We start from the raw sequence: 120,161 nt of genomic DNA on the forward strand, positions 1-120,161 counted from the left end.
ATAAAAAAATTCGCTTCCATTAATATTACAATATTTTCTTTTTTTCATACACCAACACCAACCTACATTTTTTCTTTTTAAAATTCATTAATCCGCAATTAATGAATAGTCCTCATAAAAATTCAAATTCTCTGCTCTTTTTACAATTTGTTTTAATTATTTAACAAATTAAAATTAAATTCACTGACTGAAAAAATTAATTTTCTTTACAAATTTTAATACATAGAAAAAGTAAGTAATATAATGAGGATAAAAAATAATAGCTATATGAGTTTTTATGAGACACATTAAAGTGGTTCAAAAGAAACAGATATATAAAAAATAATAAAAAGAAGAAGAATATATATTTATTTATTTGATGCGGTAAAAGAAAATAGTCGATCCTGGTTGGATTACGTGGATTTAGATGGATTTAGGTGGATTTAGATGGACTGTTGGCAACTATATTCCAAAAGTACTTATTCGATTTTCAAACGTTTTGCAATATCTTTTTACTTTTCACAATCACTCGTTCATCTGCGTCACTTTTGGATATAGGTATTTGGCCTTAAAGTTACTGTTAAAACCTCCAATACACACCAGATATACACAAAAAGTATATTGCACTTATCGAGCAACGAGTTTACACATTTCATTCATTGATATAATTGGATTGAAAATCTATTGTAACGTTGCAATTGTGGTATTGCGGATATATATCCTTCTTTGATTATTGTACACACTTAATTTTTTTTATTCTTGATTTAATCTATTTTTAAATTAATAATAAAATATTTTTAACAACACTCAATTTATTTTTTAAATTAAACTTGTTTTTTTATTTTTTCATTCATCAAATTATTTTACTATTTAATTCAATTTAAATTAATTAAATTATCGATTGATTAAAGTTTAATTTTTGAAATTTTAGACAATTTATTTGAATTAATTCTATCTTCTTTTTCTCTGTGAAATAATTTATTGATTAACGAAATTTCATGAATAATTTCTCATCCATTATATTTTATTCGTTTGAAAAAAAAAATATATTAATTTTGTTTTATTTTTTAATTAAATAAATAAATTTCATTTTGCACTCTTTTGTGTAAATAATTTTAACACTCAATTGTTTTACATGTATGAAATTAATTTTTAAAAAATAGTTAATTACATAATTTTGCAAAATAAAGAAAATTGTGTGGTAACATTAGGTCACCCAATTTAGATAAGCATATGTATATGAAAATAATTGAAGCCACCAAAATGAGAAAAAAAAAATGAAAAATAAAATATATGTATATGGACGACAATTGTGTAACACACTTTGGTCATTAAATATTCAGCATAAATGGAAGCATTGTTTCGCTTCACAAGCATGCTCAACACATGTGTTGTATTCAAATAATAATACAAGGATTTTAATACAAGACACATTCACATTTCTATGGAAAATATGAAAATTATTACATATCTGACTGTTTTATACACTTTCAAAATTGCAATATGAATATTTAACATAATAAACTATATTGTTAATTTACCCAAACAAACTTAAATCGAAATTCGAAATAATCCAGCTTTTTTTCGAATTATTTTTTTTTATTTTTATATTATATAAATAAATAATAAAATTGTAATATATTTTTTTTTAATAAAAATAATTTGTGAAATTTTATATTGTCAAGAGACAAACTAATTTAAATATACATACTTGATGATGAATATTTGCATATAAACTTTTGTGTACACAGTGTGATTAAAATAAAACGATTTAAAAAAATAAAAAAAAATAGAGAGAGAAAGGATCGTCACATCATTGCCAAAACTACTTTTATTATAATACGTTTTCAGTATGTTTTTTGGGTAGCTATATTATTAGTTTAATACTTAGTTATACACAAATTCATTGTGTAGCTACGTATCTTATACAGTAATAAGTGTAAGTGCCTGCGCCCGTATACAATATATGGGATTGCGGGTTGTGTGTGTGTTTGAACATGCCATACGTTGCCACATCTAATTTGTAAAGTTTATAATTAATTTCTAATTGACCGATCAACATATGAAAATTTTCGCGCAATTAATAAAACTCGGTTTCTAGTATATGCATTTTTCAACTTATACTATCCGAAAAATGGTTGAAATCTATAACCAATGTTATATTATTTTCAATAATTAATTACAAAATTTAACCGATCAACATAAGAAAATAATACCGTTGTATTCAGAATAAAAGTCTACATACAATTTGAACATTCTCATTATATTTTTTAAAAAAAGAGTAATTTGTGTATAACCTCCTTAACAAGTTTTCCATTCAACTCACGTAGACAATTCTACCGCAGTTTCTACTGGTTTCTATCCAACTTAACCCAACGCATAAAAGTAACAAAACTATATATACACAAAGCCACACATACACAAAATGACAATGAATTCAGGACATTACAGTTATAAACACAGACAAGAAAAAGGGTTTTTTTTTTTACTTTTTTTTCATGTGTATATAGATATAGTTAAGGGTTGTTGGAAAATCCACTTGCCCATGAGGGATTTACACATGCTCATGTTTATACGATGAGAAACACTTAAACTTTATATGTTCAACATGCTGATGGATTAAACTGAAAAATTGAAAAGATAAAATATAAACAATCTATAAATAATTGTTTCTTTTATTTGAAGTTGGAATTTTTTTTTTTTTGCATATGGAATTGTTTTTAAATGAATTATCGGATTTGTCAAATTAAAATTGAATCGAAATTCTCATTTTGGCAATTGAGAAATTATTTTAGTAACTAGATTAGCTCTATTATTTTTGTACATCGAAATTAGAGCTATAGTATTTTTGGTTTTTTTATTTTTCAAATTGGATTAATATTTTTTTTTTGCTGAAAAGAAATTAGTCGAAAATTTAATTGAATATTTTAGAAACAATGCTGAAAACTTGGCATGAAATTAAAAAATCAAAATTAAATAAAAATTTATTTTTATCAAAGATAAAAAAATAAAAAAACAATAAATAATAGTTTTTTTTTTTCAAGTTAAAATATTTTTTATGTATAAAATTTATAGAGGTTCAATGAAACATGCTTCATAGAGTGTGGTTATTTATGTTCATATCGCTTTATCGATAATAATTGATTTTATTTTTTATTTGTTTTTTTTTTTGTGTTTTCCTTTTCATAGTGAACAAAAAGCTGATTATTATCATTGTATTTTCCTTAATAATGTGAATGATTAATGAACATTGGTAAAACTATTTTGACCTATATATGCTCATTGATGATTAATAGATAACGATCAATTGATATAACCAATAGGCTTGTAATTAATTGCAGTCAAGTAATTATCTACCGCACAAATTTCAAATTATTAACGAAGCTTGTTTAAATTTGACCATGTGTTGTAAGTGGTTTAATTAATTTTGCTTTGTTTTAAAAAAACATAGAGTTTATCAGTTTTATGACGAAAAAAATTTTATAAAAAATAAATGTATCAACATTTTTTTGAGAGAAAAAAAAATAATAATTTATAGTTATTTTGTTGGCAATATTTTTTATTTCTTAAAACTTGAAAAATTGAAATTTTTCTAACATCGATAAAAAATTTTGAATGATGTGCATATAAACTTTAAAAGAAAAAAAAAAAAATTTACATAACTTATTTGCAAGTTACTGCAGTAGTAAATTTAATTTTAAAAAATTGATAAAAATATTATAAATTAAATTATTTTTTAAAATCTTTAATAATCATTGAGTTTTATTAATGGTAAAAAAATAATTTATATCAATTTTAAAAGAAGATTATAAGCATCATTGATCTATCAAAACATATTTTATAAAAAAAAAAAAAAAATCATTTAAATCCGGCTTTTACATCATAAAAAATTTATAAAATTAATTGAAAAAAAAAAAAAATTCCATCAATAAAATGTTTAACTATAAATAAATAAATTATTTCTACAAAAAAAAAAAAAAAATTAAAAATTTCCCTAAAATTAAGGTTGCTTATAAATAATTAAATCGTCACTCAATTTTTTTTTTTTTTGGCTCATTTTTCAAATGAAATAAATATCTATACTCTCAATTTTTTTCCATTTTTTCTGACGTCGTTTTTTTGAGATAATTAATTTCAAAGTTGACAACTTTTATACGCGAGGATAGGACTATAAGTTGATATACCGTACATTTTTATTTTTAACGAGTTCGTTTTTCACTAAAAAATTTTCAAATTACTATCAAATTGTAGTGCTCGACAAGACGAATACGATAAAAAAATTTGAATTTTTTCTGACGTTGATTTTTAAAGATATTTAATGTTAAATTTTTAAATTTTCGTCTTTCTCGCAACGAGAGGACATGAGAGAATTGCGATCCGGCAACACTGCTCTCTTGTCCTTGTTTACTTTTCACTTGCCGAGCGGGATGTTATACACCAACGTGACATACACAATGATGCACTGTAGTAGTGGTAGTATATAAAAAAATACAGTGTCTCACGATTTCCATTTTGCTTGCTGGAATAGTGTTGGTGCCTATCTGTTTACACACACACTACGATTTTTAAGGCAAAAGCGTAACAAAATTTTTAAAGAGGGGCCACAAAATAAACGTAGTGGTATACGAGTCCTCCGAGCCTAAATAATAGTACGACTATGTCCCTTGTAAGCAACCTTAATCTACTTTATAAAAAATTAAAAAATTAAATATAAATAAATAAAATATTTTTTTTTTTCGTATTTTAATTTTATTTTTTTTGTTTTTTGACGAAATGAAATTGCATTTTTGAATAAGTATATATACATAGAGTAGGTTGCTATGCATATTTTATTTTTAATTCCGGAAATGACCCCGTCGGGATATTGTGCTACCTTTTTTGTTGTATTTTTTTTTTTTTTTTTGCTCTTCGAAGGTAACCAATTGGCGCCACCTCGTAAATGTGCTCATGCAAAATTCTCAATTTATATATTTGATAAATAAAAAAATATATATTCTACTTTTCATTGGGAAATATCAAATATGAAAATATAAAAAAAAAAAATTTCAAGCTGCAATTGAAAAAGTAAGTGAAATGACAAATATTTTTGTTGTTTTATTTTTATTTTTTGTCAAAGTGTCACATACTTACAAGTGATGACATGCTCACTTTACCTTTCAAGCTCTTCTGAAACATAAAACAATGAGACACTGTCTTTTTATTTTGACGAGCAAAAATAGAAAAAACTACAACTCTATTCTCATGTGTATTTTATTATTTTTCTATTACATTGTTTTCATTTTATTTCAAAAAAAAAATATATAAAATCAAATTTTTTTCGTGGTAAATATATTTTTTATTTACGACAACCAAGATTGCAAATATTTACCATAAAAACACTATTTTTATTTTTTATTTTCATCTATTTTAAATAGATAATAAAAAAAAAGAAAAAATTATTAAAATTTTTTATTAGCCATTTGAGAATAACCAATGAGTTTGAGAATTTAAATCGTTAAATTATCGAACAAATTGAATCTGATGAAGTAAAAAAAAAAAGGATATTAGTGAAACAAAAAAAATAAAATAGAAATGAATAAAAAAATAGGTCGAGATATAAAAGTTTTAAAAATCGATCGGTCAAAATCCCAAGGGAATTCAAGCAGTCATTTAGTTTTCAAGTTTTTCTCCAGGAAATTGTATGGAGAATTTATTTTTTTTTTCTTTGGCTTACCATAGGACTTCCCGTGAAAAAAAAAATTAAAATGATAAATAAATAAATAAATAGTACATGCATTTGTACATTATAAATGCTTGACCACTGTTTATAATTTATTTAAAAAATACTAGGCAATTTAGGCTTATATCCTCTCGAATAAATTAAATTTTTTTAAATAATTTTTCTCTATGTTTTTCCTATTTTGATAAATCTAAAATATTTTCAAAATTAAAAGAAAAAAAAATATTCTACTAAAATAAAATTCTCAAAATCAATAAATATATTTTAAATTAATTAAAAAATAAAATTCCAAATTTGCAGCTAATAAACAAAGAGAAAAAAAAATCATTTATTATATTACGAAATATTTTCATTATACTATACATATTTTTTTTGAGAATAAAAAACTTGTAAAGAAAGTACAACTAAAAAAAAAAAAGGCTAATTATTCTTTTACATTATTTTTCACAAGTTTTCAAATGGTTTTTAATTTCTTTAGGAAAATCTAGCATCTACCCTCTTTTCTCTTACACCGTCTAATTACCCTAGCGCGAATGAGTCATTATAAAATGATATAGCACTTCAGACGATGAAAATGGCTATAATAAATATAAAAAAAAATTAACGAGAATTTTCAAAGCTTCAGCAAAGTTTTGTTGATTATTTTTCCTTTTTTTTTTTTCATCTCCCCTTTTTAAAAGAGATTTTTTTTTTGTTTCTGGACAAGATGAAATTAAAGAACGATGGATAGTAAGTGGAGTTATTTTAGTATCAAAAAAAGTAAAAGGAAAATCCTCCAAAATATAATGGAAAAAAAATGAATTGATTTTTCTTTTATTCTAAAATTTATCCATCATTGTTTTGTTGAAAAAAAAATTATAAATAATATTTAAATTATAGCAAAATTGAATTTGCTTATCAGTTATAAATTATTAAATATTTTTCTAAATAATAACTGATTATTGTTCGGGTAGAGACATCTACGAGTAATTATTTGAACGCAAAACCAACAGAGTTACATTACCAGGACAATCTTCAAATGTCGATAGCATATTTCAACATGAAAAATTGAATTTAGCAAACTCTTAAGATTTTTATAACATCAAACAAGTATAATTAAAATTTTCAATGATAAAATGCAAAAAAAAAATCATAAAATTTCTAATCAAAATATTAAATTTAAAAAATTTTAAATATAATTATAGTATAAAATAAAACCCGCAAGTGTTCAAGAAACATGAAAATAACTTGTGAATGTATGTGTGCAATAGTAAAAAAAAGCCGAAAAGTTCTAATAATAAAATCGAAAATCGCTCGGCTGACTTAAATCTTTGTCGCGAGTTCATCCAAAGTGTCGTCACGTTAAATCCCAGTCCGACGAAAAAAAAAAAAAAAAAAAACATAATAATAAATATTACAATTGAAAAAAGATAAAAGAAATAATTATAGCCAAAAAAAATTTGATAACAGTAATTTTTTAAAATGAAATAAAAATAATACTTGCAATGAAAAATATTAGTCAAGTCTAAATAAAGCTGGAACACTCGTTGCGAAAAGAAAAAAGAAAGAAAGAAAAAAAAAGGCTAATGTGGCAAAAATAGTGGGTTGTAAATCAGTGTATACGAATAAGAGTGTTTAAAGAAAAAATAAACATTTAAGATTAGAAAAAAAGAAAGAATAAAAATAAATATAAAAAAATAACTAAAAAAATCATGGTTGAACTCGAAGCAGTAGATTGCAGTGTATCATCAACCAGCACAGTGCAAGCGAATCAAAAATTTTCACTTTTAAAATGGTTTAAACGTACATCAACAAAATCAATATCATACAATGATAATGATAGATTAACAACAGATACAAATTATTTTTCAAGTTGTGATAGTGTTGATACATTTTACAGTACAACAACAGTACGTAGTTTTGATTTTCATACTGGACAAATAAATGGAAATAATAGTAATAATATCATTAATTTAGATGAAAAAAATAATAGAAAAATTGGTCCATTTGGTACTGGTGCTGTTAAAATTATTGATAATGATAAATTATTTTTAACAAAAACATTACCAGCAAATGTATTATCAAAAGAACGTGATATTACTGCTCGTTATTCATTACAAAATTGTACAACATCATTTAGTTCATGTGGTAATGTTAGATATCATTATGAAAATAATAAATTAATAAATAATCGTGATAATAATATTAAACGTGTTCATGTTAGAGGAAAAAGAAAAGCACCAAGTCCACCAATTATTAATAATCAAAAAAATTACATTTCTAAAGATAATAAAATAAAAGATATATCTAGTTGGAAAAAAAAAAGAAGACAAGCACCAAAACCACCAGATACATGCAAAATTAATAAACAAATATTATTATTACAAAGCAATGATGATGAAAATAAATTAATAGTAAATAAATTGGATTTTAAAAATGATAAATATTATGATAATTTAAAGCCTAATATTGTTGATGAAAATATTGATGAAAAAAAAAATAAATTAACAACTAATTTACAGCTAGATGATGATAATGATGATGATGATATTGATGGAAAAAAAAATATAAAAATTGATAAGGAATTATTGGATGATGGTGATGATGGTGATGATGAAAATATAAAAAAAATTTCAGATCAACAACAAGTAATATGTAATGATACACTTGTATTACAAGGTGGTTTATTGTTATCAAAAAAAAATACAAGGCTAACACCACCAACAACATCAACAACATTGTCATTGAATAAAAAATTTAATCAATCATCAACAGCAATGCCGAGACCGTGGTACAAAAGATCTGTGTTTGAACAGAAAGATGATGTTACAGCGGCAACGACATCCAAGTCATCAACAAATGAAGGATCATTACGTAATTTTTTTTATCGTTCATTTGATAAAAATACAACTGATGATAAAAAAAAAGATATTAAAAGAAAATCTGGTTTATCAATATTAATGAATATCAGTGAATTGGACAAAGAAGCTGCGGCAATTGTGCAAGAAGAACAAGCAAGATCACGAGCTGAAATGTTACTTAAATCATCAAACAATGATAACACTGAGATTAATAAAAATGATCATAAAAATGTTGTACAAGATATTGTTATATCAAATATTGAAAATTCACCGAGAAAAGGTACACGTGCATTGATATCAAAATTTAATGCTATTGGTAATAAAACAAAAGTTAATGTCAATACAAATTTTTTAAAACGTAATGAAATTATAGAAGATAATAAAGTTGATGATAAAAATAAAAAATATGAATCAATATTTGAAATAAAAAAAACAAATAAAGATTTAACAAAATATTTTACTGGGAAACAACAAATTGATAATGATAAAATTTCACTTGATTATGATGATAAAAAAAAAACTCCAAGTCCAAATTTAAATGATAAATTAAAAATAGCACGTAATAAATTTTTTAATGATTTAAAATTAAAAAATACACAAGTATCAATAACACCAATGAGCAATGATGATTTAATAATTCAACAAGATCATTCAGAAGCTAGTTGTAGTGATCAAAATATATCAAGTATAAATTTAAAAAAAAAATCATCAACAACAGACAATGACACAACAAAAATGACAATTGAAAATGTTGCTAGTTGTAGTGGAAGTGCAACAATACAGCGTCAATTTACAAATATATTTGAATCAATTGATAAACCATTTATGACAAAAAAAAGCTCATTGATTGATAAAAAATTAAAAAGTTCAACGACAAATCAAGTTGTTGATATTTTGGTTCATGCTGAACAAGAACAAAGTCAAAATGAAAAAATAAAAACAAAAATTATTCATAGCAATAATAATAGTAACAATGATCGTGTTAATGATTTAAAAGAAATGTTGAAAGAAATGAAACATTCATTGCCAAAAAGACAAAAACAAATGAAAATTAATGGCAAACCAAATGAGCCAATTGTTGTTGATGTTAAAATAAATAATAAATGTGATTATAAATTTCCAGAACGACAAAAAGTATCATCTGGTGTACAAACAAGTGGTAACATACGTAAAATTGATAAGCCAAGCAATCATTGTCATACAAATGATTTTTCAAATCCAGTTAAATCTGTCTCGTCAACTGGAACAATTGGTAAAAAATTTCATTTAATGAGACCACGTGAATTTGCTGCAATTGAAGCAATCCTAACAAATAATACTAATAATAATAAAAATAATAAAGACGATAATACATATGCAAATGTTATTGAAAAATCAATTTATGCAAATGCTGTTGTTTTACCAGCAAGAAATCATCGTGTTATTCCAGTGCCTGGTAATATTGTCAATTCAACAGGTAAAGAAAAATATCCAGAACCACCAGAAGTTATAAGAAGTTCAAAGTTGAATAAAAAATTAATTAAAAAAGATGCTGTTGATGATGATGATGATGATGACGGTAAGTTTCAAGTTCATTGTCCGTTTTAGTTTTACGATTTAATTTTCTATTTTTTTAAGTGAGTATTTGAGTGAGTTTTGTCGTGGTGTGATTCATAGCATCTATTTTTAAATCTTTTTTTATGAATCAGTTGGTGTCGTTGAATATTCTGTCTACTTGCTTGCTAAATATCTCCCACTGAATAATATTTACTTTTTATGTTTTACATGTATTATATTTCATCGCTTTTTTTTACTTTTTTTTAAAAATTATTTTTATCTTTTATAACTCTTTTGATGACAATACATCATGAACTAAAATTTCTTGAAACATGGTAACAACGAAATTATCAAAGTTGTAAAAACTATGTAGAGATTATATTGTTAATGAAAAAATAAAAATAAAAATATTTCAGGATAATTTTGTTTAGATGTTCTTTAAATATTAGAAGAATAATTTCATTGAGAAATATTTTTTTTAACAATGATACTCTCCTGGCAAAAAGTACTGAATTTGGAAAAATTATAAAATCGAAAAAAAAAATGAAAATAAGTGAAATTAAATTTCGAAATTTTTAGAACAATCATATTTTGGTGTTGTTTAAATATTAGAAACTTAATTTCATGAAACTTTTACTTGGAAATATTTTTTTAAACAAAAATTATTTCTACAGAAAAAAAAACTAATTCGAAAAAAATTTCGAAATTTAAAAAAACAAATTTAATTTCTCTAACTTATAGAATAATTATTTTCTTATTGTCATTACAATATTTTAACAATAATTTTATAAAATTTTAAACTATAAAAATATAATAATAATAATAATAATAATAATAATAAATTTGTTATTTTATTTTTTTACATCTCAACAAAGTCAATGAAATTAAAAGTTTATTGAGAGATTTTATAGACAATTACTAAAACTATTTAAAAACAAATAAATTATCACATTTATTTAAAGATCATAAAATTTTTTTCTCATCATAAAAACTTTTCTCATTATTGTCTTTCTCATTTCGAAATTAATGGTTTGTTTTATTACATTATTTTCTTTTTTTTTTTTTATTAAACAAAACGTATAAAATTTGATACGTTGGATCCTTTTCAGTTGATGAGAAAGCAGAAACAATGGAACAGAAAATGAACACACTGGCTGTAAATCGACTTTTAAAACGCCTTGAGGCTGCAATTGCTTCTGGTAATCATCAACTGGCATCTGGCTTAGCCAAGGATTTGGCTAAACTCAAAATTCAATGCTCAGTTGTTAGACAAAAAAAAATAAAAGAACATGAAATTTTTAATGTTGACATGTATATTGAAGATAGATTAGCACATCAAGGACCAATTCCACTTCAGGTAAATAATCATTTCAATTATTTATTATAAAATTCTGTTGATTTTCTTCAAACCCCTACATTAATTCTACAATAATTTCAAATCCATTTATTCTATTTTTAAAAATTGTTTAAATAAAAAATATTTAAAATATATTCAAGAAAATAACCAACATAATTTGTTACTAAAAAATAGAAAATCAATATTTAAAAATTTATAAATTACAGTTGGAATCCACAATGACAATATCACAACTAAAAGAAAAAATATTTAATGAATTTGAAATACCAGTAAACGTCCAACGTTGGATAATTGGTAGAAAACTTGCAGACAATAATGAAACAACCCTAGAAGATCTTCAGCTTGTCGAAGGACTACCAATATTTCTCTACCTCATTGCACCAGGTTAAAAAAATTTTTTAACAACTTGAAATGAATTAAATGAATATATAATGATAATTAATATTTTTAAAATTAGTATTTCAGATCGGGGAAAGAGCAAGAGTTAATAATAAAATAAAATCCGAAATAATGAGAATTGATGATGATAAAAAATTGGAATATAAAGTTGATAATAATAAAAAAAAAAATATTAAATTGGTTAATAATAAATCATCATCAAGTGATGAGGATAATGTTAATAATGTTAATAAAATAAAACATGTTAATATTGATAAACAAATAATTCAAGATAAAATAATAACAAAGGATGATATTAATGATAAATTTGGTTTGAATAATAAAAGTGATAATGAAGAGAAGGAAAAAAAAGAACAAGAAGAGAAAGAAGAGGAAGAGGAAGGTGCTGTTGGTTTAGTTGATAATATACGAATGGAACAATACAATGAATTAATAATGTTGGAAAATTGTGTACTTGTACCAAATACTAAATCCATTGAATGTCCAATTTGTTTTATGATTTATGAAGCCGGTGAGGGTGTTGTACTTCGTGATTGTCTACATACATTCTGCAGGTTATTATTCATTTTTTTTTTTTTCTTTAATTAGTGTTATTTGCTTGGTTTTATTAAATTTTTTTCAATTATTTATTTTTTAGAGGATGCATTGAAAGCACTATTCGCTATTGTGGTGAAGCTGAAGTCAAGTGTCCATATATGGACTCGGATTATACATGCGAGGCAACTCTTCAAGAACGTGAAATTAAAGCGGTAAAATTTTAATTGTATAATTTTATTAAAATTTGATTGTTTAAAAAATACTTTCAAGTAATATTTTCATGAGGATTATTAAATTTCAATTAATTTTTTTCTTTTATTATTGAGCTTTTTATGAAATTATAAAAGATAATAAAGTTGATGATAAAAATAAAAAATATAAATCAATATTAGAAATAAAAAAAACAAATAAAGATTTAACAAAATATTTTACTGGGAAACAACAAATTGATAATGATAAAATTTCACTTGATTATGATGATAAAAAAAAAACTCCAAGTCCAAATTTAAATGATAAATTAAAAATAGCACGTAATAAATTTTTTAATGATTTAAAATTAAAAAATACACAAGCATCAATAACACAAATGAGCAATGATGATTTAATAATTCAACAAGATCATTCAGAAGCTAGTTGTAGTGATCAAAATATATCAAGTATAAATTTTAAAAAAAAACCATCAACAACAGACAATGACACAACAAAAATAACAATTGAAAATGTTGCTAGTTGTAGTGGAAGTGCAACAATACAGCGTCAATTTACAAATATATTTGAATCAATTGATAAACCATTTATGACAAAAAAAAGCTCATTGATTGATAAAAAATTAAAAAGTTCAACGACAAATCAAGTTGTTGATATTTTAGTTCATGCTGAACAAGAATAACAAATAAAAACAAATTTATAATTTATTTTCAGATTGTTGATTCACAAGTCTACGAAAAACACCTGGCAAAATCAGTATCACAAGCTGAAAATAATGCTGGTCACCATGCATTTCATTGTAAAACACCAGATTGTCCTGGCTGGTGTATTTATGATGACAATGTTAATAGCTTCAATTGTCCAGTATGTTCAAAAATAAATTGTCTAACTTGTCGTGTTGTTCACGAGGGTAAAAATTGTTGGGAATATCAAGAAGATGTTAGTCTATCAAAAGACACTGATAAAGAATCAAAAAAAACAGCAGCAATGTTAACAGATATGCTTGAACGAGGTGAAGCAATGTCATGTCCAACTTGTGATGTTGTATTGATGAAGAAATGGGGATGTGATTGGCTTCGTTGTTCAATGTGCAAAACCGAAATTTGTTGGGTCACCAAAGGACCACGTTGGGGACCTCTTGTAAGTTCATCATTTAGCTATTTGGCTATTTTTCTTTTTTTACTAAAATTATATAAATTTTATTTTCATATTTTTCAAGGGAAAAGGAGATACATCAGGTGGCTGCAGATGCGGTGAAAATAAAATCAAGTGTCATCCTCAATGCAATTATTGCCACTAATAATTATTTATTTTTATTATTATTTTTATTAATAATAAATAATAATAATATAAAATTTTTATCTTTTGAAATATTATTATATATCATTTTACTTTTCATTCAATTGATATAAATTATTATTTTAAATTAAATTTAAACTTTGTGTTATGATTTTATGAAAAATAAATTTTTTTTTTTAAATAATAATTGTATGAATTTAGTTGAATATTTAATCGAAACAATTGAGAAAAAATTTCTAACGCATATTTTCAGTGTTTCGATTTTATTTTTATTTTTTTGTTTACTATTTCTCTGACACGCCAATTTGAACTTGTTGATTCAAGCTCTAGACCGGTTTCTCCCTCTCTTTCTTAGAAAACAAAATATAATAAATTAAGGTTAGATTGATGTGTCGCACTGCCTCGCACTTACAAAGGCTCAATACCGATTAAAGAAAAGTTTTATTATTAAAAATAAATCCCAGTTATTATTTGTTTAAAAAAAAAATGGAAAATAATTATAATGATGGTGATGATGATGATGATGAAGTAACAATAATTAAAGTTGTGAATAATAGTGTTGTTATTGATGAAAATCAGCAACAAGTGAATGATGAAATTGGAAATAATTTTGATGTTGATGAAAATCAACAACAATTAAATGATGAAATTGAAAATAACGTTGACATTGATGAAAATCAACAACAAGTAAATAATGAAATTGAAAACAACGTGGATGAACACCGTGGGGAAAATCAACAAGATGAAAATAATTATCATAATACATCTGGAAATGAAGAGTATGATCAAATGGTGCTGCTTCAAAGTTACGATATCGTGCCAAATGTTGAAGACATAACATGTCCAATATGTATGGATGTTTATGGACCAGCAGAAGCTGTTGTTCTCAAAGATTGTCTTCATTCATTTTGCTGGTAATTAATTTAATAATACATTTTATTTTTCTCGATCAAAATAAATACATGTTTATATATTTTTTTTTAAGGGATTGTTTGCAAAACACAATTCAACATTCAGAAACACCAGAAGTACGTTGTCCATTTGTTGGTGATGTGAGTGCTTGTGAATCAAATCTACGTGAACGAGAAATTAAAGCAGTAAATATATTTTTAATTTAATTTAATTTACTTTGTTGTTTAATTTGTTGGTTAATTGTAAACAAAAATTTTATTACAGTTGGTAAGCCCAGAAGAATTTGAAAAACATTTGGCTAAATCAGTAACACTTGCTGAAAATAAAGCTGGTAAAAGTAGCTTTCATTGTCAAACACCAAATTGTCCATACTGGTGTTTTGTTGATGATAATAATGGTGATTTTATTTGTACAATTTGTAATAAAACAAATTGTTTAAAATGTCAAGGTGTACATGATGGTAAAACATGTGAAGAATATCAAACAGAAATTCAGGCAGCAAGTGCAAGTAATACTGATGCAAAAATGAGTGATGATAGTATTAAAGAAATGTTGAAAAATGGTACAGCAATGAATTGTACTACTTGTAATGCTGTTTTGCAAAAAATAAGTGGATGTGATCACATAACTTGTGCTGCATGTAAAAGTCACTTGAATTGGCGTGGTATTGGATCAGCATATTGGCAAAAACGTCATGGCAAAATTGCTACACCAAATCATAGAGGCGTTATGTCAAACGCTGAAAGAGCAAGAATGACAAGAATGAATAATATGCTACGTCATCACATTGATAATGTTGACAGACGAATTGAAACATTAAATAGTGGTGTAATGATAGCAAATGTTGTTCCACATGCGTCACATCAAACAGGAAATATTATAAGACCAGTAAGACTCAATAATACACCACCAACTTTCAATCAACTTGGCAATGCTGGTGGACCAATTGGTCTTCCAATTCGTGGACCAGTTGGTCTTCCAATTCGTGGACCAGTTGGTCTTCCAATTCATGGACCAGTTGGTCTTCCAATTCATGGACCAGTTGGTCTTCCAATTCGTGGACCAATTGGTCTTCCAATTCATGGACCAGTTGGTCTTCCAATTCATAGACCAGTTGGTCTTCCAATTCGTGGACCAATACGAGCAAGAGATGAAGGAACACGATTCAATGCTAGAGATACCAGTGAACCATATTGATCATTTTAAAAATAAAATATCATTTGATATAATTATGTGATTGTCTAAATTGTTTTTAATAAAAATCATCAATATATTTTAAAATATCATATTGCTAGTTATTTTAATTATTAAACTGGTATTTTAAAAAATTACTCAATTTAAATATAAATGTATGACATTTTTTTTTTTTCTATTCATAAATCTTTTTACTATTAAATATGTTTAATTATATTTTAATAATAATTTTGTAAACAAATAAAATATTTTTTTTTTCATTTCAATAAATAATCGTGATTGTTTTTTAATTTGGTTTTTGATTTTTTGGTTGTTTTAAAAATTATTTATATTTTTTTTTCAATGTAAGAAAATATGTTGGGGATTATTTTAGGGATATCGTGCCACTGTGGCTATATTTCAACCATGTCCATGTGGACTCTCGTTAAAATTAAGACTATTAACGCTTATTATTTATCAGTTATTTAAGTTTGATAACACAAACATTGATATACTAAATTTTTTAAATCAATATCTCTCTGTATGTGCCCTCAAATAACTAATTTACAATTTTTATAATAAAAAAAAATGATTTAAAGAAAAAAAAAAAATTAAATATTATGAAAATAAAAATACATATTTTAATGAATAATAATAATAAAAACAATTCATTTTTTTTTTCTGCCCCCACGTTTAAAATTTATATAGTTGTCAATTGTATGTTTTTTGCTTATTCCTAAATGTGCCAGAGCCTTACCACCAATATTTCTGGCAGCATTTAGATCACGGTTCCATGTGATTTTACAATACATAGGGACAAAAACAGTATCGATGGCCATGTGTTGATACAACTAATTGCTGAAAACAGACACTGCAGTTTTGTGTGGTAAGATATTCATCTACACGTACAACAGTAACGTCCTCCATTTTCAGCATTTTTCTTTCAATTTTCAATAATGGTGGATGTCGATACCCTTTAATAACTTGCATCATTTTTGATTGTTCTCCGAATCTACTTCGGTAATAGAACGTTCGGAAATATTTCTCCGCGAAAAAAAACACACGCGGAGAAACATGTGAAAAAAATAATTTTACCGCGGGGAAATTTTTCCAAAATCAACGACAAGGAGAAAATTTTTCCACTCATTTCTCCGCATGGGTCAATTTGGGAGAAATTCGGAGTAATCGCGGAGAAATTCGGAGTAACCGTGGAGAAATTCGGAGTAATCACGGAGAAATTCGGAAAAATATTTTCACCAGGGATGATAAATAAAATATACAATTGTTTTATCTTTTTGTTATTATTATTTTTCAAATTAATTTTTTTTTTGTGTTATTACAAATTCCAAAGATTAATTTTTCTGGAAATCAGAAAATCATTAAAATTGTCAGAATCAAATAATAGAAGATCAACCAGACAATCAAGTCGTATGCAACAACAAAAAGTACCAAGACGAAAATCATCATCATCACCATCACCACCACCACCACTACTAAAACGACCCAAATATTTGGACATCGTAGATCCAGATACTGATGATGAAAATGATGATACCATCACAAGTCCTGCTTTATCTCAAAATTTACATGATAATCATACAATCAATAAATTATCACAAGAATTAAAAAAACTCAGTCAATCTGATGAAATTGCCAATAAAATGGATTGTGATTATGAAGATGATATAGAATTATTATATCATGAAATTGATAAAATTGAAAAAAAAACAAGATACTGGTAAAGCTGATAATGTTATTGTCAAAAAACAAAGAAGTGAATCGTCAACATCATTAAGTCAAGCAAGGTAAATAATAATAATAATAATAATAATAAAAAATAATAAATTTTTTATAATAATAAAATAAATTTTTTAGTAAAACATCATGGGTTGAAGTGTGTTTATCACAAGAAAATACTACACAAGCAGACAACACAACAAATTTAACAACAAGTGATTTAAATGTTGATGTGATTGCTTGTAATACAACAACGACAACACCCTGGTCAAAATATTTCTCCGAATTTCTCCGCGATTACCCTGAATTTCTCCCAAATTGACCCATGCGGAGGAATGAGTGGAGAAATTTTCTCCTCGTCGTTTATTTCGGAAGAATTTCTCCGCTGTAAAATTATTTTTTTCCCATGTTCCTCCGCGTGTGTTTTTTATTGCGGAGAAATATTTCCGAACGTTTCTCCGCCTAAGTCGATTCGGAGAAAATTTTGATACCTTTCTCTCCTTATTTCTCCGCATGGGTCAATTTGGGAGAAATTCGGTGTAATTGCGGAGAAATTTAGGAGATATCGCGGGACGCGGAGAAATATTTTCACCAGGGATATTTGAAATATAAAAAAAACATTAAAATATTAATTTATTTGTGTAACAAAAATTAAAATGTTTTATCTTTTATTTTTTTATATTTTTTTTATTTTATAATAATCGTGATTATTTTTTAATTTGGTTTTTGATTTTTTGGTTGTTTTAAAAATTATTTATATTTTTTTTTCAATGTAAGAAAATAAGTTGAAGATTATTTTTATCAATTTTTTATCATGACGCGCCACTGTGGGATTCCCAGCACAGTGACCTTCAACTGTTAGTTGAGTTAAAAAAAAAAAACAAAAATAAAAACAGAACCAGTAAATGTAATCAACAAATGATCCTTTGTTTGTATAAAAAAAAAAAAAAATACATATTGTTTATAATTATTGTTGAACAATAATTGTGTATAAAAAAAAATTTATTTATAAATTAAATACCTAAATGTAATTATTTTTATAGTGATATTTTTTGTGACTAAAAAAATAGTTGTTTAGTGAAAATAAATGACAGCAAGATGACACCAGAAATAAAAAAAATAAAGCTTCAGGTAAATTAAATTTCTAATTTTAATTGTAATTATTGTTGTTAAATTAAAATTAATTATTTACAAGAAAAACAAACATGTTATTTTTCTAAAATCATGTTTTTTTCTGTTTTTTATTTGACAATTAATTTTATATCTAAATTTTAATATTTTAATTTAGCAACTACTACCAACGACACTCGGTGAATTGAAGAAAAAAATATCACAAGAGTATGAACTATCAACAAATGTTCAAAATTGGTTTGTAGGAAAAAAAGTAAACAATAATGATGAAAATACAACAATCAACGAGCTGACAAATTTTGGAAAAAATTCACTGTATCTATTTGTCTCTGCCCCAGGTGAAAAAACAAAAGCCAACAATTAAAAAAAAATATTCTTTATATTTTTTATAAATCTATTGTTAATTTTTAATCAATATTTTTAGTTGTTGAAATTAATGATGCCAATGAAGAAGAAGATCATGTCAAAACTGTTTTAATTGAGTCAAATAATTTAGTTAATGTTGAGGATCCTGATATTGAAAAAAACGATGTCAATGATGACTCGATTGTTGTAGAAGAAGAAGAAGAAGAAGTTAAAATTATTGCCAATGAAATAGTCGAAGAAATAAATCTAGATGATTTCGAAATACAAGATAATGAAGTTGAAACAATTCAAGATGATAAAATAAAAGAATATGATGAATTAATGTTGCTTCAAAGTTGTGATATTGTGCCAAATGTTGATGACATAACATGTCCAATATGTCTGGATGTTTATGGACCAGCTGAAGCTGTTGTTCTTCAAGATTGTCTTCATACATTTTGCTGGACTTGTTTGCAAAATACGATTCAACATTCTGATACACCTGATGTATCATGTCCATTTATGAGTGAAGATAATAGTACCTGTGATTCTCATTTACGTCAACGAGAAATTAAAGCAGTAAATTTTATTTTATTTTTAAACCATTGCTAATAATTATTTCCTATCTGTTTATTTATTTATATACTTTATTTGATTTTAGCTGGTAAGCCCAGAGATCTTTGAAAAACACTTGGCAAAATCAGTAACACTTGCTGAAAATAAAGCTGGCAAAAGTGCTTTTCATTGTCAAACACCAAATTGTACAAATTGGTGTTTTATTGGCGAAGATGATGTTGAATTTCCTTGTGGAATTTGTAATAAAAAAAATTGCTTAAAATGTCGTGTTATGCATGATGGACTAAATTGTTATGATTATCAAGAAAAATTAAGAATGTCCAAAGAACCAAATGGCGAGTCATTAAAAACTGAAAATATGTTGAAAGAAATGCTTGAGAAAAGAAAACTCATGAAGTGTCCAGTTTGTGAGGTAATGTTAACAAAAATTGCTGGATGTGATTCAATTGTTTGCTCAATTTGTCGAACAGAACTGTGCTGGCCAACAAAAGGGACTCGTTGGGGACCTCAAGTAAATATATTTTTTATTAACAAATAAATTATTTATTCTCTAGACCTAATTATTAATTATTATTTTTTGTGCCATCAGGGTAAAGGTGATACTTCGGGTGGTTGTCGTTGTGGAGTAAACGGAAAAAAATGTCATGTAAATTGTGGCAATTGTCATTAATATTTTCCTCACCTTTTTTCTTCATTTAAAAAAAAAAAAAGATATATCATAAATTAAACTACGACATTGATTGTTGATAGTAAAATTTAAAATGATAAAATAAATATCCTGATAATACATTGAAACATTTAATTATTATTTAATTAATTTTAGAGATTTTTTTTTCTACTCCAAAACGTAAAGTTTGGTGCGAACTTTAAGGGCACTCTAGAATAGCAATGCCAAGTAAATAAACGCAGTAATTTATCATTATTTTGCTAATAAAATTATTAGAAATATTATTAGAATAAATAAAGAATAGAAAAATAGACACATACATTTTGTAGAGCAGTGTGAAAATACAACAAATGATACAGCTTTTCAACAGCAATTGATAACAGGCAATCTTTGATAAACTCCTAAAAATATTCAAGTAATTTATCCCAATTAATATTTTTTTAAATTTGTAAATAATTATTAAAAAGTTAAAATAAGATATAGAAAGATTAAGATTACATACATTACGAGAAAAAATAAAAAATACATTGGACATTTTTCAGCATTGAAAAAATTGAGTAATTATTACTTTGATCGATAATCACTTCAACAGTGAACCGTAATTTTATAAATTCAAATATTTCAATTCATTCGCTTTTAAAAAATATTGATTAAATACAAAAACTATAATGTTAAAACTTTGGAATAAGTCATTATTTTTTTTACGAGTCATAAAAAAATTTTTGAGTCGCCATTTTACCCCTTTCATAGTGCCAAGTAAGTCACATAACCATTGTCTAATGGACAAAAATTTTAATAATAATAAAAACCCTCAAACATTTAAAATTAATTTAATCGAAATAAACAAAAAAAAAAATTTTAATAATTAAAAAAAATAATTTTATTAATAAAATTATCTTGCCAATATAAAAAAAAAATTTATTTCAACAACTGAAATACATGCTTATTTTATTGTTTAAAAAAAATCTCAATTATTAATTTACGATAATGAAAATTAAATCAAATGATAAATTAAAATTTCTAGTCATTTAAAACTGTTGGCTCGGTAAGAAATTCGAAAGTATTTAAGAGTGTTATTTGAAGAGAAACTAATTCTCGATAAGGAATATTTTCTGGTAATTTTTTATGAAAAATTTTTATCATTTCAGTAATCTCTTTGATAATTTTAAATGCTTCTTGTTTATTTTCTTCTTTCAAAACTTTATCCACTAAATAATTTCGAAACAAGAGACGATTGTACTGTTCAGCCGGAATAATTTCCTGAAAAATAAAATAATAATTAAACAATATTTCAGTAAAATTAAACAATTAAAGTAACATACTCTACAAAGTTTCATGTCTTCTATTATTGGCCAATTATTTTTACATGCAATACATTGACAATTGGTCATGAGGTTGGAAAGTGAATCTTGTCTTTCAGCTTTTGTGTTGTAAAAGTAATACAACCCTTTGACAATAGAAATCTATTTGAAAAAAAAAACATTATTATATTGTTAATAATTAATTAAATTAAATTAATTTTAGTAAATTATTGTTTTTGTCTTACTTGTTGGCCTTTTTTTATTGGTTTGATTGCAAAAAGTGAAGCTGTCGAGTTGAAATGATTCATAGCAACGTTAAAATCACAACTGTGTTTGATGATTTTGTTGAGTGGAAAGACTGAGTGTATATGCTACATAAAGAAAAATTATTAATAACATCATTTGACAAACATATTCACTAAAATATACAACTCACATGAAACATATGAAATCTCAAAATAAATGAATATTTGAGAATCAATCCTCCAACAAATACAACCCATTTGTTTTGTAAAAATCTTTTGAGAGTTAATTTTTTGCCAAAAATATCAGTGTAAAAAGCAAATATCAAAGCAATTCCTAACGACATTCTTGCTGGAGCCACTGAACAATCAATTGTATCTGTCAATGAACACTCGAGATTATGAAACGTCTCATACTGGCTTCCATCAAATTTATCATCAGGTTTTTTCACTTTTGATGCTGAAAATTAAATAAATAATAATTAATTATTAATTAATAACATTATTTAATATCATGCTATAAATAATTACCAGATAATTCAATATTATTGACATAATCCTTAAACTCAGTCAAACACTTAAAACGTTTAAACATCTTGATAAATATTTTAGCAGCAAATTGATAAACAATACTTGTTTTCATTCCAACTAATATATTTAAAACTGGACATTCAATATCATGATATTCTTTTGCAGCTGCATCACGACAAGTTGATGAACAAAATATGACATTTTGACAACGTTCACAAGGTACACCAGCAAAACATTCAGCTGAACAATGCCAACAGAATTTATGTCGTTTGTCTTCTTCAATAATTCTTGCAAATGATTGTTCAGCAAATATAAATTCACCAGGATCAATGTCTCTTGTCGCAATAACACATTGTTTATTTTCATTTGTAATTTTCAATGTAACAGCATCAGATGCACCATGAATTTTTGGATTATCATTAAGTACAGTTGGAAAATATTTAACACAATCAAATATAACACGTGATTTACCAAGTTTTTTTGTTATTTTTGAATAATTATTAATCATATTTTTGGCAATAATTAAATTTTCTTTTTGATCAATCATATTAGGAAGCCATTGAAATACATTTGCAAGTGATATACTTGATTCAATTGTTGAATTTTGCTTCAAAACACGAAAACAAAATGATTGTCGTAGAAATAATTTTGCTTTTAAATTATCTGGGTAGCCTGCTTTGATTGCTCGTTCAATGTCAAGAAGACAATCTTCATATAGTCTAGCTTTGAATAATACAGCTGAACGATTTGCATAAGCCAATGACAATTCAGTGGATCCAACTGGTGCACATGCTATACTTGATGTGTAACAAGTAATTGTCGAATTAATATAGCCATTATTTTTAAGTTCATACATTGTGTTTCCTTTTTTTCTCAATTTTTGTGATAGTTTAATATCTTTGAATGTCGTTATTTTTCTCATCTGATCGATTTGCGTTTGAAATAAATTTACTTGTAATTGTTGTAATAAAACGTAATTAACAGCTTGATAAAATGATTGTATTTTTGAAATGTTTTCATCATTACATTCAGCAGAATGTTGTCTAGATGAACGATTTTTCATTGGCTTCATTTTTCTTTTGATAAAATAAATTAAAAAGTTAAAAACTAGTTTAATAAAATTCTTTTAATTCATCAGTTTTTTTCCTGAAAAATAAATGAATATAAATTATATTTTAATTAATTAGATAATAAATTTATACCTACTTACATTTATTGTTATTATTTATTAAAAATGTATTGTATTGTAAAAATAATTTTAATCATGCCTGGTTAATCTTGATTCATGATGAATCCTTAAAACAGTTGTAATAAAATAATATAAAATCTAAAAAAACAAAAGACAAATAAACAAAAATAACTGTTTTTTAATTATTAAACAAAACCATCAAATTTTATATCAGTCTCTTTTTATTTTGTTGTTGTTGTTTTTTGTTTTGTGGGAGTAACAACTTGATGTGTTGGGAGATGGCGCGACACACATTATTTTTAATCGCCTCTCCAAAACACAACACACTTCAAAAAAAAAAAAATAAAAAAAAATAAAGAGAGCGGGTGGGGCTGTGGACCAGCTGGTAGGATTGAAGAGGGAATCCCAGTTGAGTAAAAATAAAGTAAACATCATACTTTCACCGGTATTAACCATAAAATATTTATTTAATTAATTATTAACTTGTTATTGTGTTGACAAGATCAACAATAGCAAATAATAGATGAATTGATTTATAAAAAAATTAACATTGTCAATTTATTTTTGTAGTGATTTGGATTGTTAACAATAAACAACATGATGCTGGAGGCAATAAATGAGATAACCGATCAAATTGTTCAACAACTTTGGCCAATTAAAATTAACGTAAGTTGTTGTTTTTTTTAATTAAAATTCTAAATGATTTAATTAATACAATTATTTACAGGTTGATGAAAAGTTGACAATTGACAAATTAAAGAATAAAATTTACAATGAATTTATGATTCCAAAAAAGTCTCAAAAATGGATTGCTGGTAAAATTTTTAATGACTTGGATGAGGTGAAATTAAATAATAACACTAATAATAATTCAATATTTCTTATTGTCTCTTCATCACCAGGTAATTTTTAGAGTCAATTTGAAATATATTTTTTTATTTGTTTAAATTAATAATATAAATTTAATTATATTTTTTTTTAGTTGTTGAAATTTGTGATAAAATCATTGAAGAAAAAGAAGTAGAAGAAGAAAAAAAAGAATGTGCAAGTACAAAAGATACTGAACAAGAAGATGTTGGTGTTGATGATAAATCATTATTGACTGTAAATATAATTAATGATATTCAAAAAGAAAATGTAAATTGTCAAGAAGAATTATTAAATGGTGATTCTCAATTAACTGACGATACAAAAATTGAATTAGTACCAATTTCAATACTCCAGCTGGAAGACAAAGATGAAAATAAATTATTTGATTTGTATGTTCAATTATATGGAGAAGAACCAAACGTTGAATCGTCACTTGTATCAATTGAGCTTGAAAATGTTAAAAAAAATGAGTTGATTGATGATACAAATGAAACAGAAATAATATCTGTTGAGTTGACAAGTGGACAACAAGATTTTAATGATAATAATAAATTTATTGTTGAAAAAAATGAGCCAGAAAAAAAATTATTAACACTTGTTAAAATTGAACAACAAGATTTGGTAAAAGATGAAACAAGTCCTGGTAATTCTTCTCATGAATTAGAAAATATTGATGAAGAAAAAAAATCACCAGTTTTGGAATTTTTAGAAAGAAATGAAATGATTCCTCTTGAATCTTATCATAAAGTAGACAATATTGATGATGAAAAAGAATCACCAGTTTTGGAATTTAATCATCAAGATTTAAAAGAAGATATATCAATTCCTATTGATGTTTTTGATCATGAAATAGAAAATATTGATAAAGAAAAAGAATCACCAGTTTTGGAATTTAAACAACAAGATTTAGAACAAAATGAAATGATTCCTCTTGAATCTTATCATGAAATAGAAAATATTGATAGAGAAAAAGAAACACTAGTTTTAGAATTTAAACAGCAAGATTTAAAAGAAGATAGATCAATTTCTGGTGATTCTCATCATGATGATGAAAATAAAACAGATCTAATACCATTTGATTTGACAAGTGAACAAGATTTTGATAATAATAATAAATTTATTGTTGAAGAAAAAGAGCCAGATGATACTAGCTCAATAACATCAATTGAAACTTTGAAAATCGATGATCTAAAAGAAATAATGGTTGATCTAAATGACAATTATCAGTTACCATCACCAATTGTTATTCCAAATAAAAAAGAAAATGATAATTATGTTAAACAATTACCACTTGTTATTCCTGAGTCAACTTACATTGAACCTGCATATAAAAAAAAATCAAGAGCTTTTTTTAGAATTCCTCGTGAATCAAGAGTTTCATCAAGTGTTCCTGAGTTGTCAAGATTAGACAATGTGAAACGACGAGAAGTTGATGATGGTGCTGTTGGTTTTACTAGTTTTAGTACTCGAGACTATGAATCATCAGATGATGAAGAAGTAGGCGGCTTACGTGATTATATTAGACATCAATCTTGGCAAAATCAGCAACTTGAAGAAAACATAAGAACTATTAACAAACAAACTCGCACGTTGATTCAAGATGAAGTAGAAGATTTACAAATGGCCATTCAAATGAGTGAACAAATGTATGAAAAAAATAATGTTATTAATAATTACAATCAAAACACACAATTGATTCAACAAAAACCAAAAAAAGAGATAAATGAAAATCCTGAAAGCTCGTCATTAATTGAATTAATGATGCTTGAAGATGTTGATCTCATACAAAATTTTGATGATTTTCAATGTCCAATATGTCTTGAAATTTTTGGTAAATATGAAGGTGTCATTTTGCGTGATTGTCATCACACATTTTGTCGGTAAATAATATATAAATTTTATTCAAAATAAATTATTAATTATATTAAAAATATTTATAAATTAATTTTGTAAATTTTTTTTTGTTTAATTTAGTGATTGTCTTAGAAATACAATTAGACACTGTGAAGAACCAACCGTCAAGTGTCCATACACAGAGAAATACGCTTGTGAATTTACTCTTCGTGATCTTGAAATAAAATCAGTAAGATTTTTATTTTAATTATGATAATGCTTTTTAATTTTTTAATCTTAATTTAATGTTGCTTTTTTTTTGTTCAGCTTGTTAATGCCATTGACTATGAAAAGCATATTTTAAAATCACTTATTTATGCTGAAAATACAGCTTGTAAAAATAAAAATGAAAAATCATTTCATTGTTTATCACCTGATTGCCCAGGTTGGTGTTATTATCAAGGATTTGAATTGGCTTTCAACTGTAACGTATGTGGAAGTAGAAATTGCTTGGTTTGTAAAGTTATTCATCCTTTGGACGAAGAATGTTGGGATCATTTTGATAAAGCTACAAATGCACAAACTTCAAAATTAACTGAAGCTCAACGTCAATCTATGATTGAAAAACGAGAGATAATGGAGTGTTCCAATTGTCAAGTTGCAATTGTTAAAAATGAAGGATGTGATGGTATTATATGTACCATGTGCAAGACAATGCTGTGTTGGCCGAGGACCTAGATGGGGACCACGGGTTAATATAATTTAAATTAAATTTAAATAAACATTAAAATTTTATAAATTCTAATTGCTAATAATTAAAATTCATGCGAATTACTATTTTATTTTTTCAGGGTAAAGGTGACACCTCTGGAGGATGTCGTTGCGGTGTGCCTCCTGGAAGAACTTGTCATCCAGAATGCAAGGGTTGTCATTAATAAAATAAACAACAATACAACTCATTTAAAAAAATCAATTTTGATCTTAATTTTTACTATAATATTTCTTTAATAAAAAAAAAAAAATATGAACAAAAATTATTGTAAATAATTTGATTTATACTTTTTTACTATGTAATATAAAAAAAATAAATAAAAATATAATTATTATTATATTTCAAGTATTAATTTATTATTCATTTATCGATAAATAAATTCTACGAATTTTTTAAATCAAATGTTAGATATAACGTGAAACTTGTTGTGTTATACAAAACGAGTAGATAAAAAAATAACTGATAAAAATAATTGAGTTTTTTTTATGTTCAACTCGTGAGGTTGACGTTATTTTTAAAGAGAGAAAAAAATATTTAAAACAATAAGCTGGGTCAAAACAAAAACATCACGTTCGCTTGTACATGTATATCATGTATGTGTTAAAAATCAAGAATAACACGTGGGCACCAAAAAGGCACGACAAAATCAGACAAAACACAGCAACTTGTCTGATTTGAGCTGGTAATCTAACCTAACTTGAATCAGGTAAATTATAAAGTTAATAAATAAAAATTAATGTCACTAACAACACTAATCTAATTTTAATATCAAGTTGATTAAATTTTTTTATTTATTTTAATTGTGTGACTCAAACTCGACAGTAATCTTATCAGCTTTATCACCGGTTTGTCAGAATCAATTATCAACCATAATAATAATAATAATAATAACAAAAAAAAAATTAAAATAATGTCTGAGGATAAAAAACAACAGCAAACATCACAAGTATATTTTTTATTTTTATTAACTAAATTATGTGTATTATTTTTCTTTAATTTGTTGTATAATTAAAAATTAGATGAGCATGGAGATTGAGACAAGTTTTACATCAAAAACATATGAAAACAATTTTTATAATAATAATAATAATAATAATAATGGCTGTGAAAATAAAGAAGCTGTAAATGATGTTGAAGTTGAGAATGTTGAAGAAGAAAGTATGATTGATGATGATGATGACGACATCGACGATGATGATGAAGATGATGATGATGATGATGATGCTTGGATGATTGAGGATGATACAACATGGTTTGAAGATGATCCTAAGCCACAGCCATCTGAGCAAGAAAAAGTTGAACAATTTGTTGAATTAATGGTTAAAGAAGATTGTAATCTTATGCCAAATATTTTAAAAATAACATGTGCTATTTGTCTTGATGATTGTGAACAAGCTGATGGTGTTATTCTTCGTAATTGTCGTCATACATTTTGCAGGTAATAATTTAATCAAAAAAAAAAATCTATTACAATACTTGTAAATTTTTTAATTAATATTTAATTTTTTTAGAGTTTGTTTAGAAGGAACAATACGTCATTGTGAAGAACCACTTGTTAAGTGTCCAAATGCTGATGGATGTGATTTATTTCTTCAAGAACGTGAAATTAAAGCTGTCAGTATTTAAAATATTAAAAATTAAATTTATATTTTAATTATTAAATTATTTTATACTTGTTATAGTTGGTTGATCCAGAAGTTTATGAACAATATCTTGCAAAATCAATAATACAAGCTGAAAATGAAGCTGGTGATGAAGCATTTCATTGTCGAACACAAGATTGTCCAGGTTGGGCTTTTATTGAAGCTGGTGCATTAATATATTTGTGTCAAGTTTGTTTTTCTGTAAATTGCTTGATATGTCAAGCTATTCATCAAGGAAAAACTTGTGCTGAGTATCAAGAAGATCAACGATTAAATAAAACAGCATATGAACAGGCAAGATTAACTGAAAATCAACTTGAAGAAATGTTGGCAAGAGGTGAAGTAATGCGTTGTCCAAAATGTGGTGTTATTATTACCAAAACAATTGGATGTGATGGTATGACATGCAAAATGTGCAAGACTGCGTTGTGCTGGGCAACAAAAGGTGCTCGATGGGGACCTCGTGTAAGTATATTCATTTTTTTTATAATTAAATTTCCCTGCAGCTAATTAACAATTTTTTTTTAAATTTATTTATCCATCAGGGATATGGTGATACATCAGGTGGATGTCGTTGTCGAGTCAATGGACAATTGTGTCATCCTAACTGTGGCAATTGTCATTAGATAATTTTTTTTTTAAATTTTTTTACCTTAATTTGCATGTAAATGTAATGTTTTTATAAAATTAAAAATTCATGAAACAAAAGTTATTTTTTTTTTTTTATTTTATATATAATACAGTCAATAATTTAATGAGAATTAAAAAATTTAATAATTTAAAATATCAAATTTCAGTATAGTGGCTTTGGCTTTGGCTACAGTCGACATTAGTCACGTACTGTTGATCATGCTTGCTTTTTAAATAGTTTTCCATCAATACGTAATTATCTCGTTTTTTTTTTTTTTTGTTTATTCATTAAAATCAAATAACCAAGTTGATTAAATTTTACTTTTACGAATAAAATATTTAAATAAATGTTTTACACATATTATTTTTTGATAGCATTGGGTTCTTTTGTAAGCTGTGACAGTATCACATTTCATCACTTATCAATCTTTCCAAGTAAGTGATTTTATTTTAACTGTGTTTTATAACGTATCAATTATTAATATTAATTTTATAAACCTTTTTTATGATTCAATTATTACGCAGAGAATAAAAATACATTAAAATTTATTTAAAAATACAGTAGTACAATTTTTTTCAATGTTTATTATTCATATATTTTTTTATTTTTTATTTCTTTTGACTAATGAAAATTTTAAGTAATGATAAAACAATTTTTGAAAATATATTTAAAATTTTTTAATATACAATTAGAAATATGAGATTTGTAATTTTAAGGCGAGTTTTTATTTTTTTTTAAGCACAGAGAGAGAAAAAAAGAGAGAGAGAAGCTGCGAGATTAATGATTATTTACATATTGTTATTCATTGGCGCTTACATCACTGGAGACGAATCTGGAACAATCCAGTAATCTATAATAATAATAATAATAATAATAATAATAATGAAAACCAATGAAAACGGCCTGCAAGTTCTGATCTTCTTTTGTCTGCCTCGTCTTTTTTATTCTGAGCGTCGTTAGATTATCATCAAGTGTTTCTACTGATTGTCGACCATTCTAATTTAACTAAAAACAAAAAAAGAAAAATATACAGTTAAAATTAATAATAACATAGGTCAAACAGTTGATCAATAAAAATATAGCGAGTTGGATACACAAAATTTTGTTGGAATTTTGTATTTGACTTTATTGAATACCATCAAAAATCACAAGTAAGTTTTCATTCACGTTTTTTATTTTTTTTAATCAATTATCAATTGTTTAAATATTATTTTCACAATAACTTTTTTTTTAACAATTAAAAATTATGCTAAAATCATAGTAGTTTTTTTTTATTTATTTTTTTTTAAATTATCTTTATTATTAATATTATTTAACTATTTAGGAATGGAGATAAAAAAATATTGTGATTGTCCTAACTATGGCTGTATGTATGTTCATAATCGTCCTGTTGATACTATAACGGATGCAAAACAACTTTTTTTACAAAAAACGACATTCAAAGACAAATTCGAGGTGGTATGGAAGTCTTCAGTCGCTTATATTGAAGAAAGTTGTGATGGACTTGGAAAAAGTGTTGATCACTCAGAATCCTTGAGAGAACTTGGTAACAAGGAATACACTACTCCTAAAAATGAAGATTATCTGCGTAAATCAATTGAAGCATACACCAAGAGTATTGCTTGTGCACCAGCTGGATCCAATGAATTGTCATTGGCTTATGCAAATCGTTCAGCTGTATTATTCAAAGCTAGACTCTATCAAGATTGTCTTCTTGACATAGAACGTGCTTTAAAATCAGGCTATCCAGATGAATTAAAAACAAAATTATTTGTACGTCAATCATTGTGCTTCAAGGCCTTAGACCCAAGCTTTAATATTGAGTCAAGTGGCAATGCAATTCTCTGGCTTCCTAATTCAAAAAAAAACAATCCAAATTACAACGTCAAAGATGAATATTCAAAGATGATAAAACATCTTGAAAAACCACGTAATGTTAGTTTGTTTTCACCAGAAATGAAAAATAAAATAATAGTTGGTGGATCTGATGCAATTGAATTGTCAAAAACAAATGACAATAATCAACATGTTGTTGCAACAAGAGACATCAAATCTGGTGAATTTATTTACCTTTCTGAGCCATTTGCAATGGTTCAATCTGACAAATCACGTTATATTAGTTGTTGGCATTGTTGTCGTCAAACTTTGGCTGGTATACCATGTGATGAATGTCCAAATGTTGTGTTTTGTTCACCAGAATGCAAAGAAAAAGCATGGAATGAATATCACAATCTTGAATGTTTAGTCTTGGGACAACTTTTAAAATCTGCCAAAATCTATTTGGAACATCTATCAACAGTAAAAATTTTTTTAAAGGCTATCAACTCAGCAGGTGGTTTAATTCAATTGCAAAAGAAAATTGCCAATATTGACTCGATGAAAGATGAGGGGTTGATATTTGTCAATGGTACTCTTGATGTAAATTCTATTGATAATTTTCATCGTCTTGATTATTATAAACCAACATCAACTATGTGTACATTTGAAACGACAGAAGTAGCAGTATGGATTGTTACAATTTTGTGTAAAAAAACAAATATATTAGGTCAAAAAATGACATTGAAAAATTTAATTAAAAATAAAAATAAAAAAATATTTATTCTGGGAGAATTATTATTGCGATATAAGATGATTGTTGATCACAATGTTCAAACTGTATGTATATTTATTTAATTAATTAATTATTAATAATTTATAAATTATAATATGTATTATATCTTGACAAAAATTTATTAGTTTGCAGTAACAGAACTTGGTCGTTCAGTTGAGTGGTCAGATGTCGTCATGCCATTTTATAAGATATTAAAAAACAGCTGTGATCCTAATGTTGATTGGGCTTATTTGGGTTCAAAGGTTGGTTATTATGCTAAAAAGCCAATCATGCAAGGAGAACTGTTACTTCCGAGTGCTGCTGGTCCATATTATACAAAATCAAAGTTCGACCGACATCAGATACTAGAATATATCACTGATGATCCTGTACCATGTAAATGTACAGCATGTACTGAAAATTTGCCAACTGGGCAATATCTTCCATCTTACCAGGTATTTATTTTGTTGATTGTTGAAAATTTTAAATTTTTAAAACTAGTAATATTAAGCAATATATTTATTTATTTATTTTTTTAAACATCAGAGCATGATGTTGCCAACAAAAATCGAGCAACAATTGGATTGTATGATGCAAACACTACAATTGTGGCAAGATGTCATTGCCAATGGAGATACTGAAGAATTATTAACAATCAAGGATACTTTGAATAGCATGAATGATGAATTTTATAAATCCATTACTGGTCCTTGTCGGGAAATGTCGTTATGGTATTACTCAATCAGAATATTACATAGTCGACTTCATATGGTTCATAATAATATAATGAACATGAATAAGTCAACATGTTAGATTATCATTATTTATATGTTTTTTTTTTTTGGGCAAAAATATTCATAACTTTCATATTGGTATATTTAAATTTTTAAAAATTGAATTAAACCATGAAGTTTTTTAAATATTGCTTAAATAAATTTAACAATTATTCATTAGATTCTTGGTATTTTCGTTGAATTAATTTTCTTTCAAATTATTTTTTAATTTGCTTTCAGATTATTCATTTATAATAATTTTTTAATTTAATGGTTTCATTTCACTTTCATAAAATCATAATAATTATCAGCATGTGTCTGATAAAAATTTAAAAAAAAAAATGAATAAATAATTAAAAGCTGTTTTTTTTCACTATTTCAATAATGTTTTAAAATAAAGCTTTCATACAATATTTTTCATATAAAAATAGAATTACAAAATTCACAAAAGTTGTAATAGTATTTCAATCACGAAAAATTATTTTAAATTTCAACAAGGTAAAGTTATTGTTTAAACACATTGACTATTTCTATTTCTCAATTTTATTTTTCGACGTAATATAAAATTGGATAATAAATATTTTTCTTAATTCATTTTGTTCTATTATAATTTATATGAAAATAATTAATACATCAAATTTACCATTAGTTATTGAATATTATAAAATATATTCTATAAATAATTATTGTCTACATTGACTAAATAACTATAATTTTTTTTCTACAAAAATTAATAAAACAACTCAATGAAGATATAATCAAATTTTTTTTTTAATAATTATTAATTACAAATAGAAATATGATGCTTTTAAAACTTTGTTTGAGAGTTAATTAAGATTTTTTTTTTTTTTCATACAGTGAATAATTTACTGAGAATGAAAAAATTAAATAATTTAAAATATTAAATTTCTATCATGTGTAATATGAGTATGAAATAATAACATAGATAGTAAACTTATGACTGGCTTTGGCTACAGTCGACAATTCGACATTTAGTCACGTAGTCACATACTCATACCCATTCTGGGAAATTGGTGATCATGCTGGTTAGAGTGATAGACTTGATTCTTGTTAATAGTTTTCCATAAATACATAATTATTTCATAACAAACAAATTAGCCACACCAGAATTTTGATTAATTTCTTGTTTTTTTTTTTATTCATTAAAATCAAATAACCATGTCATTGGGTTCTTTTGTGAGCTGAGACAGTATCACATTTCATCACTTTGCTTATCAATCTTTACAAGTAAGTGATTTTAATTCAACTGTGTTTTATAACGTATCAATTATTAATATTATTAATTTATTTAAAAATACAATAACTTTTTTTCAATACATATTGTTTATGCATTTATATATAAATAAAAAATATAAATTATAAATTTTTTTTAAAACCAAATCAATAATGTAAGATGTCATCCTAATTGTTAGAAAATATTTTTTTTTATTTTTCACTTTTACTAATCCAAATTTCAAATAAATGTAATTTTTTTTTATAATTAATAATAATGAAAATTAATAATTATTAATTATAAATTAATGAAACAATTTAATGAAAAAATAAGGGCGAATTTTCAGCAGAGAGAAACTAAGAGAGATATTTATATAGAGAGAGAGCAAGAGAGAGAGCGTGTGTGATTAATGATTATTCCGATTATTGGCATTGTCACTGGCATCACTGGAGAGTGGAGAGTGTACATAGACTGGTGGAGACCACTTGAATTCCGAATAATCTCGAACAATCTCGAAAAAGAATAAAAACCGCCTGCAGTTTCTAAGCTGCCTTCTTTTGTGTTCTGGGCGTCGATGGACTACTATCAAGCGTTTTAGCTGATAATAACTAAAAAAAAAAAATACAATTAATATCAATAACACAGATTAAACAGTTGATCAATAAAAATTTACCAAATTAAATAAATGAAATTTGCTTGAAATTTTATATTTGATTTTTTTTTTCAAGGAAATACCATCAAAGATCTCAAGTAAGTTTTTTTTGTCATGCAAAGACCATGATAATTTTATTTTTATTCAATTTGCTATAAACATGTTTTTTTTTTTTCATTGATTATCAATGATAAATTATTATTATTTATTTCATTTAACGATGTAGCAATGGAAAAAAAACATAACCGTGATCATCCTGCTGATACTACAGCTGATGCAAAACAACTTTTTTTACAAAAAACGACATTGAAAGATAAATTTGAAGTGGTATGGAAATCTTCGATTTCTTCTATTGAAAAAGAAAGTGATGATAAATTTGTAAAAAGTGTTGATCACTCGGAATCTTGGAGGAAAATTGGTAACAACGAATTCACTACTTCAAAAAATGAAGATTATCTGCGCAAATCAATTGAAGCATACACCAAAAGTATTGCTTTTGCACCAGCTGGATCCAATGAATTGTCATTGGCTTATGCAAATCGTTCAGCTGTATTATTCGAAGCTAGACTTTATCAAGATTGTCTTCTTGATATTGAACGCGCATTGAAATCAGGCTATCCAGATGATTTAAAAACAAAATTATTTTTACGTCAATCATTGTGTTTCAAGGCCTTGAAACCAAGCTCAAATACTGAGACAAATATTTCAATGGCCAATGCAATGCAGTGGCTTCCGAATTTGAAAAAAAATAATCGCAAATACAACATCACCAAGGAGTATTCAAAGATGATGCATCAACTTGAAAAACCACGTGATGTGAGTTTGTTTTCACCAGAAATAAAAAATAAAAATTCAATAATAGCTGGTGGATCTGATGCAATTGAGCTGAAAAGAATAAATGACAATAATCAACATATTGTTGCAACAAGAGACATTAAATCTGGTGAATTTATTTATCTTTCTGAGCCACTTGCAATGGTTCAATCTCCCGAATTACGTTTTATTAATTGTTGGCATTGTGGTTGTCAAACTTGGGCTGGTGTACCATGTGATCAATGTTCAAATGTTGTATTTTGTTCACAACAATGTAAAGAAAAAGCATGGAATGAATATCATGATATTGAATGTTTAGTCTTAGGACAACTTACAAAACCTACCAAAATATATTTGGAATATCTATTGACATTAAAAATTTTTTTAAAGGCTATCAACTCAGCAGGTGGTTTAATTGAATTGAAAACAAAAATTGACAAGATTGACTCGATGAAAAATGAAGGGTTGATATTTACCAATGGTACTCTTGATGTAAATTCTCTTGATAATTTTCATCGTCTTGATTATTTTAAACCAACATCAACTATGTGTAAATTTGAAACGACAGAAATGGCAGTATGGATTGTCACAACTCTGGGTCAAAAAACAAATATACTTGGTAAAAAAATGACATTGAAAAATTTAATTAAAAATAAAAATAAAAAAATATTTATTCTGGGAGAATTATTATTGCGATATCAGATGATTGTTAGTCACACTGGTCTATATGTATGTATATATAAATTTATAAATTATAATTATTTTATTATATTATAAAAAAAAAAAAAAATTTATTAGTTTGCAAACTCAGAACCTGGCGATACTGTTGAATGGTCAAATTTCATGATGTCATTTTGTAAATTAACAAAAAGAAGCTGTGATCCTAACGTTGATTGGGCTTACTTGGGTCCAAATGTTGGATATTATGCTAAGAAACCAATCATACAAGGAGAACCGGTATTTATTAATATCTAAGTCTTCAAATAATTTTACTTGTTTTTTTTTTTTTTTTGAATTTTGATAATTAATAACCAAAAATTGATTTCAGATACTGGTGAGCACCGTTGGTTCATATTCATTACCTAAAATCATACGAAATGTAAGTTTTCGACATATTACTGATGATCCTGTACCATGTAAATGCATAGCATGTGTTGAAAATTGGCCAGCAGCACGATATCTTCCATCTTACCAGGTATTTATTTAGTTGAAAAATTTATTTTAAATTAATTCAAGAACAAACTATTTGATTATATTTGTTTTTTTTTTTTTATGTGTTAATAGAGCATGGGGTTGCCAATAAGCATCACAAAAAAGTTGGATCGTATGACGCTCATAATGAAAGGGTGGATAGGTATCATTCGTAACAAAGATACTAAAGAATTATTAAAAATCAAGGATAAATTAAATGGCATGAATGATGAATTTCATCAATACATTACTGGTCCTTGCCAAGAAATTCCATTATGGTATTTTGCAATGAGAATGCTATACAATCGACTACATATGGTTTATCATAATACAATGACCATGTACGAAAATTCAACAAATTCATAAAGTTTTTTTAATTTTATTATTACAAATTTAAATAAATTTAAGTACATTCATTGGATTCTTAATGATTTTATTATGTTAATTTTTTTTTATTTGCTATTGGGTATACTCAATTCATTTCCATTCAATTCCAGAGAGAAATAATAAGTATCAATATGTATTTGAAAAATAAAAAAGTAAAAAAATTTTGATAAATAATCAAGTGTTGTTTTTTTTCGACGTAATATAAAATTGGATAATAAATATTTTTCTTAAATAATTTTATTAAATTACAATTTATATTAAAATAATAAATTCAAGTTTTCATTAGTTATTAAATATAATATAAAATTGATTGTTATTATTTATATATTATTTATTGAATTACTCATATTTATTATTTTATATGAATAATTATTAAAGATTAATTCTTTTATTTTTTACCTTGACTTTGATTTCAAGTTGATGAGTTTAATATTTTTTTAGACGAAAATTAATGAAACAATTTCATGAAAATATAAGAAAATTTATTTTTTGATAATTATTTTAATTAAAAATATAAAATTTGTAATTTTAGGATGAATTTTTGATTTTTTACAACTATTTAGACAGAGAAAGTAATTAAGAAAAAGAGATAGATTTTGTGAAAAAGTGTGTGTATTATGAAGTGGCGCTGATATCGCTAGAAAGAATGATAGAAAAAAAAAAAAAGGGTACATACAAAATACTCCTGCCCACCCCCCTGCACCTTCACCGCATGTTCCACTCTGTTCTAGTGTTCTCTCCTTTTTTTTTTTTATGCGTCGTCAAATTACCATGATCAAGTTACATAATATGCTGATTGTCATTTTGATTTAACTAACAATAATATACATCTACATAAGGTCGATATTTCCATAAAACAGTTCAATAAAAATTCACCAAATTAAATAAATAAAATTTTTTGGCAATTTTATATGCATGATTTTAGGTTTGTTCAAGTAGATATCACCAAAAATCAAGTGAGTATTTTCATCCATCTTGTTTATTATTTTTTTTTTTTTTCGTTAATCAATTATCAATATTATTTACACAATAACAATCAAAAATAATTTTATTTTCATTGGATATCATTATTATTATTTAATAATTAAAAAATATAATTATAATAATTTTTTTATTACAGACATGTATTTTAAACCATCTTCTGGTGATACTGAAATTGTTGCTGAACGCGAATTTTTACAAAAAACAACATTTAAAGATAAATTCGAAGTGGTATGGAATTTTAGAGCTCCAGATATACTAGAAACTCATGAAAAAGAGGACAAAACCATTGCTGATTCAATACATTGGCGAACAACTGGTAACAATAAATACAAAAATTCAAGAAATAAAGATTATTTGAGCAAATCAATTGAAGCATACACCAAGAGTATTGCTTTTGCACCAGTTGGATCCAGTGAATTATCATTGGCTTATGCAAATCGTTCAGCTGCATTATTCAAAGCTAGACTCTATCAAGATTGTCTTCTTGATATTGAACGAGCAATCAAAGCAGGCTATCCAGATCATTTAAAAACAAAATTATTTATTCGTCAATCATTGTGTTTCAAGGCCTTGAATCCAAACTCAAGGCTTGAAGGATGTATATCAAATGCAAATGCAATTCAGTGGCTTCCTGATTTATTGAAAAGTTATCCAAATTACAATCTTGAAGGGGAATATTTAAAAATGATGAATCAACTTGAAAAACCACGTGATATAATTAAATTTTCACCAGAAATAAAAAATAAAAATTCAATAATAGCTGGTGGATCTGATGCAATTGAGCTGAAAAGAATAAATGACAATAATCAACATATTGTTGCAACAAGAGACATTAAATCTGGTGAATTTATTTATCTTTCTGAGCCATTTGCAACAGCTTTATGTGCTGAATTACGTTTTACTAATTGTTGGCATTGTTGTCGACAAACTTGGGCTGGTATACCATGTGACCAATGTCCAAATGTTGTATTTTGTTCACCCAAATGCAAAGTTTCAGCATGGAGTGAATATCATGATATTGAATGTTTAGTCTTGGGAGAACTTTTAAAACCCAATGAAATTGATTTGGAATATCTATTGGCAATAAAAATTCTTTCAAAGGCTATCAACTCAGCAGGTGGTTTAATTGAATTGAAAAGAAAAGTTGACAATGTTAAGGACAACGATGAAATGATATTAACTAATGGTATTCTTGATGTTAATACTATTGATAATTTTAATCGTCTTGATTATTTAAAAGCAACATCAATTGATTGTTCATTTGAAATAACAATTACTGTCGTATGGATTGTCACATTTTTTGGTAAAATGACAAATATATTTGGTAGAAAAACATCATTGAAAGACTTGATTAAAGATAAAAGTAAATATCAACAAATATTAATTTTGGGAGATTTATTATTACGATATACGATGATTGTTAATCGCAATGCTCAGTTTGTATGTATTCATTTAATTAATTATTTATTTTGTATTTATAATAGTTATTTATTATTTATATTTTAAACAAATTTTATTAGCTTCAAGGAGAAGAAAAAGATCTTGTGTGGTTACATGTCAACATACCATTCTGTAAGCTAATAAAAAAAAGCTGTGATCCTAATGTCTATTGGGTTTTCTCGGATTCAAACGTTGGATTTTATGCTTCTAAACCAATCAAACAAGGAGAACCGGTAATAATTAAATTATCAAAATAATTATACTTGAATTTATCAATTATTTAATATATAATAATTAAATTATAAATTGATTTTAGATACTTTTGAGTGTTGTTAGTTCATATCATCTAACAACAAAAGCTAATCGTAACTTGGTAATAGGACTTATGGATGATGATGCTGCACCATGTAAATGTACAGCATGTGTTGAAAATTGGCCAACAATATCATCTCTTCCATCTTACGAGGTATGTATTTTGTTGATGGTTAAAAATTTTATTTCATTTTAATTCAAGAACAAACTATTTGATTGTATTTATTTTTTGTTTTTGTGTTGATAGAGCATGGGGTTGCCAATAAGAATCAAGGAAGAAATGATTCATATGATGGTAAAGTTAAAAGTGATGCGAACTATCCTTTGTTATGGAGATACTAAAAAATTGTTAACAGTCAAGGATAGTTTGAATAGCATGAATGACAAGATTCATCAATATATCACTGGTCCTTGTAAAGAAAAGTCAGAATTATATTTAGCACTTCAAGGATTTTATTGTCAACTACTGAAGATTCATCATACTCTCGAGTAATTATTTTTCTAGTAGAAAAAAAAAAAACATGATACAGCTTCATATATTTTCTTTACAACATGATTATATTTTTATCCATATAATCAATCATTAAAATTATCATCAGCTTTATTTCAATTTAATATTAAAAAATAATAATTATCAATATGTGTTTATAAAAGTTGAATAAAAAACCTTAATAAATAATTAAAATAGTTTTTTTTTTTCTTCATTTTTTTTAACACTATTTAAATAATGTTTTGGTATAATATTTATATTGAAACAAATTTATTAAATTGCAACAATACAAATTTTAATATCGTTTTTTGAATAAAAACATTCTTCTTAATTTCAACAAGGTGGAATTATTGTTTAAACATACATATTGACTATTTCTATTTTCTTATTTTATTTTTTTTTCAAATTTTTGGACGTAATATAAAAATTGGATAATAAATAATTTTATTCAATTATAATTTATATTAAAATTAAAAATTAAAGTTTTCATTAATTATTCAATATTTTATAAAATTTATTGCTTTTATTAATAATTATGTATAAAAGATTTATTCTTTTATTTTTTGCCTTGATTTTGATTTTATGTTGGTAAGTTCAATATTTTTTTTAGACAAAAATTAATGAAACAATTTCATAAAAATATAATTAAATTTTTTAATAATTATATTTTCATTAATCTTTGATAATTATTAATTAAAAATATAAGATTTATTATTTTAGGATGAATTTTCGATTTTTTTATAGCTAGAAAAAGAAAGAAATTAAGAAAGAGATAGGTATAGAGTTTGTGCAAAAGTGTGTGTATGTGTGTATTATTAATTGGCGCTGATATCGCTGGAGAGAGAGAAAGTGATCCAGAAAAAAAAAATGAATAAAAAACTCCTGCACCTTCTCTGCATATTCTCTTGTTTTTTTTTTTTTTATTACCATGATCAAGTTACATATATTATAATATGCCGATTGTCATTTTAATTTAACTAACAACAATATGCATATCATACAGTCAATATTTCCATAACACCGTTCTACAAAAATTCACTAAATTAAATAAATAAAATTTTTTTTAGTTTATTCAAGTAGATATCACCAAAGATTAAGTAAGTATTTTCATCCATGTTGTTTATTATTTATTTATTTTTTTTCGTCAATCAATTGTCAATATTATTGACCCAATAACAATCGAAAAAAATTTTATTTTCATGAGATATTATTATTATTATTTATGAATTAAAAAATATAATTATATTTATTTTTTTATTCTAGACATGTATTTTAATTATCCTCCTGGTGATGCTGTAATTATTGCTAGACGTCAATTTTCACAAAAAACAACATTTAAAGATAAATTCGAAGTGATATGGAATTTTACAGCTTTAGATATAAAAAGAACTCATGAAAAAGTTGACAAAACCATTGCTAATTCAATACATTGGCGTACAATTGGTAACAATCTATACACTACTGTAAAAAATAATGATTATTTAAGCAAATCAATTGAAGCATACACCAAAAGTATTGCTTTTGCACCAGTTGGATCCAATGAATTGTCATTGGCTTATGCAAATCGTTCAGCTGTATTATTCAAAGCTAGACTCTATCAAGATTGTCTTCTTGACATTGAACGTGCATTGAAATCAACAGGCTATCCAGATAAATTAAAAACAAAATTATTTATTCGTCAATCATTGTGCTTCAAGGCCTTGAATCCAAACTCAAGGCTTGAACGATGTATATCAAATGCAAATGCAATTCAGTGGCTTCCTGATTTAATGGAAAGTTATCCAAATTATAATCTCAAAGATGAATATTTAAAAATGATAAATGCACTTGAAAAACCACGTGATATAATTAAATTTTCACCAGAAATAAAAAATAATAATTCAATAATAGTTGGTGGATCTGATGCAATTGAATTAAATGAACAACATATTGTTGCAACAAGGGATATTAAATCTGGTGAATTTATTTACATTTCTAATCCATTTGCAACAGTTCTATGTAATGAATTACGTTTTACTAATTGTTGGCATTGTTGTCGACAAACTTGGGTTGGTGTACCATGTGATGAATGTCCAGTTGTTATATATTGTTCACAGGAATGCAAAGATGCAGCTTGGAATAGTTATCATAATCTTGAATGTTTAATACTCGGACAACTTTTAAAATACTCACAAATGTCACCAGACTATTTATTAACAGTTAAAATTATTTCAAAGGCTATCAACTCAGCAGGTGGTTTGATTGAATTGAAAAAAAAAATTGACAATATTAAGGAAAACGATGAAATGATATTTACCAATGGTATTCTTGATGTTAATACTATTGATAATTTTAATCGTCTTGATTATTTTAAAGCAACATCAACTGAGTGTACATTTGAATTAACAGCAGCTGTCGTATGGATTGTCACAATTTTTGGTGAAAAAACAAATATATTTGGTAAAAAAACATCATTGAAAGATTTGCATAAAGATAAAAATAAAAAAATATTAATTTTAGGAGAATTAATATTGCGATATTTAATGACGGTTAATCGCAATGCTCAATTTGTATGTATTTATTTAAATAATTCATTTTGTATTTATAGCAGTTATTAATTATTATATTTTAAACAAAATTTATCAGTTTAAAGAAGATCTCATGTGGTTACATGTCAACATACCATTTCGTAAGTTAATAAAAAAAAGCTGTGATCCTAATGTCGATTGGGTTTTCTCGGATTCAAACCTTGGATTTTATGCTACTAAACCAATTAAGCAAGGAGAACCGGTAATAATTAAATTATCAATATAAATATACTTAAATTAATTAATTAATATATAATAATTGAATTATAAATTTATTTTAGTTACTTTCAAGTGTTGTTAGCTCATATCATCTAACAACAAAAGTCAACCGTTACAGGGCAATAGGACTTACGAATGATGATCCTGTACCATGTAAATGTACAGCATGTGTTGAAAATTGGCCAACAATAGAATCTCTTCCATCTTTTCTGGTATTTATTTGTAACAAACTAGTAATATTTAAAAAATTTTATTCTTATTTTTTTTCTTTTTGTGTTGATAGAGCATGAGGTTGCCAATAAGAATCAAGAAAGAAATGAGTCATATGATTCTAAAGTTAGAAATGATGCAAAATATCCTTTGTTATGGAGATACTAAAACATTGTTAACCGTCAAGGATAGTTTGAATAGCATGAATGACAAGATTCATCAATATATCACTTGTCCTTGTAGAGAAAAATCAACATTACATTTAGCACTTCGAGGATTTTATTGTAAATTACTGAAGATTCATCATACTCTCAAGTAATTATTTTTCTAGTAGAAAAAAAAAACACAAGAAACAGCTTCATTTATTTTCTTAACAACATGATTATAATTTTATCCATATAATCAATCATTAAAATTATCATCAGTTTTATTTCAATTTAATTGAAAAATAATAATTATCAATATGTGTTTATAAAAGTTGAATAAAAAACCTTAATAAATAATTAAAAATGGTTTTTTTATTTTTAACAATATTTAATTAAAGTTTTGGTACAATATTTATATTACAACAAATTTATTAAATTAAAACAATACAAATTGTAATATTGTATTTTAAATAAATACATTCTTCTTAATTTTATCAAGGTAAAATTATTGTTTAAACAAATTGACTATTTCTATTTTGTCATGTTAATTTTTTTCAAATTTTTGAACGTAATATACAAATTGGATAGTAAATATTTTTCTTCATTTATTTTATTATAGTCTAATTTAAAATAATATATTTTATTTACTATTAATTGCTAAATATTATGAAATTTATTGCTATTATTTATTTACTGTTTATTAAATATAATTGATATTTTTATTTTATTAATAATTTGAATAATTTTTCCATTGCTGAATAAAATGATAAATTATAGAAATAAAAGTAATTTAAACAAATTGAATAAAAAAAAATTATTATGTTTAAATTGAGCATAATTGTGAATTTTAATTTTTTTACAAGGAGAGAGAGAGAAAAAAAAAAGAGATTTATTGGCGCTGGCATCGCTAAAGAGAATCTAGAGCAATCTAGAAAAAAGGGTTAAACACCCGACGGCGTCTGAGCTGCTTTCTTTCCCGTTTGGAGCGTCGTCAGGTCAACTCTTTTTTTTTTTTTGTCGATTGTCAATTGTCATTTTATTTTTATCAATCATTAATTGAATTTACAAATACAGTTGATTGCACAAACACAAATTAAATAGCTGATCGAGTAAGTTTTCAATCATATTGTTTCTTTCAATTAATCGAATGTTTTTAAAATATTATTTCCACAGTAATAATAAGCTTTCTTTTTTTTTACAACTAAAAATTATGCTAAAACCATAATAATTTTTTTTTTTATTTAATTTGTTTTCAATTTATTTTTATGAATTATCATTGTTATTAATCTTATTTATTCATTTATCCATTTATTCAATTATTTATTTTTCCAACTATTTAGCAATGGAGAAAAAATGTTCCTGTAAATGTTGGGGTCATTTTCCTGAGAATGCCTTAGGAGGTTGGGAGAAAACATGGATGAATTTAAGAAAGAAATTTCTTAAAAAAAAGACATTTTATACTAGATTTGTAATTATGCGAAAACTTATAGCTAAAAGAGCTTCTGAAAATCATGGTGACAGTAATTGTGATCTCCTGATAATGGAAAAAACAATTGCTGATTCAGTGTCTTGGCGAACAACTGGTAACAAAAAATTCCATCAAATTTCAAAAAGAGGGAATTACCTGAGCGAATCAATTGAAGCATACACCAAGAGTATTGCTTTTGCACCAATTGGATCCAGTGAATTGTCATTGGCTTATGCAAATCGTTCAGCTGTATTATTCAAAGCTAGACTCTATCAAGATTGTCTTCTTGATATTGAACGTGCATTGAAATCAGGCTATCCAGATGAATTAAAAACAAAAGTATTTTTACGTCAAGCATTCTCTTTCAAGGCTTTGGATCCAAGCTTTAATATTGAGCCAAGTGATTCAATGGCCAATGCAATGCAGTGGCTTCCAAATTTAAAAAAAAATTGCCCATACTACAACATCAAAGCTGAATGTTCAAAGATGATGAATCAACTTGAAGAACCACTTGATACAAACACTGTTAAATTTACTCCAACAATTAAAAATAATAATTCAATAATAGTTGGTGGATCTGATGCAATTGAATTGAAAAAAACAAATGACAATAAACAACATATTTTTGCAACAAGAAACATCAAATCTGGTGAATTTATTTACATCAATAAACCATTTGAAATGATTGCTTGTGATGATGATCGTTACAAGACTTGTTGGCATTGTTGTCGACAAACTTGGGCTGGTATACCATGTGACCAATGTCCAAATGTTGTATTTTGTTCACCAGAATGCAAAGATTCAGCATGGAATGAATATCATGATATTGAATGTCCAGCTTTGAGTTATTCAAAGATAGTCAAATTTCATCATGAAGATGATTGGCGATTCCAATTGACAATTAAAATATTATCAAAAGCACTCAAAGCTGCTGGTGGTATTGCACAATTAAAGCAAAAAATTGATGATGTTGATTCAATGGAAGATAAATCAATGATTTATACTGATGATATATTTGATGTTAATACTATCGATAATTTTCATCGTCTTAAATACGACAAGTCAGCATTTGATCAATGTTCATTTGAACGGACAACTCGAATTTTATCACTTGTTCTAATGTTTGGTCTTCAAACAAATATTTTCGGTCGAAAAATGGAAGTTGTTGATACCTGTTCAAATGAAGATGCATTGGCTTTGGGAGTTTTAATAGCCAGATATTTCGTGATTGTTGATTACAATGTTTTATATATTGTAAGTATGATATTTTTTTTTTATTAATCAATTGAAATTCCATATAATTGTATTGATATAATTAATGATCTATAATTGTTATTAATTAGCTTGCTGATGAAGAGTCGGATGATAATGACCCTACACATGCTCTTATAATGCCAATTCAAAACATGTTCGTGAAAGATTGTGAACATGATGTCAACTGGTACGACTATGGACAAAATGTTGCATTTTTTGCTGCAAAACCAATTAAAAAAGGCGAAGAGGTACTCAATTTTCCCTCTTTATTTTTAAATAAGAGGTATTTTAATTTGACTATCAAACTAATATTATTTTTATTTTAGATAAAAATGTTTGCAATTGGTATTAACCAGGCCAAGGAATTAATTGAAAATAAAATAAAACTTGCAAGATATGGTAATGAGCTATGCGAGTGTTCAGTATGTGTCAAAGATTTACCAGCACTGGAAGATCTTCCATCTTACAAGGTAAAATTTTTTTAATCATTTATTAAGCATTATCTATTAGTCATTGTTGGTAATTTGATTGTTTCTATTTTTCACAGAGTTTTAAGCAATCAAAAAAAGTTCGAAAAGAATTGAATCGTATCATGAGAGAAGCAGATGATTATTTTGAGATCATTGCCGAGGCAGACCCTGAAAAATTGCTTGAAATAAAAGACACATATGCTGAAATGACTGATAAAATTTATGGTCATAATACTGGTTTTTGTCGTGAAACTTGGTGGTTTCAAGATATGCTGCAACGTTTATATCAACAACTCAGCGTTCCACGTCGTATTATTCAATAATTATTTAATGAAAGAAAAAAAAAAAATACTTGATATTACTTTGTACTTTTTTAAAATATTTTTTTATATTTCTCATAGCATAATATAATATTTTTTCTTTGTTTTACTGATGGTTTCAAATCATTCATATATAGGTAATACATAAAAAAAATAATTCAAAGTTTTATTTTTATATCTAAAATTAAAATATTGTAATTTTAAAAATTCGTGTGTTTATTTCAATAAAGTTTGAGTGTTTAAAAATTCTTTTTTTATTTACAATTTTCGATAAAATAAATAAATAAAATAGTTAATAATTTTTCTAATTAATTTTATTCCTTAATAATTTTCATATTGAATTTTTTATGATTTTATTTATTAGTATTACCAATAATTAATTAATTTTGTCACTCTGTAAAATTTTTAATAGCAACTCAATTATTATTTATTTATTATATCCTTTTTTTTTAAAAAACAATTTTTATTTATTAATGAAAGGGTGGACAGGAATCATTCATAACAAAGATACTAAAGAATTATTAAAAATCAAGGATAAATTGAATAGCATGAATGATGAGTTTCATCAATACATCACTGGTCCTTGCAAAAAGATTCCATTATGGTATATTTCAATGAGAATGTTACACAATCAACTACATATGGTTTATCATGATACAATGACCATGTATGAAAATTCAACTAATTCATAAAGTTTTTTAAATTTTATTATTACAAATTTATTGTTTAAATAAATTTAACTACTCATTCATTGGATTCTTGGTATTTTTGTTCCGTTAATTTTTTTAATTTGCCATTGGGTAAATCCAATTAATTTCCATTCAATTTCAGAGAAAAATAATAAGTATCAATATGTATTTGAAAAATAAAAAAGTAAAAAAATTTTGATAAATATCAAGTGTTTTTTTTTTTTTTTCTTATTAACTTATTAAATATAATATAAAATTGATTGCTATTATTTATATATTATTTATTGAATTATTCATATTTATTCTTTTATTAATAATTAACAAAGATTAATTTTTTTATTTTTTACCCTGACTTTGATTTTAAGTTGATAAGTTTACAATTTTTTTAGACGAAGATTAATAATACAATTTCATGAAAATATAAGAAAATATAATTTTTAATAATTATCTTAATTAAAAATATAAAATTTGTAATTTTAGGATGAATTTTTGATTTTTTACAACTATTTAGACAGAGAAAGTAATTAAGAAAGACAGATAAATTTTATGAAAAAGTGTGTGTATTATGAAGTGGCGCTGATATCGCTAGAGAATGATAGAAAAAAAAAGGGTACATACAAAATACTCCTGCCCACCCCCCTGCACTTTCACCGCATGTTCGCCTCTGTTCTAGTGTTCTCTCCTTTTTTTTTTTTTTATGCGTCGTCAAATTACCATGATCAAGTTACATAATATGCTGATTGTCATTTTGATTTAACTAACATACAATAAGATACATGTACATAAGGTCGATATTTCCATAAAACAGTTCAATAAAATTTCACCAAATTAAATAAATAAAATTTTTTGGCAATTTTATGTGGATGATTTTAGGTTTGTTCAAGTAGATATCACCAAAAATAAAGTGAGTATTTTCATCCATCTTGTTTATTATTTTTTTTTTTTTTTCGTTAATCAATTATCAATATTATTTACACAATAACAATCAAAAATAAAACGACAAATATACTTGGTGAAAAAACATCATTGAAAGACTTGATTAAAGATAAAAGTAAATATAAAAAAATATTAATTTTGGGAGAATTGATATTACGATATACAATGATTGTTAATCGCAATGTTCAGTTTGTATGTATTCATTGAATTAATTATTTGCAATTAATTCATTTTGTATTTATTATAGTTATTAATTATTTATATTTCAAACAAAATTTATCAGCTTCCAGAAGAAGAAAAAGAAGTTGGTGATTTTCTCGTGTGGTTACATGTCAGCATACCATTCTGTAAGATAATGAAAAAAAGTTGTGATCCTAATGTTGATTGGGTTTTCTCAGATTCAAACGTTAGATTTTATGCTTCCAAACCAATCAAGCAAGGAGAACCGGTAATAATTTAATTATCAAAATAATTTTACTTGAATTAATTAATTGATTAATATATAATTATTAATTTATTTATTTTAGTTACTTTCAAGTGTTGTTTTTTCATATCATGTAACAACAAGAGTCGATCGTTACAAGGTAATAGGACAAATGAATGATGATCCTGTACCATGTAAATGCACAGCATGTGTTGAAAATTGGCCAACAATAGATTTTCTCCCATCTTACCAGGTATTTATTTTGTTGATGGTTAAAAATTTTCTTTTATTTTAATTCAAGAACAAACTATTTGATTATATTTTTTTTTTTTTTTTGTGTTGATAGAGCATGAAGTTACCAATAGGAATCAAAAAAGAAATGAGTCGTATGATGCTAAAGTTAGAAGTGTTTCAAAGTATCTTTTGTAACGGAGATACGAGAAAGTTGTTAACAATCAAAGATAGTTTGAATAGCATGAATGACAAGATTCATCAATATATCACTGGTCCTTGTAAAGAAAAGTCAGAATTACATTTAGCACTTCGAGGATTTTATCGTCAACTACTGAAGATTCATCGTACTCTCGAGTAATTATTTTTCTAGTAGAAAAAAAAAACACAAGAAACAGCTTCATTTATTTTCTTAACAACATGATTATAATTTTATCCATATAATCAATCATTAAAATTATCATCAGTTTTATTTCAATTTAATATTAAAAAAGAATAATTATCAATATGTGTTTATAAAAGTTGAATAAAAATTAAAAACCCTTAATAAAGAATTAAAAGTAGTTTTTTTTTTCTTCATTTTTTTAAATACTATTTAAATAAAGTTTTGGTATAATATTTATATTGAAACAAATTTATTAAATTGCAACAATACAAATTTTAATATTGTATTTTGAATAAAAACATTCTTAAATTTATCAAGGTAAAATTATTGTTTAATCAAATTGACTATTTCTATTTTCGCATGTTAATTTTTTTTCAAATTTTCGGACGTAATATAAAAATTGGAGAATAAATATATTTCGTCATTCATTTATTATATTCTAATTTAAAATAATATATTTTATTTATTATTTTAATTTTTTTATAAGTAGAGAGAGTTGGCGCTGGCATCGTTAGAAAAAGGGGGTTAAACACCCCACGAGTCCCACGTGGCACGACGTCTGAGCTCCTTTCTTTTCCATTTAGAGCGTCATCAGGTCAACTCTTTTTTTTTGACGATTGTCATATTATTTTTATAAATAATTGATTTAATTTACAAATACAGTTAATTGCACAAACACAAATCGAATAATTGATTATTAAAAACTTACCAAATTAAACAAATTAAATTGCAGTTTTATTTATTTATTTGATTTTATTGACAAGGTTAATTTTTTTCAAGTAAATATTATCAAAGATCAAGTAAGTTTGCAATCATAATGTTTCTTTGAATTAATTAATTATTTTTTAAAAAATTATTTCCACAATAATAATAATATCAAAATTAGCTTTCTTTTTTTTTTACTACTAAAAATTATGATAAACCATAATAGTTTTTCTTTTTATTTAATTTTTTTAAATTTATTTTTATTAATTATCATTGTTATGAATATTATTTATTTATTTATTTATTTTTCTAACTATTTAGCAATGGAGAAAGAATGTTCCTGTCCATATTGTATTCATGTCGATGCGGATTTCTTAGTAGCCTGGGATAAAAAGGAGACATTTTATTCTAGATTTGAAATTATGTGGCAATTTATAAATGAAAGAGCTCCTGATAGTCATTGTGATTATCTGACTGAAGAAAAAACAGTTGCTGATTCATTATCTTGGCGAACAACTGGTAACAATGAATACAAAAATTCAACAAATGAAAATTATTTGAGCAAATCAATTAAAGCATACACCAAGAGTATTGCATATGCACCACTTGGATCTAGTGAATTGTCATTGGCTTATGCAAATCGTTCAGCTGCATTATTCAAAGCTAGACTCTATCAAGATTGTCTTCTTGATATTGAACGTGCATTGAAATCAGGCTATCCAGATGAATTAAAAACAAAATTATTTTTACGTCAAGCATTGTCTTTCAAGGCTTTGGATCGAAGCTTCAATATTAAGTTGAGTGATTCAATGGCCAATGCCAAGAAGTGGCTTCCAAATTTAAAAAAAAATTGCCCATACTACAACATCAAAGCTGAATGTTCAAAGATGATGAATCAACTTGGAGAACCACTTGATACAAACACTGTTAAATTTACTCCAACAATTAAAAATAACAATTCAATAATAGCTGGTGGATCTGATGCAATTGAATTAAAAAAAACAAATGACAATAAACAACATATTGTTGCAACCAGAGACATTAAATCTGGTGAATTTATTTATATCAATAAATCATTTGAAATGATTGCTTGTGATGATGATCGTTACATGACTTGTTGGCATTGTTGTCGTCAAACTTGGGCTGGTGTACCATGTGATGAATGTCCAAATGTTGTATTTTGTTCACCAGAATGCAAAGATTCAGCTTGGAATGAATATCATGATATTGAATGTCCAGTATTGAGTTATTCAAAGAAAGTCCAACATCATCCTGAGAATGATTGGCAATTCCAATTGACAATTAAAATATTATCAAAAGCACTCAAAGCTGCTGGTGGTATTGCTCAATTAAAACAAAAAATTGATGATGTTGATTCAATGGAGGATAAATCAATGATTTATACTGATGGTATATTTAACGTTAATACTATTGATAATTTTCATCGTCTTAAATACGACAAGTCAGCATTTGATCATTGTTCATTTGAACAAACAACTCATATTGTATCACTTGTTTTAATGTTTGGTCTTAATACAAATTTTTTCGGTCAAAAAATGGAAGTTGATGATACTTGTTCAAATGAAGATCCATTGGCTTTGGGATTTTTAATAGCCAGGTATTTCATGATTGTCAATTACAATGTTGTATATGTAAGTATGATATATTTGTTTTTTTTTTTCATCAATTAATTAAAAATCCATATAATTATATTGATGTAATTGATGATTTATAATTATTATTAATTAGGTCACTGATAAAATGTCACATAATACCGTGTTTACACATGCTCTTATAATGCCGATTCAAAACATGTTCGTGAGAGATTGTCATAATCATATCGACTGGTACGACTATGGACAAAATGTTGCAGTTGCTGCTGAAAGACCTATCAAAAAAGGCGAAGAAGTACTTAATTTTTCTTTTTTTTTTTTTCCAATAAGATGTATTTTAATTTGACTGATAAACTAATAATATTTTTATTTTAGATAAAAATGTTTGCAATTGGTATTTACGAAGCTAAGCAATTATCTAAAGATGGAACGAGACTTGCAAAATTTGTTAAGGAGCCATTATGTAAGTGCTCAGCATGTGTCAAAGATTTACCAGCACTAGAAGTTCTTCCATCTTACAAGGTAAAATTTTATTTATTTAAAAATAAATAATAACATTATTTATGAATCATTGGCAATAATTCATTGCTAGTAATTTTATTATTTCTATTTTTCACAGAGTTTGAAATTATCAAAAAAGGTTCGAAAAGAATTGAATCGTATAATGAGAGAAGCACATGATTATTTTTACTTCATTACCGAGAGAGACACTGAAAAAATGCTTGAAATAAAAGACACTTTGGCTGAATTGACTGATAAAATTTATGGTCATATTACTGGTCCTTGCCAAGAAACTTGTTTATTCCAAGATAAGCTGGGAAGTTTGCATCAACAACTCAGTAGTCCACGTCGTATTATTCAGTAATTATTTAATGAAACAAAAATACTTTATTACTTCCTTCTTTTTCTATATATTTTTATATTTCTCATAGCATAATATAATATTCTTTCTTTGTTTTGCAGATGAATCATCAGTGATGATCTTAAATCATTCATAAATAACACATAAAAAAAATTATTTCAAGTTTTATTGTTATAATTAAAATTCTATATTGTAATTTTAAAATTTAGTGTGTTTATTTCAATAAAGTTTGAGTGTTTAAATATTTTTTTCTTATTCAACAATTTTTGATAAAATAGTTAATAATAATTATCCTCCTAATTAATTTTATTTCTTTATAATTTTCATATTGAATTTTTTATATGATAGTATTTATTACCAATAATTAATTAATTTTTTTACTCTGTAAAATTTCTAAGAGCAACTCAATTATTATTTATTTATTATATCCATTTGTTTTTTTTTTTTTTTAAACAATTTTTATTCATTTAAAAAAAAAGCTTCTAAATTTTTAAATCTGTCCTTGATATAAAAATAATAAATTTAATTTATTATTAATTGCTAAATATTATAAAATTCATATTGCTATTATTTATTTATTGTTTATATAATTGATATTTTCATTTTATTAATAATTATGGATAATTTTTCCATCACTAAATAGTTACAAAAAATAAATAATAAAATGATAATTAATAGAAAAACAAATGGAATAATAATAAAAATATCATGGTTTAATTGAGCATAATTTTGGAATTTAATTTTTTTACAAGGAGAGAGAGAGAGAGAAAAAAAAAGAGAGTAGGCGTTATTGGCGCTGGCATCGCTAAAGAGAATCTAGAGCAATCTAGAAAAAAGGGTTAAACATCCTACGGCGTCTGGACTGCTTCCTTTTCTATTTGGAGCGTCATCAGGTCAACTCTTTTTTTTTGTCGATTGTCATATTATTTTTATCAAATATCATTAATTTGATTGACAAGTCCAGTTGATTGCAGCTACACAAATTGAATAGTTGATAATTAAAAATTCACCAAATTAAACAAATGAAATTTTGATGCAATTTTATTTGTTTATTTGATTTTATTGACAAGTTTAATTTTTTTTTTTCAGTTAAATATCATCAGAGATCAAGTAAGTTTTCAATCACATTGATTATTCTTAAGAGTTTTTTTTTTCAATTATTAATCATTTGACTGACAATAAATAACCAATTATTTTTACAATTAAAAACATTAATTTTTATTTTTATTTGCTATTGTTTTATAAATTTTATTTTTACAATTATAATGAAAAAAATTTTTTTTTTGTAATTATTTAGCAATGGAGGAAAAATGTTCCTGTCCATCTTGTGTTCATGTCGATGAAGAGACCTCAGTAGCTTGGGATACGAAATGCATGAATTTCAGAAAAAAATTTCTTAAAAAAAAGACATTTCATACTAGATATGGAATTATGTGGAAATTTATAACTGAAAGAGCTCCTGATGGTCATTGTAATTATCTGACTGAAGAAAAAACAGTTGCTGACTCGATATCTTGGCGAAATATTGGTAACAAAAAATTACAACAAATTTCAAAAAAAAAAAATTACTTGAGCAAATCAATTGAAGCATTTACCAAGAGTATTGCTTTTGCACCAGTTGGATCTAATGAATTGTCATTGGCTTATGCAAATCGTTCAGCTGTATTATTCAAAGCTGGACTCTATCAAGATTGTCTTCTTGATATTGAACGTGCATTGAAATCAGGATATCCAGATAAATTAAAAACAAAATTATTTTTACGTCAAGCATTGTCTTTCAAGGCTTTGGATCCAAGCTTTAATATTGAGCCAAGTGATTCAATGACCAATGCAATTCACTGGCTTCCAAATTTTAAAAAAAAGTGTCCAAACTTCAACATCAAAGCTGAATGTTCAAAGATGATGAATCAACTTGCAGAACCACTTGATACAAACACTGTTAAATTTACTCCAACAATTAAAAATAATAATTCAAAAATAGCTGGTGGATCTGATGCAATTGAATTAAAAAAAAAAAAGGACAATAAACAGCATATTGTTGCAACGAGAGACATCAAATCTGGTGAATTTATTTACATCAATAAACCATTTGAAATTATTCCTTGTGGTGGTGAACCTTACAATACTTGTTGGCATTGTTGTCGTCGAACTTGGGCTGGTGTACCGTGTGACCAATGTCCAGATGTTATATATTGTTCACCAGAATGCAAAGATTCAGCATGGAATGAATATCATGATATTGAATGTCCAGCTTTGAGTTATTCAAAGAAAGTTGAATTTTATCCTGGAGATGATTTGCAACTCCAATTGACAATTAAAATATTATCAAAAGCACTTAAAGCTGCTGGTGGTATTGCACAATTAAAAAAACAAATTGATGATGTTGATTCGATGGAAGATAAATCAATGATTTATACTGATGATATATTTGATATTAATACTATTGATAATTTTCATCGTCTCAAATATGACAAGTCAGCATTTGATCACTTTTCATTCGAACGAACAATTCGTATTATATCAAATGTTGTAGTGTTTGGTCTTAAAACGAATATTTTTGGTCGAAAAATGGAAGTCCCTGATACATATTTAAATGAAGATGCAATGACTTTGGGATTTCTAATAGCCAGGTATTTTATGACTGTCGATTATAATATTGTTGTATATGTAAGTATAATATTTTTTTTTCCATTATTAATCAAAACTTTATAATTATTGATGTAATTGATTTTTCTGATATTAATTAGTTTCCTGATAAAAAAACAAATGATACTTCTTTGTCATATGCTTATTTAATGCCAATTCAAAACATGTTCGTCAGAGATTGTCATGCTCATGTTGAATGGTACAAGTATGATGAAAATGTTGCAATTTCAGCCAATAGACCAATTAAAAAAGGCGAAGAGGTACTTTTTTTTTCAATAATATGTATTTTAATTCTACTATTATAAACTGATGAAATTTTCGTTTTTATTTTAGGTAAATATGTTTGCACTTAATAATTACCAGATCAAGCAATTATCTGAAATTCCAATGAGTTACACAAAATATGTTAATGAGCCATGTAAATGCTCATTATGTGTAATGGATTTACCACCAATGAGAAAGCTTCCATCTTACAAGGTAAAATTTTATTGTTAAAAAAAAAATAAATAACATTGTTTAATAATCATTGCTAGTAATTTGATTATAATTTCATTTTTGTATTCTGTTTTCCATAGAGTTTGAAGCCATCAAAGAAAGTTCGAAAAGAATTAAATCGTATAATGACAAAAGCATATGATTATTTTGAGATTATTGTCAAGAGAGACACTGAAAAATTGCTTGAAATAAAAGACGCTTATGCCGAAATGACAGATGAATTTTATCAACATTTCACTGTTCCTTGTGAAGAAACTTCTTTACTTCAAGATATGCTGGGAGTTTTGTATTATCAACTCAGCCTTCCTCGTCGTATTATTAAGTAATTATTTTATGGAAAAAAAAAATTACTTTATTACTTTGTAATTACTTTTTTAAATAATTTTTTTATATTTTTCTATATTTTTCATAGCATAATATAATATTTTTTCTGTCTTTGTTTTACTGATAATTTTAAATTATTTACATATAATACATAAAAAAATTATTCAAAGTTTTATTTTTATAATTAAAATTAAAATACTGTAATTTTAAAATTTCGTGTGTTTATTTCAATAAAACTTGAGTGTTAATATATTTTATTTTTTTTTATTTAACAATTTTTGATAAAATAGTTAATAATAATTATTTTCCTATCTAATTTTATTCCTTTATAATTTTCATATTGAATTTTTTATGATTTTATTTATTATCAATAATTAATTAATTTGTTTACTCTATAAAATTTCTAATAACAACTCAATCATTATTTATTTATTATATCCATTTGTTTTTTTTCTTTGAATAATTTTTATTTTATTAAAAAAAAAGCCTGTAAATTTTTAAATCTACCCTTCATATAAAAATAATAAATTTGATTTATTATTAATTGCTAAATATAATAAAATTCATATTGCTATTATTTATTTTATTGATAATTATTGATAATTTTTCCATCGCTAAATATTTACAAAAAAAAATAATAGTTAATAATTAATAAAAAAAAAAGTTTAATTCAGCATAATTTTGAGTTTTAATTTTTTTACAAGGAGAGAGAGAAAAAAAAAAGAGAGTTATTGGCGCTGGCATCGCTAAAGGGAATCTAGAGCAATCTAGAAAAAAGGGTTAAACACTATTAATTCTTAAACTACTTATTAAATATATTATAAAATTTATTGCTATTATTCATATTTTCTTTATTGAATTATTCATGTTTATTATTTTATTAATAATTAACAAAGTTAAATTCTTTTATTTTTTACCTTGACTTTCAATGAAATGAATGATTTTAATGAAACAATTTCATGAAAATATAAGAAAGTACAATTTTTGATAATTATTTTAGTTAAAAATATAAGATTTGTAATTTTAATATGAATTGTTGGTCTTAACAATTATGTAGACAGAGAAAGAATTAAAAAAGCGAGATAGATTTTGTGAAAAAGTGTGTGTGTGTGTAATGTTTAATGTGTTTTTTATTAATTGGCGCTGATATCGCTAGAGAATGATCCAGAAAAAAAAAAAAAAAAACAGAGTATAAAAAAGTCCTGCACACCCCTGCACGCCCCTGTATCGCCGCCGCATGTTCTCTTCTGTTCTAGTGTTCTCTTTTTTTTTTATGCGTTGTCAAATTATCATGATCAAGTTACATTATTATAAGGTGCTGATTGTCATTTTAATTTAATTAACAATAATATACATGTACAGAAAGTCCATATTTCCATAAAACAGTTCAACAAAAATTAACCAAATTATATAAATGAATTTATTTACAATTTTATATGCATGATTTTGAGTTTGTTCAAGTAGATAGTATAGCACCCAAAGTCAAGTAAGTATTTTCATCCATGTTATTATTATTATTTATTTTTTTTTTTTCGTTAATCATCAATATTATTTACACAATAACAATCGAAAATAATTTTATTTTCATTGGATATCATTATTATTTTTAATAATTAAAAAATATAGTTAGGTATTATAATTATTTTTTTATTGCAGACATGTATTTTAATCTACCTTCTGGTGATACTGAAATTATTGCTGAACGCCAATTTTCACAAAAAACAACATTTAAAGATAAATTCGAAGTGGTATGGAATTTTGCAGCTTCAAATATAGAAACTCATGGAAAAGTGGACAAAACCATTGGTGATTCAATACAGTGGCGTACAATTGGCAACAATCTATATGTAAAAAATAATGATTCTTTGAGCAAATCAATTGAAGCATACACCAAAAGTATTGCTTTTGCACCAGTTGGATCCAGTGAATTGTCATTGGCTTATGCAAATCGTTCAGCTGTATTATTCAAAGCTAGACTCTATCAAGATTGTCTTCTTGACATAGAACGTGCTTTAAAATCAGGCTATCCAGATAAATTAAAAACAAAATTATTTTTACGTCAATCATTGTGCTTCAAAGCCTTGAAACCAACCTCAGGACTTGAACCTTGTATTTCAATGGCAAACGCAATGCAATGGCTTCCTAATTTAAAAAAAATTAATCCAAAATACGACATCATCAAGGAATATCCAAAGCTGATAGATCAACTTGAAAAACCACGTGATATAATTAAATTTTCACCACAAATAAAAAAGAAAAATTCAATAATAGCTGGTGGATCTGATGCAATTAAGCTAAAAAAAAACAATGACAAACAACATATTGTTGCAACAAGAGATATCAAATCTGGTGAATTTATTTACATTTCTGAGCCATTTGCACAACTTACATGTAATGAATTACGTTATATTAGTTGTTGGCATTGTTGTCGTCAAACTTGGGCTAGTGTACCCTGTGATGAGTGTCCAAATGTTGTATTTTGCTCACAACAATGTAAAGAAAAAGCATGGAATGAATATCACAATATTGAATGTTTAGTCTTGGGACAACTTTTGAAACCCAATAAAATTTATTTGCAATATCTATTACTATTAAAAATTGTTTCAAAGGCTATCAACTCAGCAGGTGGTTTAATTGGATTGAAAAAAAAAATTGACAATATTAAGGAAGACGATGAAATGATATTTACCAATGGTATTCTTGATGTTAATACTATTGATAATTTTAATCGTCTTGATTATTTTAAAGCAACATCAACTGAGTGTACATTTGATATAGCAATTACTGTCGTATGGATTGTCACAATTTTTGGTAAAATGACAAATATATTTGGTAAAAAAACATCATTGAAAGATTTGATTAAAGATAAAAGTAAATATAAAAAAATATTAATTTTGGGAGAATTAATATTACGATATACGATGATTATTAATCGCAATGCTCAGTTTGTATGTATTCGTTTAATTAATTATTTATTATTTATTTATTTTGTATTTATAATAGTTATTAATTATTTATATTTTAAACGAATTTTATTAGCTTCAAGGAGAAGAAAACGATCTCGTGTGGTTACATGTCAACATACCATTCTGTAAGATAATAAAAAAAAGCTGTGATCCTAATGTCTATTGGGTTTTCTCGGATTCAAAAGTTGGATTTTATGCTTCTAAACCAATCAAACAAGGAGAACCGGTAATAATTGAATCATCATAATAATTTTACTTGAATTAATTAATTGATTAATATATAATAATTAAATTATAAATTGATTTTAGATACTTTTGAATGTTGTTAGTTCATATCATCTAACAACAAAAGTCGATCGTTACACGGTAATAGGACTTACGAATGATGATCCTGTACCATGTAAATGTACAGCATGTGTTGAAAATTGGCCAACAATAGATTTTCTCCCATCTTTTCAGGTATTTATTTAAAAAAAAACTAGTAATATTTAAAAATATTTATTCTTATTTTTTCTTTGTCTCAATAGAGCCTGAGGTTGCCAATAAGAATTAAGGAAGAAATGAGTCGTATAATGCTAAAGTTAGAAGTGATAAAAACTATCCTTTGTAACGGAGATACGAGAAAGTTGTTAACAATCAAGGATAGTTTACATCGCATGAATGACAAAATTCATCAATATATCACTCGTCCTTGTATCGAAAAGTCAAAATTACATTTAGCACTTCGAGGATTTTATTGTAAACTACTAGAAGTTCATCATACTCTCGAGTAATTATTTTTCTGGTAGAAAAAAAAACAAGATACAGCTTCATATATTTCCTTTACAACATGATTATATTTTTATCCATATAATCAATCATTGAAATTATCAAGTATTCACAAAAGTTTTAAAAAAAAACCTTAATCAATAATTAAAAATAGGTTTTTTTTTTTCATTTTTTCAACAATATTTAATATTTATATTGAAACAAATTTATTAAATTGCAACAATACAAATTTTAATATTATATGTTAAATAAAAACATTTTTCGTAATTTTATTAAGTTGAAATTATTGTGTAAACAAATTGACTATTTCTATTTCCTTATTTTATTTTCCTTTATATTTTTGGACGTAGTATAAAAATTGAATAATAAATATTATTCCCTATTCATTTTATTATGTTAACAATAAAATATAATATTATAATTTAAAATATTATATTTTATTTACTATTAATTGCTAAATATTATGAAGTTCATTACTATTAATAATTTACTGTTTATCAAATATAATTGATATTTTTATTTTATTAATAATTATGGACAATTTTTTCCATATTTTATTATATAACTATATAGTTAAAAAAAATAAATAATGAAATGATGAATTATAAAATTAAAAAGAAGTTTAAACAAATTGAATAAAAAAAAAATTGGTATAATTTTAAATTACAATTTTCTTATAAAAAAATGATAATAATACTTATAAATATTAAGAGTGGCGCTAGCATCGTTAAATAAAATCTAGAACAATCTAGAAAAAAGGGTTAAACACCCCACGACGTCTGAGCTCCTTTCTTTTCCATTTAGAGCGTCATCAGGTCAACTCTTTTTTTTTGTCGATTGTCATATTATTTTTGTCAAATATTATTAATTTAATTGACAAATACAGTTAATTGCACAAACACAAATCGAATAATTGATTATTAAAAATTTACCAAATTAAACAAATTAAATTTGGATGCAGTTTTATTTATTTATTTGATTTTATTGACAAGGTTAATTTTTTTCAAGTAAATATTATCAAAGATCAAGTAAGTTTTCAATCATATTGTTTCTTTGAATTAATCAATTGTTTTTTTAAATATTATTTCCACAATAATAAACTAGCTTTCTTTTTTTTTACAACTAAAAATTATGCTAACACCATAGTTTTTCTTTTTTATTTAATTTGTTTTCAATTTATTTTTATTAATTATCATTGTTATAAATATTACTTATTTATTTATTTATTTTTCTAACTATTTAGCAATGAACAAAAAATGTTCCAGTGAACCTTGTGTTCATATCCCTGAAAATGCATTAGTAGCTTGGGATAAAACATGGAAGAATTTAAGAAAAAAATTTCTTAAAAAGAAGACATTTTATACTAGATTTGAAATTATGTGGAAATTTATAACTGAAAGAGCTCCTGATGGTCATTGTAATTATCTGACTGAAGAAAAAACAGTTGCTGATTCAATATCTTGGCGAACAGATGGTAACAATGAATACAAACATTCAAGAAATAAAGATTCCTTGAGCAAATCTATTACATCATACACCATAAGTATTGCATATGCACCACTTGGATCTAGTGAATTGTCATTGGCTTATGCAAATCGTTCAGCTGCATTATTCAAAGCTAGACTCTATGAAGATTGTCTTCTTGATATTGAACGTGCATTAAAATCAGGCTATCCAGATGAATTAAAAACTAAATTATTTGCTCGTCAAGCATTATCTTTAAAGGCTTTGGATCCAAGCTTCGATATTGAGTCAAGTGATTCAATAACCAATGGAATGCACTGGCTTCCAAATTTGATGGATAAATATCCAACTTGCAACATCAAAACTGAATTTATAAAGATGATGAATCAACTTGAAGAACCACTTGATACAAACACTGTTAAATTTACTCCAACAATTAAAAATAACAATTCAATAATAGCTGGTGGATCTGATGCAATTGAATTGAAAAAAACAAATGACAATAAACAACATATTGTTGCAAGAAAAGACATTAAATCTGGTGAATTTATTTACATCAATCAACCATTTGAAACGGTTTCTTGTGATGATGAGCCTTACAACACTTGTTGGCATTGTTGTCGACAAACTTGGGCTGGTATACCGTGTGATGAATGTCCAAACGTTGTATTTTGTTCATCACAATGCAAAGATTCAGCATGGAATGAATATCATGATATTGAATGTCCAGCTTTGAGTTATTCAAAAAAAGTCCAATATCATCCGGGGGATGATTGGTCATTTCAATTGACAATTAAAATATTATCAAAAGCACTCAAAGCTGCTGGTGGTATTGCTCAATTAAAACAAAAAATTGATGATGTTGATTCAATGGAAGATAAATCAATGATTTATACTGATGATATATTTGATATTAATACTATTGATAATTTTCATCGCCTCAAGTATGACAAGTCAGCATTCGATCACTTTTCCCTTGAACGAATAATTCGTATTATATCAAATGTTGTAGTGTTTGGTCTTAAAACAAATATTTTTGGTCGAAAAATGGGAATTGCTGATACTTATTCAAATGAAGATGCAATGACTTTGGGGTATTTGATAGCCAGGTATTTCATGATTGTCGATTACAATGTTGTTGTATCTGTAAGTATAATTTTTTTTTTTTTGCCATTAATTAATTAAAACTTTATAATTAATGATTTATTTGTTATTATTTATTAATTACAGTCTCTTGATAAAAAATCAAATGATTATTCGCTGGCATATGCTCTTATAATGCCAATTCAAAACATGTTTGTTAGAGATTGTCATGCTCACGTTGACTGGTACAGATATGAACAAAATGTTGCAATTGTAGCCAAGAGACCAATTAAAAAAGGCGAAGAGGTAATTTTTTTTTCAATAAGATGTATTTTAATTTCACTAATATGAATTGATAAAAAATTTTGTATTTTTTTAGGTAAATATGTTTGCACTTGGTAGTTACCTGATCAAGCAATTATCTAAAGATCCAATGAGTTTTGTAAAATATGTTAATGAGCCATGTCAATGCTCAGTATGTGTAAAGGGATTACCACCACCACCACCAATAGGAGTTCTTCCATCTTACGAGGTATATAGAATTTTATTGTTAAAAAAATAATAAATAACATTATTTATTAATCAATGCTAGCAATTTGATAATTATTTATTTTTTATATTTAATTTTTTGCAGAGTTTCAAGCTATCACAAAAAGTTCGCAAAGAATTGAATCGTATCGTGAAAAAAGCATATGGTTATTTTGATATCATTCTCAAGACAGACATTGAAAAATTGCTCGAAATAAAAGACGCTTATGCTGAAATGACAGATAAATTTCATCAACATGTCACTGCTCCTTGTGAAGAACTTTGTTTATTTCAAGATATGATGGGACTTTTGTATTTTCATCTCAGCCTTCCACGTCGTATTGTTTAGTTATTATTTTATGGAAAAAAAAAATACTTTATTACATCGTACTTTTTCTTATATTTTTTTATATTTCTCATAGCATAATATACCTAATATTTTTTCATTGTTTTACTGATGAATCATCAGTGATGATCTTAAATCATTCATATATAATACATAAAAAAAAATTATTCCAAGTTTTATTTTTATAATTAAAATTAAAATATTGTAATTTTAAAATTTCGTGTGTTTATTTCAATAAAATTTGAGTGTTTAAATATTTTTTTTCTTATTCAACAATTTTTAATAAAATAGTTGATAATAATTATTCTCCTAATTAATTTTATTCCATCATAATTTTCATATTGAATTTTTCATATTTTTATTTATTTCCAATAATTAATTAATTTTTTTTACTCGGTAAAATTTCTCACAGCAACTCAATTATTATTTATTTAGTATAAGTATCCTTTTTTTTTTTTTTTTTTTTAAAAAAAATTTTTATTTATTAAATAAAAAGCCTCTAAATTTTTAAATCTACTCTTCATATAAAAATAATAAATTTAATTTATTATTAATTGCTAAAATTATAAAATTTATTGCTATTATTTATTTATTGTTTATTAAATATAATTGATATTTCTATTTTATTAATAATTATGGATAATTTTTCTATCTTTGAAAAGTTAAAAAAAAATAAGTAATAAAATAATAAATATTAAGAATAAGTTAAAACAAATTGAATAAAAATTAAATTGTCATGGTTAAATTGAGCATAATTTTGGAATTTAATTTTTTTACAAGAAGAGACAAAAGAGAGAGAGAAAAAAAAGAGAGGAGGATTTATTGGCGCTGGCATCGCTAAAGAGAATCTAGAACAATCTAGAAAAAAGGGTTAAACATCCTACGGCGTCTGAGCTGCTTCCTTTTCCATTTGGAGCGTCATCAGGTCAACTCTTTTTTTTTTTTTTGTCGATTGTCATATTATTTTTGTCAAATATTATTAATTTAATTGACAAATACAGTTAATAGCACAAACACAAGTTGAATAGTTGATTATTATAAATTTACCAAATTAAACAAATTAAATTTTGATGCAATTTTATATATTTAATTGATTTTATTGACAAGCTTTCTTTTTTTTTCAATTAAATATCATCAAAGATCAAGTAAGTTTTTAATTACATTGTTTATTATTCTTTAGTGTGTTTTTTTAAATATTATTTTTATAATAATAATCAAAAATTATCTATTTTTTTTTGTATTTTATTTTATTATAATTTTTATTTCTAATTAATTTATTTTCAATTATTTTTTTTTGTAATTATTCAGCAATGGAGGGAAAATGTTCCTGTGCATCTTGTGTTCATATCGATGAAGAGACCTCAGTAGCTTGGCTTAAAACATGGATGAATTTTAGAAAAAAATATCTTAAAAAAAAGACATTCCATACTAGATTTGGCATTATGTGGAAGTTTATAGCTAACAGAGCTCCGGATAGTCATTGTGGTTCCTTCACAGAAGAAAAAACAATTGCTGATTCAATATCATGGCGAAAAATTGGTAACAAAAAATTCCATCAAATTTCAAAAAGAGAGAATTACCTGAGTGAATCAATTGAAGCATACACCAAGAGTATTGCTTTTGCACCAATTGGATCCAGTGAATTGTCATTGGCTTATGCAAATCGTTCTGCTGTATTATTCAAAGCTAGACTCTATCAAGATTGTCTTCTTGATATTGAACGTGCATTGAAATCAGGCTATCCAGATGAATTAAAAACAAAATTATTTTTACGTCAAGCATTCTCTTTCAAGGCTTTGGATCCAAGCTTCAATATTGAATCAAGTAATTCAATGACCAATGCAATGCAGTGGCTTCCAAATTTAAAAAAAAATTGTCCAAACTACAACATCAAAGCTGAATGTTCAAAGATGATGAATCAACTTGAACAACCACTTGATACAAACACTGTTAAATTTATTCCAACAATTGAAAATAATTCAATCATAGTTGGTGGATCAGATGCAATTGAATTGAAAAAAACAAATGACAATAAACAACATATTGTTGCAACAAGATACATTAAAGCTGGTGAATTTATTTACGTCAATAAACCATTTGAAATGGTTCCTTGTGATGATGAACCTTACAAGACTTGTTGGCATTGTTCTCGTCATACTTGGGCTGGTGTACCGTGTGATCAATGTCCAAATGTTGTATTTTGTTCACAACAATGTAAAGATTCAGCATGGAATGAATATCATGATATTGAATGTCCAGCTTTGAGTTATTCAAAGAAAGTCAAATTTTATCCTGGAGATGATTGGCAATTCCAATTGGCAATTAAAATATTATCAAAAGCACTTAAAGCTGCTGGTGGTATTGCTCAATTAAAACAAAAAATTGATGATGTTGATTCAATGGAAGATAAATCAATGATTTATACTGATGATATATTTGATGTTAATACTATTGATAATTTTCATCGTCTTAAATATGACAAGTCAGCATTTGATGAATTTTTATTTGAACGAACAACTCGTATTATATCAAATCTTGTTGTGTTTGGTTTTAAAACAAATATTTTTGGTCGAAAAATGGAAATTGCTGAAACTTATGCAAATGAAGATGCAATGACTTTAGGGTATTTGATAGCCAGGTATTTCATGATGGTTGAATACAATGTTGTATATGTAAGTATAATTATTTTTTTTTGCCATTAATTTATCACAACTCTATAAATATTGATGTAATTGATTTATTTGTAATTGAATAGTTCACCGAGAAAAAATCAAATGATGTTCCGCTGAAATTCGCTATTATAATGCCAATTCAAAACATGTTTGTTAGAGATTGTAACTCTCATGTTGATTGGTACAGCTATGACCATAATGTTGCAGTTTTAGTCAATAAACCAATCAAAAAAGGCGAAGAGGTATTTTTTTTTTTTTTTTCAATAAGATGTATTCTAATTTTACTGATATAAACTAATGAATTTTCTGTTTTTATTTTAGGTAAATATGTTTGCACTTACTAGTTACCTGCAGGTCAAGAAATTATCTGACAATCAACTAGCTTTTTCAAAATATGATAATGAGCCATGTCAATGCTCAGAATGTGTAATGGATTCACCACCACTGAGAAATCAGCTTCCATCTTACAAGGTAAAATTTTACTGTTTAAAAATAATAAACAACATTATTTATCAATCATTGCTAGTAATTTGATTATTATTTTATAATTTTTTATATTTTATTTTTCACAGAGTTTCAAGCTATCAAAAAAAGTTCGCAAAGAATTGGATCGTATGGTCACAAAATCACGTGATTATTTCAAGATCATTGCCGAGGCAGACCCTGAAAAATTGCTCGAAATAAAAGACACTTATGCTGAATTAACTGATCAAGTGTATCAATATGTCACTGTTCCATGTCAAGAACTTGAAGCATTTCAAAATATGCTAGCAAGTTTGTATTATAAACTCAGTAAAAATTGCCCAAATGACAAGAGATTGAGAGAAATTGCGAAGAGATTGCCTCATTATGTCACTGCCGCTTGTGAATAATATTGTATTCTATAAACTCAGCTTTCCACGTCGTATTATTTAGTTATTATTATTTTATGGAACAAAAAAATAGTTACCTACTTACTTTGTACTTTTTTAAATATTTTTTTATATTTTTCATATCATAATATAATATTTCTTCTCTGTTTTTTTGATTTTAAATCATTCATATATAATACATAAAAAAATTATTCAATGTTTTATTTTTATAATTAAAATAAAAATACTGTAATTTTATTATTTCGTGTGTTTATATTTCAATAAAGTTTGAGTGTTTAAAAATTATTTTTATTTACAGTTTTTTAAATATAATTGTTAATTTTACTAATAATTATTATTTTTCTAATTTATTTTATTCTTTTATAATTCCATGAAAGCAATCGAATCAAATCTTTTTTTTCTAACTAAAAATAATTTATTAAACTTATTATTGATTCATTAATCAATTTATTAATTCATTTATATAATTTATTTATTGTTCATATTGAATTTTCTATTTTTTTATTTATTCGTAATAATTACCAATAATTAATTAATTTTTTTTCTCTATAAAATTTCTAATAGCAACTCAATTATTATTTATTTATTACATTCATTTGTTTTTTTTTAAACAATTTTTATTTATTAAAAAAAAGCTTCTAAATTTTTAAATCTACCCTTGATTAACCCGCCTATTTTTTTAAATGGCGTCAAGGTTCTCTTGAGCGAAAAAAAAATAAAAAGAAAGAAAAAAAAAAAAAAAAGGACAATAGGATTAACGGTTTCAACTGACGACAATAGAACTGAATAGAACTCTGTGGAACTCTGTCATTTATCTATTCACCTTGTGTGTGAGACATGTTCCGTTGGCTTGTTTATTTATTTTTTTTTTTCGTTGACTAGAAATTTTAATTTGTTCCTCAGTTTTCAATCAAATATCTTTTACACAATAATATATATTAATATTTAACAAGTTTATCAAAGTGAATCAACAAGTTGTCAATGTATTTTAAATAAGAAACATTTTATTATAAATTAATCATCGCAGTTTATTTGTTTAAACATTTTAATTTTTTATCAAGTAAGTTATCAAATTAATATATTCCTGTTGACATTGTCAATATTTTTGTCATTTTGTTTTAAATAAATAATCAAATTACAGAAATGGATGGACGTAATTGTGTACACGATGGTGATTGTCGCAACATATCACCTTCAGAACAGACTACACAATTGACAAATGAAGATTTTATGAAAAAAAAAACTTTTAAAGATAAATTTATAGTTGCATGGAATTTTATGATTAACTATACCCATGGTAAACAATTTTTGTTTGAAAAAAATGCTGGTGATTCAATACGTTGGCGTACAGTTGGTAACCAAATATACACAAGCACAATTGCCAAAATCACAAATGATTATTTAAGCAAATCAATTGAAGCATACACCAAGAGTATTGCATATGCACCACTTGGATCCAATGAATTGTCATTGGCTTATGCAAATCGTTCAGCTGTATTATTCAAAGCTAGACTCTATGAAGATTGTCTTCTTGACATTGAACGTTCATTGAAAATAGGCTATCCAGATAAATTAAAAACAAAATTATTTCTACGTCAATCATTGTGCTTCAAAGCCTTGAAACCAGCCTCAGGACTTGAACCATGTATTTCAATGGCAAATGCAATGCAATGGCTTCCTAATTTAAAAAAAATTAATCCAAAATACGACATCATCAAGGAATATCCAAAGTTGATGAATGAACTTGATGAACCACGTGATAAAAATGTCATAATGTTTTTACCAAAAATAACAAATAAACATCCACAAATTATTGGTGCTGCTGATTCAATTGAATTGAAAACTTTTAAAAATAATCAACAATACATGATTGCATCAAGAGACATTAAAGCTGGTGAATTTATTTATGTTGACAAGCCATTTGAAATGATTGTTAGCATCGAAAAACGTCATGTCTACTGTTGGCATTGTTGTCTTGAAACAGTGGCTGGTGTACCATGTGACAAATGTCCACAAATTATTTATTGTTCAAATAAATGTAAAGATGCAGCATGGCATGAATATCATGACATTGAATGTCCATTTTTAAATGTCGTTGTCAATTCACCCTATAAAACCGAACATCTTGTTGCATTAAGAGCTTTAATTAAGTCACTCAAAGCCACTGCTGGTGGTCTTGTTGAATTAAAAGAAAAAATTAATAAAATTGATTCAATGAAAGACAAAAGAATGATAATGACAAATGGTAAACTTGATTTTAATACTATTGATAATTTTCTTCGTCTTGATTTTTGGAAACCAACATCAGAATTTTGTACATACACATATGGATCACTTGCTGTAATGACTGTTGCCATATTTGGCTTTCAGACAAATGTACTTGGTAAAAATAATACAGTCAAAGAAATTTATGCAAATGATAAGGCAATTATTTTGGGAGAATTAGTCATGAGATATTTGATGGCTGCTCAATATAATTGTTCATTTGTAAGTAATAATATTAATCATCTAATTTTACCATAACAACATGTTGATTTAATTATTTTTTTATTTATCAGTTTTCTGGAAAAATACCAACAATACTTGAACCGGGGTCACTCGGAGTGGTTCAACCAATTCATAATTTATTTAAACATAGCTGTGATGCAAATGTTGGTGGAATCAGCTATGCAGCTGGTACAATTCTTGGATATTTAGTTGAAAAACCTATTAAAAAAGGAAAATTGGTTAGTTAAATAATTTTATTTCACCAAATGATTGATTAATATTGTTGTTGTTTTTAAAAAATCATTTCAGATAACTGATAATTCTGGTATGCGTTATGAAGAATTTCCAAAATCAATGAGACTCGACGGAGTAAAACGAAGTCCTGATGGAATAAAGCTACCATGTGATTGTAGAGCGTGTGTTGAAAATTTACCAATGTTGTTGAGTCTTCCATCTTATCAAGTGAGTGATCTGAATTATAGTCAATTGTATTTTTAATTATCATTAGTTATTTATTATTCATTTTTGTTTTTTTTTTGTTTTTGTAGAGTTTGGACTTGCCACGAACAATCAAGCTTGAATTGAGTCTTCTTGAGGTGATGGCACATCAATGGGATGATGTATTCAACAAAAAAGATCGTAAAAAAATGTTGGAAATTAAAGATTCTTGGAGCCAAATGACTAATACATTTCATCAACATATTTCTGTTCCATGCAGAGAAACATCTGAATTTTCCATGTATTTGGCATTGATTTATCGTCAAATCGGTATCACTCCTTCAATTCTCAATTAAATATTAATTTAAAATAAAAAACAAAACTCATCTATGTAAAAAAGAAAAAAAATTAAATAATTTTTATCAATAAAATAATTCATTTTAATCAATAAATCAATCTCGTCATTTTTAAAATAGAAAATTAAAAAAAAAAAAATATATTTTATTTAATTATCAACATGTAGAACAGTGCTTGATAAATTAATTTAATAAAAATCAATATTTTTTTATCTTTTAAGACTACATTGCATTCTAAATTGGATTAAAAATTACGGTCATTGTTTGCAAATATTTATTTTCAATAATTTAATTAAGCACCACTTAGTAAAAATTTTTTTTTTTTTAGCTTTTTCTTGACAACAGAAATATTAATTTCTGTATGTTGATATTACTACAACTTTTTAAACAAGTTTTTCAGTTGCTCAAAAAAAAAAAAAAAAAGTGACTAATTTTATTTATTGACAAATGAAAATAGCCTTTTAATTATTATTTAATAAATTATTTTTAAAAAAATTGTTTAAAGTTTCAATTAATTAGCAACAAACTATTTCAACTGTTCAAATTCAATAATCTAATTAAAATACACTATTTAACTATTTCTACAATGAAAAAAAAAAAAAATTGATTCAACTAAATTTTTCGACCGGAGAAACTAGTTGTTCAACAATTAAAATAACAGTATAAAAAAAAAAAAAAAAAACTTATTTTTCCTGTTGTTAATTTGATTATTAATTTGATTATAAAAATTTTGTTTAGTTCTGGATAAATAATCAACAAATAAATACAATTATTTCAATTACTTTTTTATCCAAATTGTTGTTTTTTTTTTTTACAAATAATATTTAATGAATTAATTAAGCCTCGGTTTCTTTAGGTGGCAAATTTTCGTCTTTCAATGATTCTCCAATTTGATCAAGACGATTGACAAATGTCATTTGATGTTGATTTAATTTTGCATGTATATCACCACCACCAGCAGTTCTCAGTGTTTGTACAAGTCCAGCTTGAGCTGTTGTTAAATCCATTGTTCCATATTTTTTAAAATCATTGAGATTCAATAAAACACCATCCAATATACCAGCTATAAAAAACAAACAAAAGATTAACAACAATTAAATAATTGTAATTAAAAAATAATTATATGAAAAAAATTAATCAACATACCCATGAGAACTACTTGTGGTGTTTTTTTCATAATTTTAAGTAATTTATCAAGTTTTGGTTGTTCACTAAAAACAATATTACCAGGTGCACCCCAAAGTTTAAGAACATTTTCATATTTTGTACCTTTAAGACCAGCCTCCATTGTTTTTATACCATAATATTTCAAATACATATTTTCACGTCTCAATGCAACATTAAATTCAAATTCACTTTCTGTATTCATTGAATTTTTATGAAGAAATGCAACCATTTTTGAATTATTAAACCAATTTAATACCTCACGACCAATTATTATTTCATACTGATGAATTGTTGCTTTTCTTTCTAATTTTTCTTTTTTTTCAAGTATATTTCCACATAAATCATGAACTGGCAATATTGGTCTTACTGGATCATAATATGGTGTTACAAATTCTTCCATACAACGACGTGTAAAATGTGGTATTCTTGGTTTTTGAATATTTATTTTAGTTCTAAAACGTTTTTGTTCAAACATTATTTGTCGTTGAAATGGACGAAATACTGTAAATCAATCAACAAATTTAATTAAACAAAATACAACTTTGAAAAATAAAATAAAACAATTTCAATAAAGCTCAATAATTATATTTCTAAATTATAAAAAATAAGTAAACAAAATTTATTTATTTATTGTTAATTTTGCATTGTGCAAAAAAATCATTTATTCATTCAAAATACATTAAATCTTTTACAAGAACGTACAAAATTATTTAATATATATATACAATGAAAATAAAAGAAAAAAAGAAAAATCAATTATTTATTAATCTTATTAAGGCACTTTGTGAAACCTTAAAAAAAATAATAATCATTATAATAATTTTAATTTTTCATAATAAAATACAAATATATGTTTTTTTTTTGTTTCATTAAAAAATTAAGTGCATAATTTTTATTAATTATTAATTAAGTACTCGTTAATAAAAGTTAAGTACTTTTTAAATTAAAAAAAAAAAAAAAAAAAGTCAATTGTTAAAATTTAAAATTTAAAAAAAATCATGGAAGTATATTTAATTGTTAATTGTTTAAATAATTTTATGCAATGTAATTAATGGTACCACTACAATAATTACTAGTTTCATGTCTAGTTTCAATATTATCACCAAAATTAAGTGATTTACGATTTTTTCCAAGTCTCAACATTGATCTAATACCACTTTTTTTTTTACTTTTTTTATATCTATCATCAAGTGCTGAATTTAATGATGATTGTTTAACATCACCACGTGAATTTGAAAAACCTTGACAATTATTTTTTAATTGTTCATCATCAATACCACCAATACCAACATCAACATGTACATCATCAACAAGCCAATGTTTACGTGCTGGTATATATTTATTATTACAACCAGGTATTGTATAAACATATTCAGATTTATCACTACTATCATTTAAATTTAAATTTTTTTCAAATTTTTTTCTAGCAGCTTCAAATGAACTTTCTTCTTTTTTATTATGTATTATATTTTTATTATTACTTGTCAATGAGCTATCATTATTATCAAATGTTGAATTATTTTTTTTTTTTTTTTCATCATCTTGATCTTCATCAGCATCATCATCATTATTCATTGATGATTCTTTACTTTTACCATCACGTAATTTTTTATTACGTTTATATGTATCAGTGTTTTTAGCATCCAATGCAGCATGACGTTTTTCTGACATACTTTGTCTACCAAGAGCATCACGTGAAAATTTATTAACACTATTAAATTCATCCAATGTATCATCATATATTGTTTCATTCATATAATTATTGCTATCTTTATCATCATCATCATCCTCACCATGATTATTTAATTCTTCATTTATTAAATCTTTATCAAGACCAAGTGTAAATTTTTTATTATTACTATTAGAAATTGGTTCAAGCCATGTTTTATTTGTAGCAAGACAATAACTTTCATTTCTCAATGAATTTTTATTATATTGATCAGTTAAACGATCAATAACTGGATTCCATGGTGATGATGTTGATGGTGATAATAAATCTTTATTATTATTGTCATCATCATCATTGTCATTATCATCATCATCACCACCACCATTAACAACATCATCATCATCATCATTATGAATGTTATTATTTTTATCTTCATCACCAATTGGTTTGTTCAACTTTTCACTAATATAAATACCATTTGTCGTATCAATTTGACACATATTATCATAATAATTATTTTTTTTATCATTTAGCAATGTTGCTGATGATGATGATGATTGTGTATGATTATTATTATCATACAATGATACTCTACGTGCAACAGTTAATGTTATAATATCAGATATTGGAGAATTTGTATTAAACATTGAACGTCTTAATGTTTCCATAGCATCAGAATTTGATAAACCAACTAATGATATACCATTTATATTTAATAATTGATCATTTTCACGTAATCTACCATCACGTGATGCAGCACCACCATGTATAACACTTTTAATAAATATACCAACATCAATACATGAATTATCATCATTACTATTTGTTTTACCTTTAACACTAACACCAAGACCAGCTTTTTCTGAATCATGAACTGGTATATCAAATGTTAATATTATTCTATTTTTACGTGGTGATAATAATACATCATAATTATTACTATTATTACTATTATTAATATTATTATTACTATTATTTTTACCATCAATTGAATCATATTTTTTATTTTTAATAATATTTTTTGTAGGAATGTCTGGTGTTGTTTCTGGAATATTATTTTTATTATTATTATCATCATCATCATTATTATCATTACTATTATTACTATTGTCATTTGAATTATTAATTTCTTCTTGACGTGATACTGTTATTAATACTTTATCACCAATTTTAATATTACGTAATAATGTTACAACATCTGTTTGACATTTATCAGTCATTGGTATTTTATTAATTTCAAGTAATCTATCACCAGATAATAAACGTCCATCTTCAATTGCAGCACCTCTTGGTAATATATTTCTAATGTATATTGGAGCATTACCACCAGCTGGATTATCACGTGTTGTTAAACTAAAACCAAGACCATCTTTACTTTTTGTTAATTCAATATCAATCATTTTACCAATTTTTCTTGTATTTGCATTTTGTAATAAATTATAATTTGAACATTGTAGCTTTTTTATATTTATATCATCATGTATTTTTTGTTGTTGTTGTTGTTGTTGTTCATTTATTGTCGTTGTTGTTGTTGATTGTTTTTTATGATCATTTTTTTTTTTTTTAAACAACATTTTATTATTTGTATTATCATTATCATTAATTTTATTATTAATATCATTAGCTGTTTTTGAATTTTTAATAATTGATAATGTTAAAAATTTTTCATTTGCACAATTACGAAATATATCATGTACTTTTGTAAATGGTATTCTCAATAAATTATGTCCATTTATTTTTAATATTTTATCATGTATATCAATTTGTCCATCATTTGCAATACGTGAATTTGGATCAATGCCTTCAACACGTAGACCCTGATCATTACCAAGTAAATCAATACATGGTACAACATGTAAACCAAGTGGTCCTGGTTCATTATTAATAATGATATTTTTAATATCAATATTATCAAATGGATCATTTTTTAATCTGTAATAATCAAATACTGAATCTTGTCCAAGTGGCTCACGTCTACGTGATTCACGTGGTAATGATAATGCTGAATATTGTGGTACAAGATGTTGTTGTTGTTGTTGATGCTGGTGTTGTTGATGCTGTTGATGTTGTTGTTGTTGTTGATAATCACGTGATGATAAACCATGCATTGAAAGACGTTTGACACTTTCTCTTTTAATATTTGTATTTAATTTAACATTATTAATATCAATAAAACGTGAATCATGCTGATAATAATCTGGTGAATTTGTACCAACTGATGATGAACCATCACCACCACCACCACCAACATGCTGACGCCAGCCATTATCTTGATTTGATAAATGTGCTAATATTTGTTCACGATCATCAGCAACGTCAATTAATTTATCATCTGGATCAAGTAAACCACCACCAGATAATGATGATAAACTTGTTATTGTTGGTCCAGCATCTGTTTTACCAGTTGCTTTACGATAACGAAGTATTGCCTCGTGCATCAAATCACGTACCAACAAATTACCATCACCACAAGGCACCACAACTCTTATATTATCAAAACAAACTGTCACCTTCATTTTTTTTTATATTATTTATAACATTTCAATTTTAAATATTTAATTTCACATCAACTGACACATTAATGTGGTTAGGAGAGACTTTTATGTTTTTTTTTCGTCACAATAGTGTGTATGAATGAATCAGATGGTTCTGATGATTTCATCCAAGGTCTATACGTCACAAAACTATGATAAACATTATCATCATGATTGTAAAAAATGGTTTTTTTTTTCTTTTTTTTCACATTTTAAAACCTTGAAAAAATAAATCACTTTTTTGTACACAAAAATTCACTCTGTACCACCATTTTAATTTTTTTTTTTTTTTTTAATTCCTTTGTTTATTTATTATTGTTGTTATTATTATTATTATTTATTAATGAATATTTTATTATTTTTTGATGAATAAAAATCACAGTTTGTGGTTGAACTGATTCACGTATAATTTGCAAAGTGAATGGATAGAAAAGATGATTATTTTGGCCGACTTTTTCTATAACAATTTAAGTTGGAATGTTGGAGTAAATACACGCCCAGTTAGCTAGTCGTTTTTTTTTTTTTTTTTATATTTCCTTTATTGGATTAATCGAGTGTGTGAAATAAAGACGCAGTCGCCATTACTAAAAAAAAAAAAATACTCAATGTTTGTTCCAAGTGTCAATTGTGTTTCACAAGTACAAGGAACAGACATGAAATTATGAACTCTCACGAGGTTTTACGAAGAAGCGGCACACACACACATAAAAAAAAAATTTATATTTTTGTTGTTTTTTAATTAACAAAATTTGACGTTAATAATTATGAAATATTATTTTTAAATTATTGAGCTTTACTGTTTTTTATTTGATTATTTATATCTTACCTTTTGTTGAAATAATTGACATGTTGATTTATTGTTAAACTTAATAATAATAAACAATTTTTTATTTCACTTGTTTACCACAAATTCAATGGATCCAAGTGGTTCGTTTTCCAATTTATTCCAGCTTACTATATATACGCCATATTGTTTTATTTTTTTGTAAATAAAGAAGGTATTTACATTACCAACAGTCAAATTTAAAATTGATTTTATATTTGTTTATTTATATTAAAGATAATTTAACAATAAATTTATATTTATTTATTTCCTTTTAAAAATTGATAAACAATACTAAAATCTTTGTCATTTAATCCTCTTGTCATTAAAGTTCTGTATATTTGATGAGCAAGTGAACCCAGTGGTATTGGTGTACCACTTCTCGTTGCTGCTGATTGAGCTAATCCAAGATCTTTTGTCATCAATGATGTCATAAAACCACCCTAAATTAAAAAAATAAATTTTTATTAATAATATAAATAAATAAATATGTTTTTTTGTTAATTTACAGACCTGATAATCATTGGAACTTGGTACTGTATCAATAATTCCAGGAACTGGTGGATAAATTTCAGATGACCAACATCTACCAGTGCTTGTATTTAATATACTTGTCATGACTTTTGGATCAAGACCCAATCTAGGATAAAATTAAATACAATTAAAAAATTAATTAAATTTTTATATTGAAAAAATTGTAGTTACCTATCAGCAAGATTAACAACTTCAGATACACCAATCATACTTATTGCAAGAAGCATATTGTTACATAATTTGGCAACTTGACCCATACCAACATCACCACAATGAACAACTCTTGATCCCATTGATTCTAATATTGGTAATGATTCATCATATTGTTTTTTATTACCACCAATCATAAATGTCAATGTACCATCACGAGCACCAACAACACCTTGAAATTAAAACAACAAAATTAATCATTAAAACTGTTGATGTTTTTTTTATTATTTACCTCCTGATACTGGTCCATCAATAAATTGAGCATCTTTTTTAACACATTCTTTGTAAATATTTTGTGATACTGATGGATCAATTGTACTACTATCAATGAATAATGTATTTTTATTTGCTGAATTTAAAAGACCATCTTCAGATGTATAACATTGCCAGACATGATCATTTGTTGGTAGCATTGTTATAATGACCTCTGAATTTTTTGATATTTCTGATGGACTTGATGCACCAGTTGCACCAGCTTCAATTAAATTTGTCATTGATGATTTATTTATATCATAAACACTCAATTTAAATCCCTTAAAATTATTAATTAATTATTATTTAACATCAAGTTTTTTTTTTTTTTTGTTAACTCACTTTTTTGAGGATATTTTTAGCCATACTGTTGCCCATATTTCCAAGACCAACAAATCCAATTTTTGAATAATTTCGTTGACCTAATAAAACAGTTAAAAATGTTTTGAAATTTTTTTTTTTTTTTACATTTATTTAATTTGTTTAATACCTTGGGTAAATGATTTTTTTATAAATTTAAAACACATCATTGTTCCAGCCATTTTGATATTTTAAACTGAAATAAAAAAAAATTATCAAGTGGATATATAGACTTGACTCGTAAGTTGATAATTAAAATATAAATTAATTTAAATTTTAAACAATGACGTGGAATTTCGAATATCATTAAACTCACTGTGAATTTAAAATACTTGGAGTAAATTTATTTTATGTTTTGATGATTCGCCTGGTGATGATGATAATGATGGATTAATATTTATTCAATATATCGAACACAAGATTCGACAAATAAATATTACAACTACGTCATCAGCTCTTTTATCAACTTGCAAAAAAAAAAAAAAATATCTATCCCTCGTTTGAAAATAAATGTGTTACGAAATGAAAGATAAGATTAAAAATGAATAATTAAGAATGATGATATAAAAAATAATAAAACTGATAAAAAAATTAAAAAAAAAAAAAAAACATTTTTAAATCAAAAAGAAATTTTATAATCTTTTCTATTTTTTAAAATTATTTTATTTATTTATTTATAATTTCCTAGTTTTTTTTTTTTTTATTATTTATTTAATTTAATTTTTTTATTTCTTTGAATATGACCTTATTATTTCAGCCACTTATTCAGTAATTGACGATAAAAAAAAATATGCACATTAAACAACAAAGTGATAAACATAAATTTAAAAAAATGATAAAGCATTGTTTTATTTTTTTTTTTTGTTATTGTTGTAGATAATATTTAGGGTTGAAAATAAATTACGATAATGGATCTAGAATCATCATGACATTCGTGTTGATACAAAGATAGGAAAAATATTTCTCGCTATTTTTTCAATATATTTTTATTTTCATCATAAGTAAACCTAGATGTTACGATTAATGAACGTAATGTCAATTGTCAAGGGATATGATAATAGTTTGTTTTTTTATCTTGACTTTACTGGGTCATGAATATTTTTCACTAGTTTAGTTTTCCAAGTTGATAGTAAAACTTTGTAATTAAATAAATTTAAAAAAAATTCAAATAGTTTTTAAAAATAATTAAATAACATATTATAAATAAATTATGTATAAATTTTATTGTGTATTTTTAGCAATAGTTTCAGCTGCAATTGTTTCAGCCGGAAAAGAAAAAATAATGTTAAATTTAAAAAAAGAAAGTTGGATTAGTGATAATGATTTTAAAGCTATTATTAAATTATCATTTCCATTTTCACTTTGTTGCAATGCATATGTAAAAGGTAATGAAAAATAAATGCCAAAGAAATTTTACAATTTCGAAAAAAAAATATTTAATTTCTATTTAAATTATATTTTCCAACGCAGGTAAAACACTTGGTGTTGATGTGCTATTTAATCAATTTATAAAAAATTTTAAATACGAATATACTGTGCAAAGTTTGAGCTATGATTGTCATGCTTATTTTGGATTGGCATCAAGTGAAAATGACATGATGAATAAAGTAAAAGAACGGTAAAGAGCTTTTTTATTTTTCAAATAAACAAATGTATAAATAATAAATTTCCATAGGGTTCCAACATCAATATCAACAACAGAATTATTATTAATAATTGATGATAAAATAACAAGTAACTCATCAATACTTGATGTTAGTATTTATAAAAATTCTAATGTCAATATAATATCAAGATCTGGATATTGGACACTCTCAGAAAATTATTTATTTCCACGTGTATTTAAAAAAGTAAAAAGGTAATTTGAAAAACTTGATTATTGCTATAAAAAATATTTAAATAAACAAGTTATTGTCAATCAATTGATGAATTTATAATTTTTCCTTATTTCATTCTTTTTTTTCTACAAATAAAAAATAGATTAAAAGAGTTACGACATAAACGAGGAATAGTTGATCTTCAAGGTCGTCAACTGCAAGTTGCTGCATTTTATAATCCACCATTTTGTTATTTATCAACAACTATTAATCAAACAATAAATAAAATTGATGGAGAATTTTTTTTAGCAAATGATGGCAAGATGAATAAAAATAATTTTTATATCTTTAAATAACAGAAATAATTTAAATTTAAATTTGCAGATCGAGAACTTGATGGAATTGAGACAAAGTTATTTCTACTAATGTCAAAAAGATTAAATTTCACATGGAAAATAAGAAAGCCAAATCATTATTTTAGGTATAAATTTAATTATCAATGTGTGAAAAAATATATTAATAACTGTTAAATAAATTTACAGATATGGTAGACCGAACGGAAGCAATTGGGAAGGCGGAATGATCGGCCAGCTATTTCGAAACGAAGTATAAAAAAGAAGCTACGATTAATAAATTAATCATTTAAAACAATTTGTTAATTTTTTTGTATTAAACAGATTGATTTTGCATTCAGTGGTATTTGGCTTAAACATGATCAATATCAGTATGTTAATTTAACAGAACCATGGTATCAATTATTGATTCATTATCTTGTACCACGTCCAAGACCTCAAACAAGTATTTGGGCTTTAACACGACCATTTACAATTGAAGTTTGGCTTCTTTTAATTGTTGTCATTATTATTCAAAGTATAAATATAACAATTAAAGCTAGGATCAATCAGCGAGTACCAAAAAGTAAAATTACATTTTTAATAATTGCTGGTAAATAATAAATTATTAACAGTGATTATTGTTAATTATTGTTTTGTTTAAGAATTTAAAAGTTTTATTTTAACAATTACGGAATTGTTAAATATTGGCTCCTGGTCACCACTTGGTACATATGGTTTACGTTTACAAATACATTTGTGGCATGTTTATGGTATTTTAATTGTAACAGCATACTCATCAAGTCTTGCATCGAGATTAACAACACCAGATTATGAACCAAGGTATATTTGATTGATTTAATTTTATTCAAAAATAGCTTCGCTTGGTGTTTTTCCTTGAAATATATAAATTTTATTGCTAAAATAATTTGTAGAAATTTTTATTTTGATTTTTTTTTAAAAATAAAATACGAATTTCGTAAATAAATTGCCAAAATTTATTGTTGGTTTATTGTAATTCATGTTATGATTAAATTTAAATATTTTTTATATTTTTTAGAATTGATACAATTCAACAATTTATTGATAAAAATTTAACATGGGGAAGAGAAGCTCCAGTTCCAAATTTCGATGACTATTTTAATCTACGAGTGATAATTAAAAATTGACAATAATAATTACTATTTTAATTTAAGTTTTAGGAATATTAATTATTTATTTGTTTATTTATTTTTTTTAAGGATCCATATGCAGGAAAATTTCCAGATAAATTCACAATTGATATTGATGAAGAGGACAGACATGTTAAAATAAAAAAAGGAAATTACGCAATTATTGGTCGAATTGTTCAAGGTATATTTTTTCCGGAAAATCATATTAGAGATGCTGATCTTAAAGTAAGTTTTATCAAATGCATAAAATTATAAACAAATTTATATTCATATTTTTTTTATTTTTTTTAAGAATTACAGAGTTATGAAACAGGAAGTTGGAGATTACTATGCAACATTTGCTGTTCAACCTTGGCTTTTGCATTCAATCAACAAAGTAAAATGAAAATTATTTTTTTTTTCTTTTTACTACATTGTATTTATATTTCAAAAAATAATTAATTTATTAATTTTATTTGCAGATGGTTCTTTGGTTACGTGAATGTGGTTTTACAAAATATCATTTAACAAATGTCATTCATCGAAGAACAAGTTTAAGTCTTCGAAATGTTTTAGAAGAACATGACATAAAAAATAATGAAGGTGCGAGAGTATTAATTTTAAAACCCCTAATTGCTGGTTTTGGATTTTTTTTAATTGGCTTGTTTATTTCAACACTAGTATTAATTTATGAACTTAGAAAAAAATATCCAACAATATCAATATTTAAAACAATTAAAATAATGTTAAATAAAAAAAAATTTAAAAAACAAAAACAATATAAACACAAAAGCAACATAATTATAAAAAAAATTTAAATAATATTTATTTAAAAAAAAAATACAATCTATCGTGTAAAATTAGTAAATTAATATTTAAAATTAAATAAATTTTTTTGAAATTAATTTTTGATGAATATTTTCGTAAATTAAATGTTTTTTTTTTTTGTTTAAAATTTAATAATTAATTTATGCTTATTGTTTTTGAATAATTTATTATTATTATTATTATAAAATACAAGTTTTTTTTTTGAATAAATTTTAGGTCATCAAGATTAAATTTTTAACAGTATTAAAAATAAAATATTGCAATTATGTCAATGACCTTGCGAATACACGTTTATGTATTGTAACGGAATATCTTGGCAACAGTTGCAATTTCATCGCGAACTGTTCCACACGTGCATTCTACATTTTTGAATTCATCTCACAAATTGAAAGTCGACCAAACGATTATTTATTTATTCATTTTTTAAAAGTAAAAAAAAAAAAAAAATAAATTTTTAAAACGTTAAATACATGTCAATTTTGTTTTTTATCTTTTTTTTTGTTTTTGCTAAATGCCAATAATTTGCAAGTTTTTTATATTCAAATAATTATAGGGATTTTGAGGTTTAAAAAAAAATTATGATATGATTATTGAAGGTATTTATTAAAATGCAATTTTAATGAAGTGAATAGTTATTATTATTTATATTTATAGGAAATTATTGTTTAGGTTAAAAATAAATTATGACTATATGATTTGTTTAAATATTTTTATTTTGTTATTAAAATTGAAAAATATTTTTTAAAATTAGGTAAATAAATTATTAATTGATCTTTATATTTTGGTTTTAAATATTTTTTTATTTTTGTTATTAAAATTCAGAAAAATATTTTAAAATTAGGTCAAATTTTTAATTGATCATTGGTTATTGATTCTTTTTTGTTTTTTATTATAAAAAAATAAATTATATAAATTGATAAGCTGCTTGATTAATATCAGCCAGTTGATTTTGTGAAGTGGTAGCAAAATATAATCAAAGTGTGATAAAAACAAAAAATATAAACCTGTGTAAAAAATTATTAAAAAAAATTTTAGTAATAAAAATTGTCAGGCAATGTGAATAACAGCTATTCACTATTTAAAAAAAACTACAAAATTGCAAATTTTTCATTTACAACTCAGGTAGAATTTAAAAACAAAAAAAAAAAAAATTTTAATATTTCTTGTGACTGTTTTTTATTATTAAATAAAAAAACGAAAGAAAAAACAATTTACATGTTAATTATTATTATTTTTGAATAATTGCATTTTAATAAATACATTTAAAAAAAAAAAATTTTATTTTCCATTTGATTATCACGAAGGTGTTATATAACGCAAAAAAAAAAAAAAAATATAAAATTTTATTTAAATGAATTTTTTTTTAATTATTTAAAAAAATAAATGAGTTTTTATTTTACAGCCACAATTATGAAAGTACAAAAAAGCATTGACGAAGGTAAATAAAATTTATATAAATATTTAATTAAATAAATAAACGTGTCGTGTGTGAAAAACGAACAAGTTAAATGAAAAAAAAAAAAAATAAAAATCAATCAATAAAATCAACGACAATAAAAGCAGTGTTATAAAAAAAATTTATTATTAATAATCACGATTTAAAGAAAGCTGTTAAAAATAATGAATCATAATAAAAAGTTTATTGAACACTTTGTAATTTTAATTTAAATTTAAAAATTTACATTATTGACAGCATGTTTTTTATGTTGTATGGTATCTTTGCCTCGTTAATACCTTAAAAGAACACAAATGTATTCAATTAAAAAAGCTCATCGACCTTGGTATATAATAAGTCTATTAAACCAATAAATCATGAACTACACTATTGTAGAAAAATCAACTGATTTATATCATGGGGAACAAATTTTATCCGACTAAATTGTGGGGAACTAATTTATCATAAATATTTAATAAATTCAAAAAGTCTACTGTATGTATTTTCTGATATTAATTTAATGATTTTTACTTGTTGGATTTTTTATTTTATTAGACAAATATACTTTAAAGATTTATTATTAGACTAGAATTATTATTAATATGTAATTAATTAATTACTTAATTTTTTTAGTTGATTAATTGATTTAATCATTTGTTTATTTACTTATTTATTTATTTATTTATTCATTTATTTTTGCAAGCATTCAATTGATAGCTAAATAAATTTTTAAATAAATTATAAAATCAGGCATCTAATAATTAAACAAAATTATGTCATCAATAAAAAATGACAGAATTTTTCAATTTTTATTTGTTAAAAATTATCAAGTTTTGTTATTATTTATTAAAATATTATTAGTATTATTTTTATACAGTTGAAATATATTTTTTTTATTTTCACGTCTATAAAATTGTCAGGCTATTTTTAAAATTTTTTAAATAATGTATATATTATTTATTTGATTTTTCGCAAAGTTTATTATGTTTAAATTATTTATAGAACAAGCAGCAACAGTTGAGGAACATTTTCAAGCTCTAATTGATGATGACAGTAGCATCGATGATAAAATAGAAAAATCATCATATGAAAATTTACCTGAATGGTATAATGAAGAATTATTTAAAGCGTAAGTAAATATAATAATAATAAAATTAAAAATATAAAATTGTTATTGTCATATTTTTTTTAAAAGAGGACAATGTTACTATCGTCGAAATCTTTTGTCAATGGCTGTTGTTTCGATACTTGGTGTACTATCAGTTATTATAATTCCAACAATACTAAGGGTAATTATTAAAAACAGGCAACAAAAAAAAGAACATTTTATAATCAAAAATATTAATTTTAAATTTTCATTTTAAGGTATTGGTTTGGACAAAAAAAAGTGGTACAACATGCACAGCATTCAAGAGATATCTCGAGACAATAATTCACATTCATTCATTGTACACTGCTGATATTAATAATCCAAATTCACGGTAAAAAAATTTGATAAATAAACTGTACTAATTAATGAAAAAAAATTAATTATTTGGTTTAGATGGTGGAAAAGTTTGAATGAAATAAAATTAAAACATGCAACAAATAGTAGAAGAAGTGGTGAATCTGGTCCTGGTGGTATTTATCAACGTGATATGGCCTTGACACAATTTGGATTTATTGGATATGCACTTCTTGTACCTGATAAATTAGGATTGACTAATTTAAAACATGAAAGAAATGGACTCAATCATTTTTGGCGAGTTGTTGGATACATGCTTGGTATTTCAAACAAGTAATTATATTTTTAATTTGTTTATTTATTTATTTAATTGTATATTATTGATTGTGAATTTTATTTGTTTATAGATTAAATATTTGTCGTAAAGATGAAATTGAAACAACTGCATTATGTAGATTATTACAAGATAAAATTTATGCAAAACATATGAATGATGAACCAGAAAAATTTAACGAAATGGCACTGGCACTTCTTGGTGGATTGTGGTACATTGACTTGACTATTGATGCTGATTGCATTTTGTATTTTTGGTACGAAATTAGTGGACTTAAATGTATGTATTTCTCAAATAAATATACATCTATTTTTAAAATAATTCATATCCATGATTCATGGGAAATTTTTTAATTCGTTTTATATATTTTTGTACAGATGCAAAACCATTGGGAATTTACAGTCAAATTAATTACAAATATAGAAAATTTGTTGTTTATTTACTTGGTAAGAATAATTTAAATTTTATTTATTCATTTTATTTATGTTAATTTTTAATTTTTTTAATTTTTTTAGAAACTCCAATTATTGGCTTTTTTATAAGGGAATATTTTAATTATTATTTATCATTTTGTTACTGGTTGGCTGAGGTATTTCCAATTTTTGCAAAATTACGATTTGGAAATGTTCATAGTAAAATTCATCTATACACATATTCGAAATGAATTTTTTATTGAAATTTATATTAATCTCAAAACAAGAGTATTTTTTTCATATTTTTTATCTTTAAATTAATTATTAAATATATAAAATAAAAATAAAAAAAAACTACCACCGTTAATTAATCAAATACATATATTTTTTATTGTTAAAAAAGAAAAGAAAAGAAAAGAAAACAATATTTTGATTATCTTAAATGGTAATTGTATTTTTCTAATTTGTTATTTGTAAAATAAAATAAAAAAAATCTAATCAGCCTGATATTTTTTTTTAAAAAAACAATTCTAAAATTTAATTTTAGAATTATATTAATTTGTTTATATTTTTGTACTTGTTTATTTGTAAATTTGTATGTTTTTAAAATTTTTTAAATTTAATTTTTAAGTATTGTTTGCCAAAATTTTGATCTTTCATAATCAAGATTTTTAGACATGCTAAAATTACGTGGTCCTTCAATGAGAAAATATTCAAGTGCATCTGTCGAAACTGGCTGCCATTCAACTGGAATTTCTTGTGTAAGATTTGGTGTAGGATTTCTACAGAGAAAAAAACAAAACAAAATAATAAAAGCTAAAATTATAAATAAATATTAATAAAATCTTACCCATAAGTTGCAAAATTAACCCAAAATTTCGTCATGACATTGACCATTTCATTATCGAGACTTGATTTTTTAAAATATCCAATATCACGAATTGGAAATAAATACAACAAATCATCACAATGACAAATACCATAATCAGTCTGATCACCAACAGCAAATATTGATGACAATGATGAGCTACCCTTGTAAGCAAAACGATATTGAAAAATAATATTTTTTCTAAGAAGATCTCTTATTGCTTGTCTGTTTCCATTATTGAACCAAACATCAGAGTACAACTGTAAATAAATTAAATAAATAAATAAATAATAAATAAATACAAATAATAATTTAAATACTTACATTTGTTACATTTAATAATGTTGTACTGTCAATTGGTTTATTATCAAAATAAAATTTACGTATTCTTGATGTAACATTAACACGTGATTTTTCATTAAATAAATCATCATAAAATAATGTATGTTGTGCAATGTCATTCCATTTTGTATTTAGTTCTTTATATCGACTATCTGAACGTCCAAATAACGCTGATGTTTTAATGCAACCTTCATCAGCAACACTTCCAATTAGCCAACGTACACGTGATGAATTTAAATTCCTTGGTTCATCTGTTATAAATGCTCCTTCATGATTTTGCTCAATTACTGGTCTAAATGGTACTGGTGGATCAAAGTCCCAAATCTATACAAAAACACAATAAAATTATTATAAATTTCATGAAAAAACAAATTTAAAAAAATAAATAAAATTATTTACTCGATATATTTTATCGGCTTCAATGATTTCAGTTGCTTTTTTAGTTTTAAGACAATTAACTGTATCAATTGTATTGATGCTTGTACAATTGAAGTGGCTTGCTAATGTTTGATAATTTTTAACAGCATGTTTAGTTTTCATAAATGCCCAGGGAGCAAATGCAGTACCACTTTGTGATATAGCACGATGAAATAAACCTTAAAAATAAATTGAAAATAAATAAAATATTAATTTAGCTATTATGTTAAAAAAATTACCTTGTGAAAGTGGACTTATCATGTGATAATTAACAGATGCACCACCAGCACTTTGTCCAAATATTGTAACACTATTTTCATTTCCATTAAATTTATGAATATTATTGCTAATCCATTTTAAAACTTTATTTTGATCTTTTAATCCCATATTACCTGGTGATGATAAATCACCTGTGCTTAAAAAACCAAGTGCACCAAGACGATAATTTGCTGTTACCAATACAACATCATGATCAAGAAAATATTTTGGACCATAAAAAAATGAATTACTTGAACCAGTTACAAAACCACCACCGTGAAAATAAACCATAACTGGTAATTTTAATTTTTTATCGGTTAATGATGGGGTAAATACATTTAAATATAAACAATCTTCTTGACCAGTCGCTTTTTCTTGACCTGATAATATATCAACTTGTGTACACATTGGTGCATCTTTTGTTGCATCATATATTGTGTTTCTTTTTGACCAGGGTGTTACATCTTGAGGTGGCTTGAAAAATAAATAAAATTTTAATTGAAAATCATTATCATTATTTACAATTTTTAAATGTAAATTTTTTTTTTTCAATCAATAGTTTAGTTTATTGACTGTCAATTAAAAAAAATAAATGAAAAATCTATAAAATATTTTTTATATTTTCTGTGTATATATAATATATATATTCATAACAAGATAAATATTTATTTAAAATTAAGAAAAAAAAAAAATATATACAAATTGAAAATATATAAAAAATTAATTGATTAATTTTATCGTTTTAAATTGATTTAAACAAAAAAAAAAAATTTGATAATGAGTATATCAGTGATGAATAGATAAAAAGAAATGAAAAAAAAAAAAAATTTAATCTAATACTTTTTTAAATGATAAAGTATCAATTTAATTTTTATTGATTTATTTATTGATTTATTACGTAATTTGTATTTTTATTTAGAAAAAAAAACAATTGATAAATTTTATTTTAAATAATTTAAAAAATTAATTTGTATAAAATTAAGTTTAAATAATTACCTTGAATCTAAAATTGCCAATTGGTGGATGAGCATAGGGTATACCCAAAAATCCACGTATATCTCTGGAATTATTTGACTTCATAATTGTTCCTCTGATCCATCCATCGTTGGTATTTATTTCAAGTTCAGATGTTGTTGCACTTGTAACATAGCTACTCAACGATATCATCAAAATGATAAGCGCCAATAATTTAGCTGCCATCGTTAATTATATTATAAAACTCAAAAAAATTTTACTAATTTTTTTTCTCATTCAATAATAATCACTTCAAGTCACCTGGAATTAAATTCAATTAAATAATTTTATTTCAACGCAAATTAAATTAATAAATTAATTAATTAATCACTTTTTTTTTTTCTTCAAACACTTCATGATTTTATTTTCATTTTAATCAACTGAATTTTTTAGAAATTTAAAAATAAATAAATTATTGTTTATTATTTAAAGTTTTTTTTTTTTTTTTTTTTAGTGTTAATTAAATTTGTTTAAATATATTTGGAGAAAAGTGTATTTACGTCTTGCTATATTGGTGGTTCGGAAATAAGTGTCATTTACCAAGCCAAGAGTGCATTTATCGTTTTAAATTTTTTTCAAACCTGGCTTGTCTTTCACTTGGGGGGTCCGTCTTTTAATTTTAACATTTTTTTTTATTTTTTATTTTTTTTTCGTTGCCAATATCCTTGACCCACTTCTGGTTATTTATTTATTTTTTTTTCTTTTCGATGGGGACCGAGAAATTTTCGATCTTCGAAAAGTGGTTTGGTAGAAATCGATGTATAAAAAATAAAAATAATTAACAAATTTAAAAAGAAATTACCCAATGTTCATACATTAAAAAACATAAATAAAACAGCCCTTGACAATAATAAAAAAATTTGAAATTTAAAACTCAAAAAAAATGAGGTCAATATTGAAATTTTTATTCAAAAAAAAAACCAATATAATTATCTAATTTATTTACTTGATAATAATCAGATAAAATTGAGGTATAAATTACAAATGCAAATAAATTTTGATACCTGATAAAGTATTTAAATTAAAAATTAAATTTATATTTTAAATTGAAGAGAGAAAATAATTTAAGTTTATTTTTAAATTTACAAGCCTCATTGATAATTTATTAGTACAATTATTTCATCTGCACTTTGATCATTTTATAAAATCTACAAAATGATAATACAGTTTTGTGCTGATTTTCTGCGATAATTTTTGATAATTTATTTAACTTTTTTATCAATCAAATAAAAAAAAAATAATTTAAATAAATAAATAATTAGTACTTACAGTTGTTGTTGAATAATGTTGATAAAAAAAATCAAAAGAATAAATTGATTAAAAAAAATTTCAAGAGAAGAAAGTATAACACTAATTTGCTTATGAGATGACTTTTTTTTTTTTCTCTTTTGTTGATGTTACAATAGCTTAATAGGTAATGTGATTAATAATGAAACGATTAAAGATATATATACCTATTCCCCCTCTTGAATTTAGAAAAAAATATAGACCTATTTCCGGGTAACGAAATTTTATCTAAACTAGGAAATTAGATAAGACATGGAAATCTGGGAAAAAATATCCCAAACTAAAAATGCCATGACAAAATAGATCCAGATAAATTAAACCATGGAAAAAATAGTCTAGATAAAATAACCCACGATAAAAAAAAGGCGAAATAAAGTCATTGTATTGTTGTTTAAATTTTTTTTAAATAAATAAATATTAACAACAATATTTTAATGTATTTTAAATAACAAAATGAACTTTTTATTTTTTTTTCTTTTCAATTTTTAAATCAATTATTTTTTCGTTGGATCATTATTTTTCTATGGGTTTTATTCAAGGATATTTTCATGTGGATTTTTTTTTTTCATGGGTCGAAGAATCATGTCACCATTATTATCAGTTGAATAAATATTTTTAGAAGAATTACGTGTCGATATTATTATTTAAAAAAATTATAAATATATTTTTTATCACAATGACCTAATGGACATAAAGTTTAATGAAAAAGTCATTAGACACGTGCCAGTTTTGATTGGTTATAAGAAAAATATTTTTTATCTTTTGTATTTTTAAATAAATTTATGGTTCAGTTTATAGTATATGAAAAATGAGATGAAGATTTTAAAATAATAAACAAATACTGTATGAAAAAGAAGAAAAAAATAACATTTTTATTTAAATATTTGTTTTATTATTATTTTTGATTTACAATGTTATTAAAAAATTAAATATTTGATTAAGGTTTTATTTGATTTAATTACAATCTTTTTTCATATATGATTTATTATTTTTTTTTTCACTAAATAAATATCAATTAATTCTGGTTTGAATTATTTAATTTTCAATATTTCAATATTTATCAATAATAATAATGACACCAGGAAGTTGAAATTTAATGATGTTGTTATCAAAGTCAAGATAATCTATAATTACATAAAAAGAAAAAAAAATATAATCCGGATTATATTAATAATTTTACTAAAATAAAAATTGGATCTTGAACTTTTAAACTTGGCTATTAGCAAAAAATATACAATAGCTTATAGCTAATTAGATCTAGATTGATATATGTATAAAATTGAGAGTTTATATTAAAATAAATGTTCAACTTTCGACCTACTCTGCTATCAAACATAATGGTGTTAAAATTAAAAATAAATATAATTTAAAACGTTTATTGTGACATAATAAATTGTGTATTAAATATATATCAAAAATAAAAATAAAACGATTAAAATTAATTACTAATCGTTGACATTTATAGAAAACTTGACACGCGAAAAAAAAAAATTCACAACGTGTTATAATTTATAAAAAAATATATATAATATATATATTAAAATAAAAATAACTCATAAATTTGTCAAGTCATTAATGATCCAGTAATGGCAATATGATATAAATTTTATTTAAAATCATAATTAAAAATTATATAATGAATAATTTTTATAAAATTAATTAATTTATTTAAAGAAAAGTCATAAAATTTATTTGAAAAAAAAAAAAGAAAAAAGTTATTTATTCTATTTTTTATAATAAACAAAAAATTTTTAATAAAAAAAAAATGAGTTATGTTTTTTTTTTTTTTATCTCTTTTTTAAATAAATAAAATGTATATTTAAAATTTTCATAAATTTTATATTAAATTTAACAAAAAATAGAAAATAAAAGATTTAAAAATTAAATTAATTTTAGTAGTTTATTAAATCAACTACAAAATTATAAATTTATTTATTAATTTATTTATAGTATAACAATTAACAACAATAAAAAAAATTCTATATAACAAAAAAAAAAAAAAATTATCCAATTTTATTTATTTGTCTACTATTGTTACTAACTGAGGAAAATTATAAAAATTATATCTATAAATTGAGCCATTACAAAAATCATTTTTTTTATATTTCAATTTTGCAAATAATTTTTCCATCAACCAATGATAAAAAAATATTATAAACGTTTAATATATTTTTTTCATTTAAATAGCTTTGATAAATTCAGAAAATAATATGTCATATTGTATGTAGCCTTTGTAAATTGATACAGTAAGGGTTACAACTATCTCTCAAATTCAAAACAATACACGTTGTACCAACTCGTACAACTACCGGATGTGTTAAGTGACAGAACAACTTGAACACCAACACAAATTGCTCGTGCATATATAAAATATTTCAGACATAAATATTTGTCATTTTCTCACAATTCAGTTTTACATTGAGAGGCATTTTGTCTACATGTATTTAATTTTTTTCATCTCATAATCTTCATCTTGAAAAAAAAAATATTAATTATGTAAAAATAATATTTAAAATTCATTGTTTATTATTTAAATTAATTTTTAAATATCATTTATTTATATTTACTTTTATTGATTCTATTTTCGTTAAAAAACAAACAAAAAAAAAAAAAATAATATTTTTCAAGTTTCAAATATAAATCAGCTAAAATGATGATAATTTCGATTTATTTTTTTTAATTATAAAAAATATGTATAATATAAAAGTGTGTGTATACATTTGTGAAAAATATTAACAATTATAAAAAATTTTTGTGGATGATTGTACCGAGTTATCCCGAAGGTAATCAATCTTCCCACTATTTTTTTTTAATATTTCGCAGAGTTTGCGCGCGAGAGTATCATCACGCTCTTCAATAAGAGAGACACAAAAACCTTCTGCTTTATCTAAATGACGACTTATTGGACAGTATAGAATGTAGAATTACATATATAATATTAATAGTATTCTTGGGAAAACTCTAGGAACTTGAGCTTTCCCAGATTTTCCATTCATAATTATTAATTCATTCGCGAAATTAGATAATTTATTTATCACTTTAACGAGACCTGTTTTAAAAACAGGTGGAACCATACTATCAGCCTAATTTATCAGGTAGATTTTAAATAATTTTATTTGTATTTTAATTCTATTGATTTGACTATTGTACTTTTTTTTTTTTTATTTTATCCAAGGTTAAATACATTTTTAATAATTTTATTTTTCACTTTTTAATTATTTTTTAATTACAATATTTTAATATTAATTATTATTCAATTTTTAAATTTATATTTATCATTATATAGCTTTTATTTGTATTCACTAAAAATCACTTGAAAATTAAATTATTTCAATTATTTTTTCGAGCCATTTAGAGTCACTGAAATTAATTAAAATTTAAAATCATAAATACATTTTTTTTTTTTGAAAATTTTAAACTCAAAAAATAATATAATTGTAGTGTTAATTAAAAATACAAATTAAGCTTTTTATTAATATTTTTTTTTTGTTAATTTTAATTGATAAGGATATTGATAATTTTTGCTAGAAGGGTAAAGTGATTGAATTGATGATACACGTGTGGAAGTTGTTTCAACGAGTATCTTGATTATTTACATTAATAAGCTCTCAAGGTCATGTTGAAAGTCAACCTTAAAAAAAATTTTTTTTTTTTTTTATCAGCACAGTAGTGTAGCAATTGAATATGGCAGCACCTTCACCAATAACTAGAAAAATTATGTCAGCAAAACGACATATTGATGATGGTAATTAATTAATTATTCTTTTTATTAATTTTTTTTTTTATATTGAATTTATTGATATAAATATTTTAAAATAATTGTTATAAATATCAGCAATATTAACAAGTGTATTTTGCATTATTATGTTGATTATATTTTTATTAATTTTTCTTGATCTATATATAGAACAACCTGACACCATTCAAGCCCATTTCGAATCGTTGTTGATGGATGAGCAAGAGATAGATGATGAGACAGAAGAAATGACAATTCGAGATCTCCCAGAATGGTACAATGAAAAATTGTTTAAAACGTTAGTAAAATTATTTATTTTTATTTATTAATTATTGTGTTTTTATTAATTTATTTATTTTACTATTTATCTAGAGGACAAAATTATTGTAAACGTAATCGTTTAGCAGTATGTAGTGCTCTTGTACTTGGAGTTTTAACAACATTTATATTGCCAGAAGTTTTAAAGGTAGTAAATTAAAATTTAACAAAAGAATAACAAATAAATTAGTATATAAAGTAGTTGATTAAATGAGAAAAAATTTAAATTAATTTAAAGCTACTTATCTGGACCAAACAAAGTGGTACACCATGCTCTTCTTTCAGAAGATATTTGCGAACAATTTTGCACATAATGACACTAAATTCAAGTGACATTAATGATCCTGAATCAAGGTATATGATTAATTTGATTCGTTAATTAATTTGTTGATTGATTAAGCAATAATTTGAATTAATTTTAGCTGGTGGAAAAGTTTAAATGTCATCAGATGGAAACATGGAACAGCAAGTAGAAAATCTGGACAATCTGGTCCTGGTAGAATATTAAATCGTGATATGGCAATTGCACAATTTAGTTTTATTGGATATATATTAATAATGCCAGATAAATTTGGTCTAACAAATGAAGCTAAAGAACGAGAAGGTTTCAATCATTTGTGGAAAGTCATCGGTCATCTTCTTGGAATTCCTGACAAGTAATAAATAATTATTTTTTAAATTTATAATTTACGTTAAAATTATTTATTTTTATAGATTTAATATTTGTCGTAAAAATGAAGGAGAGACAACACAATTGTGTCATAAACTTCAAGATGAAATATTTATAAAATATATGAAAAATGAACCAGAAAAATTTAAATCAATGGCTCATGCATATCTTGAAGGTGCTTGGTATATTGATCCAACATTGGATGCTGATTCTCTAATGTATTTTTGGTACAACATAAGTGGATTAGAATGTATGTGTTTGTTTTTTAATTTTTAAACTAAAATTACTTGAATAATTTTATTTGATTTGTTTTTTTTCTTTTAGATAAAAAACCCCTTGGATTATTTAGTCAATTGAATTATAAATTTAGACTGGGATTAATCTACTTGTTGGGTAATTAATTTCCATTTTCAATTCTAATATTTTTGATAATTTATTTGACAGCAATTATTTTATGTTGACAGGTGTTCCAATTGTCGGAGATGTCTTGAGATTTTTATCTAATTATTATCTTGAAATTTGTCTTTGGAGTGCAACTAATTTCAATATTCTTGCTTGGCTACGTTTTGGAAAATCTAATACGAAAATTAATTTACATCCTTATACAAAAAAAATTGGAAATACAACAGCAGATTGTAAATAATTTATAAAACATAAATAATCTACTGCCGAGTGTTAATGTCATGTTTTATAAATAAAAAAAAAAACTATTGAAATTATGTTTTTTTTTTTTAAATTAATTATGATGCTTTAAAGCAGAAACATTTATAAATAATTGAAATAATTAAAAATTTGTTTACTCGTCAATCAATAATTAAATACTTTGTCAATGAAAAAATGCTATTAATCATTTTTACAAAAAAAATTTAAACTTGCTAATGATGGTTTTTAATATTGATGTCAATAAACAATTTTAATGCTTAAATTAAATTAATGTTGCGTAGTCCAGTTTTTTTCTTAGTTAAAAAATAAAATAGAAAAATTTTAATTATTATTATTATAAAGTAAAAAATAAATGTACTATTTAATTATGTTTTTATCTATTCACTAAATAAATTTGTATAATTAAAAATGTATGATTTTTTAAAATTATTTTTATTCTGATAAAATTTCGTTTTTAGTTTTTTTTAATGAGAAAAATCTTTGAAAAATGTTTTTACAATATTAATTTATAAATCCATGACTGTTAAAGGACACATTGTTGTTGGCAATTATTTTGTTCGAATGATTTATTATAATTGATATTTGTTGTGGTAAAAAAAATAATACTCTCTGAATAAATGAGGCAAAAAAAACGAGAGACATTTGATGGTTTTTCGAGAGTTATTGTAATTACTAATAATTACTGACAGGTAATAAATAAAATTTTAAATGAGTAAATATACATTGTATATCAAAGTATACCTATATTAAATCTTTTTTTTTTAATTATTGTGTGTTGTGAAATATTTAATAAATATATGCAGTTTTATTAAATTTTTTTTTAATTTATAATAATTATACAGACTGTTATGTTGTTATTTTGAGTTATTTTAATTTTTTTTTACATAAAAAATCTATGATTTTATTAATTAAATTATCAATTTGTATATTGCGGCTGTTTTGTTTTGATTTTTTTTAGTTGTTCCTGTTGCAATGTTTTTAATATTATGTCTCTTTCAAAATTTGTTATTGCGTTAGTATTAATTTGAATATTTTCGATTGAATATATTTTATAAACTAGATAATAAAAAATTTCAAGATCGAATTTTTCAATTCAAATTTGTTTACTCGTAGAATTTATAAGACGTGAAGGTCATTGATATTGTCTATATATAAATAGGATATTTTGTTAAAAAACAAATTTATTATTTTACAGTATTATTTAGCTTTTGAGCGGTATAAAAATGTTAATATTTATGGAAACACACTCGATAAAAAGGGTCATGGTGTTGAAAAAAGAGGAACATATTTACAAGGTTTTATTTTTTGGTATAAAAAGTAATACCATAGAAAATTTTTATGTTATTCTTCAACATTCTGCCAACTGTAAACATTTAATTAGACAAAAATCATGGAAAAAAAACGACACATTGATGATGGTAATTTAAATTATTTTAAATTTTTATTATTTATTTATTGATTTGAAAAAATGTTTAATTATTTATTAATTGATTTAAAAAAATGTTTAATTATTTATCTAAACAACAAAAAATTAAGTATATTTATTGATTTTAATTCTGCAGAACAGCCTCCAAGTGTTCAAGAACATTTCGATTTACTGATGTCTGATGAGAGCCAGATTGAATCAACAGATAAAGTAATGTTTCAAGATTTGCCAGAGTGGTACAATGAAGATTTATTCAAAGCGTATGTGTTTTTATAAATTACTTAATCAAATTATTTAATTGCTCAATTGATCTAATGTCAGTTGTTCAATTTATTTTAATTAGAGGACAAAATTACTGCAGACGGAATCGTTTTGGAATTTGTAGTGCAAATATACTTGGAGTATTAGTTTCAATTGTTGATCCATATACATTAGAGGTAAAATTAGACGATAAAAGAAATTGTGTATTTATTTAACAGAAAAATAATATATTTTTTAATTTGTTTTTACCAAGGTGTTGGTTTCGACAAAACAAAGTAGTACACCATGTTCTGCATTCAAAAGACTTTTGCGAACAATGTTGCATTCGGAAATAATGAAATTGGAGGACATAAATGATCCTGAATCGAGGTATATTTTTAATAAATTTATATTAATTTGTTGATTGATTAAATAATAATTTGGATTAATTTTTTAGCTGGTGGAAAACTTTAAATGTCGTCAGATGGAAACATGCCATAACCAGTGTAAAATCTGATAAATTTGCTCCTGGTAAAATATTGAATCGTGAAATGGCACTTTCACAATTTAATTTCGTTGGATATATGTTAATAATGCCAGATAAATTTGGTCTAACAAATGAAGCTAAAGAACGAGAAGGTTTTAATCATTTATGGAAAATCATTGGTCATCTTCTTGGAATTCCTGACAAGTAATAAATAATTATTTTTAATTTATATTTTTTTAAACTATTTATTTGTATTTATATATTGATTTATATAGATTAAATATTTGTCGTAAAAATGAAGCAGAGACAACAGAATTGTGTCAGAAAATTAATGATGAAGTAATTATCAAAAATATGAAAAATCAACCAGAAGGATTTCAAGCAGTAGCTGATCGTTATCTTAAAGGTGCTTGGTATATTAATCCAACAGTAGATGCTGATTCTATAATGTATTTTTGGTACAACATAAATGGATTAGAATGTATGTATTTGTTATTCCATTGTAAAACTAAAATTACCTGAATAATTTTATTTAATTCATCTTTGTGTTTTTTTTAGATAAAAAACCACTTGGATTTTTAAGTCGATTGAATTATAAGTTTATACAAAAATTCACCACCTTGTTTGGTAATTAAATTTCATTTTTTAATTCCAATATTTTTGATAATTCATTTGACAGCAATTATTTTTCGTTGACAGGTGTTCCAATTGTCGGAGATGTCTTGAGATTTTTAACTAATAATTATCTTGAAATTTGTCTTTGGAGTGCAACTAATTTGAATGTTCTTGCTTGGCTACGGTTTGGAAAAGCTAATACAAAAATTAATTTACATTTTTGTCCAAGAAAAATGAAAAATACAACGCCAAATAGTAAATAATTTATAAAATTATAAATGATTCATAATTTGCTGTTGTATTATAAACAAAAACAATATGAATTTTAAATTGATTTTGTTTATCTACTGCCGAGTGTTAATGTCATGTTTTATAAATTTAAAAAAAAATATAGAAATTATTATTTTTTTCAAATATCATCATGCTTCAAAGCAGAGACATATTTTATAAATAATTAAAATAATTGAAAATTAGTTTACTCATCAATCAATAGGTAATAAATAAAAATTTAAATGAGTAAGTATACTCTTGAAGTAAATATTAAATTGTTTTTTTTAATTTTAATTTTTCAATTATTGTATGTTGTAGCATATTAAATAAATATATGCATTTTAATTAAAATTATTCTCTAATTTCAAATAATTATACAGACTGTTATTTTCTTTTTCAGTTATCTAAATTTTTTTTCCATAAAAATTCAATGAGTTTATTTATTGAACTATCGATTTTTACACTTGGCTGTTTTATTTTAAGTTTTTTTGAGTGGTTCCTGATAGGATGTTTTAAATTTTCGGACTCATTATAATTTCAAAATTTGTTATTGCATTGGTTTTAATTTAAATATTTTGAATTGAATAAATTTTATTTATTTATTTATTTATTGAGGTACATAAACCCAGCAGTATTTTTACCAAAGTAGGGCTACAGGTGATATATACAGTGAATGGTTTAATTAATGAGTTAAAGTAAGATTAGATTTATGGTTGCACAAAAATTTGGAAAAATACAAGTATGTAATTCCTCAAAACTAGTCTTGACCTTATTAATAGGATAATTTAAAGTTAGCCAGCTGCAACAGTAGACAGTAGTGAATAGAATTCAATATTTATAAATCATTAGCCAGCTAATGTCAAGTGATGTCTTATTATTTCAATATTTGCGATAATTTGTTTCTTCAATTATTTGTTTAAATATTTGAATGCTGATCTTGTCTTATTTGAATACTTGTTAACTTGATTGTTGAATTAATTATTTAATTATTTATTTATTTGATGTGCGAAGACTTGAATTTAATTTATAAACTAGACAATGAAAATTCTCATGATTGAATTTTTCAATTCAAATTTGTTTACTTGTAAAATTTATGAGATGTAAAAGTCATTATTATTAATAATTATCCATATAAATTTGATATTTTTTTGAAAAACAAATTTATTATTTTATAGTATTATTTAGTTTTTGAGCGGTATAAAAATGTTGAAATTTATAGAAGCACATTAGATAAAAAGGGTCATGCTGTTGAAAAGAGAGAAATATATTTAGAAAGTTTTATTTTTTGGTATAAAAAGAAATATCATAGAGAATTTTGATGTTGTTGTTCAACATTCTGCCCACTGTAAACATTAAACCAGAAAAAAAATCATGGAAATAAAACGACACATTGATGATGGTAATTTAAATTCTTCAATGAATAAAAAATAATATTTTAATTATTTATTTATTGATTTAAAGAAAATGTTTAATTATTTATTTAAAATTGATTTGAATTCTGCAGAACAGCCTGCAAGTGTTCAAGAACATTTCGATTTACTGATGACCGATGAAAGCCACCTCGACGAATCAACTGCAAATGAAATAATGTTTCAAGATTTGCCAGAGTGGTACAATGAAGATTTATTCAAAGCGTATGTGTATTTTTATAAATTAATTTATTAAATTATTTAATTACTCAATTGATCTAATGTCAGTTGTTTCATTTTTTGAAATTAGAGGACAAAATTACTGCAGACGAAACCGTTTCGGAATTTGTAGTGCAAATATTGTTGGATTATTAGCTTCATTTGTTGATCCATATACATTAGAGGTAAAATTATAGATGGTAAAAAAAAAATTTCAATTTGTGGATTTATTGAATAAAAAAATGATGCATTTTTCAATTTATTTTATCAAGGTGTTGGTTTCAACAAAACAAAGTAGTACACCATGTTCTGCATTTAAAAGGCTTTTGCGAACAATGTTGCACTCGCAAACAATGAAATTGGATGACATAAATAATCCTGAGTCAAGGTATATTTTTAATAAATTTATATTAATTTGTTGATTGATTAAATAATAATTTGGATTAATTTTTTAGCTGGTGGAAAAGTTTAAATGTCGTCAGATGGAAACATGCCATAACCAGTAAAAAATCTGGCAAATCTGGTCTTGGTAGAATATTAAATCGTGAATTGGCAATTGCACAATTTTATTTCATTGGATACATTTTAATAATGCCAGATAAATTTGGTCTCACTAATGAAGCTAAGGAACGAGAAGGTTTCAATCATTTGTGGAAAATCATTGGTCATCTTCTCGGAATTCCCGACAAGTAATAATTGATTATTTTTAATTTATAGTTTATTTCAAAATTGTTTATCTTTATATTGATTTATACAGATTAAATATTTGTCGTAAAAATGAAGCAGAGACAACACAATTGTGTCAGAAAATTAAAAATGAAATAGTTGTTAAAAACATGAAAAATCAACCAGAAGAATTTCAAGCAGTAGCTGATCGTTATCTTGAAGGTGCTTGGTATATTAATCCAACATTGGATGCTGATTCTATAATGTATTTTTGGTACAACATAAGTGGATTAGAATGTATGTATTTGTTTTTTAATTTTAAAACAAAAATTACTTGAATAATTTTATTTTATTTATCTTTGTTTTTTTAGATAAAAGATCTCTTGGATTTTTAAGTCGATTGAATTATGAATTTGTACAGAGATTCACCAGCTTGTTTGGTAATTAAATTTCATTTTTAAATTCCAATATTTTTGATAATTTATTTAACAGCAAGTATTTTTCGTTGACAGGTGTTCCAATTGTCGGAGATGTCTTGAGATTTTTAACTTATTATTATCTTGAAATTTGTTTTTGGAGTGCAACTAATTTCAATGTTCTTGCTTGGCTACGTTTTGGAAAATCTAATACAAAAATTAATTTACATTTTTGTCCAAGAAAAATTGAAAATACAACACCAAATAATAGTAAATAATTTTTCACACAAATACATAATTAATTTCATTTATTTTTCTTTTTTTTTTTTTATCGAAAAAACTATATTGAAAAATAAATTTCAATAATAATTTAACTTTACAACCGTTCACTTAATTTAAAACATTGAAAAAAAAAAAAAAAAATTGTTTTTCTATTATAGTATATATATTTTTTGTATGACAATTTATTTTTGTAAAAAAAATTAATTCACGTTAAATAAATGAGACAAAAGATCAAGAAAAATTTGATTATTTATTCAGAATTATTGGCATTAAGGTAGTTAATAAAAATTTGAATAATGTTTACATATATAATTGCTGTTACTTTTAATATTATTTTTTAAAAATATAAATTCAAATACATATACTTAATTGAAATGAATAATATACCTATTTTTAAGGTGGTATATTTTGATGGACTATTTTTAGCAATAAACATTAACTTAAATGTATTTTCAAATTTTTTATTTAAAATTAACAGTGACAATGAAAAATGAATATTATCGGGAGTTTATACTCAGAACAACACACACACAGTCACTTTTTAGTGACTCAATTTATCACTGAAAATAACAGTATCTTTTTCTAGAAAAAGAATAAACGATTAGGATTAGGACCCAAAGCCTGCTGAGGCTATAAAAATTAGTCTCGCTTTTGTGATCTAACTGATGAGTTCAGTTGAATTTTACTATCGCTTGTCTGTTAAAATCTACTATCCATTTTTAGAAACTACGATAATAAAAAAATTTAAATAAAAAATAATTCCATAAGTTTTATTTATTTAAACAACAAAATTTATTTTCCACTATTATGATATAAATTATAAAATTTTAAATTAAAATTGGCATCAATATTAAAAAAAAATAGAGACAAAGTTAAAAACCGTAAGATACATAAGACGCAGTTCCATCAAGGTTCATGAATTTAAAATAAAAACAAGTGACTAGACTTGCTTACACTTTATTACATTTAACATAGAATAAATTTATCATAAAATATATTAATTCTTATGTAATCAACTAGATAAAAAGAGTCATCGAGTCATGATGTTGAAAAGAGAGAGTAGATATTTAGAAGGTTTTATTTTTTGTTATAAAAAGAAATACGACAGGAAATTTTGTTGTTTTTCTTTTTCGAAATTCCGCCCACTGTAAACATTAAATTAGAAAAAAAAAATCATGGAAATAAAACGACACATTGATGATGTTAATTTTGATTATTTATTTATTGATTTGAAAAAAAATTTATACAAAATATTTTGCAAATTAAAAGTAAATCTGTTTTCAAGACAATGTAAAAAATGATATTTATCAAAAGATAAATTTTTATTATATAAATATATATATTACTTTTTAAGCAAGATGACGTAGAATTTAATTTTAAATTTAAAAAGTGTTTTTTTTATTTTTTCCTCTTGCATCACGAGGTTGGATTATGTTATCATCAATGTTCTATTTTTTTAAATAATATTTATTGCCGAAAAAAATTTATTTACTTTGTACTTTAATTGTTATTAAGCATTGAAAGAAATAAAAACGAATGACCTAAATTTTGAAGAAGTAAACATGTTAAATCTTTATAATTTTATAATTTGGCTAAAATTTACTAAAAATAAAAAATATAAATATTGAATAAATTATTTGTGAGCTAAAATTAACGAAAATGTTTGGGAAATTCCAGGGAAAATAATAGTAATTTAAAAATTATAGATATACATATCTTATTTATTTATTTATTTATTTATTATTAACCCAACAGTACAGACGTACTAGCTCAGGGCTATAGATTAAAATTTACAAAATAAAATTATATATTCTGAAATAATGTTAATTAATTATTTATTTTTTTTAATGTAATTTATTGAGAACTTTTATTGTTACCGAGAGTTTGCATATGAGTGATAAGAAGAACAGGATATTATGATGAAAAAATAACTGTATATTCTATTTGTACAGACGTCAGAGGTATTAATCTGACGTACTTATAAATATCTTGTCAAAATAATGAATAAAATTTTGTATAAAAAAAAATGAATAAATAGAGAAAAATCAAGATGTAAATTGTCAGTAAGTTAAAATTCACGGAAACAATTAAAAAATAATTATTCACGATGAATAATATTAAAGTTTTGTTGATAATAAACATATTTTTATTAACTCATGTATTATTTGTTTTTTCTAAAACAATTTATTGTCATATAAATATCATGGGAACCTACAAAAATTGTGAGTCGGGTATTTGGACATTTTTTAGAGACATCGACTCAGCTATCAAAAAATATCCTGATAAAATTGAAATAACAAATAAAAAAATTAATGTCTTTCAAAATAAAGCACTAGAAAGTATATCATCATCTTCATCCATCAAATCGTTACAACTCAATTTGGCTGAGGTAAAATTACATATTGAACCACTTGCTTTTTCAAATTTAGCAGCATTGGAAAATTTGGAAATTAATTCAGCCTCTGTTTTGCTGGACACTGATATTTTTTATGCTTTAAATAATTTAAAATATCTGAAAATTCAAGTGGCCAATGAAACAAATTCATATCTCAATGATTTGCTGGATAAACATCCAAATTTACATAAATTGGAATTTGTTAATCATCAAGATGTCGACATTTGTGATTTCACAAAACAAAATACTTCTCTCAATATATTTGAACTTCAATATACTGGTGGTTCCATGACAGTAGTAACTCGTCAATCATTTTATTGTTTAAAAAATCTTCAACAGCTTACAATACGAGAGAGCAATTTAACTTTAATTTCATCTGGTGCATTTAATGTATTGAAGAAGTTAAAAAAAGTGTCCATAATATCAAATAATAAATTGACTCATATAGCCTCAAATGTATTTAATACTGTTCGAAGTTTAGAAGTGATTGACTTGAGTAATAATTCAATAAATAAAATTGATAATAGAGCATTTACAATTGAAAATGGTAAATTATCATTGCTTAACTTGAGCTACAATTCATTGGAAATAATTGAAGAAGGAATTTTTAAAAATATAAAATGTAAAGTTATTGATTTTAGACAGAGTCAAATTGTTGCTATTGTTGATGGAGCATTCAATGATTCACTTGTTGATATGATTTATCTATTTAATAATAATTTATTTACAATCAATTATTCAAAGTGGGGTCTTTATAATAATACCATACTTTATTATCATTACGTAAATTCCGAAATTGGATTAAACCGTCATAATAAATCAATAAGTTTCTTCAATTCCAATGACAACACATGTTACTTTAGTGAATATCATTTCTTTCAAATTTGTAAAAAATCAAACATGAAACTTGAATCAGTAAAATATCTTCTTGATGATTGGCAACCTCGAAAACTTGAAATAATAGACAAGAAAATTTCATCAATCGAACAGAATGCATTTCAGAACTTGAGTATAACAGTTTTAAATATAGATTCTGACGCAAAAAATTTTACACTGTTTCCTTTATCATTCACTGGCTTAAAAGACCTTGTAGTTCTCATACTCAATACTCAGCCAATCAAAATTAAATCATATATTTTCGATTTTCTAACGTCTCTAAGATCTCTAGAAATTTCGATAGATCAATCATCTACTATACCCTCCTGTCAATTATTTAAAAATCTCGAATTTTTAGATAATTTATTACTGTCTCATGAAGATAAAGTCAATATTTGTGATAAAAAATTATGCACCAATAATACTCCTAATTTATCAAGTCTTCATTATGAATATGGAAAATTTACAAATTTACAACAACTTTCTTTTTCGTGTTTAAAGCATCTTGAATATCTTGCCGTGACAAAAAGCAGTCTTGAAACAATTGAAGCCTATGCATTTAACGGTCTCGATAGTATCAAACACTTAATTTTAACATCAAATCGAATAAAATCAATTGATAATAAAGTATTTATGAATAAAAATTTAATAATACTTGACTTGAGTTATAATTTGTTAACTAATATTCAAAAAGATACATTTTTTGATACCATAGCAAAAGTATTGGATATTTCGAATAATAAAATTATTGTGATTGATAATGGTGCATTTAAAAATATGAAACTTGATCGTTTATATTACTATAATAATAATAATAATAATAAAAGTGTATTTGATAATAGTCATTATTGGTATCTTGATGATGCACAAATTCAAGATGATTGTACTACTAAAAAAGAATTCAGAATTTGTAAAAAAGGAAAAACTTTATCATCTGTTGACATACCTGATAAACATGTATATTCTACATCATTTTTTTCGTCTGTTGTCAAATGGCTAGAGGCAAATGATACGCTTGAAATCTTTGATGATAGAATATCAGTAATGGGTAAATATGTATTCAAACATTCACCAGTTACGAATTATCTGAAAACATTTCACCTAAATACTAGTATAAAGCATGAATTTATTATTTATCCTGAATCATTTGACAGTTTGCAAAATTTAAAAAATTTGATATTAGATGTTGGACCAATTCAACTCAAGGAAAATTCATTTGATCATTTAAAATCACTAAATTATTTAAAAATTGAAATTAAAAAAAATCCAAAATTACCTTCGGAATATATTAATAATGTATTGAAAACTGTGACAAGTATAAGAGTATTAGAAGTTTTAAATAGTGATTCAATTAACATTTGTGATAGTTCAAAATTCACTATAAATATACTACCAATTACAGGACTTTATTATACAGGTGGTTTGATTAGTACATTACCACTAAATTCATTGCAATGTCTACGAAATCTCGAAAAATTGTCAATATCAGAAACACAATTGACGACAATTGAAGCTGGTGTATTTGATTCAATGAACATTCTCAAATATATTCATTTGGCATTCAATAAATTAACTCATATTTCTACTGGTATTTTTGTTAATCTAAATAATTTAATTAGCCTCGAGCTGAATCATAATCAAATCAATGGAATCGATGATAAATCATTCATAATAACTGGTGAAAATAATCTAAAACTTGTCAATTTAAGTTACAATGAAATTTCAATTATTAAAAAATATACTTTTGAAAGTTTTAAATGCAGTCAGTTGGATTTATCGCACAACAAAATTAGCCACATTGAAAATGATGCATTTAAATATACCAAAATACACGATATATTTTTATTTAATAATACTATCATCGATATAAAAATGAAAGCCTGGAAGATTCCTTTATATACTTTTGTTCATGTTAAAAAACCATCGTATTTCATATCATTTTGTTCAGGAAAACGAACAAGAGTTTGTGATCATTTTGAATCGTGTGAGTCCAAATGCATTGATTACATTTTCAGTCCACCAGGATTAGGATAAAAAAATAATGATAAATATTTATTTTTGGTTGAATCATAATCCAAATATATTCTGTAATATAGATATCATTTGATATACATGTACTTATACATTTATTTTATGCTAGATTTTAACTGTAATCTTGTATTTATTTATTATATTGTGTAATAGAAAAAAAAACCATTCTGTTCAATTGAAAAACAAATTTAACTATTATGTTTTTGTTATTTAATTTGAATTAAAGTTTAAGTAAACTGATTTTCTTTTAATTACATAATTTTTTTTTTTCAACATTTGATGTTACTTTAATATCGCAATACTTTCTACAGTAAGAACAGTAGAAATCACACGTTGAGATCACTGTCAACTTAGAATGTGTTATTCTATGATTTTACAATTTAGCTAGACGATAGATTATGCAGTCTCATTTACGTATGTAAATTGAAAATAATAAAATATTGTGTTGGTACGATAAAGAAATTATTTAAGAAATCTAAATAAAAATTAATTCAATCTTGGGACTAATTTGTTATTCATTTTTTTACTTTTTATTTTTACTTTACTTTCATGACAAGTGATTATAGATAAAAAAAAAAAATTGTTTTTATCTCTGCATTATTAATTTAAAGATGCGAGATGTTTACATATGTATATACCTGTTTTAATGTCAAATATTAAGTGATAATATTAAAAAATATCGTAGCTTTTTCTTAAAGCAGATAAGGAAAAAAGTATAGAATGACAAAAAAATAAACCTAAAACGAGTTGGCGAGACAATTGTCGGATTTAAATTTGATTTATATAAAAAATAATTAATGAGTTGAAAAATAAAATTTAATTTGCTTGAATTTTTTTTTTATTTTAACTTGATAACATTTATATGTACAAGTAGATTTTTTATAATATTCAAACTAGATAATAATTAAAAAATAAAATGCAAATACAATTGTTATAAATAATTTTGAAGAACTTTCATCTTTCTAGTCATTGGAAAATTGACATAAATATTTCTTGAAATTAATGCTTTTTAAAATATACATTTCAAGTCATGGCGTATTGCGAAATCATTAATATACATAGGATAATAAATAGTATATATAAAAGCTCAAATTTAAAATATTTCTTAGAGATAAAATTAGGTAAATATACTGAATGAAGAAAAAGTATATATTCCACAGTCTAAAAAGATATTTGTACTATGATAAAAAATGATTTGGTAAATTTCCATGATGATGCTGAAAGTTACTGATAACAAAAGCATGAATCTTTAATGAATTATATTTTGATAACGATTAGAAATATAAAAATACAAGTAAATAAATTGAGAATATTTAAAAAGGCATTGTTACTTTGAAATTAGTATCAGTACCACTTCTGAATCAATGCTTCATGAAATAATACATTCATGATGCATAATCTTAAAATTTTGTGGATGATAATTAAATTATTACTAATTTATTTACCGTCGTTTGTTTTTTCGCAAACAACTTATTGTTCTAAAACTATCACGGGAGCCTACAAAAAGTGTGAAACTGGTAATTGGATATTTTTTAGAGAAAATGATTCAATTATCGAAAAATATCCTGATAAAATTAAAATAACCAATAAAAAAGCTAATGTCTTTAAAGATAAAGCGTTAGAAAGTCTATCATCATCATCCATCAAATCGTTACAACTCAATCTGGCTTATGTAAAATTACATATTGAATCACGTGCTTTTTCAAATTTACCAGCATTGGAAAACTTGGAAATTGATTCAGCTTCGGTTTTGCTAGACTCTGATATTTTTTATGGTTTAAATAATCTAAAATATCTGAAAATTCAAGTGGCCAATGAAACAAAACCATATCTCAATGATTTACTGGATAAACATTTAAATTTACATAAATTAAAATTTGTTAATCATCAAGATGTCGACATTTGTGATTTCACGAAACAAAATACTTCTCTCAATATATTTGAACTTCAATATACTGGTGGTTCCATGACAGTAGTAACTCGTCAATCATTTTATTGTTTAAAAAATCTTCAACAGCTTACAATACGAGAAAGCAATTTAACTTTAATTTTCTCTGGTGCATTTAATATATTAAAGAAATTAAAAAAAGTGTCCATAATATCAAATAATAAATTGACTCATATAGCCTCAAATGTATTTAATACTGTTCGAAGTTTAGAAGTGATTGAATTGAGTAATAATTCAATAAATAAAATTGATAATGGAGCATTGGTAATTGAAAATAGTAAATTATCATTGCTTAACTTGAGCTACAATTCATTGGAAATTATTGAAGAAGGAATTTTTAAAAATATAAAATGTAAAGTTATTGATCTTACACAAAATAAAATTGTGGCTATTGTTGATGGAGCATTTAATTCTGCCAAAGTTATGAAAATTTGTCTATTTGATAATTATATATCTACGATTGATATTTTAAATTGGGGTATAAATGATGATGTTATTGTTTATATTCAATATATAAATACTGATATTGCAACGAACCATGATGACGAATTAGTAAATTCAATTGATCATCATAATGACGACATACTATGTTACTTCAGTCAATATTATTATTTTAAAATTTGTAAAACATCAACTATGAAACTCAAATTAGTCCAACGACTCATTGATAATTGGCAACCTGAAAAACTTGAAATAACAGACGACAAAATTTCATCAATTGAGGAAAATGCATTTCAAAATCTAAGTATAAAAACTTTGATTATTAATTGTTTTGCAAAGACGTTTACTTTATACCCTGCATCATTTGCTGGATTAAAAAAACTAGAATTTCTTAAACTCAATACTCAATCAATTGAAATAAAAACATATATTTTTGATGATTTAGTATCATTAAAGTTTCTTGAAATTTCAGTTGATGAATCTTCTAATATTTCTTTGTGTCAATTATTTACAAATCTCATATTTTTTGATAGTTTATATCTTACTCATCAAAATAAAATTGATATTTGTGATAAAAAAATATGCATGAATAATAATAATAGTTTCAATATGTCAACTCTTCATTATGAAAATGGAAAAATTCCAAATATTCAAAAACTTGCTTTTTCATGTTTAAAAAAACTTAAAAATCTCGTTGTAACAAATTGCAATTTGAGTACAGTGGACCCTCATGCATTTGATGGTCTTGATAATATTAAATATATAAGTTTATCATCGAATAAAATAAAATCCATTGATAATAAACTATTTATGAATAAAAATTTATTGGTGCTTGACTTGAGTGACAATTTATTGACACATATTAAAAAAGACACATTTATTGGTGTCAGAACAGGTGTATTGGATATTTCAAATAATAAAATTGTAGAAATTGATAATGGTGCTTTTAAAGACATGAATCTCAATCATCTGTTCTATTACAATAATAATGATGGAGTATTTGTTAATTCTCGTTATTGGCATATTGATGATTCACGAATTGAAGTTAATTGTGCAACTCAAAAAACATACAGAATTTGCATAAAAGGTGAAACTTTATCATCTGTTGACATACCAAATAAATATTCATTTTCTAGATCATCATTAACGTCTTTTGTCGGGTGGCTTATAACAAGTGACACACTCGAAATATTTGACGAAAGAATATCGGCAATGGGTAAATATGTATTTAAAGATTTGCTATTTACAAATTATCCAAAAACATTAAATATTCATAAAAATATTAAAAGTAAATTTATCATTCATCCTGAATCATTCGAAGGTTTGTTAAATTTGAAAAATTTGATATTAGATGTTGGACCCATTGAAGTTAAAGAAAATTTATTTGATCTTTTAACATCACTAAATTATTTGAAAATTGAAATTAAAAAAAATCCAAAATTACCATCAGAATATATTAATAATGTATTGAAAACTGTTCCAAGTTTAAGAGTATTAGAAATTTTAAATAGTGATTCAATTAATATTTGTAACAATCCAATATCCAATGAGAATTCACTGCCACTTACTGGGCTATATTATACAGGTGGATCAATCGGTGTGCTACCAACAAATTCATTAATTTGTTTATTGAATTTGGAAAAATTGTCAATATCAGAAACACAATTGGCGACAATTGAAGTGGCTGTATTTGATTCATTGGACAACCTCAAATATATTCATTTGGCATCTAACAAAATAATTTGTATTCCTACTGGTATTTTTGATAGCGTCAATAATTTAATTATCCTCGACCTGAATCATAATAAAATCAATGATATTGATGATATATCATTAAGGAAATCTGTCGAAAACAATCTACATCTTCTCAATTTAAGTTACAATGAAATTTCAATTATTAAAAAAGATACCTTCAAAGGTTTTAAATGCAGTCAGTTGGATTTATCACACAATAAAATTAGCCACATTGAAGATGCTGCATTTAAATATACCAACATTCACGATATATTTTTATTCAATAATAATATCATTCTGCCAATAAAAGAAATCTGGAAGATTCCATCATTTACCTTTGTTCATGTTAAGAAACCATCGTATTTCATATCATTCTGCTCAGGAAAACGAACAAGAATTTGTGATCATTCAGGATTGTGTGAGTCTAAATGCATTGATTACATTTCTAGTCCACCAGGAGTAGGATAAAATGAAATCCAAAAAATTAAAACCCATTCATTGATTCAGGAAACGATAAAAAAATCATTCAATATATTAAATATTTTTTTTTGGGCTCGGAAATTAAAGAAAAAAAAACAAAAAACTTTGTTTCCTTTATTTAATCATATTAATATTACTTGAAAAAGTTTGAAAGATTATATTATTATTTATTTATTTTCATCAAAATTAACGTCTACCAAAATGAAAGAATTAATGATAAATAATATTAATATCCAAATCATCAAGTTATTATTTTAACTTTAATAAAATTAAAATATGTTAAAAATTAAATAATCTCATTATAATTTTTTTTTTTTTTTTAAATAAGTATATCAACATAATTTCAGACAGTGACATGAAATTTGTTATCTCGAAAGATTTATTTTCATATAAATATATATATCTTTGAAATCAAAATGAGATGTACAATTTAATTTTGAATTTAAACAGTGTTTTTTTTTTTTTCTTCTTTTCTTCTAATTGGCATCACAAGTGTTGGCTTACCTTATCATTGATGTCATATTAAAAAAAAATAAATATCGCCAAGGATAAATAAATTTCAATTTTTTGTAAGCATTTATACATAATGTATATGAGGAAAAAAAAAAATAGAAACGAATGGCTCAAATTTTATGAGAATAAACAAGTTAAATTTTTACAATCATGTAATTACGCTTAAATTCACTGATAATAAAAATATAAATATTAAAAAAATTACTTTCAAGGTGAAATTATACAGTAGTTGGATAAATAAAAATAATACCTCTAGAATGCACTATAGTTATTCAAGTTTGGCAGTCTATATCTCACTCGTAAAATAATTTGAATTCGAATTTATTTGATTCAATTTAATTGTTTTAATGTTATCATTCTTTTGTATGATGTATATGAGTGATAAGATAAATAATATTAGAGTAAGAAAAAAAAATGAGATTGTTCAAATTTTGAGTTTATTTGTACAGACGATAGGGTCGTTAAACCTGAAATATTTACATATATGTCAGGTGACAAGTATATATACCTACTTGCCAGAATCTAAAAAATAAGTAAATATAATAAAATCACGAATGACATTTTATCCGAGAGTGGTAATTATTTTGTATCAAAAAAGGTGAATAAATTAAGAAAAATTAAAATCTTAACACTCAGTCAGTTCAATTTCACGGCACCAATTCAAGATTACTGATTTAAAAATAAACATTCAAGATGAATAATATTCAAATTTTGTGGATAATAATTAAATTATTATTGATATATCCGTCGTCATTTGTTTTTTCTGAGACAACTTATTGTTATACAACTATCACGGGAATCTATAAAAGTTGTGAGTCAGGTAACTGGACATTTTTTAGAGACAACGATTCAGCTATTAAAAAATATCCTAATACAATAAATATAACAAATAAAAAAGTTAACATCTTTCAAAATAAAGCACTAGAAAGTATATCATCATCTTCATCTATCAAATCTTTACAACTCAATTTGGCTGAGGTAAAATTACATATTGACCCACTTGCTTTTTCAAATTTACCTTCATTGGAAAATTTGGAAATTAATTCAGCCTCTGTTTTGCTGGATACTGATATTTTTTATGGTTTAAATAATTTGAAATATCTGAAAATTCAAGTGGCCAATGAAACTAAATCATATCTCAATGATTTGCTGGATAAACATTTAAATTTACATAAATTGGAATTTGTTAATCATCAAGATGTCGACATTTGCGATTTCACAAGACAAAATACTTCTCTCAATATATTTGAACTTCAATACACCGGTGGTTCCATGGCAGTAGTAACACGTCAATCATTTTATTGTTTGAAAAATCTTCAACAGCTTACAATACGAGAAAGTAATTTAACTTTAATTTTCGCTGGCGCATTCAATGTATTAAAGAAATTAAAAAGAGTGTCCATAATATCAAATAATAAACTGACTCATATACCCTCAAGTGTATTCAATGTCCGAAACTTGGAAAATATTGATTTGAGTAATAATTGGATAAATAAAATTGATAATGGAGCATTTGTAATTGAAAATAGTAAATTATCATTACTTAACTTGAGCTACAATTCATTGGAAATAATTGAAGAAGGCATTTTTAAAAATATAAAATGTAAAGTTATTGATCTTACACAAAGTCAAATTGTTGCTATTGTTGATGGAGCATTTAATGACTCACAAATTGATATAATCTATTTATTTGACAATCGTTTGTTTACTATTAATAATTTAAAGTGGGGTTTTAATAATGCTACCATTGTTTATAGTCAATATAGTCATCTTGATATTGCATTGAATCAGTATCACAAATCAAATAAATCAATAAGTTCAATGATCGCAGCTGACAGCCTATGCTACTTCAGTAAGTTTTTTTATTTTCAACTTTGTATAACATCAAGCATGAAACTTATTACGGTAAAAAAACTTCTTGATAATTGGCAACCTGACATACTTGAAATAACAGACGACAATATTTCGTCAATTGAAGAAAATGCATTTCAAAATTTGAGTATAAAATACTTGATGATAAATTCTGCTGCAAAAAATTTTACATTATTTCCTGCATCATTTAGTGGATTAGAAAAACTTGAAATTCTTGAACTCAAAACCGAGCCAATTCAAATTAAATCCTATATTTTTGATTGTCTAACGTCATTGAAATTTCTTGTAATTTCAATAGATAAATTATCTGTAATTCCATTATGTCAATTATTCAATTACAACAAATTTTTTCAACATTTATCACTTACTCGTCAAGATAGAGTTAATATTTGTGATGTAAAATTATGTACGTATAATAATTTTAATATATCAACGCTTTATTATGCAAATGGAAAATTTGAAAATTTACAAAAATTTTCTTTTACGTGTTTGAAACAACTTGATTATCTTGCTGTAACAAATAGCAGTTTGAAAACAATTGAACAAAATGCATTTGATGGTCTTGATAATATCAAACATATAATTCTCAGATCAAATAAAATAAAAGCAATTGATAATAGAGTATTTATCAATAAAAATTTGATAACTCTTGACTTGAGTTATAATTTATTAACTCATATTAAAAATGATACATTTACCGGTGTTAAAACAAAAGCATTAGATATTTCAAATAATAAAATTATTCAAATTGATGATGCTGCATTTAAAGATATGAATCTTGATTATTTATATTACAATAATAACACTGGTATTTTTAATAATACTCATTACTGGTATATTAATGATTCTCAAATTCAAAATGAGTGTGTTATTTATGATATTTACAAAATTTGTAGAAAACACAATTCTTTATCATATGTTTCCATCCATTATTTCAACAAAATTTTTTTTTTGAATTTCTTTGAGTTTCTTTTGAGTAATAAACTTGAATTTATTGGAGATAAAATATCATCAATTAATAAATATGCATTTAAAAATTCAAGTATTAAATTATATTTGAAAACATTAATCATACATAAAACAATTAAAAGTGAATTTATTATTTATCCTGAATCATTTGATGGTTTAATAAGATTAGAAAATCTAGTATTAGACGTTGGACCTATTCGTCTCGAAGAAAATTTATTTGATCGTTTAAGTTCACTAAATTATTTAAAAATTGAAATTAAATATACACCAAAATCAACTTCGAAATATATAAATAATGTATTAAAAACTGTTCCAAGTATAAGAGTATTGGAAATTTTAAATAGTGATTCAATTAACATTTGTGATAATCCAATATTCAATGAGAATTCACTGCCACTTACTGGGCTATATTATACAGGTGGTTCAATAATAACATTACCAAAAAATTCATTAATTTGTTTATGGAATTTGGAAAAATTGTCGGTATCAGAAACACAATTGACGACGATTGAAGCTGGTGTATTTGATTCAATGAACATTCTCAAATATATTCATTTGGCATTCAACAAATTAACTCGTATTTCCACTGGTATTTTTGATAATCTAAATAATATCATTACCCTTGACCTGAATCATAATAAAATTATTGATATTGATGACAAATCATTGATGAAATCTAGGAACAATAATCTACATCTTCTCAATTTAAGTTACAATGAAATTTCAATTATTAAAAAAGATATCTTCAAAGGTTTTAAATGCAGTCAATTGGATCTATCACACAACAACATTAGCCATATTGAAGATTATGCATTTAAATATACCAACATTCACGATATATTTTTATTTAATAATGCTATCATCGATGTAAAAATTAAAGCCTGGAAGATTCCATCATTTACTTTTGTTCATGTTAAAAAACTATCGTATTTCATATCATTTTGTTCAGGAAAACGAACAAGAGTTTGTGGTCATTCAGGGTTGTGTGAGTCCAAATGCATTGATTACAATTCCAGTCCACCAGGATTAGGATAAAAAAAATAATCAAAACAGGATACATACTCATTTCTAGTTAAATTATAATCCAAGTATATTTTATAATCTATATATATCATTAGATACACATAGATATTTATTATATTATATCAACGTGAAAAATAATTAAAATACTTGTAAAATTGTAATTACATTTATCCTTTATCTTGTATTAATTTATTATGTTGTGCAATAAAAAAAAAACGATCATGTTTAATTAAAAAAAAAAAAAAAAATTATTCAAACAAATATAATATATACATTATACATATACATGTATAAATTATTATATTTTTTCTATTTACTTAAAAATTAAGTATGAATAAAATTATTTTACTTCAATTACATAATTTTTTTTTCAACATTTAATATTACTTCAATAACAAATAAACAAAAATTATGAAAAAAAAAATTTAAATCGCTAAATTTGTTAACAATTTACTGCTCATTACAACTGATAATAAATTATGTCTATGAAAAATATAAAAAAAAATTTTTTCATATAAATTTAGCTCAATTTTGTTTTTTTTTCGCTGTTATTTTTTTTTTTGAATGATCAAAAATTGTAAAAATAAATCCTTTTCATTTTTCCCGAAAAACTTTTTTTTTTTTGTCTATTTATTTTGTAAGTTTGTTGACGATATTCACATTGTAATCTGTATATATACTTACGTAAAATTGAAAAACAAAACCTTTGTCATTAATGTTCTCGAAAACTACTCAACCGATTAGCTTGATTTTTTTTAAAAGAGTACATCCTGCAGATGGTTTCTGGTGACATGAAATTTTTCTAAATCAATAACTCAGAGTTAGAAAAAAAGAGAAAATTTACGTGCAAAATAATTTACAATTTTCATTTTAACGTAATAAAAATAATTAATAATAATATTTATAGGAAAACTATTTTATCCATCACTGTAAATTAGTAGATAAATTAATATGAATCGGATTTGATCGCCGTTAAAAGCATAACATAATTTTTAAATGTTAGTGTTTAATTCCATTTGTTGCTAACTTGAATTTATGTTTACTAATGTCTACTGATATACTAAATGATGATAAAAATAGCAATGCAAAATTATTTTATATACCGAAGCCAGTGAAGCAGCTAGTATTCTATGATTCTCTATACTTTCCTCTACATATATTACAATAAATTTTCGCATTGACATATGTACACTAGAATTCAAGATATTTTTTTGTTATATAAATCCATGTCAAAAATTAAAGCCTGGAAGATTTATTGATTCACTATATTATTCATTTGAGACAAACCAGTACATGCAGCAAGAACAGGAGAAATCATACATTGTGATCAATGATCATTGTCAATTTAGAATGTGTTATTCTATGATTTTACAATCTCGGGATTAATTTGCTATTTTTTTTTTTACTTTTTATTTTTTCTCTACTTTCATGACGAGCGAGTAGATAAAGAAAAAAATTGTTATTGTCTCTGCATTTTTAATTTAAAAATCATTTAGATGAGGAAAAAAATATAGAATGACAAAAAAAAAAAAAACCTAAAACGACTTGACGAGATAATTAAAATTTGATTTATATCAAAAATAAATAATGAGTTGAAAAATAAAATTTTATTTGCTTGAACTTTTTTTTTTTTTTAACTTGATAATATTTATTTCGACAAATAGAGTCTTATATTTAAATATAATTATTATGTTTAAGTTTCACAAAATATATGACTCATGAGTAACAAATTATGAAAAAAAAATATCTGATTTATTATTGATTTTGCTATTTTATTTTTTTGTTTTACTATACTTATATTTTAACAAGTAATAATTAATTTTAGTTTTTTAAAATCTTATCACATTGTTCATTTATATTTGTAAATGTTATATTATAACAGAAAAGTAAATAAGTGAAAAAAAAATTTAAGATTTTAAAGTTTGTCCAAGATTTTTAATTTATGATATAAACTAATTGAAAAATTGAATGAGTTTTTTTACTTAAAGAAAAAAAAAATGACGAACAAGTACTAAATAAATAAAACATAAAAATTTATGACTCAAATGAATATTTATATTATGATAAAAAAATATGATATGAATAAATGTATTACATTTGGATGGTGAATAGAGATATAAGAAGGAGTAAATAAGGTGATAATAATTTAATTGTCTAATGTTACTTTGACATCAGTGTCTACTTCAAAATAAGTGCTTCATTAAAAGATACGTCTACAATGAATAACATTCGAATTTTGTGGATAATAATTAAATTATTATTGATATATTCACCGTCGTTTATTTTTTCGAAAACAACCTATTGTCATAGAACTATTGCGGAAACCTTCAAAAGTTGTGAGTCAGGTATTTGGACATTTTTTGGAGAAAATGATTCGATTATTAAAAGATATTCTGATAAAATTGAAATAACGAATAAAAAAGTTAATATCTTTCAAAATGAAGCAATAGAAAGAATATCATCATCTTCATCAATTAAATCTTTACAACTTAATTTGGCTGATATTGAAGTGCATATTGAACCACGTGCATTTTCAAATTTGACAGCATTGGAAAATTTGGAAATTAATTCAGCCTCTGTTTTGCTGGACACTGATATTTTTTATGGTTTGAATAATTTAAAATATCTTAAAATTCAACCGGCCAATAAAACAAAATCATATCTCAATGATTTGCTGGACACTCATCCAAATTTACATAAATTGGAATTTGTTAATAATCAAGATGTCGACATTTGTGATTTCACTCGACAAAATACTTCTCTCAATATATTTGATATTCAATATACTGGTGGTTCCATGCCAGTAGTAACACGTCAATCATTTTATTGTTTAAAAAATCTTCAACAGCTCACAATACGGGAAAGCAATTTAACTTTGATTTCATCTGGTTCATTCAATGTATTAAAGAAATTAAAAAAAGTGTCTTTCATATCAAATAATAAATTGACTCATATACCCTCAAATGTATTTAATACTGTTCGAAGTCTAGAAGTGATTGACTTGAGTAATAATTCAATAAATAAAATTGATAATGGAGCATTTGTAATTGAAAATAGTAAATTATCATTGCTTAACTTGAGTTACAATTCATTGGAAATTATTACAGAAGGAATTTTTCAAGATATAAAATGCAATGTTATTGATCTTACACAAAATGAAATTGTGGCTATTGTTGATGGAGCATTTAATTCTGCCAAAGTTATGAAAATTTGTCTTTTTGATAATTATATATCTACGATTGATATTTTAAATTGGGGTATAAATGATGATGTTATTGTTTATATTCAATATATAAATACTGATATTGCAACGAACCATGATGACGAATTAGTAAGTTCAATTGATCATCATAATGACGACATACTATGTTACTTCAGTCAATATTATTATTTTAAAATTTGTAAAACATCAATCATGCAACTTAAATTAGTCAAACATCTCTTTGATAATTGGCAACCTGAAACACTTGAAATAACAGACAACAAAATTTCATCAATTGAAAAAAATGCCTTTCAACAGTTGAGTATAAAAACTTTGATAATAAATTGTTTTGCAAATCCGTTTACTTTATACCCTGCATCATTTGCTGGATTAAAAAAACTTGAATTTCTTATACTCAATACTCAACCAATTGAAATGAAAACATATATTTTTGGATATTTAGTATCATTAAAATTTCTGGAAATTTCAGTTGATGAATCTTCCAATATTACTTACAGCCAATTGTTTAAAAATCTCATGTTTTTTGATAATTTATCACTTACTCGTCAAAATAGAGTTGATATTTGTCATGAGAGATTATGTGCAAATACTAATTTCAATATAACGAGTCTTTATTATAAATATGGAAAATTTACAAATTTACAACAACTTGCTTTTTCGTGTTTAAAACAACTTGAATATCTTGCTGTAACTAATGGCATGCTTGAAACAATTGAATCTTCTGCATTTTACGGTCTTGATAATATCGAATATTTGAGCCTGTCATCAAATCAAATAAAATCCATTGATGAAAATGTATTTATGAATCTAAATTTAACATTGCTTGACTTGAGTTACAATTTATTAACTCATATTGAAAAAGACACATTTGCCAGTGTTAAAACAAAATCATTAGATATTTCGAATAATAAAATTATTAAAATCGATAATTGTGCATTTGGTTATATGAAACTTGATCATATATATTACCATAATAATATTGGTCTCATTAATGACACTGGCAAGTGGTATATCGATGATTCACGAATTGAAGTCGATTGTTCTACTAAAAATGGATACAGAATTTGTAAACAAGGTAAAACTTTAACATCTGTTGACATACCTGATACACATGTATATTCTACATCATTTCCGTCATCTGCTGTCAAATGGCTAAAGCCAAATGATATGCTCGAAATATCTGATGATGGAATAACGGCAATTGGTAAATATGTATTCAAACATTCACCCCTTACAAAATATTTGAAAACATTGGATCTGAATAATAATATAAAGCGTGAATTTATTATTTATCCTGAATCATTTGATGGTTTGCCAAATTTGAAAAATTTGATGTTAGATGTTGGACCAATTGAACTCAAAGAAAATTTATTTGATCGTTTAACATCACTAAATCATTTAAAAATTGAAATTAAAAAAAATCCAAAATTACCTTCGGAATATATTAACAATGTCTTGAATACTGTTCCAAGTATAAGAGTATTGGAAATTTTAAATAGCGATTCGGTAAATAT

General features: G+C 24.6%; 22 protein-coding genes across 31 annotated transcripts; 17 read left to right on the forward strand and 5 right to left on the reverse strand.

Moving 5' to 3' along the window:
- Positions 1-7,098: 7,098 nt before the first annotated feature.
- On the forward strand, positions 7,099-13,896 carry LOC122860691 (uncharacterized protein PF11_0213-like). Its single transcript, XM_044164609.1, has 7 exons — positions 7,099-10,096; positions 11,184-11,431; positions 11,638-11,815; positions 11,889-12,384; positions 12,468-12,579; positions 13,289-13,714; positions 13,794-13,896. Exons 1-7 carry the CDS (start codon positions 7,390-7,392, stop codon positions 13,872-13,874), a joined length of 4,248 nt encoding a protein of 1,415 aa, XP_044020544.1. The 5' UTR covers positions 7,099-7,389; the 3' UTR covers positions 13,875-13,896.
- A 185-nt stretch (positions 13,897-14,081) lies between these two features.
- Positions 14,082-16,253, forward strand: LOC122860692 (uncharacterized protein DDB_G0292642-like). Its single transcript, XM_044164610.1, has 3 exons — positions 14,082-14,787; positions 14,859-14,970; positions 15,050-16,253. Exons 1-3 carry the CDS (start codon positions 14,360-14,362, stop codon positions 15,980-15,982), a joined length of 1,473 nt encoding a protein of 490 aa, XP_044020545.1. The 5' UTR covers positions 14,082-14,359; the 3' UTR covers positions 15,983-16,253.
- A 1,406-nt stretch (positions 16,254-17,659) lies between these two features.
- On the forward strand, positions 17,660-20,417 carry LOC122847792 (ranBP-type and C3HC4-type zinc finger-containing protein 1-like). The gene is made up of 7 exons (XM_044145647.1): positions 17,660-17,763; positions 17,834-17,962; positions 18,766-18,826; positions 18,984-19,164; positions 19,251-19,750; positions 19,833-20,258; positions 20,337-20,417. The coding sequence occupies exons 1-7, from the start codon at positions 17,660-17,662 to the stop codon at positions 20,415-20,417; spliced, it is 1,482 nt and encodes a 493-aa protein (XP_044001582.1).
- An 894-nt stretch (positions 20,418-21,311) lies between these two features.
- On the reverse strand, positions 21,312-23,634 carry LOC122860693 (SET and MYND domain-containing protein 4-like). The gene is made up of 5 exons (XM_044164611.1): positions 22,489-23,634; positions 22,152-22,417; positions 21,961-22,086; positions 21,737-21,877; positions 21,312-21,674 (listed from the first exon to the last, which is right to left on the reverse strand). Exons 1-5 carry the CDS (start codon positions 23,558-23,560, stop codon positions 21,435-21,437), a joined length of 1,845 nt encoding a protein of 614 aa, XP_044020546.1. The 5' UTR covers positions 23,561-23,634; the 3' UTR covers positions 21,312-21,434.
- Positions 23,635-24,782: 1,148 nt separating this feature from the next.
- Positions 24,783-27,118, forward strand: LOC122847793. The gene is made up of 3 exons (XM_044145648.1): positions 24,783-26,427; positions 26,522-26,630; positions 26,708-27,118. Exons 1-3 carry the CDS (start codon positions 25,268-25,270, stop codon positions 27,116-27,118), a joined length of 1,680 nt encoding a protein of 559 aa, XP_044001583.1. The 5' UTR covers positions 24,783-25,267.
- A 623-nt stretch (positions 27,119-27,741) lies between these two features.
- Positions 27,742-29,421, forward strand: LOC122847794 (ranBP-type and C3HC4-type zinc finger-containing protein 1-like). Its single transcript, XM_044145649.1, has 5 exons — positions 27,742-27,858; positions 28,172-28,590; positions 28,664-28,766; positions 28,835-29,260; positions 29,341-29,421. The coding sequence occupies exons 2-5, from the start codon at positions 28,172-28,174 to the stop codon at positions 29,419-29,421; spliced, it is 1,029 nt and encodes a 342-aa protein (XP_044001584.1). The 5' UTR covers positions 27,742-27,858.
- Positions 29,422-30,460: 1,039 nt separating this feature from the next.
- On the forward strand, positions 30,461-32,829 carry LOC122847795 (SET and MYND domain-containing protein 4-like). Its single transcript, XM_044145651.1, has 4 exons — positions 30,461-30,577; positions 30,751-32,081; positions 32,163-32,471; positions 32,563-32,829. Exons 2-4 carry the CDS (start codon positions 30,753-30,755, stop codon positions 32,827-32,829), a joined length of 1,905 nt encoding a protein of 634 aa, XP_044001586.1. The 5' UTR covers positions 30,461-30,577; positions 30,751-30,752.
- A 1,935-nt stretch (positions 32,830-34,764) lies between these two features.
- On the forward strand, positions 34,765-37,045 carry LOC122847796 (SET and MYND domain-containing protein 4-like). Its single transcript, XM_044145652.1, has 5 exons — positions 34,765-34,773; positions 34,902-36,217; positions 36,287-36,445; positions 36,537-36,683; positions 36,773-37,045. Exons 2-5 carry the CDS (start codon positions 34,904-34,906, stop codon positions 37,043-37,045), a joined length of 1,893 nt encoding a protein of 630 aa, XP_044001587.1. The 5' UTR covers positions 34,765-34,773; positions 34,902-34,903.
- Positions 37,046-37,851: 806 nt separating this feature from the next.
- Positions 37,852-60,023, forward strand: LOC122860699 (SET and MYND domain-containing protein 4-like). Of its 4 annotated transcripts, none has more exons than XM_044164616.1 (5): positions 37,852-38,022; positions 38,187-39,490; positions 39,571-39,723; positions 59,532-59,681; positions 59,750-60,023. In XM_044164616.1, exons 2-5 carry the CDS (start codon positions 38,189-38,191, stop codon positions 59,993-59,995), a joined length of 1,851 nt encoding a protein of 616 aa, XP_044020551.1. In that variant the 5' UTR covers positions 37,852-38,022; positions 38,187-38,188; the 3' UTR covers positions 59,996-60,023. The 4 variants fall into 4 exon arrangements, with proteins under 4 accessions (XP_044020551.1, XP_044020553.1, XP_044020550.1 ...); XM_044164618.1 differs by lacking the exon at positions 39,571-39,723 and adding an exon at positions 59,296-59,448; XM_044164615.1 differs by lacking the exons at positions 59,532-59,681; positions 59,750-60,023 and adding exons at positions 39,807-39,956; positions 40,050-40,487.
- On the forward strand, positions 41,316-43,636 carry LOC122860700 (SET and MYND domain-containing protein 4-like). The gene is made up of 5 exons (XM_044164620.1): positions 41,316-41,389; positions 41,556-42,841; positions 42,918-43,061; positions 43,141-43,290; positions 43,362-43,636. The coding sequence occupies exons 2-5, from the start codon at positions 41,558-41,560 to the stop codon at positions 43,605-43,607; spliced, it is 1,824 nt and encodes a 607-aa protein (XP_044020555.1). The 5' UTR covers positions 41,316-41,389; positions 41,556-41,557; the 3' UTR covers positions 43,608-43,636.
- Positions 44,400-47,055, forward strand: LOC122860697. The gene is made up of 5 exons (XM_044164613.1): positions 44,400-44,543; positions 44,775-46,156; positions 46,246-46,404; positions 46,483-46,626; positions 46,704-47,055. The coding sequence occupies exons 2-5, from the start codon at positions 44,777-44,779 to the stop codon at positions 46,947-46,949; spliced, it is 1,929 nt and encodes a 642-aa protein (XP_044020548.1). The 5' UTR covers positions 44,400-44,543; positions 44,775-44,776; the 3' UTR covers positions 46,950-47,055.
- Positions 50,710-52,796, forward strand: LOC122860701 (SET and MYND domain-containing protein DDB_G0273589-like). The gene is made up of 4 exons (XM_044164621.1): positions 50,710-51,968; positions 52,066-52,224; positions 52,305-52,451; positions 52,549-52,796. The coding sequence occupies exons 1-4, from the start codon at positions 50,739-50,741 to the stop codon at positions 52,792-52,794; spliced, it is 1,782 nt and encodes a 593-aa protein (XP_044020556.1). The 5' UTR covers positions 50,710-50,738; the 3' UTR covers positions 52,795-52,796.
- A 944-nt stretch (positions 60,024-60,967) lies between the features above and the next one.
- Positions 60,968-63,477, forward strand: LOC122860698. Its single transcript, XM_044164614.1, has 5 exons — positions 60,968-61,018; positions 61,234-62,600; positions 62,685-62,843; positions 62,917-63,069; positions 63,172-63,477. The coding sequence occupies exons 2-5, from the start codon at positions 61,236-61,238 to the stop codon at positions 63,412-63,414; spliced, it is 1,920 nt and encodes a 639-aa protein (XP_044020549.1). The 5' UTR covers positions 60,968-61,018; positions 61,234-61,235; the 3' UTR covers positions 63,415-63,477.
- An 855-nt stretch (positions 63,478-64,332) lies between these two features.
- Positions 64,333-67,039, forward strand: LOC122860694. Its single transcript, XM_044164612.1, has 5 exons — positions 64,333-64,556; positions 64,720-66,083; positions 66,167-66,325; positions 66,405-66,554; positions 66,656-67,039. The coding sequence occupies exons 2-5, from the start codon at positions 64,722-64,724 to the stop codon at positions 66,953-66,955; spliced, it is 1,971 nt and encodes a 656-aa protein (XP_044020547.1). The 5' UTR covers positions 64,333-64,556; positions 64,720-64,721; the 3' UTR covers positions 66,956-67,039.
- Positions 67,040-67,987: 948 nt separating this feature from the next.
- LOC122847797 (SET and MYND domain-containing protein 4-like) lies at positions 67,988-70,236 on the forward strand. Its single transcript, XM_044145653.1, has 5 exons — positions 67,988-68,015; positions 68,097-69,442; positions 69,514-69,681; positions 69,752-69,904; positions 69,991-70,236. The coding sequence occupies exons 2-5, from the start codon at positions 68,099-68,101 to the stop codon at positions 70,234-70,236; spliced, it is 1,911 nt and encodes a 636-aa protein (XP_044001588.1). The 5' UTR covers positions 67,988-68,015; positions 68,097-68,098.
- Positions 70,237-71,034: 798 nt separating this feature from the next.
- LOC122860704 (39S ribosomal protein L10, mitochondrial) lies at positions 71,035-76,545 on the reverse strand. The gene is made up of 3 exons (XM_044164624.1): positions 76,433-76,545; positions 71,383-71,904; positions 71,035-71,299 (listed from the first exon to the last, which is right to left on the reverse strand). The coding sequence occupies exons 1-3, from the start codon at positions 76,452-76,454 to the stop codon at positions 71,073-71,075; spliced, it is 771 nt and encodes a 256-aa protein (XP_044020559.1). The 5' UTR covers positions 76,455-76,545; the 3' UTR covers positions 71,035-71,072.
- On the reverse strand, positions 72,376-76,176 carry LOC122860702 (partitioning defective 3 homolog). The gene has a single exon (XM_044164622.1). It carries the CDS (start codon positions 75,586-75,588, stop codon positions 72,439-72,441), a length of 3,150 nt encoding a protein of 1,049 aa, XP_044020557.1. The 5' UTR covers positions 75,589-76,176; the 3' UTR covers positions 72,376-72,438.
- On the reverse strand, positions 76,538-78,142 carry LOC122860703 (3-hydroxyisobutyrate dehydrogenase, mitochondrial). The gene is made up of 6 exons (XM_044164623.1): positions 77,916-78,142; positions 77,768-77,847; positions 77,406-77,706; positions 77,135-77,345; positions 76,943-77,069; positions 76,538-76,872 (listed from the first exon to the last, which is right to left on the reverse strand). The coding sequence occupies exons 1-6, from the start codon at positions 77,965-77,967 to the stop codon at positions 76,690-76,692; spliced, it is 954 nt and encodes a 317-aa protein (XP_044020558.1). The 5' UTR covers positions 77,968-78,142; the 3' UTR covers positions 76,538-76,689.
- A 675-nt stretch (positions 78,143-78,817) lies between these two features.
- Positions 78,818-81,801, forward strand: LOC122847798 (the record flags this gene model as incomplete). The annotated part of the gene is made up of 13 exons (XM_044145654.1): positions 78,818-78,845; positions 79,024-79,170; positions 79,256-79,403; positions 79,461-79,643; positions 79,766-79,920; positions 79,987-80,083; positions 80,145-80,208; positions 80,280-80,520; positions 80,600-80,777; positions 80,995-81,085; positions 81,176-81,331; positions 81,399-81,482; positions 81,568-81,801. Coding segments are annotated over exons 1-13 (1,806 nt in total), but the record flags the coding sequence as incomplete, so codon positions are not given.
- A 442-nt stretch (positions 81,802-82,243) lies between these two features.
- Positions 82,244-86,067, forward strand: LOC122860707. Of its 3 annotated transcripts, none has more exons than XM_044164628.1 (9): positions 82,244-82,342; positions 83,316-83,351; positions 84,351-84,477; positions 84,544-84,637; positions 84,714-84,829; positions 84,892-85,125; positions 85,200-85,405; positions 85,504-85,572; positions 85,642-86,067. In XM_044164628.1, exons 2-9 carry the CDS (start codon positions 83,324-83,326, stop codon positions 85,788-85,790), a joined length of 1,023 nt encoding a protein of 340 aa, XP_044020563.1. In that variant the 5' UTR covers positions 82,244-82,342; positions 83,316-83,323; the 3' UTR covers positions 85,791-86,067. The 3 variants fall into 3 exon arrangements, with proteins under 3 accessions (XP_044020563.1, XP_044020565.1, XP_044020562.1); XM_044164630.1 differs by lacking the exon at positions 82,244-82,342 and adding an exon at positions 82,463-82,476; XM_044164627.1 differs by lacking the exon at positions 82,244-82,342 and adding an exon at positions 82,467-82,509.
- A 21-nt stretch (positions 86,068-86,088) lies between these two features.
- Positions 86,089-89,013, reverse strand: LOC122860706 (venom carboxylesterase-6-like). 2 transcript variants are annotated; one of them, XM_044164626.1, is made up of 7 exons: positions 88,939-89,013; positions 88,421-88,699; positions 87,406-87,898; positions 87,149-87,345; positions 86,732-87,073; positions 86,390-86,667; positions 86,089-86,321 (listed from the first exon to the last, which is right to left on the reverse strand). In XM_044164626.1, exons 2-7 carry the CDS (start codon positions 88,622-88,624, stop codon positions 86,159-86,161), a joined length of 1,677 nt encoding a protein of 558 aa, XP_044020561.1. In that variant the 5' UTR covers positions 88,625-88,699; positions 88,939-89,013; the 3' UTR covers positions 86,089-86,158. The 2 variants fall into 2 exon arrangements, with proteins under 2 accessions (XP_044020561.1, XP_044020560.1); XM_044164625.1 differs by lacking the exon at positions 88,939-89,013 and adding an exon at positions 88,770-88,802.
- A 3,103-nt stretch (positions 89,014-92,116) lies between these two features.
- On the forward strand, positions 92,117-96,038 carry LOC122860708. 4 transcript variants are annotated; one of them, XM_044164633.1, is made up of 9 exons: positions 92,117-92,508; positions 93,388-93,470; positions 93,633-93,759; positions 93,834-93,927; positions 94,018-94,133; positions 94,202-94,435; positions 94,494-94,699; positions 94,774-94,842; positions 94,914-95,922. In XM_044164633.1, the coding sequence occupies exons 2-9, from the start codon at positions 93,410-93,412 to the stop codon at positions 95,090-95,092; spliced, it is 1,086 nt and encodes a 361-aa protein (XP_044020568.1). In that variant the 5' UTR covers positions 92,117-92,508; positions 93,388-93,409; the 3' UTR covers positions 95,093-95,922. The 4 variants fall into 4 exon arrangements, with proteins under 4 accessions (XP_044020568.1, XP_044020569.1, XP_044020566.1 ...); XM_044164634.1 differs by having other exon boundaries at positions 92,135-92,508; positions 93,393-93,470; XM_044164631.1 differs by lacking the exon at positions 92,117-92,508 and adding an exon at positions 92,541-92,820 and having other exon boundaries at positions 94,914-96,038.
- The last annotated feature ends 24,123 nt before the right edge of the window (positions 96,039-120,161 follow it).

This window comes from Aphidius gifuensis, linkage group LG1 (genome assembly GCF_014905175.1).
Source record: "Aphidius gifuensis isolate YNYX2018 linkage group LG1, ASM1490517v1, whole genome shotgun sequence".
Classification (NCBI taxonomy): domain Eukaryota; kingdom Metazoa; phylum Arthropoda; class Insecta; order Hymenoptera; family Braconidae; genus Aphidius; species Aphidius gifuensis.

What these genes read in the sequence shown, in the direction of transcription:
- LOC122860691 (XM_044164609.1), top strand. Translation starts at nt 7,390, where the DNA reads ATGGTTGAACTCGAAGCAGTAGATTGCAGTGTATCATCAACCAGCACA. An exon ending in TCTCTACCTCATTGCACCAG is followed by an intron (nt 11,816 to 11,888) that starts GTTAAAAAAATT and finishes TTTTAAAATTAG; the next exon opens with TATTTCAGATCGGGGAAAGA. An exon ending in TGTCTACATACATTCTGCAG is followed by an intron (nt 12,385 to 12,467) that starts GTTATTATTCAT and finishes TTTATTTTTTAG; the next exon opens with AGGATGCATTGAAAGCACTA.
- LOC122860692 (XM_044164610.1), top strand. Translation starts at nt 14,360, where the DNA reads ATGGAAAATAATTATAATGATGGTGATGATGATGATGATGAAGTAACA. An exon ending in TGTCTTCATTCATTTTGCTG is followed by an intron (nt 14,788 to 14,858) that starts GTAATTAATTTA and finishes TTTTTTTTTAAG; the next exon opens with GGATTGTTTGCAAAACACAA. An exon ending in GTGAACGAGAAATTAAAGCA is followed by an intron (nt 14,971 to 15,049) that starts GTAAATATATTT and finishes ATTTTATTACAG; the next exon opens with TTGGTAAGCCCAGAAGAATT.
- LOC122847792 (XM_044145647.1), top strand. Translation starts at nt 17,660, where the DNA reads ATGAAATTGATAAAATTGAAAAAAAAACAAGATACTGGTAAAGCTGAT. An exon ending in GTCAACGAGAAATTAAAGCA is followed by an intron (nt 19,751 to 19,832) that starts GTAAATTTTATT and finishes ATTTGATTTTAG; the next exon opens with CTGGTAAGCCCAGAGATCTT. An exon ending in GGACTCGTTGGGGACCTCAA is followed by an intron (nt 20,259 to 20,336) that starts GTAAATATATTT and finishes TTGTGCCATCAG; the next exon opens with GGTAAAGGTGATACTTCGGG.
- LOC122860693 (XM_044164611.1), bottom strand. Translation starts at nt 23,560, where the DNA reads ATGAAGCCAATGAAAAATCGTTCATCTAGACAACATTCTGCTGAATGT. An exon ending in CAATAATATTGAATTATCTG is followed by an intron (nt 22,418 to 22,488) that starts GTAATTATTTAT and finishes TTTAATTTTCAG; the next exon opens with CATCAAAAGTGAAAAAACCT. An exon ending in AAGACATGAAACTTTGTAGA is followed by an intron (nt 21,675 to 21,736) that starts GTATGTTACTTT and finishes TTTATTTTTCAG; the next exon opens with GAAATTATTCCGGCTGAACA.
- LOC122847793 (XM_044145648.1), top strand. Translation starts at nt 25,268, where the DNA reads ATGATTCCTCTTGAATCTTATCATAAAGTAGACAATATTGATGATGAA. An exon ending in TGTCATCACACATTTTGTCG is followed by an intron (nt 26,428 to 26,521) that starts GTAAATAATATA and finishes TGTTTAATTTAG; the next exon opens with TGATTGTCTTAGAAATACAA. An exon ending in GTGATCTTGAAATAAAATCA is followed by an intron (nt 26,631 to 26,707) that starts GTAAGATTTTTA and finishes TTTTTTGTTCAG; the next exon opens with CTTGTTAATGCCATTGACTA.
- LOC122847794 (XM_044145649.1), top strand. Translation starts at nt 28,172, where the DNA reads ATGAGCATGGAGATTGAGACAAGTTTTACATCAAAAACATATGAAAAC. An exon ending in TGTCGTCATACATTTTGCAG is followed by an intron (nt 28,591 to 28,663) that starts GTAATAATTTAA and finishes TAATTTTTTTAG; the next exon opens with AGTTTGTTTAGAAGGAACAA. An exon ending in AAGAACGTGAAATTAAAGCT is followed by an intron (nt 28,767 to 28,834) that starts GTCAGTATTTAA and finishes TACTTGTTATAG; the next exon opens with TTGGTTGATCCAGAAGTTTA.
- LOC122847795 (XM_044145651.1), top strand. Translation starts at nt 30,753, where the DNA reads ATGGAGATAAAAAAATATTGTGATTGTCCTAACTATGGCTGTATGTAT. An exon ending in TTGATCACAATGTTCAAACT is followed by an intron (nt 32,082 to 32,162) that starts GTATGTATATTT and finishes AAAATTTATTAG; the next exon opens with TTTGCAGTAACAGAACTTGG. An exon ending in AATATCTTCCATCTTACCAG is followed by an intron (nt 32,472 to 32,562) that starts GTATTTATTTTG and finishes TTTAAACATCAG; the next exon opens with AGCATGATGTTGCCAACAAA.
- LOC122847796 (XM_044145652.1), top strand. Translation starts at nt 34,904, where the DNA reads ATGGAAAAAAAACATAACCGTGATCATCCTGCTGATACTACAGCTGAT. An exon ending in CAATCATACAAGGAGAACCG is followed by an intron (nt 36,446 to 36,536) that starts GTATTTATTAAT and finishes AATTGATTTCAG; the next exon opens with ATACTGGTGAGCACCGTTGG. An exon ending in GATATCTTCCATCTTACCAG is followed by an intron (nt 36,684 to 36,772) that starts GTATTTATTTAG and finishes ATGTGTTAATAG; the next exon opens with AGCATGGGGTTGCCAATAAG.
- LOC122860699 (XM_044164616.1), top strand. Translation starts at nt 38,189, where the DNA reads ATGTATTTTAAACCATCTTCTGGTGATACTGAAATTGTTGCTGAACGC. An exon ending in TTAATCGCAATGCTCAGTTT is followed by an intron (nt 39,491 to 39,570) that starts GTATGTATTCAT and finishes AAATTTTATTAG; the next exon opens with CTTCAAGGAGAAGAAAAAGA. An exon ending in CAATCAAACAAGGAGAACCG is followed by an intron (nt 39,724 to 59,531) that starts GTAATAATTAAA and finishes AATTGATTTTAG; the next exon opens with ATACTTTTGAATGTTGTTAG.
- LOC122860700 (XM_044164620.1), top strand. Translation starts at nt 41,558, where the DNA reads ATGTATTTTAATTATCCTCCTGGTGATGCTGTAATTATTGCTAGACGT. An exon ending in TTAATCGCAATGCTCAATTT is followed by an intron (nt 42,842 to 42,917) that starts GTATGTATTTAT and finishes AAAATTTATCAG; the next exon opens with TTTAAAGAAGATCTCATGTG. An exon ending in CAATTAAGCAAGGAGAACCG is followed by an intron (nt 43,062 to 43,140) that starts GTAATAATTAAA and finishes AATTTATTTTAG; the next exon opens with TTACTTTCAAGTGTTGTTAG.
- LOC122860697 (XM_044164613.1), top strand. Translation starts at nt 44,777, where the DNA reads ATGGAGAAAAAATGTTCCTGTAAATGTTGGGGTCATTTTCCTGAGAAT. An exon ending in CAATTAAAAAAGGCGAAGAG is followed by an intron (nt 46,405 to 46,482) that starts GTACTCAATTTT and finishes TTTTTATTTTAG; the next exon opens with ATAAAAATGTTTGCAATTGG. An exon ending in AAGATCTTCCATCTTACAAG is followed by an intron (nt 46,627 to 46,703) that starts GTAAAATTTTTT and finishes TATTTTTCACAG; the next exon opens with AGTTTTAAGCAATCAAAAAA.
- LOC122860701 (XM_044164621.1), top strand. Translation starts at nt 50,739, where the DNA reads ATGTGGCAATTTATAAATGAAAGAGCTCCTGATAGTCATTGTGATTAT. An exon ending in CTATCAAAAAAGGCGAAGAA is followed by an intron (nt 52,225 to 52,304) that starts GTACTTAATTTT and finishes TTTTTATTTTAG; the next exon opens with ATAAAAATGTTTGCAATTGG. An exon ending in AAGTTCTTCCATCTTACAAG is followed by an intron (nt 52,452 to 52,548) that starts GTAAAATTTTAT and finishes TATTTTTCACAG; the next exon opens with AGTTTGAAATTATCAAAAAA.
- LOC122860698 (XM_044164614.1), top strand. Translation starts at nt 61,236, where the DNA reads ATGAACAAAAAATGTTCCAGTGAACCTTGTGTTCATATCCCTGAAAAT. An exon ending in ATTACAATGTTGTTGTATCT is followed by an intron (nt 62,601 to 62,684) that starts GTAAGTATAATT and finishes TATTAATTACAG; the next exon opens with TCTCTTGATAAAAAATCAAA. An exon ending in CAATTAAAAAAGGCGAAGAG is followed by an intron (nt 62,844 to 62,916) that starts GTAATTTTTTTT and finishes GTATTTTTTTAG; the next exon opens with GTAAATATGTTTGCACTTGG.
- LOC122860694 (XM_044164612.1), top strand. Translation starts at nt 64,722, where the DNA reads ATGGAGGGAAAATGTTCCTGTGCATCTTGTGTTCATATCGATGAAGAG. An exon ending in TTGAATACAATGTTGTATAT is followed by an intron (nt 66,084 to 66,166) that starts GTAAGTATAATT and finishes GTAATTGAATAG; the next exon opens with TTCACCGAGAAAAAATCAAA. An exon ending in CAATCAAAAAAGGCGAAGAG is followed by an intron (nt 66,326 to 66,404) that starts GTATTTTTTTTT and finishes TTTTTATTTTAG; the next exon opens with GTAAATATGTTTGCACTTAC.
- LOC122847797 (XM_044145653.1), top strand. Translation starts at nt 68,099, where the DNA reads ATGGATGGACGTAATTGTGTACACGATGGTGATTGTCGCAACATATCA. An exon ending in CTCAATATAATTGTTCATTT is followed by an intron (nt 69,443 to 69,513) that starts GTAAGTAATAAT and finishes TTTATTTATCAG; the next exon opens with TTTTCTGGAAAAATACCAAC. An exon ending in CTATTAAAAAAGGAAAATTG is followed by an intron (nt 69,682 to 69,751) that starts GTTAGTTAAATA and finishes AAATCATTTCAG; the next exon opens with ATAACTGATAATTCTGGTAT.
- LOC122860702 (XM_044164622.1), bottom strand. Translation starts at nt 75,588, where the DNA reads ATGAAGGTGACAGTTTGTTTTGATAATATAAGAGTTGTGGTGCCTTGT.
- LOC122860704 (XM_044164624.1), bottom strand. Translation starts at nt 76,454, where the DNA reads ATGTCAATTATTTCAACAAAAG. An exon ending in GTCAATTATTTCAACAAAAG is followed by an intron (nt 71,905 to 76,432) that starts GTAAGATATAAA and finishes ATTGATTTACAG; the next exon opens with TATTTCGTCCATTTCAACGA. An exon ending in ACCACAAGTAGTTCTCATGG is followed by an intron (nt 71,300 to 71,382) that starts GTATGTTGATTA and finishes TGTTTTTTATAG; the next exon opens with CTGGTATATTGGATGGTGTT.
- LOC122860703 (XM_044164623.1), bottom strand. Translation starts at nt 77,967, where the DNA reads ATGGCTGGAACAATGATGTGTTTTAAATTTATAAAAAAATCATTTACC. An exon ending in AAAAAAATCATTTACCCAAG is followed by an intron (nt 77,848 to 77,915) that starts GTATTAAACAAA and finishes CTGTTTTATTAG; the next exon opens with GTCAACGAAATTATTCAAAA. An exon ending in GTTGTTAATCTTGCTGATAG is followed by an intron (nt 77,070 to 77,134) that starts GTAACTACAATT and finishes ATTTTATCCTAG; the next exon opens with ATTGGGTCTTGATCCAAAAG.
- LOC122860707 (XM_044164627.1), top strand. An exon ending in AATGAAGAATTATTTAAAGC is followed by an intron (nt 84,478 to 84,543) that starts GTAAGTAAATAT and finishes TTTTTTTAAAAG; the next exon opens with AGGACAATGTTACTATCGTC. An exon ending in ATTTGTTGTTTATTTACTTG is followed by an intron (nt 85,573 to 85,641) that starts GTAAGAATAATT and finishes TAATTTTTTTAG; the next exon opens with AAACTCCAATTATTGGCTTT.
- LOC122860706 (XM_044164626.1), bottom strand. Translation starts at nt 88,624, where the DNA reads ATGGCAGCTAAATTATTGGCGCTTATCATTTTGATGATATCGTTGAGT. An exon ending in GATAAGTCCACTTTCACAAG is followed by an intron (nt 87,346 to 87,405) that starts GTAATTTTTTTA and finishes TTTATTTTTAAG; the next exon opens with GTTTATTTCATCGTGCTATA. An exon ending in CATTATTAAATGTAACAAAT is followed by an intron (nt 86,668 to 86,731) that starts GTAAGTATTTAA and finishes ATTTATTTACAG; the next exon opens with TTGTACTCTGATGTTTGGTT.
- LOC122860708 (XM_044164633.1), top strand. Translation starts at nt 93,410, where the DNA reads ATGGCAGCACCTTCACCAATAACTAGAAAAATTATGTCAGCAAAACGA. An exon ending in TATTGCCAGAAGTTTTAAAG is followed by an intron (nt 93,928 to 94,017) that starts GTAGTAAATTAA and finishes ATTAATTTAAAG; the next exon opens with CTACTTATCTGGACCAAACA. An exon ending in CTTCTTGGAATTCCTGACAA is followed by an intron (nt 94,436 to 94,493) that starts GTAATAAATAAT and finishes TTATTTTTATAG; the next exon opens with ATTTAATATTTGTCGTAAAA.